This window comes from Phaethon aethereus (assembly GCF_964289735.1).
Source record: "Phaethon aethereus genome assembly, chromosome: 7".
Taxonomy (NCBI): Eukaryota; Metazoa; Chordata; class Aves; order Phaethontiformes; family Phaethontidae; genus Phaethon; species Phaethon aethereus.
Genome location: NC_138583.1, coordinates 13,617,709 through 13,761,887, shown reverse-complemented (window position 1 = coordinate 13,761,887; position 144,179 = coordinate 13,617,709). Strand labels below are relative to the sequence as shown.

General features: G+C 39.6%; 2 protein-coding genes across 4 annotated transcripts in view; one reads left to right on the top strand and one right to left on the bottom strand.

Annotated features, from left to right (window-relative positions):
• CSGALNACT2 (chondroitin sulfate N-acetylgalactosaminyltransferase 2) overlaps nt 1–12,123 on the top strand; it is a gene marked incomplete at both ends in the record, with an annotated part of 15,711 nt that extends 3,588 nt beyond the window's left edge. Inside the window, 6 exons of one of the 2 annotated variants that reach the window (XM_082002150.1) lie at nt 4,572–4,788; nt 5,339–5,440; nt 7,261–7,439; nt 9,024–9,118; nt 10,595–10,676; nt 11,831–12,123. In XM_082002150.1, coding sequence (XP_081858276.1) covers nt 4,572–4,788; nt 5,339–5,440; nt 7,261–7,439; nt 9,024–9,118; nt 10,595–10,676; nt 11,831–12,123 — 968 coding nt within the window. Of the gene's footprint in view, nt 1–4,571; nt 4,789–5,338; nt 5,441–7,260; nt 7,440–9,023; nt 9,119–10,594; nt 11,162–11,830 lie in introns of those variants that run through there. The other variant, XM_082002151.1, reaches the window with a different exon arrangement.
• A 14,448-nt stretch (nt 12,124–26,571) lies between these two features.
• Nucleotides 26,572–81,864, bottom strand: RASGEF1A (RasGEF domain family member 1A; the record flags this gene model as incomplete). Of its 2 annotated transcripts, none has more annotated exons than XM_082002550.1 (13): nt 26,572–26,596; nt 27,661–27,733; nt 27,972–28,095; nt 29,641–29,832; nt 30,487–30,566; nt 30,878–30,980; nt 32,755–32,847; nt 33,086–33,160; nt 33,440–33,661; nt 39,425–39,562; nt 44,651–44,779; nt 51,327–51,506; nt 81,823–81,864. In XM_082002550.1, 13 exons carry the CDS (start codon nt 81,862–81,864, stop codon nt 26,572–26,574), a joined length of 1,476 nt encoding a protein of 491 aa, XP_081858676.1. The 2 variants fall into 2 exon arrangements, with proteins under 2 accessions (XP_081858676.1, XP_081858677.1); XM_082002551.1 differs by lacking the exon at nt 81,823–81,864 and adding an exon at nt 54,135–54,161.
• Nucleotides 81,865–144,179: the final 62,315 nt, after the last annotated feature.

The window sequence follows — 144,179 nt, the reverse complement described above, 5'->3', positions numbered from 1 at the left end:
ATTACTCTTAATACTGCGTGGGCCAAAAAACTTGAAAATACATGCTGATGGATGGTAACTTTCTTGTTGCTGCTCTGTTTTTTGCTCTGTGCCCTTGATTTAACTGTTCCAGCAACTTTTTTGCTGTGTGCTGAGCCTGTGTGGTCTCTCCATGAAGATACTATAACTCTTGCCAGTGATGCAAGGAAACTGTATCCATGACAGGGCGCAACCTGCTCAACTGTTACCCAAACTGATGTTGTGTTGTTCTTTTTTTTAACATTGCAAAACAAAGTAATGACCGAGTGTGTTTTTTGAGATTAGGCAGAGCTGCCACAGCCACTTCATGGCTATTGGCAGGCTTCTAGCAATAACACAAAGTAAAAATAAGATTTGCAAGTATCCATTGCAATTATAAAGATACTTTCTGAAAGCTCCAAATTATTTTTCACAAGGCTCAATAGACTTGCGCTGCTGATGAAGAGAAAACAAGCAGGTTTCTCAGCTCTGCAGGGCTCCGTTTGCTGCATTGTTACCTGTTTCGCTTTGCTGCAACCCAGAATGAAATTTCCAGAATTCTAATATTGACAGAACAAAAACCTGATCTCAAAAAAAGTCTTGTTCTGCAGTTCCTGTTTGAGAAACACTTTCAAGTTTTTTTTTTTCCTTAATATTTCCATTAGATCTAAGCATATGAGAAACAGGAGTATGCTATACTCTTCGGTGAAGAGTAACCCTAGAGAGAATAAAAGTTACAATTTTACATATTTTCACAAATGAAGGGGTCTAGGACTACAAATAATGAACCTAATTGCTGAATTGGGTATTCTAAGATAGTCCTGAATTAAAAAATATTTCTCCGAGATCAGTGTTTGATAATACTGAGAAACAGAGGATAAGTAGGATGGGAGGAGCATAACAGTATTACCTCTGTCCATCCCCTTTCTTCAGAAGCCTGTGACATTAAGTCTTGACTAGTGATGCAAAACTCAGTGAGGAGCCTTCGTGGATATCTGTACTTTACAGTGTAACTGGTTTGTTTGGGTTACATTTATTAGTGTAATGGGATTATTTTCTCAAGGGATTAAAAGCTTTTCCATTGGCTAGACATTTAAAATTAACCTTTGGAAAATAGAGACACTAGCTTATTTTCAGAAGCTAATTAGCAATTGGTTAATCTCTAATAAATCTCTTTTTATTAAATATCTACCAGAATTTGAGTGCTGCTGTTTGGGTGCACTTCTCTTGCTTCTGTGTTTCCAGTTGGAACTGGGCAAAGTCCAGAAACTATCTTTAGGTCTCAGTCTCAAGGGAAGATTCCCCACCTGAAAAATGTCCTTGGCATGGAAGAATTGTTTATCCCAGTGCTGCAAGCTCAAAGTCAAAATTTTTCCAGGGTCCTTGCCACCCATAGAACAGTGTGGGCTGTTTGTTGTGCGAACACCCCTTTTAGTAGGTCCTGCATAAGACCAGAAACTGGCCAGTGTCCTGGGAACTTCAACAGACAATTTTAATGCACAAAAAACATAGGACATATGTCTTAAATTCTACAGACCAAACACTTTCTTGGTAGCTTTCTTGGTAGTTGTAAAACAAATGATAGTGTTCAGTGCAATAGAAGAACAGCTTTTTGGCTTTGATAGCAACTGATCCCCAGTATTCCTAAGATTTAATTTGTTTGGTGAGAAACAGAAATTCTGCAAAGGGGGTAAAGCTTCATGGACCAGGAATAACAGCTGTTAAATTATTTCTGCTGCTTTTTACCAGTTTGCTTATAGAGCTCTATTTTGGATGGCAGCCAGCATATGCTAGTTGGAAGGTGAGATAGCAGGTTTTATTACATGAGTCAATCCCATGTATTAAAAACCTGACTACACTAAGAAGTAAAACAGATGTGGGTTCTTTTTCTGGCTGTTCTCAATTCTGGCTTCTGTGTATAGAAGCTTTAATCCCATAAAAGTATTCAAATTAGTAGATTACATATGGAGGTTAGCTCATAGGAAGGAGAATAATTAGAGGAGCACATACTTACTATTTAAAAGAAGTGTGGCACTTGGTAGGATGTTGAGATTCAAAAGTTTGGAATCTTCTGTTCCAGCAATTGAGTGTTGACAAGGCACTACTTGCATATATTAAGGTCTTTATGAAGTTACAGTAGTGTTTTTTTGAAGTTACTTTAATCTACAACTTTTTATTCTGTACTACTGCCTTCGGTTGTAGACTGACATCTGAGCTTATCCTTTGATTAAAGATAAGCTATTGGCAACTGTGACATGCTTTTTAAAAACCCACTTATATTGTAAACGGTATTTTCATCTGTAAACAGCTGTTGGATACTACAGAAAGGAATATAATATACAATACTGAATGTTAATGTGTGCAAGAGTACTGGTACAAAGTATTTGTTGCGTATTGCGTGAGGGCATGGCGTACGAACACCAAGGTGCATCAGCTGCTCCAGTAACCAAGAAACTGTTTTCAGGCTACGGTGCTGGACTACGCAGCGCGAAGGGTTGGAGTGGAAAAGGATTGAGAGGGATTTAAGATCGTTTTCTGCTTCTAACAGCCAGCACTGTGGACTTTCATTGTTTGAAACGCCCTTTTCAGTACTTGTAATTAATTCTGATTTGAAACTGTCATGCTTTTCCTGCCCATTAAAATGTGGTGCATATTTTACGCAGCTCTGTGCACACAAAGGAATGAATGTGGATTTCTATCCCTTAGAAGAAGTGCATTGCAAAACTTTGAACGCAGGGTAAAAAGCATTTAAGTTGAAAGGCTGGATTCAGTCACCATTAACTTCCAGTGTGATGGCACCAGCTTGTTCTGCTACACCCTGTCTCCCGCAGACCCTGTGTGGTGCTCGTCTGCATTTCCCGTTGTGTCTGCCAGTACACACGCTCGCCTGCAAGAAAGATTGCATTACAGAGCTGAATATAGGTAGATTTAGGGAAATTACTCTTTATAATAGAGTATAGAGGTATAGAAGAAAAAAAAGTTGGGACAAGGTGGTGTGCAAATTTTTTTTGGCTCTTTAGTGAATGGGAAGGTAGTGGGAGGAAGGGAACACGGAGGAATGTTGGCCTGGAGATAGGGAGAGAAGCAAAGCTGTCAGATGACTTCTTTCTAGTTCCTGAGATAGAGCAGCTTGGTTTTGTTTGTCTAAGTTTGCGGGCTGCTCCCTTCACATATCTTGACACCTCTTGATTTCAGTTGCCAAAAAGACAATAACAACAAAAAGAACAGTATCAATACTGAGCACAAAAGACAACCCTTTGTGTCACCAGAACAGTTCATCTATCCTGTGCCCTGCCACCTTCTTTCTGGGTGGGAGGCTGGGAGGGGGTTTCAGCTGCTCTGAAGACTGGCTTGCAGGAGAAGACGCAGTTCAGGCCTGCCAAGGGAATGCAAATACGCGGGTTGTGTGGTGGAGGGCAGGTGTGTTTACCACACTTGCGGATATGCATCTATTCATAACTTTCTCGAGGGTCTTTGTGGCCAACTCAACTGAAAGTTGTTTGGTTCATAGTTTAGCTTATGTTTGTTTTTGATAATACACCTTTACCTTGTGTGGGAGAGAGGAGAGCTGAGATGAGATGAGATGAACATAGGGAAATTCTGTTGGAGGATTTTTCCTGGCATCATTTCATACTCTCATGTTAGTATAGATACAGGATGACCAACACACAGCTCAGTTCAGTCAAAGCAACAGATGAGTCTTAGTCTTTTCCTTTGTGGTGTAAAATTAGAGAGGCTATTGGCTTGAGTTGCTTCCTGGAGGGTCCTTAAATGAAAGCAAGCAGCTATCCTCAATATGTGCTCTAAACAGGATAGATTTCCCTACCCATTAGGAGTAAAACGTCTCTAAATAGGCAATCATGTTTACAGAGAGCTGGTATTGTTTTCTCAAAGTGTTACAGCTATGTAGAAAACTTCTGCTTATGTCCTTAGAGGACCATAGCTACAGCAAAACGCCACTATCCTTATTTATGGGATAGAAAGAACTGTAGCTAGTGGTCAGCCATGAAAACAATTTTAAAGCATTCCAGCATTTATCATGTGGATTTTTTTTTTTTGAGATCACATTTCAGATTTTACAGGCTTTGTCAAGTGAGTTACTGTGTCATTTGTTCTGCCTACAGCTTGTGGTGTGTTGACTGCTGGCCAGATGATCTCAGCTTTTACTGTGGACTAGCTTAGGGGAAGATTGTTACTGAAGGGATTAGGAACAGGCAATATTAGATTTCAGCCATCCTTTTCCATAGCATATAGTTGAATTCCCTTTTTGCTGGGAAGACCCAACTTTCATTCTGCCTGAGAGGTTGATGTAGGACCATAAAACCTATCTAAGAAGCAGGGGAAGCTGGAGGTTGCTTGAGATTGTTTTTCAGATCTGGCCTAAGAAGGTAGGAGGGTGTTTGTGATAATTGGTGGCTTGTGAATTTTTTGTTTGTTTTTAGGAAAACCCCAGAAGCTTTCCCCCAAAAGCTTTATTTTTCACTTCTTTGTAGTTCTCAGGAAAATCAGTGTTTCTGAAGTAAAATTGCGGGGATCTTTGACTTTACAAATGACTTGTGTGACTTGTTCTTCAGGTTACTATCGTACGGAAAGAGATAAGGGGACACAGTATGAGCTGTTTTATAAGAAGATGGATGGCATGGAATACAGGCATGTCACCTTGTTCCGACCTTTTGGACCCCTCATGAAAGTGAAGAGTGAAACGGTTGATATTTCTAGATCAATCATTAACATTATTGTCCCTCTTGCTGGAAGAACTGAGGCATTTGCACAATTTATGCAAAACTTTAGGTAGGTGCACGAGATTATATAGTGAGCTATATTGCTGATTTTTCAGTATTTTGTTTTGTCTTCAAAATGAATTTCTGTTCTGGTGGATTTGTGACAGACCTAATGATTCCAACATTGTGTGCAACTACCTTGGAATGTTTGTAATTGAACCTATTGTATGGAGAAAGTATTCCTTCTATAAAGGTTTTAAGAGATTCTCAAACTGCACCAAAACCCCTTTCAGACCAAATGCCAGGGCCACTGTGAACCTGGACACAGATGATCTTAAACATAACTTCTGTATTTACAACAGTTTTTGAGCTCCTGTTTATAAAATAAGGTGTTGAAATAAGACACACAGTATTGGAACCTTCTGATTCAAATGGGAAAGATGGGGAAAAGAGGAGGGGAAACATCTTTCCTTGTTTTCTTTAGAAGTTAGTTGAAATCTGACCAGAATACTTAAATCTGCCAATAGTTTTAAATGCAAGAGCTTTAAAGTACCTGAAGTACCTGAAGCTTCTGTTGTGTTGCAAGAATTATTAATATCAGTTTATCTTTGTGCTTATAGGGATGTGTGTATTCACCAGGATAAGCGTGTTCACCTCACAGTGGTGTACTTCGGACAAGACGGGCTGTCAGAAGTAAAAAGCATCCTAGAGTCTGTAGCTAGGTAAGTGTGTCGATCCAATGTCAGTCAATAAAAATTGTATTGATTGGCATTTAAATCATAGAATCGTTAAGGTTGGAAAAGACCTCTAAGATCATCAAGTCCAACAGTCAACCCAATACCACCATGCCCACTAAACCATGTCCCAAAGTGCCACATCTACATGTTTTTAAAAAAGGATGAAATAATAATTTTATAGTCCATTACAGGTTAATAGGAAAAGTAAGCTTTATTTACAGTACACTATTTTTGGTTGGCATTTTACAGCTTAGGTTGCAAAAGTCTCCTGAAGACTACTAAAAATCAAGTTATAGGCCAAAAAAGACTGACAGCAGTGACTTTGAGGGTTCTGTCTGACAGTCCAAAAAACAACAGGGCTGAGTTTTGCAGTGAGTATTCAGTCATGCTAACAGATTGATCAGAATTAAAGTTCTCTGGAACTGGGATGTACATTTCGGTAGCTCTTTCACTGGAGAACCAATTTTACTTACTGATAAGGAAGAAAAATGTAGTCAAAGTAGTCTGGTGGGCTGCTGAGTGTGAGAAGTTAAGCTCTGCCCTCTATCCTCTAGGTACTAGGTAATTGGGCCCGTACCATCTGCTGTAAAGCAACTTTAAGCACTGTTTCACTGTGGCTGGCTGAGCAAATAGCATTATAGTAGTATGGATTTAAAATTCCCAAATGTTGCCTTTTTTTTTTTTTTTTGCTCCAGAGGGATGGGACAGGTAATAGCATCCCTAAGACTGTGGCTAAGGGGCTCCTTCTCTGCCTGAGCTCTTGTGCTTGACCCTGGGCTGGGAGCCTGTTACCCTGTTAGCCAAGAAGGAGCTGGGCTCCCAAGTATCCCCACTTCCCAACACAGGCCAAGGGCTCTGCTCGATGAAATGTATTAGGCGCAGGCTATTGTGTCGCTGGCTTAAAATATGACGGAGAGTTGGCCTTGTGTGCACAGGGGTCTTCTAGGAAGGGAGGAGTGCTTCTGCCTTCCTCCCACAGAGCCTCCTGGGCATCTAGCTTGCCGAGTGCTGGCCGTCTCTGTTTCAGAGGCCTCTCTGCTGCCTGCCGTCCTCCCTGTGAGATGTCCTCTTCTGACAGCATTGAGTCACATTCAGTGCTGTGAACTCACTGGGCCTTTATCTGGTTCTTTATCTTCTTAGCGGTGCTACTGTTGAGTATCTTCACTCTGTTCTCTGCAAGCATTGACCTCTGAAGTGTCTCTGAAGTAGGCACTTAACTTTGAAGATATTCCCTGGGTGTATTTACAGTCTCCCTTTGCTGCTCCATCCCTCTTCTGCGATGAGTAGAGGCATGTGTGCTACTGGTGTGAAATAGGGAGGAGAAGCAAACTGGGTTATGGTGGCGTCACCAGACAGATGGCCTTTTGCCTCGCGAGTTTGGTGGTACCAGGACTCTGGCTTTCCGTTTGCCCTTCTCTCTGACGTAGTGAAGACAGATATTGGTCTATTAGTCAGAACTTCTTAGGTTGTGGGGACAAATTTTAGGTGGCATTGTAATTTCAGGGAACACTGTAATTCATGTCAGTTGCCAAAAGGCCTTTGAAGTATGTCTGAACGATTAAATGCAGAATGAAGTTATAAAGTGAGACTGAGGTCCATCTTTTTACAATGTCTAAACTCTGACACTTCAAATAGACAAGTAAGTGGAACAGATATTTTTTTCTCACCCTGATGATATAACTGTTGTTTGTGGGTTTTTTTAATTTCTGGAATGAAATTACTGTAAAATGCTGAAAAATTATAAATGGTCCCTTCTGCCCCCTATATGGGTTTATCTTGGGTTGGACTCTCTGTTTTTCTTCTAGAGAAACTAACTTCCACAACTACACGCTCGTCTCTCTGAATGAGGAATTTAACCGAGGCCGGGGACTCGACATGGGTGCCAGAGCCTGGGAAAAGGGCGAGGTCCTGATGTTCTTCTGTGATGTTGATGTTTATTTCACAGCAGAGTTCCTCAACAGTTGTCGCTTAAATGCTGAGCCTGGTACGTTTTTTTACAGTTGCTGTAACCCAGCCTTGTCATCTTGCTTGGCTTAAACTGATCTGTGTTGAGCATATAGAAAACTAACTTGAATGGTGGAGCTTATTCAATACCATGCACCTAGGAAAATGAAAACTACTCTGTGCACAAAAGACTGAGAAATAACTTTTGTCTTGGTGTAGCTTGCTATAAGAACAAGTTGTCTTTTTTGTACAATGAGTACAACTTTCACATTTTCTTAAGATTTGGCTGTTCAAAAGAAAGCTGGACAGTTTAATTGCTTTAACAATTAGATTGCATGTGAATTTGTATAACAAAATCAATGGAGCACTTATAGTGGATGATGATTTTTGTTATACTGAAATCTAACGAGTTTTGTTTATGTCTTCTCACACTTGTACAGCTAAGACACATCACATATGAATGGTTTTTAGTACAGCTACACAACATGGCCCTTACAGAGAGTGAGCTAATGTTCCACGTTTACAGCCCAAGCTCTGAAATTTTCTGACCATTTTTCTCCAGTTTGCATGAAGCTTGCTTGTTTTACAAGCTTCTGCCAAGAAGGATAAAGCTTGCTTAACAAGCGTGCTAGTTAAGACCTCCTCCTGTCAAACATTTGGTTTTATGTTTTTGGCTATTTTTTTTTAATGCTTACTTTTAATTCCAGATTTGTTGCAGCCAGAAACCATTTTCTCCAAATGTCAATTTGGAATGAATAGATACTTTTTCTTCACATAATAAACAGGCAAGAAAGTCTGCTATAAGCCAGATATTTGGATTCTATTGCTTGCTTTTTCTTTCATTTCTGTCTGTCTTGTTTCTTATGAAACAAGTTGTATAAATAATTGGGAAAACTTTGGAGAGGAGCATCTTGTGAGCTTTCACAAGGAGAGGAGTTTGAGAGACTGCTTGACAATTCCTACTGACAGTTTGTCACCTTTGCTTCAAGTGAGATCTGAAAATGCTTCTCGCATATTCAGGGTTCATAACCACATCAGGGTACTGAGTATTCTTGTGGGCTGTCATAGATACCTTTGCACCATTGACAATGCAAGAGAGCCTTGAAAAATATTTATTTGGCTTCTGTAATAGGCATAGAACTGCTGTCACAGCATAATCAGGATGATGCTCATGACGCATAATGCCCTTGCAGGACATCCTGGATGTACACACTTTTAAATACGTGTGGCAAGAGGCACACTCATAAAACTCAAGCTATGCAAGATGTTACTTGGACTTGGTTATTTTTTTAGCTTTACTGCCTACCATTATTGCAGGGATTTTTCGCTGTCATGTGATACTGTGATATATAATGTGGATATAATATTTTGTATGTATAACTGCATATAAATGTATACCTATAGAGTATAAATAAATACGTGTACTTTTTTTTAATCCTGTGGGCTCTGCCTCGCTAGATGTTATGGGCTCCGAAGTGGGAAAGCCTAGCAGTTAGACCTTGTATGTATTTGTTTTCACTAGATGGCTAATAGCTAATATTTCACATAAAGAGAGTACTTCCAGTTTCCTCTTGCCTTCAGAAAGGGTGCCCACAGTGAGTAATAATAACCTTTTGATTTCTAGGGAAAAAGGTTTTTTACCCTGTGGTATTCAGCCTTTATAATCCAGCTATTGTCTATGCCAACCAAGATATACCACCCCCTGTGGAGCAACAGTTGGTAAGCAGCGTGATTTATTCTGGATAGAATTAGTTGTGCTTTGTATTAAAACAAATTAAGTGTAACTTGATAGTCTCTTTGGGATAACTTATGCACTGACAAAGGTCATATCTAAACACTTTTCTCCATTATGGCCAAAGCACTTGGAAGAGAAGCTTATCAAACACTACAAAACTTGTTCTTAGATAAACTTGGAGTTCTACCTAGATTTAAAAAAAAAAAAAAAGGTGCTATTAATCAAATGAAGTTGGTAGTTTTGGTCTATTGCTTAATTCTGGCTTGGAAAGCCAGTATTTTAGGAGGACAGTGGCATATATAACATGGCAGCAACTTTTGTCTTACATTTCAGCAAACAAAGGAGTGGTGAAAGGAAAAAAAAAAACCTGAGTGGTGCTTGATAGGCTTCCCTCACTATTCACTGTCTTTGCTAACTACCAAACAGTAGTTGCAGGAAGTGTGCTGTGTAACTCCAGGTGGGCCAAGATGTTCAGTCAGTTGCTTTTTTTGGTGCTGTGGACAGCTGTACTCTGTGCAGATTGTTTCTTTATCTTTGCCATCCAACATCTTCCAGAACCATGGGCTGCTAAACTGCTAATTTCATCTTGCTTTTGGAATGAGAAACACTGCTTTTAGGGAAGCTTATAGTCAAAGTAATAACCAAATAAACCCCACGAACATTCGAGAGAATAGGTTTAAAGATAATTTGGCAAATTAGCAGAAAGAAGGAAGTACTGTATTTCTGGGTCTTAGTTTCCTGTAGATGGAATGGCTGTGGTCAATGTCCAGCCTGACTCTCTTTCAAGAGGCTGCATAAATGAAATTGGATTTTGCAGGTAGGACTTCTGAGATAGATGGGTTGGAGGAGAGAAAGGCGAGTGCAACACAGCCTTACTAAAAGAAAAGGAAAACGTAATAATCCTCACCCCCTATGTTGTTTGCAAGGATCATCCTGAAAGTAGGAGGGAAGCTTTCACATATGGCCTCAGGTAATCACAGCTGAGAGGGGAGCGAGCTCCTGCCTGATGACTCTGCTGTTTACTTTTTTGAATCCAACAACTTTATGGTTGCTGACTTCAATCACAAAACTTACTTTTCTTGTCATATCTGAACAAGAAGAGACAAATGGTGGCCTTAGAAACCGGGTAGGAACTGGAGCGTTGGGAACAGATAATTTGCCAATAGACTACCCAAAATTTACTGCTTGGTCTGAGCAGGTACATAGAACATAGAGGTGGTGTGGCAGAAAGGTAAATGTGGAAACTGCGATGCAAGTAAGTGTTTGGAATCGTATGGCAAAGGGTGAAGCGAACAGCAGGTAATTAGGAAGCCTGGATCTGCGCATGACACAGAAATACTAGAAGTGTTATATGCTGTATCCTGCACTGAGCAAATGATGGGAAGAGCTGAGCTTTCTAGTGCAATGTACCTCCTGTGATGCATTTTGCATTTCAAAATTCTATTGTTTTAAAATTGCAGGTACACAAGAAGGATTCTGGTTTCTGGCGGGATTTTGGCTTTGGGATGACTTGTCAATATCGGACAGACTTTTTGACTGTTGGTAAGATAAAACTAAAAAAAAAATATTTGTGTGTTTAAAAATTGATTCTCTGGTCTTATCTAATGACAGGAAAGTAATGCATTAATTTCTTTTATTATTTTCCCAAGTTTAGCAGTCAAACTTACATGACAAGTTTAACCAATGAGATATATTTTTTTTTTTCTAGACTTTGATGTCCCATCTGATGAGTATGTGTTAAAGTCACAGTATTTTTTTTAGTAACAACATTTCACTCTAGAACGACTAAAAATCTTTTTTTTTTTTACTGTGTCTGAAGCAAAAGTTTAAAAAAACCACATCCTCAAATAAGCCACTACCATAGACAAGAAGCATTCAAATTCTTTCTTTTAAATAAACCTTGAGCAGTTGGATAGAGTTGTTTGAGGCTTTAGAAACATGCTTTGGCACCCCCTTGTGACATGCTGTTAAAACTGCAAACAGCTTGGTGTACTTGAATTTGGAAGACCACCTTGAAGATTGTCTGTCAGAAGGTGTAATGATATAGTCCTATGTGTTGTATTAATGGTGTGAATGCAGGCTGATTTCTAAGAGCAGTCATATTTCCATGTATACAGTACATGCTAAGTGAAAACTTCATAATTCTAGAGTTCGGAAATTGTACATAGGTCTGGGTAAGTTTTCACTAGGGTCCTGGAAAGGCAAGAGAACTTAAAATGGTGGAACAGGTTCCTTAATCCAGCTCTTTGAGTTGTGACCTATGGAAGTGACCTATGCTGGCCTTTTTAGAGAGGGCTTTTCTTATGGTGCATGACTGCTTCATTTTCCATCTGCTAAAGTCCATTTTGGTTGCTAAAAATAACACAAAAGCATAGCCAGTGAGGTTTACCTACAGTTTTCTGCAGCTGTCACATAGGACGTTATGCATAATGCAATTTGGAAACACTGTTCTAAGAGGCTGTGAAGCCAGCAGTGCATGACCTGTGTCCTGGGTAGTTTCTACCACAAAGGATGTGGTATGCTTGAAGCTCCTCTCCCTCAATTTGGCATGCTTTGGCATGGAGAGCTTGAAGTTATTGCTCCAGAATTTCTGGTATGTCATACCAGACTTGATAAGTTACAGAAGGAGTGTTGCTCTTTTTGCCCTACATCTAGCCTGTGTGCCAAAATAACATTTTCTGATACTGTTTTTATAGGGGGTTTTGACTTGGAAGTCAAAGGCTGGGGCGGAGAAGATGTTCACCTTTACAGAAAGTACTTGCACGGTGACCTTATTGTGATCAGGACACCGGTCCCTGGTCTCTTTCACCTCTGGCACGAGAAACACTGTGCAGACGAACTCACTCCAGAGCAGTATCGCATGTGTATCCAGTCCAAAGCCATGAATGAGGCCTCCCACTCGCACCTTGGGATGCTGGTCTTCAGAGAGGAGATCGAGACTCACCTCCGTAAGCAGGCTTACAGGACTAACAGCGAAGCAGTGGGTTAAATTTCACCCCCGTGACATTTGATGACTTCGAATTCACGGTGGACCAGCATCATTTTACAGCCTTAATTCAGCTTAAAAATGCAGTGCCTCTCTTTTTCAGTGAAGAAGAGTTTAGGGGGGTTTTGGTTCTTGTATTTGTTTTCCGAGTAATTCTTTGACTGATGTGCTATTACCTACATATCTTGGAAGTCCAAGCACCTCAAATAAATTGGAAAGTGTATGTAGTTCAAGGAAGGTGTCTTCAGTATCGATTGGAAGAATCAGTGGAATGTACAACTTAACACTTTTCCATGTGGTACATTTCAATTCTTACATTTGCATTATTTTAAGAATTAAATTAAATGATCTTTTGTGTTGTCTTGAGTATTTTCAGTCTGTGTGGCTCACTGCACTGTGACTTTAGAAGGCTAGGATACTTACAGTCCGTTGTAGAAACAAGAGGAAGGTGTGAAGAAAAATCTTGCCATGAAAGGTATATGGGATGTGCTGACTGGTATGCCAACTGTTCAGGTTGCTGATTTCACAGCAAGGGCTTGGTGCCACATTTGCTGTATGAACAGACATTCGCATGGCTGAATATGGAATAATTCATGTGAAAGGTGGGGGGAATGAAAATACTTTTAAGTGGAATTTTGGAGCGTATAATGTAATTTCACACTGCAAAAGAGACACCACCTTATCTCAGTGGTGGATCAGACCAGTTGGGAACTTTCCAGTTGGATGTCCCTGGGTCTGGTCTTTTTCCCACAGTAGATGCCACATCACAGAATCCCTTCTATAAACTGAGCTCATTTGTTTTAAAGATTTTTGGCCCCACTCTTCCTTATTCAAAGGCCCTGCCTGTACATCTCTTCCTTTAAGTTGAGGAACCATCTTTTCATTCCCATATAAATTTATTAGGGGCCCATTTGCTGTCATGCCCATATTGTCCTTTTGCTTTCTTTTTCTGGCTTTTTCATTACATGTTTTCGCAAGGCAGTCATATACTCTTAGCTGTTTCACTGATTGCAAAAGCAATAGCTACTACAGTCTGTCTTCATAGAATGCTCTCCATTCTGCTGATTATCATAGCAGCCTTATTCTTCATTTTTTTCAGTTTGAGGGGATTTTGGGTTTTTTCTTTGGGTGGGTTGGTTTGAGCATGCATAAGCAGAATTATGCTGTGGTCTCATTAGTGCCTTGTACAATGGCACTACTTCCCTTTTGGGTCTTTTGGGATGCATAAACAGTTTAAATGCAGGCAGGTCATTTTTCTCCATGATGTCTTATATGCTACCATATGGCATGCCTCATTTTTAATACAATTGTTTATAGAATGAATGCTGAGAATGCTAATTCAGCGGTTAAACCATTTGCATGGTCTCCACTGATTTTAGAAATTAGTTGAAAACCCTTTTCAAACCAGGTAATTAAGATCTGTTTATGAATTCAGTTTGCTTCAAGAATTCTGAAGGCAATTAAAAATTTAAATGATTGATTCCTGAATAGCAGATATGCTGTGCAAATAGTTCTGGGCACTGATCCTTTTTATATGTACATAAAATTTGCCTTTATGTAACTTATTGTGGAGAACAGTGTACTGTATTGTACTTAGAATGAAGAGAATGCATCACAAGACTTCTTGCAGTTGGTAATTCTCAATATAATAAATGGAATTTCTGCATTTTAGGAATTGTTTTAAGCTGTTTATTTGAAACCAGTTTTACAATAACATTTTACAAGGCAGATGACATGCTGGATTCCAATAGTAGCATTTGCAGCAAGAAGTTGAACCAGCTCATTTTTGCATATAAAGTGAGTATCTACCCAGACCAGATACAAAAGTGCAGAGTTAGTTCCCCAGGCAACTTAAAGTAAGATAACATCTGGTATAAGTTTAAGAGCTCTTGGTGGTTCCTAGCAAAAACCATAAGGTACCAGTGAGGAGAAGATTAAATACATAGGCATGATGATTTGGGGTAAAGATACAGGTGGGACCTTCTACTTAGACTCCAGCTCTTGAAACTTGAGCTGCTGTTGCTGTCCTGACTCTGCTGCACAAGAATAAGCCTCAAAAATGCCTCACACTGACACCACCACTTCTTGGCACGCACTGGAATGGATACTGAGGTAGTGCAGAGCTGTTAAGCGTTGCTGCAGCTCAGCTCTTATCAGTCAACCACTGCTTCAGAAGGATCCAGTTGTCCAAGTTTCCGTGTTTTGGAAACACAGCAGACTGCTGATGCTGATAGCTAGATCTCTTACCTTTGCTGCTTTGCACTGGGTGGTTGTGCTTATCAGCAGTGGAGAGGAAGGAGGTCAACTGTCTGTATCTGTGCGATCAAAAGTGGTCTGTGGTGTAGATGCTGGAAGGCAGCACTTCTGAAAACTTATTTTTCCATTCATCATCCTAAAATGTTGAAGTTAATGCGTTGGAGTTAAAAGGAAGTCCGAAGTGGTTAATGTCAGGGTTGGGTATTGACTAAAAGTAGTCTGATTTATTTGAGGACTTCTGAACTTTTGGGGGCCCTTGCAGGCCTGGTCTTTCTCTTGTCTTAGTTAGCTCCCTGCACTAACTGCCTGCGTGAGAACGTGTTGATGTGGCACGTGTCCCGTTGGCAGCTCATGAAGAGCATAGGCACCTATGACCCCTTGTGTTCATGCTGTGTTAGGAAAGCCAGAGATACGGGTATGGGCCATGTGCAGTGTTAAGTTACTGCAAGGTACTTGCAGCCCAATGGTAGCAACAAGAATGAGAATAATTTTAAGCATGGAATCTCTTTGGATGCATTTTGCTGCTGCGTGGTAGGTACTGTATTCGGTACACATGCCTCACCGCATGCATCTGCAGGGAAAATGGTTTTACTGCTAACAATCTAGAATATTTACAGCAGGAAAATACTCTGTTCTAATAGTGTTTTACAGGTTGAGGGTAGCTTATTAGGAACTCTGACATCGGAAATTAAATCAATTACTTAAAAGCTGTTATGATTTAAAATTTACACTTCCAGGGAATTATTACTGATCATGTACAGTTCATGTTCCCTAATGACTTATCATTTTATCTACTAATTTTTCTCTAAATTATTATTTAAATTAGATTAAAAATTATAAATAACTACCTTAACTTTACAGCTTTTAATTAAATCTTGAAATAGGGGGGTTTTTTAATTACCATTCTGAAGTATTTTAACTTTTGCTCTTGGGCTAGGCTACAGGCCTTGACTAGTTTAAAAAAAGATACATAAAATTTTTACTTTAGATAATGATTATTCCTCGATGAATTAATAGGTGTTTTTTCAAAACAAGATACAATGTTTTCCTGTAAGCAAGGCCCTCACTGGACTAAGTTAACTGATGACTACTATGCAGAAGGATTGTTTTGTCTATTTTAACAGCGATTCTCTAGAAGAGGACAGGATCCCTTGTATATCCCTAGGAATCCCAAAATAGATAGAGAAAAGGTTGAGGCATACGACTTGCAGCAAAAATGATTCTATTCAGTATATTGCTCCAAAAGTTACTCAAATCTCTATGAATAGATCATAAGATCACCACATGGCAGCTGCTTTCCTGGTCCTGTGCTGCTTTTCATCGTTCTTTGTACGGGAGTTTTTCTGGCAAGAAGTCCTCTGGAAGTGCGTTCCTTTTTCTTGCTTTTCCACCGTAGTCTCAGGGAAAGGCGTGGGTAGAGGTCATTTCAGGATGCCAATTTTGCAGTCATTATCAGTTACTCCTGCATTACCCCAAGTTAACTGACGAAATGTCTTCTCTTTTGTGTGGCTGTGGATGACAGCGACACTAACTACGCTCCTGAGCAATTGGCACAAAGCTAAGTCACTGCCCAGCATTGGTCAGAAAAATGTGTGAATGTGGAGGGCAGTTTGTTCTCCCCAAGTCCTTAGCATACCTAAAAGAAATTACACATGCTGTATAAGTATGTTACGTACTGAAAACTTGTACGGGTCTTTTCATCACCTCTTTAAATCTCACATCATGTTGCCCTGGTGTCTGTCTTCACCATGCTTCTTGGATTACGCTTCGTTCCTCTGTATGTGCTACCTTCCTTATTAACCCAGTCTATTTTTTCTTCAGTTTTTTCAGTCTTCTCATTTCTTCAGCTCCCCTCTTATTTCTTCTGAGAAAGGCCTAAAAAGGCCTTAAAGCCTTCAGCCTTTTGCAAGCTCCAGTCCTGGCTCTTCAGCAACGTGGGAGACGTTGGGGGACCCCGCAGACCGAGCTGTGGTGGAGATGAGCAAGGGGGATGCCTGGCAAGGGAAGGCCCAGGGGCTGGACCCTGTGAGTGGGACAGGATCTGCCAGGCCATGCAGGAACAGCTCTCTGCCATTTACCAGCTCTGAGAACTGGCTTTAAACCATGAACTCTGTACTATGGATAAGGCTTTTTTCTCCTTTCTGTATTTGTCATAGTATTTCATCCTGATACACAGTAAATTGTAACGGGCAACATGAAGTTCATGGCAAAGAGCAGTAATTTAAGACCATTACCCATACCCAATGTTTGATTGCACACCATTGCTTCTGCTCTGTAATGGAACTAGAACAGAAATAGTAGGATATGCCTTTATTATGAAGTGAGTTTACAAGTGATTTCACTTACCTGAATGTATTGAACTTCTGATTGCATTTTTGCATGGCCACACTGTGATACGGGTGTTTGTACTGTGTGTAGCCGCTGCCTGTCTGCTGCATGCTGTAATGCAAGGGTAGCTTGCTCTTTCCTAGTAAAACGTGTAACTCTTCCTTGAAGGTGTTTCCCAACCTCATCCAAGAAAAGGAGGAAATTAGTCATGTTTCAAATATGAAAAGCTCTCTCTTGAAAAATAAAATCTATTCTGGATGTTGCTTTAGGCATGAATCTGGCTAAATGGCTGGAAAATGTTAGCTAAGTGTCTAGTCTCAGCTTGTAACTCGGGGCAGGGGACGGCAGAGATAAACATTACTGTGTGGATCTGCAGCCGTGCAAAGAGCGCAGCTGCCGGCTCGGGCGGCAGGAACGGGGTGGCCGAAGGCTGCAAACTTGGCATCGCTGTCCTCCCTGCTGGTGAGAAGCTCCCAGTGGCTGGTGGGTGCCATGGGAGCCGCCAGCTGCCCGGGCTTCTCCTTGGGAGCCTTGGTCTGGTTTTGCTCTACTTTAGCAACAAGCATGGAATTGAGTTAATCGAGGGAGAAGTTAAACCCCAGGGGCGTCTCCATCCACATAACAAGTTCAGTAGCTTAATTATTAAGGACTGAGTGTTGATACTGAGCTCACATTGCTGGTCCTCTCCAGCCTGAGCCGGCACAAAAGCAAACTCCATCAGCTCGAAGGGTCAATGCCTTCGGTTGGAGCCACAGGCAATTTCTGGAGAAAAGGGGAACAGCAAGGTTTTGAGTAGTGCTTTTGGGTTGTCGGTTGTCACAGCTGTGACCTGCACAGCTCCCGGGGGGGTCAGAAACGGGGGTTTGCTATGCATGGACCATTGCCTCAGCAGAGGAGACCTGCTCTTGGCTTTCCCAAGGTACGCTCTGCCTGGAGAGGGAGAACAAAACCCACGTTGTTTGGCTTGGGCTGTCCGCCACTGGGGCATTGCAAAGATAAATGAAAACATTGTGCTTTGGAGTCAGAAACAACTGTCTGCCCATGGTCGGCACTCAGGTTATGTGGCCGGGTGTTGGGCCGAGTCGTCCCTGTTTTGACAGATGCTGTTTATATAACGCACCATTTCCCTTTTTTAAGCTGTGGCCCAAGCGTAAGAAGCCAGCTGTGTTTTCCTGGAGGAGTGACAGCGTTTAGCGTTAGAGCAGTAAATATAGTAACGTTTGTTTAAATAGGAACATGCTCCACGGAATTGAGAAGTATTTTTTTTTTAGCTGTTGTATGCTATACGCATTAATTGTAAGCTTTTCCAAGGAACTTGCGATCTGTAGAGGGAAGGGGAAGTGTTCTTGATTAAGGGAAGTCGAAATGAGGTTAGCTCAGGGCACACTTTATGATAGACCCTTTACAGGAGTGAATTCAGGTTCTGCTTTTGAATTTGCAAACTTCTAATTTGTTTAAAAATACGTCATTCAATGGGGCTACTACTAAATACTGTTTTGGAGAATAAGAAAATACAGATGAAAAAGTACAGGGAAATACTTAGTTTTGTCCGCTGCATCCAGAAGAAAATACTTAGTGGCTTTTTTTATAATTTCATAAAAGCCTGTGACTCTTTGGACTCTGAGATAACACACACCTATGAAACACTCATTAAAACTTCTTTGTAAACTGGTTAGATTGTGCTGATGAATGTTTAGCACCTCTCATTATTTAAGACTGCAGAATTGCATAAGGTGGGAGAGAGAAGTGGTGGGCAAGCCCTAACTATGTGTATCTGAATGTAGACATACATTTAAATTGCAGGTTTTAGTACATGCTGGAATATAAACTTTAGAGTGAAATGAAACAGCCTTTTGCTTTGTTACATCAGTGAATGAAAGAAGAAATTCGAATGGCCTTTAAAATGATGGTTCAGCATAAATGTAGTAACTCGTTGACTACTGCGTCGGTGTGACGATACAAGTTTTTTGTGTAGCAAAGATGGGTTTAGCTTTCATTTGCCTGAGGTGCACTTGCTGTGTGTATGACCCCCAACTGCATCTTAAAGAGATTAGTCATTCGAATTTTACTCAGCTGTGAAGTAAGACGAGGCATATCAGGATATGGCTAAAGTTAAGCAGCATTTGGTTCATGCCCCCACGGTGCTCATCTCCTCCTCGTCAGGCCCCACAGCTTGCAAACCACGGGGTTCCAGCTCTTTCTTCACCGCAAAAGCTTTACAGCAAAGGAGGCTAGGACAAAACGCTGTTTTCTACGTCTCCGTGGTTGCACTGGCTCTGCAGACCTCTGCTCTTATTGACAGAGTATCAATTTTTCTTGGTGCATCACAGCACAAGGCGGCGCCGGGCCTGTGGCCGCTGCAGGCCGCAGCGGCCGGTGCCGGCCCCCGCAGGCCGCATTGCCCGCCGCTGCCCTGCTCTCCAGGGCCCAGCCTTGCAGCTGCGTCAGGCGTTCGCGTGACGGTTGCCTTCAGCCTCTGCTGGATTTGCGTCAGCTGGGAGACCGGCCCCGCACCCGCCCTAGGAAGGTGCAGAGGGTGCTCTCCCTTAACCCCGGGCCACGTTAGAGGGGAGGTTTCTCTGGCCGCACCTTGACCCTGCCGTGAGGGGCTGCCTCTGCCACAGCTGTTGTGTTTGCAGTAACAATGGCAGCTGTGTGCTTAATTAGGGCTGTGTGGAGTAATTGGCTACTCTCAGTTGGTACCTGGAGCTGGAAGGTTCTTCCACTTCTTTCCCAGGCAATGTGGTCTCTCTCCTCCTGTGTTAGAATAAGGTAAATATTTTATTAATTTTTTGGGGCATACTACTCTAAGATGAGGCCAAAAAGGGAATGGCTTTCATCAACAGGAGAGCTTGTGTGCTTCTGCAAGGGATATGTTGCGCTGGGTTTGAAGAATAGGTGGTGTATCTGGGGCTTGTGTGGCATTACCACGTGGCAAAAGTACTTTTGGATTTAAGGTAGAATGTTAAATAAATCTATCTTACATTTAGGCCTAAATATTTGCATGATGTTGTATGAAAACGCAGCCTTACGTTGGTTGTCTTAGTCCTGTTCTAGGATAAGTGAAAGAAGTTCCTCTAGAATTGAAGTGCCTGGGTGGGAGTTGGTGGTGAGTTAACTAGATTATCTGAACTGCTGTAAGTTTGCACGAAGTGTGGTGAGTTTTCCAAAGGGAGTGTTTTTAACCCCAAGGGTTTCAAGGTTGCCTTGTGGGTATAGGACTTGTACGTCTCACATGATTAAAGTCTCTTGACCCGTGTCCTCTAAGCTTTCACTCGGACTGCTGTAAAACCCCTTTGCTGATGCAAATTAATTTAGCTAAAGGATTTCCTCATTTTCTTCCATAGGTAGCATGCTTTGCAGTCTGTACCTAAATTGCATGTAAAAGAGGATGTGAACCCATTCCTGCCATTTTCAATGCCAGTGACTTATCAAATTCTTTTCAGCATGTTCCTTGCGTTTATAATTGTGGTGTCAAATTTAAAAAAATCCAGTAACCTATTTTTTTTTTGCCGTTGCTTTGGCATCTGCCTGTCTGTGGGGGGCGCACATGCTTTTTGCTAGCACCTGCGTGTTCTCTGCCTGCTGCTAAAACTGCCCTTTTAAAAAAATGTATATATCCGGAGTAAAATAAAACTTAAAGTAGAGGCAATAAAACAGCCTTCACGGATCTGGTGCATGACCTGGCTGGCTCCCGCTGAAGACAGTGGCGCGTGTGCCTGGGCAGGAGTGTCACGGTTGTGAAACAAAGGGAGTTTCTCCTGTGAGAAGCAGCAGTGCACATTTGCGCAGCATGATGGAGGTGGAGGAGGCAGGAGACAGAGCTGTGGAAACACGAGCTAACGGGTGCACTGGTGCCCCTGGCCCTGGGACAGCCTGAGCTCTTGCACGGATTTCCTGCAGCCTTATGCAAGAATAAGTGGCTTCTCTCTGCCTTTGTTACAAGCCATGGGGAAAGTTACCATTTTCTATCTATCAAAAGGGTAGCTTAAAGAAAAAAGGAAAACCTTTGAGATTGCTTGGTGCTCAGGTATGCTCTGGAGAGGAGCTTAGAGACAGATCAAAGCTCAGGCTACCCTCGGCATATGTCCTGGGCCGTGCAGTTATTGGGGAGCAGCTGGGATGGTGTTCTGGCCTGCGGGTGCAGCCCACATAGAGGAGGAGTTGGGTTTTTTTGTGTGTGTGTTTAAAATCTTTTCAAAGTGACTTTTTGGCTGCTGGGTTCTTGTGAAATTCTTCTTGGCATACTTGAATACTGTGAAATTTCTGAGAAGTGAAGTGAGATAAGACATGTCTAGGGAAAAAATGGATTTGCTTGGGCTTGTGGATTTACTCATTCCTTGCTTGTGTTTTATGTTTTTGAAGCATTTTAGGAGTGATTTTTTTTTTTTCAGATTGAGACAAGTTCTTCAGCGCTGAATTATAATGTCTGCAGACACGAATAGTTCGATGTTTCACTAAATTCTGCTAGTGCCATAAGTGTTAAAGACTTTAATCAAATACATCACTTATTGCTGAGTGCTCTATTGCTGCAACTGGTGCTCTGTTGCATTTCACTTACATACTTTAGTAGATATTTGGGGCGGTAGAGTGTTGTTAGTAATATCATCTTCGAACTGAATGTAAAAAACTGGATGCTGTTTAAATAATTAAAAAGAAATTTTCCATGTTGACACTGCTGGATAGGAACATTCTTTGAATTTGATACACCCTGGAATTAAGAAGAGGCCTTAGTGTTCTCACATGACAGCGATTAAAAAGATGCGAAGTACTGTTCTGTCTGTGTGATGCCATGACTGTTGGATCTCATTAGATTTCTGCCTCCAGGAATGTTTGAATCTGGTGCTTTGGTTTGTGTTTGCTTTCAGCTTGCTTTCAATCCTGTAAAATGGTTTCCACACCTTGCGTTGCGGTGGGGTTGCTAACAGGAATCCTCAGCATGGCAACAGCCCTGGGTTTGGGGGCTTTTGTTTGCTTGTGGTTTTGGAGTTTTCTGGTTTTATTTTCTTTTTTGCTAGATGCTACTAATGGTTTCAATAACTGCATACTGGTTTTGCCAAACACTGTTTCTTACAGATCTTTTCATATAGAAGTGCTTTTTATGGAAATTAGTTTTTAGAAGCCTAACTATTCTTAATATCATAAGGTATGCACCCTAAGTAGATCAGAAACAGTGTATTTGTTGGCTTAGTATTTTTAGATTAATGTTGCATTTCCTGGTGGCTTGAATTTTTTCCTCATCACCTCTTTTGAGGAGAAGGAAGAATATCTGAGACTGCATCAGCACTTCCTGCATGACGTAGGACTTGATTGCTTTTTAGTATTTCATTATTAAAATAAACTAATATTCTAAAGTTATTTTGCAGCAATCAACTGCATCCATTTTCTGTGCAAAAGCTGAATGTGGTATCAAGAAGCTACAAAAATGCTGATGTTAGAAATTGCTTGCATGTTGGAAATATTAGAAACTATTAAATTCTTCATTGTTAGGAATAATGTTATAGAAATGGTTACACTTTAGATTGTACCTCCAAATTACTGCAGAAATACACCCCAAATGTTGCTTCTCTCTCTCCCTTGGGGAGTGGTGGAGGAAGGCAAACCTCTGCAGTGTCAGGGAACCTTTATTGGAGGTCTAATGTCTGATGTGCTGAAACCTTAAAGCATACCCAGTTATCTCTGCCTTTCCAGGAAGAAGTATGGAAGAAAGAATTTGAAGGCAACTATGGCCAATACTTGCATGCTCACTGGTCTGGAAACTTGCTTGATAGCATGCAGTAACAGTTTAGGATAAAGTGTTTCTGCAATCTGATTTTTTTTTTTTTTTTTTTTTTTTAATTTTTACAGTACCTCACTGTTCACACAGCCCTATCTAAGGGCTGTGGAGAACTCTAAGACAAAACTGTGCTTCCATATGCTGTTTGCCGGCTTTTCAGGTTAGTTGGGAAGCTGGGGCTGCCCTGATAAAATTGCATACATTGCAGACTGAAGAGGGAAGATCTGTCTGCATGTCCACAGAAGAATTACTGATTTCCTTCCAGAAGATGTACTAACATCAGTTGTCAGCTGACTTAGCTGAGTTTTGCTATGTGAGTTATTAGCTAAAAGCAAGCTGTTTCTTGGGAACTATTAACTTGATAAATCAAATTGCTGCTAACATAGCTAAAGATATCTTGCTGGCATTGAGTTGCTGCTTGTCGTACTGCGTCACGCTCTAAGGGCAGTGAAGTGCCTGGAAAGCGATTTTATTGTTTACTCTTATGCCTGTGTAAATAGCTAATTTATCCTAATGACTGGATGGGAGAAAATTGCAAGTGAGTTTTCAAGGATGTAATATGCATATTAATTATGAGTGTGAACTGGCCATCAGGAGGACTCTTGTCTGCTTGATCCTCTTAATGCTGGTAAACATCATTATCTTTTCTAATGAGCCATGATGACTGAAAGTAGTACTGATCTACTCTGGGAGTCTGCTGTGGATGTCTAGTTACCAAAACAATTTCCCCGGGGAGTTTTCAACAGATTAAAAATGCTTATGGGACCTCTACAGCTCCTGCACTTGCAAGACCTAACTTTTTTTTTTTTTTTTAAGTCTTATATCCCTGGGAAAGGAGGTAGCGTGCGTAGCACCAGAGCAGTGCGTTAGGAAAGCTGGATTCTCCTTGCAGCTCTGTGCTTGTCTAAGTCACTGTGTGACCTTGGACAAGTGGCTTTGCTTCTGTAAAGCAGGGCATGAAAAAGGGTAATGGTTGCAACCAAAGGTCCTGAAGTGTTGAAATGTCAACAGAGTCTTGCTACAGGAAACCGTGCAGCGTGCTGCAGCAAACCTTTCTGTGCTTTCCTGTTAGAAGGATTAATATGTAGGAGGGAAAAACCAACATTGAGATCTTAGGACACACAAAATGTTTTTACACAGTGAAACTGTTCATCACTTTCATTGCAAGAATGAAAATATTCTGTAGCAGACACACTGTATCAAATCCATAAAATACTATTATAGAGACCACATTAGAAGTGGCTGCGTATTCTTGGCTTAGCGTTGCTCTTGCCTTTAATGGAAGACATTTAAATATTTCATAATGTATTTTTATAAGTCAGAACTTAAATTTAAGTAACCAGTTGGTTCATTGCAACTATATAGCTTTCCACAGTTGGTTCATTTGTTCAGCCGTTTTTTGTGGCTTTATCAGTTTGCAAGTGAAGAATAACCATGGAAAAAGTTAAGTCTGGCTGAAGCAAGTTTTTTTATTAATGCAAGCACATCCAGTCAAACACGGAATATCCTGCTTTATGGTACAGCTTTATATTTAGCATTTCAGCTCAGAATAGCAAAACACGGTATTTAAGGAATGTATCAAACTGAGGGAGGAAAAATAAAAGGAACCAATGTGGCTACTGCATGGATTTCAAGTATATACTAGAACTGATTGACCAGTGAAGTGCACATTCATGTGAAAGCTTATTTTATACATTTACAGAAAGTGTTCTAAAATTGCATTTCAAATATATATTTTTTTCTTAAATTTTAAGCATCCCTCTTAAATTTCAATTACATAAACAAAGCTGATATACAGTCCCTCTTATAGTGTCCGACAACATTGCTAGCTAGAACATCTCTGAAAGTGCAAAACACTGTAATAATACAGTATAAATATTCTTACTCTAATCCAAGGCTGAAAGTCAGTACTTCAGCACAGGAAAAATAGCAGCAGATCATAAGAATTATCCTTTCCCCTTTTCTGGGCTGTTCTTGTTAACAGTATTCTACTTCTGTCTTCTTCATGGCATAACTTGCTTTTGTTTCTCTTTGATGTCAATGCTATGGGAATAGCAAAATGTTGATTTATCTCCCTTCCTTACCCCAACTTACTCGTCTAATTTTAAGTATTTGTCTGGGGGAGAGTGGAACAGGGAGAGAGGGAAGGCTCTTTAATTTTTCACCATGCTACAGGGCCAATGCAGCAAATAACTTCTACAAGGTGATTGCGGATGCTACATGAAACAGTGGCACTGTTCTTGGTTGTAGGCACTCGGCAAGAAAAGTCTAGTGGACTGGAATAAACCAGACCCTCAGTCCAGCAAGCCTTGCCCCTTCTTCAACAGACGGCAGAATAAGATAAAACCCATCTACTTAGAGTTGATCATTTTTAAAGAAGCCTGCGCAGAGGTCCTCTGCGAGGCTCTATGAGAGAGGCTGTAACCACTGTAAGCTCAAGGGCCTTGTTTTAAAAAAATAAAAATGAAATCTATCTATCTTCTGGCTCAAGTCATTATCTTGACAAATATTCAGCCCTCAAGCCTTAAGAGAACAAATACTGGAAAGGACAGTAGATAGTAATGGGTAATAATTTGTTCATTAAACAAAATAGTTTTTAATCTGACCCTTTTTTTCCCTTTCTTAGCTGATTTCTGAATTAAGTACTGAACTGTGTATTTTTTCCGGGAAATGAGTATTTTGAATCTTAACATAAGCTCCTCAGGTGCTCATTTGGGTAGCCAATTTAGGAGTAAACTCAAGGCTAAAAGGAGAAATTAGAAATGGTAAACATCAGCAGGTTTACCTCTAATTTTGGTATTGACCTGGGTTCAAAGGTTTGACCAATTTCTTATGGTATATTCCCTTAGATTTCAATGGGTTCTGGTCCAGACAGTTAATCATGGCTTGCAAAATACTAGAAAAAGCTTGTATCATAAGTTGGTCTTTGCTTTAATTGCCTGTAAATGCAGACTAGCATTTTCAACGGAACCAAGGAAATCAAATGCCCAGTTCAGTGGTGATAAAATCTTCTTAAGCTTTTTTAGAAATTTTAGTCTTGACTTCAATTTGGACATCTGAGTTTACTTCCCTCTCCCTAGCTCATGCATAATTTTTAAGTTGCAAAAACTGTTTTTGGAAAAAACATACTGAGCCTGTTTTGCAGAGATAATCTAGGTTAGACATCTTTCACTAAACAAAACAAATCCCTGAATTTTAAAAAGGAAAGCACAAACTATTCTGACAGCCAGAATTTAAAGGATAGTTCCCAGAAGTATTAAAACTTAGATATATGTGCATCTTCACACATGCACGCACACATACTCACACACAAACGCACATTCCTCCAGCAGTTACCCCGTCTTATCTCTTTAGATCATGTAACAAAAATATGTTTGCTGCACCATCAATGTTACAGGCAGGTATACTCTACTTCATGTGCCATATTCTCCATTTTATTGAAAAAGTACATTGTAGCTGGTTTCAAGACATCCATATTTTTATTTTCTTTACTTCCAGTCCAGCATAATAGAAGGTACACTAAATGATATCAGTACCTTGTAAGGCACTATTTTTTGATGTAGGAGAGGAACACGCTTACTGCAGATGTCTAAGTCCTTGACTCTACAAACACTTACTAACACATGTGAACGGTATCGCCTATTTGAAGGAGACCCTTCACTTCAAAGCTAGAAAGACATGTTGAGTGTTCTGTAGGATACTGGTCCAATGGAGTATTTATTAACCTGAACACTGGCTTTAGTTGGGATGTGTGTGTGTTAATTTTTATTTATTTTGGTGGAAGTAGTAAAAAATAAAAATTTGGATGCTGATTGAATGAGATCTCCCCGAGGATACCATCTCCCATGATACATTTCATCTCTGAGAACAGGGCCCTGCCCTTATATTTAAAATAAAAACCCAAACCCTTCACTTAAGTGCCTTAAGGTTGACATGTGAAATATTTACCACATTTTATTTCATAAAAGTTACTGTATATACAAAACAGACCTCAGCCAGTGAGGTCTTTCTTAGCTCAGTCCAAATCTTTCAGGTTGTAAAAACGCATTTATTTGATGTGCTTCAAAGTCTGCAGATCGGATCCAAAAATCTCAGGCTCTATTAAGCAGAGTTGTCCTAGAAGTAGTAGTAATAAAAAATAAAATTATCTCTTCTATCACGACAAAAATTTTACAGTCTTGGTAAAGGTTGGTAATAGATCTACCTTGCATCATTAGCTGGAAGCCTTTCTTCAAGGGATAGATTTTTCAACTGCTATAAACTGGAACCCATCTATTAATTCCAATAAAGATACTGACTTTAAATTAAATGAAAATTTAACCTTCGTAATATTACTTCAGACCCTTAAGATGTGCTCAGGCAAATAACGTACATTCCTCTGTTATCCTGAACTACTGCTTGTTAAACAGTATCGGATTTAATGCAAGGTACATTACATGGGCGTTATGAGTGAAAAGCTTTTGTGGACTTCCTAAGAAATACTGGGATCACTGGGAAACAGTGTCTCGTTGAGGACAATGCAGTCATCATGTAGGTCAACTGCAGCTCAGGACATACAGACTTCATTCATTCTTTATCTGGTACAGATATGTCAAATCTAAATGTTTAACATGATTTACAAAGGTCTACATCTCTCTTTCTGCCTTGGCTTCAGTACTGGAAGAAATCTCATCTAAATGAACTGATCTCAACATGTACATGGAATAGGTGCTTCCCCCTCTTGGAGGGAGGAGGAGTCATTGAGACTTTCTCCTTTAAGAGTAGTCTGAAAATTCAAGTATTCATATAAAACCTCATCCTCTTCCAAGACTTGTAAGTATGCGGGTATGATAAATGATAGCACTTCCTTAGTATCTCTATCTATTTGTTCCCCTGTGAAAAACATATCTGAAAACTGCTACAAATGGAGATTCTTTTACGGTATGTGATGGCCTAAACAAAGCATATTCTCTTTCATAGTCCCAGCAGTGATCTTGCACCCTGAACTGATCTGGCTGGAAAAGCTGTATCAAAATCCAAGCCCTGATAGATTTTTTTCAGATTTGAATTTTGAAGGAAAAATAATTACATTTGGGCAAAAATGGTCTTAAGCTGGGTACGCAAACAGGAGGGAGGAAGCTGATTGATCACGTGCCTGTGTATGTCTGCAAAAAGACTCATGTTCTGAGGAAGCTTCATACCTGAGTGTTTTCCAGCTGTCTTTTTCCATGTGGTTTTCTGGACCTTCGCTTTCAAAGGATGCAATGAACAGAGCTAGTAAATAAAGTAAGAACAATTGGATACATGAGTTCTCTAACAAAAACAAACAGTAAAAGGTACAACATAGCATATGTAACTTAGCAGACTTCATAATGAAGTTCGTTCTCATCAGAAGCCGATATGGAAGTGATAATAGATACTTGTTTGGTTTTTTTTTTTTGCATGCTAACTTTTTTAATCTGCATTTCCAGAAGTAGGAAGACTCACTATAAAGTTCAATAAAAGATTTTACCTTCTTCACTATAAATGGGTGCTGTGAGTAGATAGCTCTGGATCTTCTTGTCTTTTTCAAAAGGGCACTCAACCTGCTTCCATGTCAGGAAATCATGAATCTGTCTTGAAATTTCCCAGAACTTCTGCATGAGGAAATTAAAGGAATATTACTAAAATAATTTTTTATTTCTTTCAAATACTAGTTCTTTTTTTTTTTTAACATTTCAGAGCCTCTCAGTCTTGTTCTTATTCCTACTTCTTCTCTTATTATCCCTTTCTCAGTCTTCTTCCTTGTTATTCTTTCTTCTCACTGTTCCCTTCATCTCCCCCTCTTGTTCTTAGTTCCTCATCTGTTGTTAGCCTCTGAAGTTTAGAATAGCATATCCCTGCTAACTGCCTGGTCTTTTGCATTTGATTCTTTTCATCATCAACCTGTCCTTCATATATAATCAAGTGCTATTGGCCTGTTTTCTGTGTCCTAGCTCTAAATTAGCCTGTGGGCCAAACAGGTTAGTAAATGGTTTTTATTTACTTTTTAGGTTTCCAACCTTCAACTTAAACAAAAAGTAATGTGACATATTTGATTCTTTTCAGAAAGCACTTTTTTAAATTTAAGAAATAATTAAAATAACATATAGAAATTACATGTTATATAAACTAAACTATAAATCCTTTCCTTCCTAGGATTTTAAGAAATGAAGAATTACTTAGGGTTTGTCTTGTACATTCTGTGTGCCCCCTCCCCAGCCTTAATAATGGCAAGAAACTACAAAAGTACTTTTAACAGGCTGTGGTCTTTTGGACATGTATGTTTATTAGTCAGGGAGAGAGGATCCAAAACCTGTAGAAACTCCCCTGCAGACCTGATAAATGCTCTATGTTGGTTGCGGTGTAGCATTTATAACTAGCTAACCTGATGAGGTTAAATCAGGTAACGCTGATGATCCAGGGTAAAGTTGCCTATTACAATTTCATCAGATACGATGGCTTGCTGACACAGAAAAGCTTACTTTCCATTCTTTACTGCCTTCCACTTTACCCGATGCCTTTTGAACATAAGGCAGGGTGCAGCACTGAGGAGTGGCAAATTTTTATGCTTCTTGATTTCAAGTTCTTCCCTTTAAATGTTGCAGGAGTACAATGTTTCTTGAAGAAATTTCCCTTTCCAATTAGCTAACATTAGACTATTTCTGTATTAAGTAATTTTTTTTTTTTTTAAATGCTGGGGGTTTGGCTTCTGAAATGCTTATTTTCTTCTCAATCTACCCATGCATCAGTTTTGGTAACAAATTAGTGTTATTACAATCAGTTCTGCTTATGTGAATTTCGTGTTTTGCAGTACATCTGTCCCACTTCATGTAAAACTAACAAAAAATAATCTCTCAGTACATTTTAAAGCTAATCTTTTAGCTGAAGGCAATTACATTCCAGCAGTTTTATGGATTCTCTTCTGTATATGCAATTGTGGATCTGCTGGATAGGTACTATAAAGATGGCAACTGCAAGCATTAGCTTTCACAGAAATTTGGTGAAATCATTTCCTCTAGATAATGATATCACTTTATGTCTAGATCACAGCAATGCTGAAGGAATTTGTAATATAACAAGCTAGACGTTCAAAACTGGCAAATATTTGTAATGTACAGTGTCCAACTAGTATTGTAATTTCTATAATAGCAAAGTCCTACCTTGAAGTTTATCTGCCCATTAGGTAAGCGGTTTGTATGTATTTTGTGCAGAAAGTAGATATCTTTAATAAACAGGTTGAAAACTGGGATGACTATCTTCTCTCGATTGCTGTTGGCAGTCTGAGATCGCTGTGCCGCTCCTTGCAAGGCTGTGCGGTAATTACAGAAGTTGCTGGATGGGTCCATGTGGTGCTGTTTTTATGCGGGGGTGGAAAAAGGCAGTCAAGTAATACATGTTTCCTAAATATAAAAAGCTTTGATCTAACTATCAGAGAGTTCATTCGTTATGAATTCATTGGGCCACTTTTTAAACTTTCAAGACAGAGTACCTTATACTGATCAGGTCTCGATTCAGGTTTTTCTAACTCCTGTCTTGTCTGAAAGGAGGGTTCTGTACTGGCTTTACATCTATGCTTTGCTTCAGTGGTTAATGGAAGACTGAAAGGAAAAGGTCGGGGGGCGGGGGGAACCAAAATTTTAACTTGCTGTCGTCAATCTTTCTGATGGATGTTTTCAATTAAGTTGTGTTTTCATTCAGAACTCCACTAGATGGAGTACCTAGTTAGTTTTAAGGGTAGCAAAATGGCATTCATTTGAGTGAAAACTACCTTGATGTTCAATTGGAAAAAATATGCTAGGAAGAAATAACCTAAAGAAAACTTGCATTCACTTTTCTTTTCAGGCAAGTAGGGAGTCTGAAATTCAGGAAATGCTCTCTCTAATGTTTATATGCTGGCAACCACTGACAGAGGTGCCTCTCTGATTTCTGACTTAGTAATTCCACAACAGATGTTTGGATGAAACTATTTGGTGGCTTTATATAGAAAGTCTAAACTTTATACATACCTCTAAAACATCAAATTTGGCTGTTTTGACCTTGGACCAAGTTTTCTTTAGCCGTGCCACAGGACTCAAGTTCATGCCAGCTGAATGGAGAGAGAAGAGACAAAGAAAGAAACAACAGAGTTGAAAACATATAGTTGAAAAAGTATATGGGCTAACATAAGTCTGTGTTTATGTATCAGCACCACACATTTTGGAAGGTGGTTCAGCTTGACAAACAAAAGTTGTAGGTAACATTTGCCCACCCACACATTAATCTGTCCCTGGTACATACTGTCCCTGTAGATGTGTGCATGCTGATGTGGTCTGCCAGTTTAGGGCATGTATAAGCATAGTCTTGCCAGTCAGGTTGTAAAATGAAGTGCCTTTTGTCATTTGTGTTAAGGATACTCACAGATAATAGCCATCATTGAGTTGAAGTTTCCAATATTGAAGCATTCTCTTGCCACATCAATGAAAAACTCCACCATTCTTGTACGCTGCTTTTTCTTTACAACCTGAAAAAAAAAACCCAAAACAAACCCCAAGACTGCTTAGGAGGAAAGGGGATGGCCTGAATTTTGGATGGAATGTTTAGTCAAAGGCATTGTAACAGGTTGATTAAATAGGCATTTCAAGACTTTATCCAGCTAAATCTTATGATGATTTAGGCCTGAGGTTATTTTGTTAAGATTAATTTTTAATAAAATAGCAGAAGTACTTGGGGCTACTATAAATCATTTGTCTAGTTGTGAGGGAGTGTAAATTTTTGTTTATACATAAAGTTTAATGTCTTAGGGAATCTTGTATAAACAAGCTGGACACTTTCAGCAATTTCCTGGTACTGGAAAAGGGAGATAAGATGAAGCTGCCACTGGAAAGAGTATATGCAAAAAAATTGCAAAAAAAAATTAAACCTCTGAAGAAGGGGGGAAAGCAGTAGACAGACTTAAGATCACGGGTATGTAACCTAAATGTGAGAGAGAACAATTGCTATGTCCTGATTTTCTAATTTTACTGTGTATGCTCTTAAATGACCTCTTGAGAGCAGGTAGTGATGATGATCAAATATACAAATTCCTACTCATGCAAAGGATCTAGCAAGTGATACTGAACATCTGCTTTGCAGACTCTTTTATAAATGGCAAAGCAAAATTAATATATAGCATTGTCACCAACCTTTGTTTCCAAAAGCCATCAATCTTTCTCTTTTTCTTTGTTATTTTTAAAGGTGGTATTATTGTCTAGATTACATTCATTCATCAAAATCTTTCCCATATTTAGATCTAGAAGTTTGGTTTGGCTTATACAAAAATGGTTCCTGAGTGGGGACTGCAGACTGTTTCACCAGGGAATTCTCTTTCTTTAAAAAAAACCCCTCTTGCCTAAGTACTTCAGTTTCTGTGCCATATCAAAAGAAAATGGTTCAATAATCAATGGCTTGGCTTAGCCCTTGATATGCTAAAACTTTTTGTTTGACTGGTTTACTAAATGTATTAGCCATACCAGCCAGCTCTGGAAGATGTCTTTGGTGTGTTTTTGTAATCAGTTTCTATGAGAGCAGAAAATATTAAGAGATTAAGATCAATATATCAGGCTTCATGAAACTGCAGCAGACATCTGGATTTCCACAGAAGGCCTACTGACCAACCAGGAATAGAAAGAAACTTTCCCGTTTTCTAGGATTCGTGCATATTAATAGGTATCTAAAAAGACAGGGAATACTACCCCAGAAACTTTTTTTTTTTATGTGTATACCTTCCATTTCTTTTTCTTTGCTTATTATATATGATAAGTTACTTTAACCTCTAATAAGGCTGTTCCCCCTCCTTTTTTTAATCTCCCCAGTAGTCTACTTTCCAGACTTCTGAAGAAGGTTTATTCCTGATTTTCCTGTAACAAAAATTAATATATGACAGTGCTAATGATACCTAAATGCAGTGGAAAGACAGCTGTTTATTGGTACATCTGTGTTTAAAGATAAGTATCTTTGAGAATTTACGGATATACTTAAAATAAAAAAAAAAAAACCCTAAAACAGCTCCTAACTCAAACTCGACACAAGTTCCATTTCGCTGCATGACTAATGCTACCATGGAAGATATACAAAACTAGAGAATATATGCAAAGCCATGAACTCTTAATCATATCAGCATGCAAATAATTTAATGATTGAGTAATGCCATTATCTTTGATTGTACTGCTAATGTTTAAATCTCTATTACACGACTGCCTGCCTTTTGTCCTTAAGGCCAGGATCACTTTTCTATCTTATTTTCTGCAAATACCTACCCGACAAATCTCTGTAGCCACCAGCATGCTGAGACAATTGAACCAATTGTCATAGGCCTCCAAATTATAGGTTTTGGTCACATCGCCTCGACACTGTAAGAGAACAGGCCACATGTTAATCCTATCCTGTATCACGATAAAGTCAACATACCAAAGGATAAACTTCCTTTTCATGTTTTGATAAAATCTTATTGGATATTTTTTAAGGTATTAGCTTAAAGAAGGTTAGAAAATGTCAGCCTTTCTTGCACAGGGTGCACTTGAATTATGGAGGTTCTTTACCCTGGTTCTTTACTCTTCTTTCTTTTTCCCTCTGTACCCCCTCTTGTACCTTGTGATTATCCAAGGAGTCCATGTGGCTGACAATCTGCATCAGATCCTCTGGGTAAATGTTGCTCACCCTTTCCTGTGTTTGGAGAGATGAGAGATTGTCACTGTACCGATAATCAGGCAGTTCAGTGACAAACACGTTAGTAAAGCAAAGTTAGGAGAATGTTTTGGTAACTTTCGTCTTCCTACAGTGTAGACGTGTGAGGTGTTTTCATCAGTGTACCTAATTGGTGTTGTTCATTACTTGGTATTTTTTGATTAAAACATTGGAGACTTTCAGTGAAGCCATAGCAGAATTCATATTGATGAGTGTATTTAGTAAATGGAAAATAATGTGCACAAATTAGTGTCTCACCAGTTCGATATAGGTCAGCTGCTGTGCCAAGATCAGAGGGTCACAGCACACACTCAGGATGTCCTTTTGAGTTGACTGTGGCTTGGTTTTGAGGATGGTGCCTTTGTCAGTAACAGGTTGCCGGAATTTCTCTCTGATTTCCTGGTACTGGCTCCGTGCAGAGAGGGCCATCAGGAGATTCTGTGTCATCTGGCTAATGATCTTTTTCACTGTTCCATTCTCCTAAGCAAAAGGCAGAAACAATGACTGCTAAAAACATTTAGGTCTTGCAGACGCGCAATTGCCAAAGATTATTTTTTTTATTGGGAAAAATAAATGCCTATTATCCATTTTCTTTCATCTTATCTGAGCTCATCATCCTGTGACAAATGAACTTGCCCTAACCGCCCACACAACTTCATAATGACATTGTTATGCCTGCCTGCCTGCCTTCCCTATTCTGTTTCACCTGCTTGGCTGGCCTGCTCCTTGTGGCAGTTTTTGGCTACTACCCCATTTCGAAGGCAACAGGCTAAACAACCTTAAAAGTGGGTATAGTGAAAGGTGGTTGAGTTGCTTGCACAAGGTTTCTTGGATTGTCTATGTACCAAGTGCCAGAAAGCGTGCTCTCGTTCTGATCAGTCCCACTGATAGAATCATAGAATTGTTTAGGTTGGAAAAGACCTTTAAGATCATCAAGTCCCAACTGTTAACATAGCACTGCCAAATCCACCACTAAACCATATCCCTAAGCACCACATCAACATGTCTTTTAAATACCTCCAGGGATGGTGACTCAACCACTTCCCTTGGGAAGCCAGTTCCAGTGCTTGACAACCCTTTTGGTGAAGAAATTTTTCCTAATATCCAATCTGAACATCCCCTGGGCACAACTTGAGGCCATTTCCTCTTGTCCTATCGCTTGTCACTTGGGAGAAGAGACCAAAACCACCTCACTACAACATCCTTTCAGGTAGTTCTAGAGGGAAGTAAGGTCTCCCCTGAGCCTCCTTTTCTCCAGGCTAAACAACCCCAGTTCCCTCAGCTGCTCCTCATGAGACTTGTGCTCTAGATCTTCCACCAGCTTTGTCGCCCTTCTCTGGACATGCTCCAGCACCTCGGTGTCTGCCTTGTAGTGAGGGGCCCAAAACAGAACACAGTATTCAAGGTGCCGCCTCACCAGTGCGGAGTACAAGTGGATGATTACTTCCCTCCTCCTGCTGGCCACACTATTTCTGATACAGGCCAGGATGCTGTTGGCCTTCTTGGCCACTTGGGCACACTGCTGGCTCATATTCAGCCAGCTGTCAACCAACAACGCCAGGGCCTTTTCTGCTGGGCAGCTTTCCAGCCACTCCTCCCCAAGCCTGTAGAATTGCATGGGGTTGTTAGGACCCAAGTGCAGGATATGGTACTTGGCCTTATTGAACCTCATAGAGCTGGCCTTCGTCCATCAATCCAGCCTGTCCACACCCCTCTGCAGAGCCCTCCTACCCTCCAGCAGATCAACACTTCCACTCAACTTGGTGTCGTCTGCAAACTTACTGAGGGTGCACTCGATCCCCTTTTCCCGATCATTGATGAAGACATTAAACAGAACTGGCCCCAATACTGACCCCTGGGCACCACCACTTGTGACTGGTCACTGGCTGGATTTAACTCCATTCACCAGAAGTCTCTAGGCCCAGCCATCCAGACAGTTTTTTTACCCAGTGAAGAGGAACCTGTCAAAGCCATGAGCAGCCAGTTTCTCCAGGAGAATGCTGTGGGAAATGGTGTCAAAGGCTTTACTAAAGTCAAGGTAGACAACATCCACAGCCTTTCCCTCATCCACTAAGCAGGTCTCCTTGTCATAGAAGGAAATCAGGTTGGTCAGTCAGGACCTGCCTTTCATAAACCCATGCTGACTGAGCCTGATCACCTGGTTGCCCTATATGTGCTGCCTGATGGCACTCAAGATGATCTGCTCCATAACCTTCCCTGGCACTGAGGTCAGATCAAGAGGCCTGTAGTTCCCTGGATCTTCCTTCTAGCCCTTCTTATAGATGGGCCTCACATTTGCTAACTTCCAGTCTACTGGGACCTCCCTGGTTAGCCAGGACTGCTGGTAAATGATTGAAAGTGGCTTGGTGAGCACTTCTGCCAACTCCCTCAGTACCCCCGGGTGGATCCCACCTGGCCCCAAAGACTTGTGTGTGTATAAGTGGTGTAGCAGGTTGCTAACCATTTCCCCTTGGATTATGGGGGATCCATTCTGCTTCTCGTCCCTGTCTTCTAGCTCAGGGACTGGGTATCCAGAGAACAACTGGTCTTACTATTAAAGTCTGAGGCAAAGAAGGCATTAGGTACTTCAGCCTTTTCCTCCTTCTTTTGTGACTACTATGTTTCCCCCTGCATCCAGTAAAGGATGGAGATTCTCCTTAGACCTCCTTTTGCTGCAGACTTATTTATAGAAACATTTCTCATCGTCTTTTATGGCAGTAGCCATAAGTTCCAGGTGGGCTTTGGCCCTTCTAATTTTCTCCCTGCATAACCTTACAACACCCTTGTAGTTTTCCTGAGTTGCTTGCACCTTTATTTTTTTTTTTCCTCTTGAGTTCAGACAGGCCAGTCTTCTTCCCTGCTGGCTTGTCTTTTGGCACGTGGGGACGGCCTGCTCCTGTGCCTTTAAGATTTCCTTATTGAAGAATGTCTAGCCTTCCTGGGCTCCTTTGCCCTTCAAGACTGCCTCCCAAGGGAGTCTGTCAATCAGTCTCCTAAACAGGCCAAAGTCAGCCCATGCTGCGTGCATCAGTGTAGATGTGCTTCAGTTGGGCTACTGAAGCTGCCACCTTTTGGGTGGAAGAAGCCCTAATTCCTACATGACTGTTCTCAGGCACTTCTGTGGTTTCTAACGCATGAATGACCCTTGTGTCTTTGCTGCTGCATGAATCTCCATCCCCTAATCTCTGCTGAGATGGCAGATGATCAAGTCTATCTAGCCCAGGCAGAATCCAGGGAATTCACATTATGTCCAGGAATATACCCCTAAAATACTCTGGCTGGGCTTTGAACAGCTATAGTATGCGAAGGTTTAGGTAAGAACGCAATACCCATCATGTTCTTGGACAACTAAGATGCCTTTCTGTTCATCAGGTGCAGACTTAAAGATATGTTCTATAAGGATACATACTGGCAAATCCACAGAAATATAATCCGTCTGCTCGGTGTCTTGACAACTAAGGCAAGCTGAATTCTTTCTGCCATTACTTGTTTATGTCCTATAGACATTTCTCTGAGGTCAACCTGGAAGAGCTAATGATTGCCTTCCTATTCCTCCATCCCTCTTGTTTCTCCTTTAAATGACCTAGGTTCTCCAACCCTGTTCTTCCTGCTGCTGGAAAAACTAATTCTACAGAAGACAGTCCTCCTTTTTCCCACACAATTGTTCTTTTGCTTTCATGCAAATTATTTCTTTTGAAGTTAGCCACCAGGTTAACTGTTAGTTTACAACCTGCTCTATTGGTTTCTGCCAGTCAACTGGATACACTAGAAAGAATGGTAATGAATCTGTGATCACTCAAAGAAGCCACTAATGTGCAGTGATGACTGAAATTATGTAGCAGATGTGAGAGACGGTAACTACCAAATACTTGTATATTGCATGCTATAATTAAGCAATAATAGTGTCAGAATGTTGCTTTACAAGCCAATAATCTGACTCCCAAGTGAAATCAAACTAAAAGCTGAAGGCAGTGTAGCTCATCTTGAAGCAACTGGATTACTGCTGAACAGCAGCTGGCTGGAGCCGTTTCGGATATTGTTCTACAAGTGTTCAGAAATGCCAAGGGAGCATGGTGGGGGGACTAAAATCAAGTGTTAATTCTGCTCTCTGGTATGCTGAGCTTTCTATTGTAAATCATTTGACTTCAGACACTATGCCTGACTTACACATGTATCTGGGAGGAGGCAGACTTTCTAGACATAGATCATAGAGAAGGCAGGTGATATCATCGCAGATATTATAGGAAAGTGAACAAAAAACCTGCAGCGACAAGAAAAACTATGGCTTACTTAAGACACTAATAAATTCATAATAGCTTAATACTTAGACAAATTCCCTTAGAATTTTAGCAGTTTTCTTTCACTACTGGTCCTACCCTAAACTTTCTGTGAACTTTGGCGAATAAGTGTAGTGTACAATAATACAAATAAGAAGTGTACAATAATTTGTCCTTGTTTGCGGTCAAACAACACAACTTTACTTCATCTGAGGTGCAACCCTGGCTGTAGCTATAGCTGTCGGGTATGCTGCCTGGTATCACTAGGACAAGCACTTTGTGCGAGTTCTCAGTTGATTTTTCTATCCTATGTATGCGCAACAGTGTACTAAGGGGATTTGGAAAAGCTTTAAAATACAAAATAAAACCCCAAACCATTACCATAGTGCCTTGCTGAAGCATGGTATGGGTAATTTCTTGTGGTAACAAATACTGAGAGCAAGAGCTGCTTTTTGTCAGTATCAAACTATGTTTCCTGGGGGTCAAATGTGGCATAGCTCTTCACTGATCAAACCTGACTTGTAGCCTTGTTAAGGGGATAAATAGGGTGATGCTGTAATTAATGGATGTCATCAGATGCCTTAGACACCAGAACACTGAGCCACTCCATGAAGACGTGTTTTTCTTGAATGACAATTTATTCATACATAACAGAGTGGGAGGGAAGGGGGGGAGAAAGAAAGGTCACAACTTCTTTCCAGTTCAAATTAATAGAGAAATTAAATATTGAGATACAGATGCTAAATAAAACCTCTGCCAAGTCCCCTTTCACAGTAGTTTCTCTGCCAATGTACACCTCATCACCCTTGTCTGCAAAGGCATATTATAATCCTACTTCCTTTTCCCCTCCTACTAAGGCACTGACATTTTCATAGTACCATCCAGGTAAACAGCTTTACTGATGCAACAAAACTGACATACTTCCTTTTGACAACTTGGTAACACCTAATTCTATTGTGTCCTATCACTGACTCATGCAGTGCTGTCAAACCTGTTCTCCTTCTTTTTTCTCTGTACTTGAATCAACAAAACCACATAACAATTATCTTCCTATTTCCTGAGAATTGTTCTCAAAAATATCTTTAAGTTATGGGCTTAAAAACAAGGAGAAGCTTCTCGTTCTATATAAGTAAGCCTTCATGTTCATACAAACACCCTACAATTAACTCCCTTGTGGTTCTTGATTGACGGAAGGATCTACAGTGACTTTCTCAAGGAGGGGGGAAAAAAGTGTAGGCTCTGTGAGTGTTGGGAAAAGAAACCCCAAAAAAACCCAAAAACCATCAAAACAAAAACAAACACAAAACTAATTACCCGTGTTTTATCTAAACCTGCTTTAGAAAAGTCATTTGTGAGGTCTAGTTTTCTTCATAGGCTAGAAACTCAGTGCTGCTAAGGCTGGTGATTGACTAGCTAGCAGAGCTCACATATAACTTCCTTTGTTGAAATACTGTGTGCATCACCTGAAATGTAGCCGCACAACAGTTGCTGATTATTGTTAGGAGCTAGGAACGAACTATTATATTATAAGCATCTTCACCTTGAGTACATTTGATACAAATAGTTGATATGCCTTGCGGGACTTGGACGTATAGAGTAGTAACAAAGTACAAAGGATGGTACATAATAAGCTAACTATATTGTGCTATTATAGTCACTGTTCTTTCCCTTCTGCACCACATCCATTTTTCATATCATCATGACTATCTCATCTCTTCCTCTTACACTTGGTAATTATACATAGACAGTTTCTGCTAATGGACCATTAAGTTCATCGCTCACTCTGTGTCCTGCAGTTACACTGACAGCTTAACAACTGCTGCTGTAGTCCACTTAGAAAATACTGCATGCAAGAGCAAGGGTTTGTATATAATATGATAAACTGTATATAATATGATAAACTATATGTAAAGGTTGACAAATACTGCTTTCCCCCTTAATGGTTTTTCTCCCCCCACAGCCCTACCTCATCACATTGTGTGATCCTGTGGGCAATCTCCTTTAGCTCCTTCATGGATTTTTCATCTTGGAAATCGTAGGGGAAAGTTTCAGTCCATTCCTTCAGGAGCTGAATGATTTTGGCAGCGAAGGATTTTAGCTTTGCCTGGAAAGAAACAATGAGTTGATTACTGACCATAGACCTTTCTGACTGCAGAGTAAATTAGCTCACGAAGGCTCCCCTGAAAATGCTTTGCAGTACTGTGAGCCAGATTCTGAAATAGTATGGTTTAGCTTCCTTTCATGATGGCTTGGTAATGTCTCTTACCAAACACTTTGAAAATCTTATCAAGGTTAGTTGTATAAAGCCAGGAAGATGACAGAAGAGTTTGTGACTTATTTGATTCAAGTCAATGGGACTTAAGCTGATTTATGCCATCTGAGGCAGCTGTACCTTAGCATTTGAATTCAAACACATACAAACAGCAGCACTCTACCAAGCATCTTTCATGAGAAACATTCACAAAGACATTTTTGTTCTACGGAATTTATCAGACCCTCCAGATTGAGCTGTATATTAAAATAAATGAATGACAGGAAAGATGTGTGTGTTCTCTCCATGACATCTAAACCAAAATGGACTTTGAAAATAAAAAGTATTGGCTTTTACTCAAAAAGCTATCAACCACAGAAGGGGGAGGGAGAGCTATTTTCTAAGTTCTTCTGTCACCCGTGAATCTTCTAAGGCTTTTCATCAGTTAGACCTAAACTGGATGCCAATTATGGCACTACCATAGCAATAGAGAGCAGCATCAGTAAATCTAAAGGAGCACTCCTCTGAAATTGGGAGTGCAAGTGCTAAGGACACTTTTAACGAACAAGAAGAATCCAAACTTAATTCAGGTTGTATTTATCCTCCCACCCAACTTGTGGGTTTCATCAGAGTGTGAATGCACTTGTGATGCACTGAGGAAAAAGAGGAAGTTTTCATTTGTGTTTACCTCCCCACTTGTGTAAGCTAATGGATGTCCCACTACGCACCCATTCCTTTTCCCCACACGCAGTGCACTTTCCTCGTTGCACTTGCCATCAGCCTCTTAGGGACTGCAGAAGGTGACTTAGCATGTGAGTGTCACTACAGGAAATTGGTGTGTTTTCTTTTAAGACAAACAGAGAATGTCTTCCAAGAATTGGTAGGAACACCTGCCAAAACATCATCTGATTGTAGCATGTCCCAGTTTATTTAATCAAAACCAAAAGTCAACCAAACTAAGCTATTTTTTTCCCTTTTTTTTAATCTCTGTAGTATACAGTCAGTGGGAATATTCATAATGATTAAGAAGAACTTTGAAGTTAAACCATGCACCCTTGAAGCCTCAATCTGAAAATGAGCCAGTGCTCCTTCTAAGTCTGAAGGGAGTTTTCTTGCTTTTTTTTTTTTCTTAGAGCAAATATCACCATTCTCTTTGCCAGCAGCAGGCATTCCTGCAAAGCAGTATCTGCTAATGTTGCTCCTGTGGAGCCCAGCTTCAAGGTATTTCTAAACAGTGTGGGACAGAGTTCCAGATTATAGTTGTTTGTCCTCTGCCTTGGGGAAAAGACAATTTATACTTTGCTAGGAAATGCGTGGAGCCTGACATTACTAAAAGAATAAACTGTAGGTGTTGATAGAGAATTAATTAGTCAGCCAGTGCACTTCCATTCAATTAAAGTTAGCAGATATGTGCCTACACCACTTTTGTTTACCAGAAGCTCCTCCAGGACTGTGCTTTGGTGTTAATTATCCTGACTATCCTTTCCTTTTAACTTTTGAAACTGAAAAAGGAGGGATGGGGACAGGAAGGTTCCAAAATGCTTCCTTAGGCCATAAACGTTGACTTTTCATCTCATGTATCTATTCGTGAGTTGCTAGTGCTTGCTTCCTTCATGACAGAAAGCTGGGCATCTGTTGCAAGACAAACTGCAAACCCTATTACTCTTCATGTAATTAGTCTTCAGGGGTAAAAAAATTTAATGTTTTATCAGATGCTTTTAATGCTCATGAAAATAAGGTACGTCTTCTGAGAGCAACGCTAAAAAAAAATCAATATAGCAAAACATGAGATTCCCGTTTCATGTGCCCTCTGATGAAACCCAAAGCAGCGTGACAAGCTTGATGCACGTAACCTAGATAGAAAACACAGATATGTGGGTAGCAGCACGCGTTTTCCTTTTTACAATGGTTGCAATAAACCTGCCAACCTATTTTTTCTGTAGTCCTACTCCAGATGTGAACCTCCGTTTGTGAGGCCAGACATGGGAGTTCTCTGGAGTCTATGGGACTACTTCTCCCATAAATATTTATTTGAGAAGAAAAGTATTTTTCTTAAGTGCTGTGGATCAGCCTTGTTCTGCATGAGACACGACAGAAAGGACCGAGAAATAACTACCAATTAGAAAGGAGGGCAATAGCAGTACTGTGCTTGTAGGAAAGGGAGGCTTAATGACAATGACCCAGTTATGACTATTGCTTTGAGTTCTGGTTTCAAAAAGGAGAACTTACGATTTCCCTTGTCTTTTGTCGCCAGTAATTGTTGAAGGGACTTATGTATTCCAAGACAGGCATGACAAAAAATAGAAACTAACTTCAACTTTCTCTCTTAATTTCTTATTACTTTAACTTTTGATTTAAAAAATACCCTAAAGCTGCAGAAATAACACACCACAGTTTTAACAGGTTTTTCCACTGAATAATACTATACAAGTGCTTTTTTCTGTGACAATCTTGTTTGGGTCTTTCTAATCTCTAATGTGCTTATAGAGAGTTAAATTTTATCCTTTATGGTCAAGCTTAACTATTGACTTGTATATTATAATTGATGTCTTAAACTGTGAAACCCTTCCTTTTTATGAGTGGCCAAAAGGACTCTAAGCAGCAGTGTTTCTTCTTTTTAATCCACTTTTCTCTGGGTTGTTTTCTATAGGAATCTTCGGCTAGTCGGGGATGTCAAAAACAAAGGAATGATAAGTATTGTGGCACGTAACCTCAAAACCTGGCTCCTTGCCACTTTTTCAGCTCACACGCTATCCAGGCAAAAAGTCAGCCAGCTTCTTGTCTTAAGAGATTTGCATAAGCAAACTCTATCAGCAATTATCAGAGCTGCTTTGACTAATTTTGCCAGCTATTTCCTGCTATGGAGCCACTTAATTAGAAGGTGCTGGTAGCTGGTGATACCTTAATGGGTTATGACTGTGAATACGTAGAGTGCCTTGAGTCGACAACTTCTATGCTGTGTGTGAAATGAGCTTTGGTTTGTGGCCGGATAGAAAAACAAATGCTTGCAAATGCTAGTGCCTAACTATTATGTAAAACATGCAGGTGCTTGCAGTACAGGACAGTAAAGTAGTCACTGTCAGAAGTTTAGAGTTTTCCAAGAATTTTGTGTTTAGTGGGCAGGAAAAAATTACAGTTTATATTAAAGGGTGTAGGAAGGGATCAAGGGCATAGCAGGAAGAGCAGCCAGAAAAGCACGTAAATTAGAGCAGCCTCCCAAACAGTCATGTTTTATTGTCACCCTGCTGTTTGCTGATTTTCCTGTAGACCCATTTCCAGATCGTCAGCAGAAGGTGTAAGAGTGTGGGTGTTTGGAATATGAGTTGTTCTATTTTACATCCTGTTGTTAGGCTGTAATGCTATTTCATTTCAATGTAGAAGCCCTGTTTTTTTTTAAACACACCTGTTGAAAAGCCAGAATACTACTACTTTACAAATATTATCTTATCTTTAAACAGCCAGGTGATTTAGTCTCCAGATACTGTTTTCATTTTAAAATCTCTTAAGTGTATTGTTATTCACAATAAGTTCCAGCTTATACCCCATTATTTTTAAATCCAAGTATTTCACATATGTATATTGACACTAGCTACTGACAGCAGTCTTCCTCTTCATATGCCTACAGATCAGCTTTACTCATTCCGTGTTTCAGATGGTCCCAGCATCTCTTACAAAAGTTCCCACTTCTGTTGTTTAGTTATGTGTTGCTGAGGAACCACTACAATTTACAGAGCATCAGTTTGAGGTTGCTCAGTCATGAACTGGTTTGGCAGTGGTGATGGGAATGGTTATCACCTCTGTATACAAAGCTGCATGCAGTGGTTCTTGCACCTTCTTTTCCTGACCCCTTGGATTCTCCAGCACACCCATGACGAGTTACATAGCTATTGGTGAGCAGATCAGGGGACTGACCTGGATGAAAGTAATTTTGCACCAAGTGCTTAGTTCTTCCTGTGGAGCAATTTTGTGACATAATGTGAGACTGCACCCCAGGAATAGTAAGGGGGAAAGAAGCCCTTAGGTCAGTACTGCTGTCAAAAACTGTAAAAACTGTATTGCTAAACCATAAAGTTACCTTTTGTGCTCCCCACTCAAGAGTGCTGATACAAGAAGGAGAAAAATATGGGACTATCAGCACGCTGATGATCAGGAAATTGAGCGTGTAATTTCTCACCATAGAAGAATGGATTGAAAACATGCCCAGGATTTGAACAATTTAGGTGATTAAATACTTGCTGATTTCATCCTTGTTTCTGTCGCTCTTCTTTACATCCTAGCTTGGACTATTCTGGTACTTACATTTCAGCCAAAAGCCCTTCAATACACGCTTTCCATAATGGTGAGATTTAGATGGATTTAAGTGCATATCATAAACTGACCCAGATTGGTTTAATTGGTTGTAGTAAAACTGCATATTCACATGTGTCAGCACAGGCTACCATTTTAAATAGTGCATCCCTTAATTTTCATGAGAGGTAACTTTCTGATTTACTGTTACACCAACTTAAAACACCCCCCCAATAACCTACAGCAGAGCACTCAACTCTAAAGGGATGGTGAGAGTGCCTGGAGAAAGGGGAATTGGATTCAAGAGAGACCTAACTTGGTAAAAGCCCAAAAGTGCAAAGCGACTTGCTGGGCAGGTTTTATGGCAGATACCCATTGCTCCAGTGCACAACACTGACCTGTTGCGCTCATGAGCAAAGTTGTGTTCCCAGCAACTGTATCCAACTGATAAGGTAGTACATAAACTATGTTTGCAGCTAGCAAAGAAGCAACAGTCCTTCAAGGAAAAAGACCCAAATAAAAGTGCATCCAGTAACACATGCCAATTACAATTTCAGTTCATTCTTTATCAAACTATTTAGCTTTACAATGAGGAGAGAATGGGAAATAAATGACAGTAGCACAGGTAACTGAAGGATATAATGCCTCATTTACCTTTTCTGCCTCAGTCCCCGTTTCCAGCTGCTGCTTCTGTTTAATGCAGATCTGTCCCACTTTAGCCAGGAGCTCGTGTGGGTGAATGAAGACTCGTGAGCTCAACAGGAAAGTGAAGATGTAAGTCCTCTGTGGAAGCAGAGAGAGGAGAAAAAAAAAAAAAGTTGAATAACTTTAGGAAAAATAACCTGTCTTCCTTGAAAAAAACACTCCATAAATCACAAATGTAACTTTCCTTCATTTAAACTTTTTATAATTTTTTCTTTCTCCAGAGACATGGTGATCTTTTTTAGCTGTTGAAAGGAAATGCTGTAGGCTTCAAGGCTGTTAACTGTGTTTTCAGATTCCCAAACTATTTCCCTCTCAAAATGCCAAACTTAATATGCCGAACTAGTCATCGCTCACCAAAAAGACAAATTAAGTATGTCAATGTAGGGCGTTATGGCTCTTGAACACCACTATTTCTGCTGCTTTGTTTCTTTAAGAGTGATTGTTTTTCACTGAGCTGCAGAAAATTACTTCATGTGTATTCCAAACCACAGCTGTAACTTCTTCATGTATGGGGTTTTTTTTTTGTTCCTTTTTCCCCACAATCACCGACGCAAGCTTTCGCTTAGACTGTGGCCATATGACAATAATTTAGTTTTAAGCTTGACTTTACTTATTTGGGGCCTGTTTCAGAGTCTTTTGAGTATGAACACTGCTAAAAAATGCCAGCAACTATTATTTCTCATTATAAATAGCCTCTCTGTTTGTATTTTAAAAGCTGTAATGCATTGTATTCCAAATCATACTCTGGACAGTTTAGTTGAAGTGAGAATGCCTTCATGCCCTAGACTTGCTTCAGTGTTTGAAACTTGGCTTCTGCATCTGAGTGTAATTGCCTGAGTAATGACAGTGGCATCTCATATGCGTTTCTGTTTTTCCTTTTCGACAAAATTTGGAGTTAGGAAATTGTAGGGGATCTCCTTGACAATGGATTTCCATTAAGCTTTGTTATGTTTTCACTGTTACTTTGCACCATGTTTTTAGAAATGTGATTTGGCAGGCTCCAGCCAGGTGTGCATATAGTCAATGTGCACAGATACCACCTTGGACTGGGCAAGTAAATTGAGACATCTAAAAATTTAAGATCAGTTGTCTAAAATACAGCATCTCTACTATTAGCTACCAAATTCTGCTGCTTGCAGTGTCTAAAACACATCTGTAGCTAAACAATAATGATATCTCTAGGCCTCCAAAAAGGTTATGGGGTTTATCTCTCTAATCACAATAAAATGTGCTATTAATGAAAAATGTTTCCACTTCGTTAGTACTCAGTGTGCCCTAAAATATAAATTTAGCACTAAAAACCTCCAAATATCAGAAGGGGGGGGGAAAGGAATGGTTGGGGGAGGGGGTTTAATTTGTGGGTTTTTTTTAACAAAATAAGGAAATTAACTAAAAGTCACAGTGTTCTGGGAGTGAGTGAACAGTATAATAGATTAAGCACCTATCTATTAAACATCCAATTCTGACCTGAGCTTGTGGAGGAAGCTAATGAAAGAAAAGAATGGAGTGTGATACAGCACAGACATTTAAAAGGCTCATTCTGATTTGAAGATTTTATTAGCACTGGGGTTTCTGTATTAAATTAGGAATAGCACTGATTCTGTACAATCAGAACTGGAGTTAATCCATGGTCTTTGCCTCATCTATTGTTTATCAATAGAGGAAGAGAGGAGGAGATGGACAGTTTGGGTCAGGTTCTTGAGTAGCGCTTCCACTGATGCCTACAGTAGATGGACAGCTGGGGCTACCTAAAAATTGGGCTCTCAGTGACTGAGCAGGTGGCCAGGGCTGTGACAGGACACTGACAGCATGGCCTCCCTTCTTCATGGCATGGTTGCAAACATCCCACAACGGGTGTGCATTGGGAAAATTTAAGAATCTGGGCTTCTGTTTGGTATTTTGTTTGTTTCTCTCCAGAATTTCAGAGCTTATTTTTACATTTACAATGACAAAAAAATTGAAGTTCATTAATTTTAAAAAATTCAATGTAACTCTTATGCCTGCATCTGGAAACAGTTGATGATATTGTGTCAGCTTTGGAGAAGCTTTATAAAAATCTATAGCAGTGTATACGGTGTGTTATGGGCACTAAAATTAGGCTGAAGAGCTAACCTGATTCACAAAAGGTAAATTTGTTGTGTTATGGGACAACATATATCTCTTAGTCTTATGTATGTGAGAGTGATTCCTAAACCAATACACTCGCCATTCAGAATGAAAGCATGATAAAGAATAGTGTTGGGTTGTGAGATTTGGTGGGGGGTTGGGGCTGGGGAGGGGTTTGTATGTGTTTTAAACTATGCCTAGTTATCCTCTGTTGTTTTTTGTAGCCAAATTCTGTGTTCATTTCTACCAGTGTTGTCCCTGAACTTTAAAACTGTGAGTCTGGACTATCTGGGAAAGGAATTTAGCTGTTGGGTGTGTCAGCTGTCACTAGGTTGTGTGAAAATTTTTGTTCTGGAAATATGAAGCAGCCCTTACTTTCTCAAATGCAAAACAGGGTAAGAGATGGGGAATAAAAAAAAAAAAAAAATTACGGACTCTGATACTTTCATCCCTTCCCCACATTCTTGTTTTGGGAGTTTAGAAGCCTGTCTGAAAGATGCCTGTACGTGTAAGTAGCAGGGAACCACAACTTAAGCCACACTGCCCTGCCACTGACCTTCATTCTGATAAGCTGGAACACATTCTTTTAAGGAAAGATATAATTTTGCTTCTCATACTAATTCTAGTGTTGGTCTCCTTGGTGGAAGCTTGTGTGATGTGGGACAGTGTTTATCCAGAGTGACTTTGACAGAGGTCCACTCAGAGTATCATTCCCCTGTTGTTATACTGCAAGAAAAGTATGACTCGGATGACCTGTGCTTTTATATGATCTCTCTAATAATGCTTTATATGATGTTCAAAAAAGTGCCAAGCTGGCAAGATACAGGAAGATACATGGCCATAAAAGTGCATACTTTCCATTTTAGGCTTGCTGATGACTCTCTGTAATCGGTCATGTCTCTACTGGACCGGTGCAATGCTTTTCCAGACAGCACTGGACTACTAGGTTTTAGAAACAAATTGTTACTACTTCTAGAACCCATCTGCTGTATTTTTATTCCATTTTTTAAGTCACTTAACTGGAACTAGGTTCAGCACTTTGGAAAACAAAATTGTTCCATTATGGTCAATCAAGATACGCTGGTTTACAACATATTGGTATCTAATTGGGGGTGGGGGTGATGCTTTTATTGCTTATGCTGGAATAGACCAGGAGGAATGGCAATTAAGAACCAAATTAAAAATGATAGGTCTGATGGCAGTATTGACCCCCATCTCCTTGCCTCTCTGTTAACAGCCCCTCCCTATCCAATAAGGAAAATTCAGGCTGAACTAAACCATACATTTCAGCTTAGTGGTAGGTCTCTGGGGTTAGGAATACAGTTGTTTTGGACAGGAAATATTTCATAGTAATGTCATATGCCTTGTCTAGATCAAGGATTTCTCCGATTTGTTGCACCTGTACTACTACACACATATAGGCTAAATGTTTTAACAGTGTAAAAACCTATACTGTCTCACAGGCATGCCCCTAATCATGAAGAAGATGGCTTGGAGAAGGAAATTAAGCTAGCTGGTTTGACATAGAATGATTTAAAAAATGCTTCCATAAACTATGAAATTGAAAATTAAGCTCCATTTATCCTACAAAAGTGACAGGTATTTGGGAGGAGAGGCAAGAAACTCCTCCTTTCTGCACTTGCAACAACGTAAGCTGACACAAAAGGGGTTTGTGCTTTACAAGAGAATAAGAAGCCAAATTCCTTTAGTGCCTAAAGTTGTTGCTAAGAGATGAGCTGAATTATATTAAAAAAAAAAAAAAAAAGAGAGAGCGAGCAGTAGCATACAAGACTAAAGAAGGAATCGTTACTCTCTGACCCAAGAATGCACTGATGTCTTCTTAAGGAGGAGGGGAAAAAAACAAAACGGAAAATATTTTTCTTTGTCCATTCACTGCTCTTTCTGGAACTTCTTGTTTGTGAAATATTTTCTTGAAATGTTTTCTTGCTTGGGCACAAGGGTTGCAGACTGGTACATTCCATTCCTAGCCTCCCAAACTCCTCTGTCTCATGAGTATACATTTTATTACATGCTGAACTAGTCCCTGTACAGGAACAAGCCTCAAAAGAGCAGTACACAAATGGAGGCCCATATCTTTGCTGTCCTCCCTTGCCTGTCCTGTGTTCTGCCAACATGGTAAATACATTTTTGTTTTGCCTCTGTAACCAGCACAGAAAGATACTCTGTGTTTCTTTCTCCCCCACCCGTTTTTTTCCTGTCTGGAACGTTATGGTGATCTTTAAGCTTAATGTCCACGCTGACAGGACTGCCTTCTGAGCATTGTGCTCAGATGTACTAATCCAAAAATTTGGATGAGTACTGCAACTTACACATATGTCACTCTGAAACTAAGGTAATCTCTGCTAATATTACCAAGGGCTTCTCTTGCTGCGAATTAACTGATGCCTTGCTGCCTTTCTTTGTGTGTGTAGCCAGAGACATGAGACTGAGAGGTGTTTGTACCTTTCTCTTGAACATACAGCACTGGCTACCCTTCCGACAGGGTCAATGGCTATCACTCTAACCCTTTGTGGCAACTTCCCTAAAAATAGAAATGAGCATGAAATGGAGTATAAACATGCAACTGAACTGCAATAGAAAACTTGGATTTGGAGATGACTCAAATACAGCTCCTGCTTTATGTTGTTCAAAGCTTATTTATCTACTCATTTTATAATTAATCCTTTCAGCTACACTGGGTGATCTGACTTAACTGAAAGAATGTGTCCTGCTAAAGAGGAGATGAATTTGGTTTAACGCTGTTTTTCATCTCTCTTTCCCTGGAGCTCCCTTGATTTGCTTCTGTTGCGTCTCTCTCAGCTGTCAGCTTGCTGTCTACTTAAACTGCAGCCTCTCAGGGTGGGGTCAGTGAGGACTTGGTTTGCAATGCTCCCTTGCATGGGGCATGGGATAGCACCATGGAAACTAGGAGCATTCCAAAATAAGTTGTAGACTCCTTAAGTAACACTCACTTTATGGAACCATTTTCTGAGTAGCTGTGTTATAAATAGATCCTATGTTACAAGTTACAATAAGGTATATGCATTAGCAGCTACTTAAAAAACTTAGCTATATTCCAGAAACACAAGCCACAAGTACCTACATTTTAGTATTACACAAAAGACAAGGAACCAACTCCTGGGAAGGCTTAATTACAGCAACCTAAAGCTATTCCACTGGTATACCATACCAGCTCTACCTGCTGCTTTCTTCTGCAGAAGAGCACAGGGCGCTCTATCAAGGCTTTCTTCTGCATCTGTTCTACAATATGTATTTGGGAGCAGGGAGAAAAGATTTAATGTCTCACAATGGTTACCTCTCTGTGCCTTATAAGGGACTTGGTACCAAGTCAAAGGTAGTGCAATTGTAAGTTAGCCATACTTAAATGTAAGGTTCAGGATTACTTCTGAACATCCTGGTTTTGCTTTTTCTGATCTTCTACTGATGATTGCTGGCAATTCTGATGCTTATACCCACCAAACTCTCATATGGGGAGTCTCTTTTTTGTGCGCGGCAATTGTGAAGATGGGTGGTGTATATGTGGGAGCTCGGAGGGACTTTATCGTGACTGATGTAAAACCATAGTAAAAAGTTCCACACAAGTTAGACTGAGAAACACACAACAAGATATAGCATGGTCCACTACCACAAGCATTAAGTTCAACATACAAGTTAAGTGACTGCAATTTTCTGCCCCCTTGTTAGCCTTTACGAAGAGTTGGGATGCTTCTGCCGTAGCTGCCACTTGTTCAGAGCTCAAATGGAATATATGCTACACAGCCTCTCTGATCTTTTGCCAACCTGTTTAAATAACATCTTTGATTAATGGCTACAAGGGGTAATTTTAAGTGATAAAGTGATCTTTTAATGATATCCTAGGGTCAGAATCTTATTGCGTGTCCTGGAGTTATAAGTAGTATTTCCTTCAGGGGACTGCACTGAGGATGTTCAACCAGTTGCAAAATCATTTTCAGGCTCAGAAACACACGCTATTACAGTGCCGGCCCATGAAAATGTCTTGAGAAAGAGGGCATTTTAATTAAAATCTGTTTTTGGCTTTTTCCAATGGCCAACTAGGAGATGCATAGAAAAGTAATGGGACAAAAAAACCAAACAAAAACAAACAAAACCAAAAAAACCCACCAGAGCTGATAGCAGGTCTGCTTCCCTAGGTAGGAGCTGGTTAGTAGTTAATCTTGGCTGCATTAGTGCTAAAGCAGCTTAGAGGGATTGAAAATTCTGTGGCTAATGCCGCTTTTAATTGGTTCTTAAGGCACCCGTTCGGGTTCAGCATGGCTTTATCTTTCTAACAAGTGTTCTCATTTAAAAACAGAAAGGAGAATATCCCCATTGACCAGCATCTTTAGTGAATGAATACTGTAAGTAAAATAAATGCATTTTTAGCCTGCATCTGAATCTTGAATGAGATGGAGGTAAACTTTCTTGCGGAAGCACCAATCCAGGTACTAATGCAGGAAAACCATGGGAAGAAAAACAAACCTCTTCAGTGCCTACTTACGTCTGGATAATAGTCCATGGTGGGCACCAGGCGCTCTATCAAGGCTTCCAGTGATCCAGAAACAAGGTTCCCATCCTGATAAACAGGGTCCACACACCTCTCTCCCATATCTGGCTGCACTTGTCCACTACAACTGGAACCAAGCATGCTGGAAAATATTGGTGTCTGGGGCATAGTTTCCTGCAGAAGCGGTGAAAAGAAAAGAGAGACTTTCTTTCAGGATGTCTTACGTGTGGGTTTTACAGAGGCATACATTAAACACAATTACATAGTTGACTGAACGCAGCCTGGGCATTAGAGCTAAGTTCTGAATCCAAGCAGTCACACATCTGTAAGCTGCCTTTGGTGTTTGAAATGCACTTTAAACTACGCCACTAAGGCTGTAGAAGCAGAAGCTGCAAGAATTTTCTTCACTGTACTTGATTTCTCTTTTCTCCCCAGCTTCCCCCTGGCTCTTTATGCATAAAACTATACAGGGATGAAAATGCAAAATGCTTTCTGAATTTCAAAGATACTTAAGCAGTGCCTTACTGAAGAAACAAACAAAAAATGCTGTGGCTCAATGTCCCTCTCTTGATCCTTTCTGAAGTCAAATCTTTGGCCAAAATACTTGACTTGTGATGATAAATCCTTCACCACTTCTGTAGCTAGATGTAATCCAGGTCTTGACAGAAGCGCATCACCTTCTCCTGCACATAGATATCACAGGAAACAGCAGGGAACATACTGCTAAACAAAACTGCCTCTTTTCCTTTACATGAAACCATGAACTGAGTGGAACTGAATGCTGTGACATATACTGTAACACACAACTCTCATAACAGTCTCTTTGGAGATTTTTGCTTAGGAAACAAACCTGCTGTCACAACACAAAAACCACAGGAAGGTTCGGGGGTTTCCACCTCCCTCCCCTTGGCCACAAGCTGTATCAGCATACCGTAGTTACCAACTATGAGTAAACTGGGGGGGGGGGGGGTGTTTGTTTATTTGTTTTAGACTGGCTACGGCTTAAATACATGCAGAAGGCTAAACAAACATCCTGCTACTGTATGTGAAGGTTGAAAATACTCTTCAGCGTCAGTATCAAAACAGTTCCCCCTGGCTGCTGAAGCTGTGAAGACTGTTCAGAGGTAAAGTGAAAAGAAGGCAGTGTTAACTCTTCAGCTGCTGTGTCCCCCTCGGTGAAACAAGCAGGGTAACGTCACACTCTGAAAAGCTTTTATGTAGATAAATGGGATTAGGTCATTACCAGTACCTTTAAACTGACATCTGTTTCTAACTGCACTCGTGCCTTTAGATAGTAAGTCCTCCATTTCTCTTTTTGAAAATTTGCTAAAGTAGTTTAAAAACTGAAAACCTTAAATGCTGTAAGGTTTTTGTTAATTATTTATTTTTCTTAGGTAGCACTTGAAACAATTGCAGAGCAAAACTGTACTTTTTCTTCTTTTAATGCAACGCACCTTCTTCCTCTTAAACTCTCCAAAGTGATCATTCCTGTTTACAACCTGGGATCCAAAACATTTTTTCTGTTTTAAAGCTCAACTGAATGCTAGGTGTGTTGGTAAGGAAAAAACACCACTATCAACAACAACTTGTTCATGAAGGTGACAGATTTCCTTGTATATCAGGCTGATAAGTAGAACTGTTTTGTGGCTTTAACCAGAAGACCTTTATCTATTCACATGTGATACAGAGCTAAGGAAAGTGTCATTCCCTTTAAGTTAAAATCTAGCAGCCATTTACTAGATAGTGACCAGGGAGATGACTCTGAGGGGTTCCGTTTCAGAGGTTCAAGACATGGAGTCAAATGAAACAGAAAACGCAGGATCTAATGGCAGATCAGAAGGAATGAAAAACAATGATTCTGCACAAACAGGCACTAAGGTTACTCAGTATTTCACAGGTTTATCGGTTAGGCCCAAGCTTTGCAGTACACAACAATCTGACGAATCACTGGAGCGTACTGACGAAGAAGCCAGCTTTGCTATGCAGGCTATGTAACTTGCCAGTAATTTGGGGTTTTTCCCTTTTAAGGACCCTAGCAATAGAGCGGAACGCGACTTCCCGGGCTGGACAGGCGGCGATGGGCACTTCTAGCTGTAACAAGGGGTTTTCAGAGAAGTTAACCACCCGCTTAGCCCCTACTGAAAAGATGCTTTAGCAGGAAACGTACCCCGCTTTTGCCAGCCAGCGCTTTAAACTCCTTTTCAGACGTTCGTCGTTGCGTGGGTTTTGTTTTTAAAGTCCCTTTTCGGTAGCAGCGTGTAACGCTCCTCGCCAGGCTGCAGCGGCCGGGAACCCTGGCTCCCCGCCCCTCCAGCCTGCCCCGTGCAGCTCGGGGCCGCGCCCCGCCGGTCCCCCCGCGGGGAGCGCAGCCGCCACCGCCAGCAGCACCCAGGGGCGCTCAGCCCGTCAGCCGCCACGCGTTCCCCTGGAACTCTCCATGCTCTCCCCAGACGCAGGCCCCCGGCGCCCTCGGGCAGCACCTGCCGCCCCCCGCGCCCTCCCGGCGGCGGCGGCCAGCCGTCCCCGCGGGCCCGGGCGGCACCCCCGCTACGCCGCTGGTGGCCGCGGGAAGGGCGCTCGCTGGCGTCCCTGGTGGGGCGTGCTGCGGCGCGCTGGCTCCGCCGCAGCGCAAGTGCCGAGGCATCCCCCCGTCCCCGTTCCTTTGACCGCTGCGGGGTCTCCCCCCGCGGTAGCACCGAGCCGCCACCCTGGGGCTCTGCCCTGGCCGCGCGCTGTCCCCCCACCGCTGCCCGCACGTGGCGGGGGGGTCACCGACGGCAGCGACCCACCCGACGCGCTTACCCTCATTTTCCTGGGCGGCGTGTACATACGCGTGGGCAGGGGCGGCAGCGCTGGCGGCCCCGCGGCTGACAGCGCTGCCCGCCCGCGGCGGAGCTGCCGCCCGGCGGCGCCGGCCCGGCCCCGCTCCCGCCGCCCGTGACGTCAGGGCCCAGTGCGGCGCCCTGTTGGCTGAGCGCGAGCGTGGCCGGTTCAAACGGGGCCGAGGCAACAAGCGCGGGGGCGCGCGCGGGGCGGGGGCGGCCGCCCCGTTCCCATCAGCAGGGGTTTTCCTCAAAGGTGCTGGTTTTTGCAACATTTGACCTTTCTAGTAGGGTGGGTTTTTTCTGTTTGGTTGGGTTTGGGTTTTGGTTTTGGTTGATTTTTTTCCAAAAAAAACGTTCTCGAGCGACTGGACCGCTCCTTTTTTATACCCTGAGCACCGTGTGGGTTTTGGAGAGACCCTTACCTGCGTGTGCTTTCGCACCCACGGTGGGGAGACTTCCGCAACGCACGGGCCCCGTCCACCAGCAGCTCCTGCGCGTGGCGACGCACGGCGCGAGGGAGCCGTGGGACGCGACTCTCCCTGTTAAGCTGTCTGCGCCAGCACGCGTGGCAGCACCCTCCGTAATTACCGCAGGGCTGAGGGATGCCGCCCAACCCTCCCTGCTAATAATTGGGTTTATTCTTCTCTCTGCTAGAGTTGTTTCTCCTTTCAGATTGCCCGAGCCAGTCATCTGATGGTGCTGGGCCAGCCACCGTTGCGTCACACATAGGCTTGGGTCCACATCTAGAACCTGATCTCCCGTGGAAATGCTTGGTGGGTAGGTCCAGCCGTGCCACAAACTCTCTCCCCTATACCCAGGAGCAACTGAGCAGCTGAGAGTTGCTTTCTTTGCAGGCTTCTCCTGTGTAAACATAATTTTCTCATCCTTTTTCTCTTTTTACTTGAATTGGGATGTTTTAGTATTTGCCCCATTGTTTTCAGGCATTCATTAATTTTATTTTTATTATTAAACTTATTTATTTAATGGCTCTGAATATGTAGCAGAAGGCTGTACTGGTTTCCACAGTGATGAATGTGGGAAAAGCCTTTTCAGAAGTCAGCATGCCAGTCTAGGTAGGTGGGCAGGGCAAATGAATTTGAGAATATGCACATACTCAAGAGCATGAGGAATATATTCATGTTTGCTCGCTGTTTGAGGATGAGCACCATCATCTATCCTAAACATGCAATAATTTTTAGTAAAAAGATTTGTAGTTACTCATCATTTTTAGTGCTTGCCTGCTAAATTCCTTCTTGGTTTCCAAATCTTAACAGATCTGCCATAGAGCTTTTTCTTTTAAACAACAACTTGAAAAGTCAGTCCTTTCTGTCCCTGCCGAGTCTGCTTTGCTCTTAGCCTCGCTCCTGTGTCTTAGCTGTACTCCACAACCTGTAGAGTATGCAGGTGTTGTAGCAGATCCCATACCCGTTTACTCTGAGGCTTTCTTCAGTTACAGCACGCTGCCTGCCTTGGACAGCAAGGGAGTCCCCAGGTGGCGTGAGCTTTGGATCCAGCGGTCTGACCTGCTGCAGCAGCACCTTAGGACGTTAGTGTGTAACACTAGAGGAGGGTGAGGGACAAGTTTTGTCACGTCCTATTCAAACATCTTTAAGATCACTATAAAAGGTTGTCAAAAGTAGGAGGTAGGAATTCATAGGCTAACACTGTATAATAAATATAATATTTTTTTTCTGAAGGTTATGAGTATCTTTTAATAACTCATCTAATATTTACAGCTAAGAACAACACCAGTATGCCTGCAAATAAGTACACACAAACCCCAAGTATCAGATCTCATTGTCTTTCTGTGCAGATCTGTTTTCCCACCTTATGCAAACATTTGTTGAGACTTGTAGAAGTATACGTCCATTAGTCTTAGCAAAACATATATAGTTAATTGAGCTTTACTCACAGATTCAATCTGTTGTAAAAACAATCCCTGATCTTTTTGTTTGGTGGTTTTTTGGGGTGTGGGTTTGTTGTTTTTTTTTTTTGACATCAGAAATTAGAGCTGTCCTGCCATTAGAACTAAGAAATGTAGGAATTCAGAAATGTTCTAACAGAACTGAGGAAAACTATACTAGGTAGGCATGCCATCTCTTCTGTGAGAGTCCTGTGTCTGTACTCTGGTCTATAGGCAAAGGCCTGTTATACCATCACACAATAAGCATCATGAAGAGTTTCTACCGAGACTTGGAATAGGTGATGGACCGTACTGCTTCCCCAGAGTACAGACTGCATAGGAGCTGATGCTCGCATAGTTGGATAAAAACCAAAGTAATGTATGTAGAGACAAATGGCGGAGACTTACCCTGTTCTCTGCAGTTCCTTATGTTGTGCTTATTGGCACCACATCAAAGTGTTTTTCCATACTCCTCCATTCTGCAGTCCAGCAGATTCTGTTTAGATTTTTTTCTATGTATACATAAAGGGGTGTGTGTGTATGTGTGTATTTCTTGTTTATATATACCTACGGATGTGTATATAAACATTAGAGGGGGTGTTAGAGAATGCAAGTTCAGGGAAATACTTTTTTTCTTTTTTCCCCCTTTCTAGCATACATGATGCTTAGTCTTGGGGGCACTGTATTGTGTAGTCTTGCAAAGTGTTGGAAAGGTAGTTTTTACAAATTGGAGAAGCTGAAGTTCTAAATTCAGCTCATATAGCACGTAACAGATGAATCACGTTCTCCTTTTATTTCATTTCTCTTTCTGTAAAGTGTGGATGATGACCTTTAGATATCTACATTCTGAATGTTGAAATCTGTTGATACAGAAACTCTCTAATTGTTTTTGTAGTAATGTAAGTTCTGTTCCTCGACAAATTGCCTACGTTTTTAAGATGTTTTTATTAGGCTTTGCCTCATGTTACTGGTGGGTGGACCCTAGAGCAAGTTTAATCAGCAGAGCCTGTACTTGTTCTGTAGCTTGCTTTTGAGGCAACGTTCCTGTGGTTCAATCCAGGTGGTCAGAGTGGTATCTCACTGCAGAGTGAGTCAGCAGCAGTCACACCACGACTGTCTCAACCTCGAAGATTGCTTCAGCCTCCCCTATACTGGCTAACATCAGTACAACCTGTTCTATTATCTTACTATTAATGAACTGGATTGGCATTTGCAGTACTTGGGTTCTGTTCCTGCTTGGGCTACAGACTTGCTGGGCAAATTGTTTAATCCCACTGTGCCTCAGTATTCATCTGTGAGATGTCGATAAGGATGTTTCCACACTGTTGCGCTTACTTTGTATGCCGCTTTTATATTTGGACGGTAAATTTTTGCTTTACTGTGTTTGAATATGATTTCCTAGAACAGTTGCATCTCCTCTGAAGTAGAAAGTTGCTGGTAAATAACTTGAAATTAAGGAATATTAGCAAAGAAAAATGGGTGAAATTGATTTGAGAGTGAAGATTATAAAGTTAGATGTGAGAGTCAGGGAGGAACAAACCTGAGGTTTTTCTGCTGGTCTTAGAAAACAGCATTTGGCAAACTACTTAATCAAATGTGCCTCTGTGTATATTTAAAATGTAACTGTACTTAAGAAAAGCAAGTGACTACAAGTGTCATTACTGCTGATCTGAGGCTATAACCTCAAGTATAAAGGGACTCTCCTAGAAATGCTGTCTTTGGAGCTTTCATTGTCAAGGTGCTTGAGTCACTTGTTCATCACCTTCACGCAGATCTGGTTATTACCAACATTTGGTTTCATTTAAGAGAATACGTCAATGTGATTTAAAGCCCCAGTATTTGCAGTGGAGGAAGCAAAGAGGGACAAAACCAGAGGAGTCAGCATGGAAGGTGGACTTAATTGTGTATGGCATTCTTCATAGTGTTGATTAAATAACGAAATGGGATCAAGTCTTCATCTGTCTACTCCCACCCTTTTATATACACGGTAGGAAAAATATAGCCCATTGCTATATATTGTCTTTGAAGCACAACTGGGTTTAGTGCATAGCCTTGTTTCTTACTCTGAGATTGAGTCCGAACTGTTGCCCAGAGATCTATGGGCCTTGAAAGTGGCCAGGGTATAGAGGGTCACTCGATTTGCATGTCATTTTCTGTTGTAGTAGTACATTATACCCACACAGCAGGATGATTCTAGAAAGCTTTTTGTATGCCCATCGCCTTTACAGGTGTAGTTACAGCAGTATATTCTGGTTCTTGCATTTTGCAAGACTTTAAGGCATATAGCCTAATACTGTCATTTGGAACATGAAAAAGAATGGTGAATTAAAAATGCACATTATATTTATAGTTTTTATTGATTGATGGCCTTGTTATAGATGGGACCATTTTATCTGGACTGGAAATAAGGAATTGGTCCAGGAAATGCCATTAAACTCCACAAGCAGTCACAACAGTGGCCTTAGATGGGGCTTTTGCTTGGATGCAAGCTAGTATAGACCATTTGTAAGAATTTATAATTTAAGGAGTAGACTGTAGGTAGAGCTTCAAAGCCTCAGGCGAATGTCTTTAGGGAACATTAGGTTTTTGGTCTTGTTTGTAGGGCTGCACCGATGTTCAAGATTTCCTTGTTGCGTACAACTTTTAAGATTTGAAAGCTGTTCTCAAACCACTTGTAGATTAATTTGAAGATTTCTAAATTTCAAAGATTCGTGCTGCAGAATAACTTGATGGCACATTAATAACTTGGCAGCAGATGGGAGTGGGAGAAGAGAGTTTCAAATCATGGTTCTGAACTGAGTAAAGCTTTTTAAGCTTGAGATTTGAAGTGAGGTTGAATGCTCTAACCATCAGTCAGTGGTTATTATTGACTGTGCCTTTGTCTCTCTCTGACTTGAGACACAATGAATCTTTCCACATAACAGTTTTGTCAGAGCCAATGAATGTTGTAGTTTGAAAATGACATTTTCTATTTTTAAAATGTTTTGCTGAAGAAGTCTTGACCAGCTCTACCTCTGAGATACCCACCAATTTTCAGACCAAGCCAAGGTGAAAGTAGAAGAACAATTTAAGATGTGTTTCATTGCTATGTCTGTTTTCATTTTTACCTGAAAGGGAAAACTAGTTGTGAAAACTCAGTTACGTATCTGTTGCATAAATTATGTTTTCACTGGCATGAGGTTAGCCCTGTGACACAGTTGAGGATAACTGTTTGCTGAGCAGTGTGAAACTGATTTTTCACTGATGCTTAGTACTGTAGCTCCCCCTTGGACTGAAAGGAAAGCCCTTCCCCAGGATTTAGAGAGGACATGGTGCCAATTCCCAGGTTTTTTGTGCCTCAGCCAAAATAGGAGATTTAACATAATCTGACACAAGTTGCCTATGATACTGGTGTGTGACTGTTAATTAGTGACTGAGATTTTAATGCTTATTTTAGCACAACTGCACGAAGAATTTCAATAGTAGTCACATTGGTTCCTGATTTTTATAAATGCTCCAGTCATAGAATTCTGTAGTTTTTAGGAATTGTCTTGCCTGCTGATTTGAGATTTAAGGTACATCCTGTTGGGAAACAACACTGTAATACAGCACGGATGTCCTTATTATACTCTTGATTGGTGTGGATGAATCAGCTCTGGTAAAAACAAACAAAAAAGGCAAATAAAAAGGGGTGATACTCCTCCTTTGCATCAATGATGTAGCAAGAGAAACATCTTACAGGGGTCTGAGGACCTCAGGACGTTTAAATGCATAGGAGAGCTACACAGAGAGTGAATGAAAGGAAAAGATCTCAGAAAAAGATAGTTGTCTTAGCCTGCTCTGCTTAAAGGAGCTGCTACACCTTGTCATGCATAAATGAGAATTTAAGCAATCGAGGTGCTGAACAGCTGCTTTGCTGTAGTTGTAGATTTGTGCCGTTCTTATTCATGTTACATGTTTTCTGGAGATGATGGAGTCTGCTCACTATTTCTCATGCCTTGTTTTCCAAAAAAGGGTAGAAAAGGCACAAAATTGGTTTTAATGTTTGTGATTAGGTCTGATTTTGACTGTGCATGTTGATGTAACATGCACTCTTTTTATTACTTTCACTTGGGATCTTCAAGCTGAATATTTAAAAGCAACTTATATTCTATTTTAAATTAGGTTCAAGCTTGGGTTCAAGATGAAGGAGTTCTGGTCTTATTCTAGCTAGTGTGTCCTTCACTTACATATTCATGCTTGCTTCAACACCAGCTATTCCAAGGATGTGCCACCATGCAGAAAGTGAAAATCAATTATGCCAAGAAGGGAGCATGTATATACATCAGCAATTTAGTGCCCAGGGGAAGAAAAAATCTGCATGTCTGCTGATGTCAATCTTCTTGATATGGTATTTTTGTAAATGCACGTGGGTTGCCGTTTCTTTTAACCAGCCCAACAAAAAAAAGTTTATTTTTAGTGTTACAAGCTGCAGGGCATCGCAATTAGCAGATTAAAATTGCCAGTCTGACTAGTCAACCTTCTGTTTGCTTTAGCAGAAACTGTGACACCAACTTTGTTAGCATTCCCACACGTATTTTGTAAAATTCATTAAGGTCAGTGATAGGATCCATTTCTTTTCTTTTTTCCTGTTTTCAATCGCTTTGGTTTGACACATTTTATTTTACAGCTGATGCTGAGAAATGCTGGGCTGATGAGCTCATTTGCAGTAACTCGCTTGCAGCGGTACTAGTATACACCACATGTTTAATAGAAATTTGTTTCTGTCTGTCTTACCTGAATTATTGCAAGTAATTCAGTTCCTGTACACATTTATTGCTTGGATTCTTTTGCTGACACAGGCAAGAAGTACAGCAGCAATTATTAAAGAAGTTTTAGAGTGGTCTAAAATCTACTCAATTTACAGGGCAGTTAACATCTGTTGGTTTAATTCTAATGACTTTGGAATGGAATCAAGGTATGATAGTCTTAATAGTATCTTGGGCAAAAAATATGGAGAAATATTGAGAAAATAAAGTTAAATGTGGTTTAATTTTAGTAAGAATTTGTCATCAAATTAAGTATTCAATTTTTTTTTTTTTAAAAAGGCATTTTGATGAACAACAAGAGCTAGCGAACAGATGGATGAGCCCCCAAGCCTACTTAGAAATGTGCTTATAGATGAGGCTATCAGCTACAGTGTGTTTCAGCATAGTTTGAGCTGCTTGGAAAGCACTTGCACTATCTTATCGCAAACACAGTGAATAAACAAATGCATATTGAGTTGATGCTGAGTAGTACAGAATATAGGATATGGTCTCATATATATTTATCCTATCTTATATATCCAAAGACACAGCCTCAGACTGTCCAAGCATAAGCTGTTGAACATGAAACACTAAAATATGATGACCCTATGTGGCCAGATTTGCACTGGATTAAGCTGAGGACTAATCCGCAGGTGAACAACCCCCATGCTATATATGCATAAGTGTTGAAAGTTTAAAAAAAAAAAAAAAAAAATTCAGTGAGCTACCTATATACTAGTGAAATTAACTGAACAATTACTTAGTCTTCTATTTTGCTAAATCACCTTGACATAAATCAGTCAAAGGATTAATATGACTGCGGTACTTTGCCCCAACCCTTTATGACAATATCGGTATAAGGAAATAAATGTAAGTGAACAAATACAAAAGATTTAGTGTCTTCCTGGAGCTTTTATTTTCCCTGTGCTCTATATTGATCAAGTCACAATTCAAATAACTAATGATGAAAAAACAATGTGTGTCTTGAACCTGTTTGGCTTTGCCATTTTGGACTGGCACTCATCTGAAAGCTAGCTATATCATAGGATACAAAGTTTCAATAATTTCCGTTTGAATATATTTTTTTCAGAGCACTTGGTTATTTTGATTTCAGTAGGATAATGATTATTGAATTTGTCACACTTTTCTCTGCCTTTTTCAAGTTCATTGTGCCAATATTAAAGACCATGGGAGGTTGTTTTATTATTTTACTTAAACATTACAATTTATATTCTTCCCTCCCTTCTCAGCAGAAGAAGAATCAAACAGTATAAAATAAATATAGTGAATTCCAGAGCCCTGTGTGTTCTGATGTGTCTGGGTTTCAATCTTACTGCTGCTCTTTGCCTCGCCCCAATGGCATGAAGCAGATGTCATGTCAGCTAGCAACTTCAAAGGGGATTCCCCAAGCATGAACGTGTGGGAAACTTAAAGATGATCATCTTTCCCCAGGGGAAGCTTGTTCCTTCTGGTGCTCACTTGTGTTTCCCGTTAGCCTAGGTTCTTGGGTCTGCAAAAGGTGTGCATACAGTGGGCAGAGCCTGTTTTACTCTTAGCTTAGGTTTGGAGACTTTTTAAAAACTTATCTGAATTTGCTTTTTTTTTTTTAATCATTACTTTTATTTGTGCGGGGATGCCAAAGCTCCCTGAAATAAATAATCATGTTGGTGAAGGTTTTTCGGAACTAGAGCTCAGAAGTTTGTAATCTTTGCAGAATTCAGAGTGCTCCCGTGGCTGATACTCTTTGCCCTGTATTTCCTGTTTTCCTAACTACCTTTTATCTCCAGAGCTAGACAAGATAGAGATGGGTCCAGGTTGTAGGTATATCTGAGGAGAGGAGCTATAGAGAGATATAGGCTGGGTTTGTGAAACAGATAGCCATCTGTAAGAAATGGCTGCAATAAAAATAAATGTAGTGAAGAATTATTAAGTGATGTTCAGAAAAGTGGCCTCCGCTTGTTCAGAGAAAATATGGTCAACTCTGTTATTTAATTTTCTTTTTGTAAACTTTTGAAACAAACTGGCATCACTATACATGCAAAATGTAACCTGTTATGTAAAGCTCAGGCTCATATATATATATATACACACAGAGATATATTATGTAATAATTAAATATGTAATAATTAAAAGATTTTTTAAAAATTAAATTACTTTGGACAGTAAGAGTGAAAACAATTCTCCCGTCCCTCCCTGGTGCTCATATGTGTCCTGAACAGTTACTTGTCTGAGCGAGATTTGAGCTGGTGGTTTAAGAGTAAAATCTTTCCATTTCATGGGAGATTTCCTGGACAGTCTATTCATAATGCCCTTAACTTTCCTAATTATATGGCAGTTTTTGATCAGGTAGTACTCTTACATTTCTGTAATATCTATATGCAGGAAAATAACTTCAAAGTGCCTTGCCTTCAAATGCACACATTTAATAGTAATGACTTAACAGTGTTGCAGTACTGATGGATAATTTGAGAACATTCACTAAATATTGGATTTTTTTTTCTTGTGTGGGAGACAAATACCTTATGAGCTTTTTATAATTTCCTCTTTTCTCATTAGCGGTTCCCACAGAACACGTGCATGGCAAAGATGAGCTAGAAATCCTAAATTTACCAGGCATTCCCACTGGGAGTTAGTTGTGCTACAGATTTAACTAAAAGGAAATCAGGCAACCTAATCCTGAAGTAAAAAAATACAGTTTGGTTCACATGAAGTGTGAAATGGAATTGTGATTTTAGAACAGAAGATGAAAAGCACTGTATATGCTAATGCTTTTTATTAGTAGTTATTTTCTAAAGTAAATGAAAGCCTAGAATTGCCCTGCATTGCATTATATAGAAGATAATAATTCATCATAGCTAGTACATTAATTCATTTTTATAACAGATGTTCTATGAATTTGTTGAAATGTGTGCTTTATTGTTTTGTAGTTCCCAGTGAGTCCATTGAATGATATAATTTTTTTGTTGTTGCTAAAGCTTGTTTACCGCTAGTAAAAATTTAGAGAATATGGGATTGGTTTGTGTAGTCATTTCATTTTTATGGTTTGCAAAATACTAGTAAACTTAAACTGAAGTCGGTGAAGGAGGGTAACAGAGGATGTCAGCAAAGGCGTCTGAATAACAGTACAGATAACTTTATGCACAAACCATGAAAAATGTTCTCTGGCCTGGCGTCAGTTACCCTTGTCAAAACCATCAGCAACAAGGCACTGAGCCTAAGTGCCAGCCACTGCCCCGCGGGAAAGGTTGCTTCAGGTCGCCCGCAGTTACAAAGAACTGTCAAGATACGAAGTAGATAATGGAAAACAGGTCTCTGATGAGAGTGCAAAAAGCAAAGTAGTAGCCATATATATCTCCTCGTTCTTACAATCTGCACGATCATGATCACCTTCTGAGAGCCAATCTTTTTCGCAAAATCCACAAAGTAAAGTAGAATTGCAGGAATAGAAGGCAATGGTGGAACGCCCACTGGACGTCTTTATCTGGAACATAACATAGCCATCCAAGGAAGAACAGCTTATCCAGCTAGAAGCATTACTACCTAGAAGTTGTTTTTTCCTTAACTAAAATGCTAGCTTTTCAGAAAATTGGTAAGCTTTCTGAAATGCATGGAAATAGACTGCTTAGCACCCTTTGAGAGTCGGGGCTGGTCTGCTGACCTATGTGTTGGCTAATGAACCTTCCAAGATGCATCTTTTGAGTGGGAACCAACTCCTAGGCTACTACGGTAAACGACAAGGTTTCTGACATCGTTATTTCTTCTAAAAAGCCTCATAAAAAAGTTAGGAAGTTTCATAAAAAACTTCAGCTTCTACTATTATCCTGAAAACATCAGAATTGCATCTGAAAGCAATTTATAATCTGTCACAGAACTCTGTTTTGACATATGTTTTGTTAATTGAACTTCTGAGGATGTGCAACTCCAACATGTCTGTTTAAGGAAGCAGTGTTGCTTACCTCTTTCATGTGTTCACAGCTAAGCTAAACTTTCTTCTTTATTCTGCTCAGCATTGACATTTCTTCTAAGACCTAATACATTATTCATAAGTGCTTCTAATTTTGGCCTAACTTTGAACTGGAGAAAATTGGAATGTCTCCAATTGTCTTCTGTGTTCACACATCAAAGAACACCAAGTCAGCAGTCAGCATTGTTCTTGGCGGTGTATGTATGTGTGTGTTTTAAAGATTGAGGAAATATTGTTTTGCTAGTGATATTGGGACATTCCTCATTCTTCTTTCAAAAATAAATGATGGTAAATTCATAATGATCTTACAGAAGGTGTGCCATAGGTTATCATGTCCAATGCTGCAGATGTGAGTTTTAGTACAAAACTTACCAGAGGCAACAGAACTCATCGAAGTGACTCCAGCAGGTTTTTGAAAAAGCCTCAAGTAAAGGTTGATTCCCCACCCCCGGCAATGTTACCTAATCACTCCTTTCCCTTTGGTGCCGCAAGATCATTATGCAGAAGTCGTCAACACTTCTAAGTATCCTAGGTATCCTTTATTTGCTTTTCTTCTACTCATACCCATTTTCTTCTTTCCTCCTCCAAACTCCACCCAAATTCAGGTGAAACTGGTAAGAAGTGCAGTGAGAATCAGTTGCTTGCTGTTCAAGTGGTGGGATTTGCTGGGTAATTGAGTACTGCTTGGGAGGATGCAGTGTGCAAGGTCCTGCTTTGCTGAATTACCCTTTGATGCACAGCAAGTTTATGGCTTGAAATGACACCTCTTTCCTAAGAAACTGAGAATGTAATAAGACACGTGGGTTCTCCTGCAGGAATAGGAGGTGTGCTGAATATCTGAGACTTCGATGAGGGCGGGGAGAGCAGGGTTTCAATCTGGGCTAAAGCGTGCTGCTTGAACTGCTTTGCATTGCAGCTGGTTTAATCTGATCACATCAAATGAGGGAAACTTGCAGAGGCTCAGGTACACCATGTGCCTAATTCCTGTTTGAAATTTTGCAAATATCCTGTAATAACTACAGTTGTTTAAACCTTCGTGCAACCTCACAAATGTTACAGTGCCTTTTCCTCCCTGCAGTCTAGTTGCAGTTACAGCCTCTCCCTAGCATACGCTTATAGACATTTGCAATGCATGAAATGATGAAAACTGTTTTTTGGGATTAACCTGTTAAGCACTAAGGTGCTTTACTGTATAATTTACAGTAAGCCATATTCCTTTTTTCTACAATCACAAGTCACTAGTTTCCTTACTGAGCTAAATGGCCTCATCTTTTTTTGTTACTGTTTTTCCTTGTAACCCCTTCTTTTATATTGTGATCATACACTTGACTTGCAAAGTCAGATTCTGCATGTATATTGTGTTTTAAACGCAGATACAAATTGTCTCATTAATGTGCCTAGCAGGAGCAAAAAAATTAAGGATTTTGCTAATGTTTATTTTTAAGTCTGGTTGTACTATCTCTGTCAAAGTGACTGTTAATATTCTACACTCCTAGGAGCTCCACTGAATTGAGATCGTAGCACTCCAAAAGTTACGGCACTGGAGTTACACCCCAAGTCAATACACAGAGGTAGTGCTTAGACTTATCTTGAAGTTGCCTGTTCAGTTTCCTGCCAAGATCTCTGCTCAGTTTAGAAGATAGCCAAAGTTATTACAGACTGGAAATAGTTGATATATCTTCCTTGGCAACAGATAAAAAGTAGCAAACTCTGATTTGAACTGGATTCAGGCATCCATAGATACCAGCAGGATTAGTACCTATAACTGAAAATCTAATCCCTTGCTTTATAAACAGATCACAGTCCTTTTTTCTGCACCTTTCAATTTTTCTTTTTTTATTGTTGATGAAAAAATAGTAGAAGATGTTGATTAAAAAAGGAATTAAATAAATTTCTCCCTCTCAAAGAACAATTTATACCATGCCTATTGGGCACTCGGATATTTTACTTAAAAGTCACCTACTTGTTTTTTAGAAAGTAGTTATTAGGTGGGTTTGTTTATTCGTTTTCAATACTTTGGTTTCATACTTTGACCAAAATGAGTCCATTTGCAATTATGTTTTGCAATAATGAAGTAGTTTAAAAAGGAAAGAGGTTTAACAAGCCCATTATGCTCAAATGGTCCCAAATATAGCTTTGAAGGCAATAACTCTAATTTTTCTGTGATACTGTTTGCATTTGTGTAAATTAGGTGTCATCTTGCATTTTACCAGACTTTTAATTTTATCAGACTTTAAGTTATATCCTGAATATGCATGCATCTGTATGTCCAGAGAGCTCCAGTAGTTAATCCAGTTTGGATTTTATTTGAAAGTCTTGTCTGAGAGGATGTTGTAAGTTAGTGCACTGTTGTGTGATAACTGAGGAGCTTACAGGTACATGTATGCCTGATTTTTTTGAATACAAATAAAATTGTACCTTCACTTGCGCGCGTGAACTCTGGTCTGAGAAGTGGTCTGGAATGTCATACTAGGATAAAAAAAAAAACAATCTGGAGTTTGCCTTTGAGGAGCAAAACAGAATTACCAGAAGTTACAGCTGTGGATTTGTCCAGACACTGAAACAGCTGAAGCTTTCTTGTTTCAACAGATTTGTCTACAAGGGAGTGAGTTTAAAGCATTTTCTGTAACTATGTTGCTTTTGAAAGATTTAAATACTAATTCAACTACTAATAATATTCTATCTTTTAAAACCATCAAGCAGGTCTTTAAATTGGATATTTTAAAATTCACATTACAAAAGGAAGAGCACATATGCTGCTGCTATAGTAATTATAATGCGATTTCACATTATTTTTTATTTAAGCTTTTTTTATGCTTAAATACCTTAAAATTCACTAAAGGCACTTATGCCCAAATTATTTGAACAGGAGCTTAGATTCTGTCTCTTTAAAATACATGTCAAGGCTTAGACACACTGTTGCTGTGTTGCCCTTTACCTATAAGCAAGTATCTATCACGGGTATTTGCAATATCTGTGGTTTTCTTTCAATTGTATTTTTGTAGTCTTTTTCTTTTTTTTTTTTTTTTTCATATAAAAAGGTAACCTTTAATAAAAAAAGCTAGCTGGCAATACAGTCCTCAAAACTGAGCAGGCTAAGTAATCTGCTCACATTTCTGATTGCTTTGAGGAACGCTTTCCTGTATAGCTATGGCAAATGTCCCAACATCATCTTTCATATCCTTCTAGTGATAATCTGTTTTCAGCTTTCAGCTGCAAAGGACTAAAAGAACATTTCAAGCCCACACAAAGTCTGATGAGAGCTCGCGGCTGTGTACAATTTAGAAGAGCAAGCTGCATGTTCCCTGTTGCAGCAGTGAAGATGGTCAGAATTTTATTTACTTAGCATTTTTTTTGCATTATTCAAATACAGCTGATATCCACCAGACAAAAAATGAAAATCAGCAGGTTTTTTAGTTCCATGCTAGCAGAATAAATAATTTGGTAAGACTATGAGAAAGTAGGAGGGTAAGGGTGGACTGAAGATGCAGAGAAGTTTTCTTCTTAGCATGTTGGTGAACAAAAAGGAAAGTAAAATCATCCTAGGAAAGGCATCACTTACCTTGTAAGCTTTTAACCTTTCCCCAAAGGCCTGTCCTGAAAATCCCTTGAAGTCCCATGTTCAGCTACCAGGTTTTTTTGCTACTTATCTTTTCTTTCCACTCCTCCAGCCATCATCTTCCCCCTTCCCCCAACTTCCTATTAAAAGGAAAGCTACCAAGGGCTCACAAGTGACAGGCTCATGCTTTCAGTCGAAGGCGAGAGCTGAATAGCCTTCCACTCGGAGAGAGTTCAGTGGATCTAGAGTCAGGGCCCCTTCATTAATGAGAAAGGAATCTGTTCACCTTCTGAAATCTTTCAGCACTCCCTGAAGCTGCCTGAACCACACAACTTGCATTTCTCATAAATTTCCCTGCTGTGGCCACAGTTCCTTTTCTCTCTTTCTCTCCTTCATCTCTTGAAAACCAGATACGCAAAGGTAATTTCCCTGCTTTTGCATGAGTAGATCCTGAGGTTCCTGATCTTTGTTTGCTCATTAGGAGATGTCATTTCAAATTGAATCCCTCCTTTCTCTGGCTCACAAACCCTTGGTGTCAGTGAAAACATTAGTTGGGTTTAGAATTATATGTAAGGAAAACTAACATTTGCATCAGGCTTGCCAGGCATGTGCGCACTGCAGGTCCAAACACTGGTTTTGATTCTTGGGCTCAGTGGTTTCCACTCACAGTTTTTTTTCATTCAAACCTCTTGTTTTCAGTTCACACCAACTGAGTTTTGTTTTGAGTTTATAGGGGTTAGAACAAACCCTGGAAATTCAAATGCAAAGCTCCACCGGAACAGCTGCTGTTCTCTCTTTTGGTCCAAACCACATTACCACCTAAAATGCTGAGCTCCTCATCCTTAGCTCCTGAAACTTAGCTCAGGTTTGGTGAAAACCTCATTAACCTAGGATGATACCTGCTTGGTTTGGGAGATGTTATTAGCTGATTTTTTTTGCACTAATTCTACATCATAAATATTAATATGACCTCAACACCCTGCCACATCAGGAATCGTATATCTTCATTCCACATGTTGTCACAAATAGAAAGGCATTCTTTGTTGTTATTTCAAAACTGAATTTTTTACTATGTCTGTATCTATCCTACGTCTATAATGTTGAAGGAATAGTTACTGTCAAGGAGAGAATAAACCAGTGAGGAAAGACATCATATGTGACTTCTATCAGATGGGTTCCAAGCTTGCATAGAACAAGTATCCAGTCATTATTCTATAGATGGTCTCATATATAATACTTTGGTTTGGGGACCAGTAGCATTCCTGCTGTGATCATATATGTAAATATAAATGAATTTGCTTGTGACAAATATCGGGGAATATGCTTTGTGTGTGGGAATGTGAATTGAAAAGGAATGAGAATTGATTTAAAAAAGTGTGCTTTATAGATTCAGTGTAGCTGAGCATTGGTTTAGGATTTGATAGTGCCTTTTACATCAGGCAGTTTCAGTTCTCATTATAATATGCAAACAGTTATGGTCAAAATTCAGACTGAGTGGGCCAAATTCAGAATCTGTTGGTCTTTAGATCCATTTCACTTCAGGAGTCATCTTCTTCTATTAATGCATAACTGATAGTGAAAATTTTTCTGTTAATTTCCCTGGTGGAATCAGGAGAGAAAGTCATAATACAGAAGAAAGAGGAGACAAATTTTTGATTGTTGAGCTCTGTTTGTTATTTTATGTTGATAGTACATACACCTTGAGGATATAGTGACTAATTGAAACTGAAAATCTGACTGAAAAGTATCTAGAATTCTTGAGCAAAAAAGAGATAACTTGTCAAAACAAACCCTGTGCAATCAAGATTTCCATGGGAGGAAAGAACGACTAGAGAATGCACAACTGGAGTACTGTGTATGTGATGTTAATTGCTGTGGGTGATGATTGGTTGCTAATTTAAATAGATTTTGTGAGTGCTCAAAACCAGGGTATGAAGTGCTGGCAATAACTTTCTCTGCCTGAGAATCATGCAAAAGAATAATTTGTGATTGAAATTACAGATAAAGCTGTAAGACTATAGGTACGAACAACTATGTTTCCCTCTTCTCCCCTTCCAGGTTTTGGTTTTTTTTCCCTATGCCTAAAGTAACTTAATTGAGGATTGAAAATAATTGGAACAGAACATAGGGAGGAAGGTATCCCAAGCGGAGGTCAGCAGTACTGTAGCAGTAAGTTAAGATGCTGGTGTATTGCAAAGCACATCACAGCAGCAAGCGACTGTAAAATCTGCCAAACAGAGTGCCGGTTTGTTGTGAGTTAGTCACTGGCACACGTAACAGCCCATCGGTTGTTCCTGGTGTCAGTGGTGAATATCCTTAAGGCTACGTACTTGTGCTCCTGCCCGCGCCTACTCCTCCAGCTGCTCAGCGGCAGTGCCTGCTGGCACGCTCCATAGCAGCCTACGCAGCAGAGGGGAAGCGTTCACTTCTGCTCTCCAGGCTTGTTTTCATCCTAGCAAGCATTTCTCTCCTTCCCATCATTTCAAATCGGGGAAGGGAGCTGCTGCTTGCCAGGACCGCGCGCAGGCTCTGACCTCCGACAGCTCCTGCAACCAGGCTGCCGGGGCAGCCGCTGTGCTCCGCTCGCCTGCCTGGGGAGCTCAGCCTCTCCGCTGAGCCCCATGCCCCAGCGCTCCCAGACAGCTGCTTGCTACTCCCTGCCCTTTGAAAAATTTAAGAAATCAAAGCTTTTAAAGCATAAAACTCCTCCTCTCTCGTTGCTTGGCACTAGCATTGCTTTGAAATATAGCTAGTATTCCCTCGTACTTCAAACAAGCCACCGAAACTCCGGGTTAATGCTCACAACACACCTATCGCTGACCGGTTTGCATGTGTGCATGTGCACTGCAGGAGAGCCTTGGGGCCTGCCGTGCAGCTGTGCCAAAGCCAGGCAGCAAGGAGGTGTCCTGGCTGCAGCCCATGGCCTCTCCCTGCTGCGTGTGGAGAAACCGGGAAGGACAGAAGTGGAAGTAGCTGGCCTGGGTCACACACTGGGTGAATTGTGAGGCTGGAAGGAGAGCCTGGGTGGCCTGGACCCTTCAGCAGTCACCGCCGCCTTTTCAAGCCCCAGGTGTCATCTGAACATCTGACTTCTGGTTTGCAGCCTTGCTTGGATGCTCCACTCTGGAAGCATGGGGATCGTTCAGGCCCCTGTGGTGTAATGGACTACTTTTTTCAGGGTTTTTCCAGTTAGGCTCACCATGAAGAACAAGACTCCTAGGCATAACTGAAGCTCTTTGCAGTGACTAATACTGCACGGCGCCCACAGCAAATGGTACGAGAGCATTTCAAGGACTGCTTGATCGTGAACCGTTCCCTGCAGCTGTGCCCAAAAGTTTATTTAAAACTTATGTTCTTATTTCAGTTTTCTGAGAGAGGAGCGTTCAGGATCTTTTAAATTCTGTCCAACAGAAACTAAATTAAATCCTACTGTCATCTATCTTCTATGTTCTTATTATTTTAGAATCGATTAAATTGATTGCTTACTGTTATGTGGGACGCTCTGGATTTTCAGGTAGGCAAAGAATGTCATCTTTTGAATTATTTAAGGTTGTGTTGGAACAGTTACCTATTTACTTTTCTATTGCTACTGAGTTTCAGAAAAGGCTAAGGGGGGTAAAAAAGGCCTGTGTTTATTCAGGCAAACAATTCCACAAGTCCCACCGTTGCCACACAGCAAGGTCTGTCCTTAAACCAATTTAAAATTTGGGGCTGTTAGCCTTTGCCTTCTGTTTTGCTATTGCTGAGGTGAACGAGTCAAGGGTCAGGGCATTAATCAGCCACTACGGTGCAGAAGAGAGTTGCTAAACTTGGGGTGAAACATGGGCTTGCTGTGGTGGGAACAGAGTGGGAAAGGCAGCCTTCGGGAAGAGCCAGCCTTACCAAGTCACCAGCAAGGGGGAGAGGCTGGTAAGGCCACTTCTGCTTGGAGCACTAGTTTAGTGCTGATTTATGTCTGTGCGTGTGTGTACTCTGCATTTAATCTTCATTTTTATGGATTTTCCTGGATCCTTTAGCAAGTCAGTAGCCTGCTAGAGTCTGTGGCCTAAAAATTAAGGTCAGTCATCAAATGCCTGCTTACTGTTGCTTGGTCTGAATGGCGAGAAAACACCAAGTAGTTGGGGTGAACTCGGCAATCCCAAGAGTTTCTGAGATGTTATCTTTGCCCAGCAGTAACTGAACCTCTAAATTCTTCTTTACTCAGTCCTCTGACAACTTTCCTTTAGCACAAACAACCCTTTAAGGAAGGACCTGGTAGCAGTGTGTACAGCTTTTACAGCGCAGTTCTGAGTCATGACACTGGAAGGTGCTGAGCAGATGTAATGCCCATCAATTTGTCATTAATTACAAGGGGGGACTTCTTCATGCAGATTCTCCCTTTCATGCACTCAGACAGCCTGACTTTTATCTGCTTTCTCTTGTTTAATTTGTGATCAAAACAGGAAGATGTTGCTTTTGCAAAGAGATCTCTCTAACCTAAGAGATTCCTATTTATTCCTTTAGAATACACAAATCGAATTTCATGTTCTTATTCAAAGCAGACACTCTTTTCTCCTGGGTATCACCAGTCCACAGGGAAGGCTATTGCACTTTAATATAATTCCTGAACCATTAATCACACTGACTATAGTTTTGCAAGAGGCAAAGATTTAGTTGCTTACAGTTTGTTCTTTAAACTTAAGCTATTTATTTACTCTGCAGCCTCACTCCGCCCTTAAGACCTTCAGAAATGAAAAATATAAGGGGATACCAGTTCCTTCTCTCATTTAAGTACACAAACACTGTTTTCAGAACTTTTTTTCTGTGGCAAAAGCAAGCTCAAAAGACACGTCAGAAGGTAATATAAAATAATGTGTCCAAACAAGATTCTGGTTAGAATTTGGAAGCATTCAGTACTACTGTCTGTTCTGTAGTCCTGAAACGCATATGGATGCCCCACAGCACAAGTCAGAAAAACCTGGCAATTGCTATAATTTGCCCACGGTCTCCACGGCTCACAGGGACCTGGGCACAACCCCAGATAACGGGTCGGGTCGTACCCCACCTCAGCTTACTGCGTTCGGCTGTTGCTTTGCTCTCCGAACTTGCCCATATTCCTTCTCTACAAGTAGTGCAGACTTACTCTTCTCATTTCAGGTGATTATCAAAGCTAGCGATAGACGTTATTGAGCATTACCTCTGCAGACATCATCAGCTTATGAGATAAATAATGCTACCCTCTATGTGTTATGGCTATTCTAGTTTAGTCTCAAAAGTCCACTTTGGCTAAAACGGTTGCATATATTCATATATTACTGAGAGATGTACAGTACCGGTTTTAGGATTCAGTTACTCTGTGTTATAAGACAGTCTATTACTTGTATTAAAAAAAAAAAAAGTAACGTTCATTTCCATTATCGCTTGGTGGCAAAAACTGTAACAGGATGCCTATTGCTGATGATAAACATGTACAGTCCTTGAAAGCAAATGAAATTTTGGCCAGATTATTCCTAGCCTGTATTTTCCTAACTTCCTGCCCTTTGGTGGCTAAATTTTATTGGCATTGCTTTTGCAGATTATTTTAAGACCTGTTTCTCATTTTCAAAAAAGAATTAAAACTTATATCAGAAAATCAGACTTATTTTCAGTCTGTTATTTTTCACTGTCAGTTTCCTAACCTATTTCCTTCCTCAGGGGACTTAAATATATGAACTTCTGAATACAGAGATAGGCAGTTTTTCTCCTTCTCTTATTTCTTTTCTAAGGGATTTTTTTTTTTTTTTTAAGTGTCTGTGAGGCTGGAGCCCTGGAGATTTCAAACTTCTTTCATCCTCCAAAATGTCAGCAATTTTAAATAAGTGGGTTCCTTACATGCTCCTTCTTTCATGCTCTGCAGTAGTCTTCAAGCTTGACTTGCAAGCTCTTTCTCTGCAGGTGAGAAGGGAGTGCGTGCAGGGGACACATAGACGCAGACACATAGACACTTTAGACTCTCTGGCTGAAACAGGCACCGGGGAAAGGAAAGCACCCCAGCACAAGCAAGCTTGCATATTCCAAAAGGAGGACATTGCTTTTTGCATCTCCACCCTCTTTTGTGGCATCCTTCTGAAGCTTCCAAAGTAGCAAACTCATGCAGCTGAGAGCCAGCTTTAGGATGTCTTAGCTTTCTGTTCTCATAGTGGAAAGAGACACTAGAAACCATCAAACAAAACCAGCTCTGTCAAGTCTGTTTCTGTTCCTGTCTGTGATCTGCATGCTGCAAGAACTCCAGGCCTGCAGCTAGCGTTTCTTCTTTCTGGGTTACAAACTACCAGGTGATAGAGCTGGCGATTTTTAAAAGCTTCTGTGTGTGAGTCTAGTGCGTCTCTTTATTTAGACCGGAAGATGATGGGGCATGAAGGGAAGCAGGGAATGGGAATAAGTCCTATTCCTGGTAACCGAACCCGGCAGTGGTAATGAAGAGGCCAGGAGTTGATAGGACAGGAATGTAATTAAGAATGCTACAAAAGACAGCTGGGCTGCGTGGCCAGATTAGTATGGAGAAGGAATCAGTATGCAGAGAGCAGGTACGTGCTGAGGGGAACAGCGGCAGATGCAGATGAGCTGGGAAAGTAGTACGTGTAAGGAGGGAATGCAGAAAAGAGGATGGAGAGATAGGAATGAAGAAGTGGGACAAGGCCAAGTACAGTGTGCAATAATCTTTGGCCTTAAAGCTTTAAAGCTATTTAAAACTTGTCAAAAGTTATTTTCTCCATGGATGCATACTGAATATTACTTTCTTAGAGGAAGAAAAGGTGCTTCCCATGTTAATACGAATGAAGAGTTTCAAGACAAATGTCCTCTTAGATTTGTGTGATCTAATCTGGGCAAAAAAATAAACGCCTGTGTTTAAAACAACAATATCTGTGTGCAACAAAAATATCTATTTAATTTTTTTAAGTTGTATATAATGATATTGAGGAATGGTCACTTTTTCCTTTTCGCCTGTGCTCAGGATTTCTTTATTTTATAAGGTGTGAGGGATGCAGCTGTTGTATCACTTCTATTTTAATGGTATGAGCAAGGACATAAGCATAATGTAATTAGAGAATATTGTTTGTCAATTCAAGAAAGGATCTTCTAAACATTTTTATTTAAGAGATGACCTGTACCCTTCCACGGAAAAATTTTCTAATTCTGGCTGAAACCTCCTCCCCACCCCTCCCTCACAGCCCCAGTTCTCAGCCCTTAAAGCATAAAGAATTCATCCACTGTTCACGGGCAGTCCTCAGAAGAACGGTTCTTTTGCATTCACACTGTACAAACCATAGTTTTTGGATGTAAAAGCTGCTATTGAATCTTAATTGAAGTCTGCACAGTAATAACCTACAGGCAAGATTCTGCAAAGCGTGAAGATACATTGTTTGAGTTTCTTGGAGTAATCTTTATGGCTATAGATAGATTAATCTTTTTCAATTTAAATATCCTAAAGCGTATTTAAGGCAAGTCGAATTCAACTGAATCCATAATCAATTATTGTTCTTTCTCTGCTCCCCCTTCATTTTTAAAGTCTTTTTCAATGGAATGTTATTTACCCTGTCAAATCTTTCAGTAATATACAAAAAGCTTCTATTAAAAAAAAGCTAGGATTATCTTAAAAGAAACTGTACTCCTTTTTTTCTGAGGGGGAAAAAAAGAATGACCAGTTTAAGAAAAGGGTGGAGGAATTTCTTGGACTTAATTTTGAAGAAAGCTTAGCAGTTGTGAAAAGGATAAAAGTAGCAACCTGGAATATGTGTTTTCATAGGTACATTTGGGTAATAACATTTTATGTAGAAGAAAATCAGAGTTGTTTTTTTTTTTTTTTTTTATCCTAATATGGTTTTTCTACTCCCAAGGAAATGAAATAAATACCGGATCTAGATGCAATGATCTGTTCTGCTAAGTCAGAATGAAATACACAATTCTTGTTGTGCTTCATGTTGCTTTATACTTTAAAGTGTACAAGCAGCACATTTGGAAGCTAATGTTTCGTGAGAGCTTGTGGTTCCTAGGCTATCATAGTGTGTGTCATCTTGTCTTGGGTGGTGTTACTGAGTGTGACAGATGTACTACAATTTCCCTACCACAAATAGGAATGTTTATTTTACTTATAGGATGCTAATTGCTTAGCTGTCGTATTTTGCAAAGCTGTGTGAAGATAAGGAGAAGGAGGGAACACGTAGAAGAAAGGAAAAATCAAACCATAGTTTTGGTGCTGTCAGAGGAGTGGGTGTTATATGTGGGAGGTAAAGGCGTAGGGAAAAGGAGTGACATTTACTGAACTTATTGCTTAGGCTCCTTGTAGTTCAGATGTGCCTACTGATGGTATTTGTAGAGTAGCCCATGTGTGAAGGAGGAAAAAATGACCTTAATACTTAAAAAGGCAAAAAACCCCCAACTCTAGCCTCCATTCACTCTAAATAATAAATTAGTAATTCAGAATAGTCCATGTGCCTTCAGAACTGTCAAATCTGTTGCATACAAAGGCTACATCAATGAAGGGCATGCATTATGTTAGAAACATTTAATGCCAGTAAGTAAAGCCTGTTGAAAGCGTAAGAACAGATAAAGGGGTCTTTAGCTATTGACTGCTACAATTAGCTGAATGCCATATGGCTCAGTTGCACAGTTCTCGGACTTGAAACCTCATCAGCTGTCCTGCAGAAGTGTAATACCTAAAACTAAACATACTGCAAACGACAATTGATATAAGGCTCCACAGAGAAAAAACCTACCTGCTTTTTATTTAGTCTTCAAATTTTTGGTGGGTGAAATGAGCTAGGCAGCACTTTGACCATGTGGTTATTTACTCCAGTGAAAGAAATAAAAATATTTGATGTGTTATTTCCATACTATTAAGCTCCCAAATGCTAACTACTGTGAAGAAGATAATGTAATATTTAGTTGTCAAGTTTGGGATTAATGGATTAGGATGCATAGTTAGTAAACATCAGCACTTGTCACATCTATGCAAGTCCCATGAGCTATAACCATCTCAAATATCTCTGTTGTTCCAGCCGTTTTCAATTTTGTTTCCTACTCTGCAGAATTTCCCAGGAGATGTGATGGGTCAGTAGTAGGCCAAAGAAGGACTTCAGACCTAATCTAATCAATATTGTGACAAACCTAATGAAAGAAGCTATGTCACCTTGGAATCCCAGGACATTTTATCAGCTCTGCTCCTAATGGGATGTGACAGCAAGGTTGATCTGTGTCTCCTTAGGACAGGAGAGAAGTTGTGCAAGGGCTTGTGCGAGGATGGCTGTGTGACAAAGGGTAATCTAACTCCATGACGATGGCAGCTAAAGGTTGAAACTAGAGGTCCGTCCTTGCACATCGAAGATCAAATAATTATTTGAATAACCTTCATATGCAAGTGAACTGTTTATGCATTTATTAAATTTTCAACTCCTCTAACATGCCATCTCTATTAAAAGAGATGGTAACTTTCTCTGTTTCAGTGGGAAGGTTCTGAAATTGGCTTCACAAATCAGAAAGCAGTAGTTACTGGCTTTATCTGTATTCCAAGCAAAGCACTTTCGCTTCAGTCCTCTGTAACGGTTTTATATTTTATTTTGAACTGCCCCTTTTTGCAATCACATACAACTAGATCACTTGTTCCACCAGTATGTGACGTTTCTATGAGACTGAAGTCAATGACTTTTACTTCTTTTGCCCTGTAATTTGCTCCTCTAGTACTTCTTTACCCTAAATTTGGCTGCTACCGTAGTAGTCTTCACTGATGAACTCTGGTGTGCAATCTCAAATATTTGTGCTGTTCTAGTTTTGAGGTGGCAGCTTTGCTGAAGATTGTTTTTATGATAACCTCAGTTTCTGTGCTCAGGATTGTATATATCAATATTCAACTTGACCGTTTACGTCCTTAATTCTAATCATTCTAGTTTCTCTGCCCAGCTAGGTTCCCTCCATGTTTTGACTCATCGCATCTGTTGTCTTTATAGTTTCTCTGCTCTTGAGTGTTGTCCACATACTGTGATGTTACCTCTACCAGGTTATTCTCAATGTGTTTGCTTGCTCTGTCCCTCTTCCCTTAACTTTCCACCTCAGGATGAACGGTAATTACTGTCAAAATATTCTCATGCATAGAAATCCTGTGAACGTGTAGACTATTATTTGCATATCTGGAAACTTGTAGAGATATTACTATGATAACTGTCAATGTTGGTCAAGAAGCTCTTATATCTTATTCTTTTTCCTTGGGGAGATAGCCTTTAAAGTATCTGGTGAAAACTTACCAGTTTCTTCTTAACATATAATATTTTAACACGAAAATTTATATTGCTTGTCCTTTAATTTAAGAGCAAGTTTTTTCTGAACTTCATTTTCAACTATTGACGTTTTCTCTATGAGGATTTCCATAAATTGCCTTGATATGTAAATAGTGGAGCAAAGCTGCCTTATACTTTTTAGTAATCCTGCAATTACATTCTGTAGAGCCTTTTTACTTTCCTTAATATGAAACTAAACTCTCCTCTCACCTACTCCTTTACATAACCAGTGCACTAAGAATTATGGACATGACAGCTAAATCCAGTTTTTAAATCCCAGGCATAGTACCTATGTGTTATTGCTGCTCGCTGTTTCTTTCTAATAAGCTGTAAGCAGTGCAATATCTTATTAGTTAATTTGAAAATCGTTTCTCAAGGGATTGCACGGCTTATGTGCATCAGGTCCCTACCAATCCACTTAAAGCTTAAATTCACCAGACTGAGAAACTCGGTGCGGGATTGGATCTTATTTTGCTGCAGCAGAAACATTCATTTCCCTGTAAAGTACCGGGATAGCATTTCTGATCTAGCAGAAGTTATACTGAAAACACCTCTGAACCTTTTCTGGAGATAGTAAACCCCACATGTCTGAAAATAAGAGCTCTTACTTTCTAATTGTTTTTATTTGTAATATACCAAAACCTGCTATTCTTTTTTGATCCTACAGAAAATATTTTTTTATTCTGTTGCATAAGCTAACAGAAGGTGTATTTTGCTGTAATTCAAATGCCATGTTACTCTTGAAATCTCAGTGTTGTTACTGCTCTTTAACTAATTAAACTTGGAAAAAAGGCACTGAGAATGAAGCATTTGAGACAAAATACCTATCTTTTGACTCAAATATCTGAAACTTCTTTATTGGTGTTCTGGGGAAGCACGACCTGAGTTTGGGATGGGCTGACCCCAAAAAGCAAATTCAAACATCCCTGGAAAGCTGAACTTTGATCCTGTGTTTAGGGCCTCTCAATGTACTGCATCACTTTAGACCTGCCTGCACCATACTGAAACCATCTCACTTGCTGAATATTCATTCAAATTGATGTTTCTGGGTTTTTTCTGGTATTCCACTCAAGAGGAAAAAAAAAAAAAAATCATGTACCACAATAACATGAAATGTCAACCTTTCTATTTCTCCACAACAGCATTGTCTAAAGCCACTACCACAGAATCTTCCTTATGGATGGTATCAATTCATTACATAAGATCTAAGTATGACATAGTACACAGAATAACCAGTGAATTTATAAACAGCACCACAATTTTAAATGTGCTTTCCCTGTAACATAGCATTAAATTACTTTGACTAAATCATGCATGGCCAGACATCTCTTGCTGGCTGAACTCTGCTGTCACTGCAGTAGCAGTACCTAGCACAGAGATGCTTTCACTGTAGTTTGCCCTGAGGTGGATATGCCTCCTAAAACACCAGCAGCACATCCGACCAGGTAGTATAGAGCACAGCACTGTGTAAAACTTACCGGGGTCTCAAGGACCATGTCTTCTCACAGCTGGGGCACCCTGTGCACGCTGGAGCCTGACCCTGCCTTACGCTGCCACGGAATCAAAGAGCTGCTTTCACCCCTCCTCGTTCACGGCTACGTTCAGGCAAAGTGTGCTGGGGACTGTGGTGAGCCCTGTGTCTTACATTACAATTATACCCCAGCAAAACTGAAAGTACTACGGAAGGGAGCACACGAGAGGAAACTCTGAGTCTCATCCTTCCACTATGTGGGCGTCATGTGCTGGGCTGCCCGGTGGTGACTGGGAACTTCCGTTCCTGTCCTTCTTGAGCTGTAGTGAAACCAAAGCTGTTTTGCTGTTTTCTCTACGTGTAGGGTTATAGGAATTGACTTGCTAGTTAAGACCAGTGTACGGATGTTGCGAAGGAAAGGAAGTAGGTTTTGGGCAGGCATTTCTAACCAGCTGCTTTCTTATATCACCTGTGCTAAAATTTCTCCAGAATTCTGGGTTTTGTTTGGTATGATTTAGGAGCAGCATCTCTTAAACGTCTTAATTTTATTTTCTTTTTTTTGGAAAATATACTTGCAAAGATACCTGGAAATTTTTTACAATGTTTTCTATGGAAATCTGTCAGCTAGGAATCAACACTTTGGAATTAAACTTATTGACTTTTTTTTTTTTAATCAGTTTTCATTTGACCATTCTTCATACTTAAGTTTTGCACGGTAATGTCCACACCTAAGGTACTAGGTGTATTCTGACTGGAAACCTGATTCGGTTTCCTGAATGGTATTATATCCTTGAGAAATAAAAAAATAAGAAAGAAGGAATTCTCTCTATTCCCTATATATCTACAGTGTGAAATCTTCCAAGCAAAGGCAAATCGGGAAATAACAAAAGGAATTTTCTACATAGGTAATGTTAGTTTTTTATTAATGAAGACAGCATGTCAGCCGTGAGGTGTTTTGTTTTGTATTGGGTTTTGTATAAAGGTATAGCAATTTAAATAAAGATGTAAAAATAAGGAGGCTAGGAAAACAGGACAATTGGCAACAGAAATGAGGAAGAAAACACAAAGGTGATTGCAAAAGACGATGACATACCTTTATGGAAATGGAGCTGGCATTTCCATAGAGGAAATGCTGAGGAATAGTTTAGAAAGGGGAGGTAACAAGACAGGGATGTGATTATATGCTAGTAGAATACTTCTGGAAGAGGTTAGTGGCATAAATTTAATTTAATCTTGCATGGGGCATGGTATCTGAGATGAACGATAGTAATGGATAAGAAGGATTTGATTTTTACAAGTAACGTGTGTTTAGATGAGATCTGAGAAGTGGATGACTGAGGAGCACATGATGAGTCCCCTAATCAGAGATTTGTCTGAAGTGATGGAAGGAAAGGATGGTGCTGGTGGGGGTAAGAGTAAGGGGGTTTTGAAAGCAAGTATCAACAATATTGGATTTTACCATGAACTGTTGTCAGTGCTTGGTGTCTTTGCTTGCATTTCCTAGTGCATGATTGGGCTTCACATAGTTCCAAGATTCCTTCTTCTGCACCTGCTTACAGAGTCTTCTAATGTCTGAACTAATTTTTATTCCAGTCCAAGGCTGTGTGATTTCTGAACAATATAAATCTCTAACTATAAATTATCCTATACCAGTGCTTTCAAATAAAAAAGAAACTTTTACGTAAGAATCATAAAAAGTAAAATAATACTCACTTTGCATTTCTTTACAGCAGCATTGCACAGTGGTTCTGCCATCCAGCCTTTCCCAGTGGGTGGACTTCCAGCTATTTCACTCTATGATTTTTGTCATGTGTCTTGCCTCCTTCCCCTTAAAACAAGGGGTGCAATGGATTACTATTCAGAATGCACTGTTATTTTCCACTGAAAATGCACTCTAGTATCAGAATAAAATTTGACGTGCATAGTTTTAGAGAGGGGAGGGTCGTACAAGGGAGGAAATAGCACAGATTATGGTATTACAAAAAAAGGGAAAAAAGCAGAATTTTAAATACTAGGTGCCAAGAGATGGGCAATAGGATAGGAGTTGAAAATGTTAAATTCCCCACCCCAATCCCCCAATGAAAACAGTTTTGTAATAGTCATTAAGAAGCAATATCTAGTAAAATATAAATAATATTTATTTTGCTAAATGGACTGCTTATTAAAATGCATGCTGAAAACTGTTTAACAAAAGCCTTAGAATTTAGAATTTTATTCCTTAGTGCAGTTATGGTGATAGAAGAATAATAAATCTTCTTTTCTTGAGAAGTACTATAGCAGCATAAAGGAAAGTGACAGCACTATCATATCTCATCAGAATGATGGATAAATCATTAACTATATACGTTTAATACCTGCTAAACTGTCTTAAATGTGACATAAAAATAAAGAATGTGGAGAAACTGGCAACCATTCTGTTGACACCTAAGATAAAATGGACTGAAGAGAATCCTGGCTTGAGCTGTTTCAAGACATATTGTAGTTATGATAAACAGAGATAATTCACCACAGACAACTTCAAAACAAACTCGCACAGGTTTTTAGTAGGACTTCGGGGGGAGTTATTTATCTAACAGGAAATTAATTGTTGTTGCATTACTGAGCTAAACTTTATGTTGTGATTAGTACCATGGAGTTGGGTGCAGGTGTTTAGTTTCAAGGCTTTTTTTTTTTTCTCCCACAAATATGAAATTAAAATAGAGCTGTGAGCATACTGGCTGGCACCAACCACGTGGGTCTGTTACAGCTGAAGCTCTTTTTCTTCAGTGATGGTACTACCCTGAGCTGTTCTCTGAGCAGGCATTTCTTTAGCACCGAGACCACTACCTTTTTCAAATTTGAATTACTCATTGGAATTAAATATTGGGGGACCTTGACAGACAAGTGGAATAAGCACATAAAACTAATTTCCCTTGAAAATAAAAATTTGCACAAAAAATTGTATGTGACTAAATGTATAAATACTTAAAAAATATTTCACACCAAGTAGGTTAACAGTCAGTTAGAGTGATAATGACTTCATGGCCATAAGGAATTAAGGTCTAGATCTCCATAAACTTCAAGTCTGAATTTTCCAAAGTGATTCAATGTCGTCAATGAATTTTGGTTTTGGTTAGTGCTTGATCAATCTCTTAGCTTAAACCAACTTTTAAAAAGCTCCTAGGGCTCCTGTGGTCTCAATTAATCTATGGGTTATTTTAAATCAAAGTACTGTTTTCAAAGCAAAATCTGATTTCTTTGGGTTTTGTTACACAAACAGAAAGAAATATAGGAAGTAAGCAAGAAACATGAAAAATGCAATTTTGAGTTGTATGTACATTGTTCTGTGACTTCCATATGAAACAAGTTTTTTCTGTGTTAATAGTATTAATGAAGAAATGCTGCTTCACTTCCATGCTAACAGCTGCGGATTTTGCCTGGCACTGAATTCAAAATGCTGGTTGGTTTGGAGTATTTTGTTTGTTTGTTTGTTTAAATCAAGAAATATGTTCCTGATTCAGGAGAGCTTCTCCAATGACTTTGAGGATGAAGGTGACTTCCATATAAATAATTCAAAGACCTTCTGGCAGGCCTTCCAAGCTCTGCTGCAGATGCCATCGGAAGCCAACGCAGTAGAAGTATACAATTGTATTTTGATTGTGGTACAAGTTAAACACGGTTACTGGGAAGCCAGCTATGTTTATGCAGCTTCCTTGTAAACATGTCTTTTTTTTAGTAAAGCCTAAAGTGCTTTAAGACCAGAGGTACTGACTTCCCATAGCAGGGTATCTCCTTTTGCTTTTTCTGTCTACTCCTGAGGATGACAAACAAATCTAGAGCAGGACATATATTATCTTGCTTGAGAATCGGAGAAAGCCTCTTAATGCCACAACCTAAAGGTGATCCATGTGCAGTACCAGGTGAAGTTTGTCTTGACCTTCAGCATTCGCAAGACGTGACCTTTTGTGGTTGCTGCATTATGAGTTAGTGATACGCATGCGTGCAATCAACACTGTCATTTCTTACTCTGCTTCTCGCAACCACATATCACACTTGAAAAGACTGAATGGGCTTGGCATTGGTGGAAGGTGGATGTGCCCATATAGGGTTAAACTAGGCTGTGATTTCAAAAAAACTGCAGGCACCCAGCTTCCCTTTTTGTAAAGAGAGCAGCTTCCTGCTAGCACTGATACTGCAATATACCACTGTGTATATAAAGTGGAAACCCCCATCCCTCTCAAAATTTCATGTAGTGGAACCTACAGCAAGTGTAAAAACTTAATGATATGTTTATTTTCGGAGAAGTGGGAAACTACTGTGGGAGTAAAAAGTTCTCGGGTTTTTTTCACCGGCTACCCAGTTACTGGGGTATACAGTGATTTGGGGGAAAAGACAAAAAATGCTAATAAAATCCCAAAGAAATAACTGAATTTTGGAGGCTATTTTTGCAGAACTTGGTATTAGAGAAGTTATAATTGGTATTAGAGAATACAGCAGTGATGTCTCTTCTGCTGCATATTATGATAATATTAAAATAAAGCCCCAAATATAATTTTTAAATGTATAAGTGCTGTTTGTTGTTGAATGCAAACAGTTGTGATTTTTTCCTAATCTAAAACACCAATATATGCTGCAGGCTTAAAATTAGAAGCACTATACTTCCCAAGAAAGCTGTAAGAGTGCTGTTGAACAAAAGATGTATCTTATGTGGGTAGATTGTGATTAATAATTGTGAACACAGAAATAGTCATCTTTTGTCGTTGGAAGTCACTGAATTTGGAAGGAGACACTTTTTTCATCCATTTTTGAAATGTGAAGACTAGCTCCAAGCATTTGGCAACAGAGTCTATTTCTGAATGTTATTAATGCAGTTTAGTTTTGATGGAGTATTATCTCTAAGCAATATCAAGGCCGCGGCAACATATGAATATGGATTTCATTTTATTGTGTCGTACCTGCATAGCACCTATATTTTGACTTGCACTGCATTATGATGCAAAATGTTGTTTTGGTGTCTCCTCTGGCTTGGTACTTGTTTGTTAGTATCATTCAGCAGTGCCATTGACTCTGCTGTTAGCAAGATGGAACTTTAGAAGAGGATGACAGGAAATTCAGAGAGTTGAACAGTTTTTTATTTCCAGTTAGTTGAGGACTGTGAGCAGTTGGATAGAAAAAGATATATTGTTTGCTGGGTAGGAAGCTGTCATAGTGTGGATTCTTGGAAGTCCAACAGGTTGACTGATATCTGAGAGATGGAGCAGTTATGGAAAATAATGCTGAGACCTTTTCAGTTGGCTGCCTCTTTGGGGCTACCAGCTGTAGTCCTGGGCCACAGACGGGTAACCTCAGCCGTGTCAGCACTGTGGTTCTGATGGAGAAGTTGGACTTATCTGGCACCCCGCTGCATCTGTGGTATTTCCAAGACACTGGACACTCTGCTGCAGTGACTGTTACAGGACCCTCTGGCAGAGCCATGTGTAGAGACTGCTTTGAGGAAATACTGACCTAGAACAGGGAGCTGTTACTGGGTTTTCATTGCTTTTTGCCAAAAGGAAGAAAAGGCTTGTCACAAAAGAGGAAATGCTAAGCAGTGTGGTCTGATATGAGATGGGTGGCAACTTGGCCTGGAAAAGGTGGTTATTAATCCGTTATTCTATTACTCTACTGTTACTTTAGGAAGGGATTTGCAAGGCTTGCAGGAACTAAGCATTTTTTGTTGTTGAAACTTATTTTGAGTGTAAACTTAGAGTAGTTAAAATAAAAGTGAAAAGAATAGTCATGATTTTTCAATATGCAGGAATTTTTACATTTTTTATTTTAAATCATTTATCATGTAGTGAATATTTTGGGGAAATAGTTCATTGAACTATTTATCATCTATTGTGAATAAAACTCTGTTCCCTTTGAGTTTATTTAAAGTAGAAAAGAGGAAGCACTCTAAAAAAAGACCCAGAATATCATTGCATGATGTCTGATTTGTGGCTTTCTGAAGGTTGTCTTTGATTGCCCAATACAACTCGTTGTTAAGAGAGAGTTGGTGAGAAAGAGAAACTTTGTGCTTGAAAACAGCTTTCATATTTGAAAGAAAACTGCTTCTTTTTTCTGAAAATCATGACAACGGAATAGAAACTAGATTTGATTATATTTGTCAGTTAAACTTTGAAAATACAATAAGCCTGGAAACGTATTAAGAAAACACATAGATATGACTGATACTATCTTAAGTTTTTTCCTTTAAAATGGAGATAATTTTCCCTTTAGCTGTCCCTGGTGCACTGCTCCTGTGTTAATGGCTAACAAAGAAGGTGAAAATTCATAATTTCTTACAAGTCTCTAAAAGCACATTTTCCCTGTGCAGTGGAGAATCCTGCAGATAGCCCAGGCTGTGCCGCTTTGAGTCGCTGCCTGCATGCAGCGCGGATCAATGCTGGCAGAAGCACTTGCTTACATTTGGGAGTTCTACAGCAGCATTAGGCCAACACTGTGCCGAGACTACACCAGACAGTGGGATTTAGGTCTGTAGATCTAATTGCAATGTTTAGACCCTTAAAAAATGGACAAAATATACCGGACAAAACTCACTTTGACAGTTATTTTATATGCATATAGGAAGATGGAGTGATCCTGGTTTTTGATGGTGCTTTTTTTAGACAGGTTTACTCTTTGCTGGGTGAGGAACTGGCTGGATGGCCGAGCCCAGAGAGTTGTGATGAATGGCTTTAAATCCAGCTGGCGACCGGTCACAAGCGGTGTTCCCCAGGGCTCGGTTCTGGGGCTGGCCTTGTTCAGTATCTTTATCGATGATCTGGATGAGGGGATCGAGTGCTCCCTCAGTAAGTTTGCAGATGACATCAAGTTGGGTGGGAGTGTTGATCTGCTGGAGGGTAAGAGGGCTCTGCAGAGGGATCTGGACAGGCTGGATCGATAGGCAGAGGCCAACTGTATGAGGTTTAATAAGGCCAAGTGCAGGGTCCTGCACTTTGGCCACAACAACCCCATGCAACGCTACAGGCTTGGGGAGGAGTGACTGGAGAGCTGCCTGGTGGAAAAGGACCTGGGGGTGCTGGTTGACAGCCGGCTGAACATGAGCCAGCAGTGTGCCCAGGTGGCCAAGAAGGCCAACAGCATCCTGGCCTGTATCAGGAATAGTGTGGCCAGCAGGAGTAGGGAAGTGATCGTGCCCCTGTACTCGGCACTGGTGAGGCCGCACCTTGAATCCTGTGTTCAGTTTTGGGCCCCTCACTACAAGAAGGATGTTGAGGTGCTGGACCGTGTCCAGAGAAGGGCAACGAAGCTGGTGAGGGGTCTGGAGCACAAGTCTTATGAGGAGCGGCTGAGGGAACTGGGGTTGTTTAGCCTGGAGAAGAGGAGGCTGAGAGGAGACCTTATCGCTCTCTACAACTACCTGAAAGGGGTTGTTCTCCCAAATAACTAGTAACAGAATGAGAGGGAATGGCCTCAAGTTGTGCCAGGGGAGGTTTAGATTGGATATTAGGAAAAATTTCTTCACTGAGAGGGTGGTCAGGCATTGGAACAGGCTGCCCAGGGAGGTGGTGGAGTTGCCATCTCTGGAAGTGTTCAAAAAACGTGTGGATGTGGCGCTTCAGGACATGGTTTAGGGGACACGGTGGCGCTGGATTAATGGTTGGACTTGATGATCTTGAAGGTCCTTTCCAACCTAGTGATTCTGTGATTTGGAAAGTGCCCCTGGGATGATGTATTTTAACCTCAGGCTTTATCTATAGCTCTTGTTTCATGCAAAAAGCTGCTCTTAGACTCCCAACCCTTGTTCGTCCCTGTGACACCTGTTCAATTACATACTCAATTTTTAAGACACTTGGAGAGACAGAGACCAAGAATAATGTTTTCTTCCATACCAGTTTCACTGTGAAATGTTTTCCTTTGTTGTTAAGTAAAGACACTGTGGATTAAGTAATTCCCATAGCTTTTTCTGCAATTTGTTGAAGACATTCTTGTAACAGTGGTGTAGATGGTATTAAATGGCATTATTATAGTGATAATACTTCTCGGAAGGACATCATGTAAAATAAGGATTTGGACCTTAGGCCACAACCTGCATAGTCCCATCTCTGCCAGGGCCCATCAACTATTAGCCGAGCATGGCCATGCCACAAATAATAACTAGACAGATGCTATTTGTGGAAACCTTTCAGGGTGGCAATGAAGTTTTGGCCACCTGAGTAGGGAACAGCTACGTGCTATCGATTGCAGAGTTTTGCCCATATTGTCAGCGCTGCAAAGACTACAATCCCCTGCTCTCCAAGTGTTGTAATAGATCATAGCAGAATGTTGGTCCTTTACAAAGAAATGTAATGTTTTGCGACCCGTAATAATCATAGAACCAAGAGTAAGGCATCTATGCACACTGACAGTTTAGCTATATACTGATACTATAAATCTGATTAAAGCAATGTAATCTTGGGAGTGTCTGAAAACACAAGTTGGGACCAAGTCCGTTTTCTGGTTCTGCTGTAGATGCCTTTGTGAGTGGTGTGTTAGCTCCCTTGGCTCTGGTTTGATATTCACATGTCTATATTGGTATTGACTTTTCTTTTTCTGAAGCATTCTTGGAGAAGTGCAGGATGGAATATATATTTTTCCATTTCTTAATTTGAGTTTCATCTCCATCCATGTCCTAATGAACACTTCTATTTCAGTACTTAAAACTGGAAATGGGCAACTAATTGGCAAGGCTGTACTATGCCTTACAGTTTCATTGTGTAGAACTTTTTGTGATGCTGAATATGGGGCTTAAATTACTTGTACTAAGTCCGCTGCTTTTTTGGTTTTGGTTTTTTTTGCTTTTTGGTCCGCTGCTTTTTGCAGATTTTATTTCTATCTGCAAGTCAGAAGGAGAACTTTTGGCTGTAGAATTGCTGTATGCTTTTCAGGAAATAGGCTATTTACTGGGGATTTCCTTGGTGAAGCAGATTGCTTGGCATGGGTTCAACACTTGCATGTTTTGAGCCAGATTTTCTGTGGCCCATCTCCATTCCTGGACCCTAACTCCATTTTTCATCATCTTTCTTAGCACAAATATTTATACTTGGATCACAATGGAACTTTGATTTCCTCTAAAAACAAGTGTCACCACTGGTGAATCACTTTATATTCGCATTAATGATGAACCATCCTTTGTCTCTTACTAAGCTCTCTCCAGTTGAAAAGTTGTGTTAAAATGTAGTGGTTTGGTTTTGGGTTTTTTTGGGGTTTTTTTTGTTTGATCTTATTGTGGGTGTTTTGCTTTATTTATGTTCAAGTCGTTCTCTATAGCTTGACTGCTCAATGAGAGCAGTTAGTGTATGTGCTGATGCTTTAAGCTATTATAGTTGCCGCAATCTTGTGTTTTCTGATGTCCCCCACTGCACGTCCCAGAATAGAATGAGGATCCTCTGAAGAGCATGAGGCCTCAGGCGGTCACCACATGTGACCAAAGCAGAAGCTGTGGAAAAAGCAACTATCCTTAATTCTGAGAGGAAAAACCCAGCAGCTCAAGTGAAAAAATCCAGCCTGGAAAGCACCAAACAATTTCTCAAATAAATCTTCAACATTTTTCTTGTTTACAGGCAACTCCAAACTCTTTGATCCCAAAACGGTTCCTACAGTCGCAATATGAGAATTGTTATGAAAGATGTTTGAAAGTGATAACATGGAAGAAGGTGAACAGGTTTGAGAAGCAGGCTTTATTCCAAGAAAAAAGGCAACATGAGAGAGGGTGCCAGAATACTTTTGGAAAGAAGCAGGGCTGGTGTTGCAGCCAGGATGTGTTTTATTGGATTGAAGTGAGAAGGAAGTGAAGAAAAACTTCAACTTAGCACGCATTATGTATTTGTGAAAAGCTGGACATACATGAAGAGTTTGAAATCCTCTGCTGATAAAATATTGCTGTTGTGGTAATGCAGGCTTACAAAATAAGTGTGGACACTTCAGGATCTGGGCTGAGGGCCAACAGACAGTGAACTCTGCTTCTAGCATGAATCACGATGTTGTTTTTCTCAGTGACATGTTGTTTTCCTGGTAGATGCAAAAGGCCACTCTATGGAAGATTGACTTGAATGAATAAATAAAGCTTGCTGTGACAAATGAGACAAAAAAACAAAGCCACAACTTGGTCACCATTCCACAGCAATCTACAGAAAATGTGCCAGGAAAGCCTCAGCTGGCAGATTCTTGTTTTATGGCTGTGTGCTATGTACAGGAGAAAGAGCATGATTCTCATATATCAGGATAAGGTGGTGAAAGAAAATGTAAGACACTTGGCTTCAAAATACTAAGGCGTTCATTTTGTTGGTCGTACCCTTCCTTTTTTGAGCATTTGCTTGAGCATATTTCGCATGTGTGTGCTTAGGCATTCTTTTGTCACGTAATTCTGCTAGAAGCATCTCCTGCCTCTTATAGTTTATGTTTCTGGATGGAGTTTTCTTTAGTAAAGCTCAGGCTGCATCTCCTTCTTTGGATTGTTTTAGTAACGCACATTGTACTGCGGTGCTTTTATCTATCTGTTTATGTATTTATTTCAAATAGTGAGTGTTAGGCTGTGCTCTAGCACTTTGGGAGTGTAACATCATGCAGAGTGAAAATACAGAAAGAATTAGAAGCTTTGTCTCCCACCATACTACACCCCTCGTTAGGCTGGATACAAGTATGGGAAAAGCATTGGAAACGGATGCTGTGCTGAGCACAGTCTGCAGCTCATGAGAACTACATCACAAAGCGTAGCATCATTGATAAGGTGTAGCTGATTCAGAGAAGTTACTGATTCCTACTCATCAGACAATGTCTTCTGTTTGAATCAACACCTTGCCTTTAAATTAGTTTCATGAAAGATTTCTTTTTTTTTTTTAATGTTTAAAAGTATAATGGATACTGTCACAAGCTACAATAAAGAGCTTGGGGATTTTATTGACAAATTGTAAGAAATAATTTAGAAAAGTTATTTTCAAAAAGACCCAAACAAACCCAATCGTTGCCTTTCCTTCAAGCAACTCTGTATCTCTTTATTCTCCTTTTCTCATAACCTGTGGGTGACAGGGTAGTGTATGATTTGATGCTGAGACTTTCTCACAACAGCAGTGTCTCAATTCTAGTTTACAGTTTGAAAAGCTGTCAGTGCATATTTCTCTTTCTTGGAAAAACTTCTCATTAGCACTAGATGCTTGCTGTGATGAAGAAAACACGACTAAGACAGACACCCTTGATAGTTACAGAAATGAGGCAGTCATCACCACAAAGAGGCACAGGGGCCGGGGGGGGGGGAGAGAAAAATCACTAGTGGGTGCTGAAAATTACGATTAAGACCTGTACTCCCAAGTCCCTCCTCTGCTGTAGCAATTACTTCGTGCATCAGTGGCCAGCACCTGTTCGCAGTTCTTTGCATTAAGGTTTTCTGACAGTGCAAGGGGTTTTGTTGTTGGTTTTGCTTTCTTTTTCTTTTATCATCTTTTCTTTTTGGACACATTTTCCCTGCCACTGATGATGTGGGAGGTGCAAGTCAGGTCTGGTGAGCACTTGGATACTCAACAGCAGCAGCGTAAGGAGCAGGCTCTCCATGGCTGGGCCAGGTGCTGGTGTGCCCGCTGCAGCCCTGCGGGCCGCCTCCATGCAGATAGACCCCTTAATCACAGCCCTATGACAGTGAGCTGCAATTTCTTATAGATAGCGTAGGCATGTGATCTGTGGAAAGCCCAATTAGTCTGCATTTAACAAGCCTAATGCAATTCCATCCACTGAAGCCAGTGCCAGAGTGCCAACATTTTATAATATTTTTTCTGAATCTTCTAAAGTCCTTCCTTGTCATCATTATGTGATACAAAATACATCTTAGCTATTTTGGAAGATGGGTATTGTTATTGGTTTGGTTTGGTTTTTTTGGTGGGTTTTTTTTTTCCCTGCAGCTGAAAAATTAGTTTTTCCCCAATTACTGGTTGTTAAATTTGAATTAAGAGTAGAAATCCGTCCTCATTTTTTCATTTTTTTGATTCCCGTAACATGTAGGGACACTAGGAGTGATTGTTCTCTTAATATCAAGGGTAGAAGTTCTTTGGGTTTTTGGTTTTGTTTTTTTTTTTTTTTTCTGTATTATCATTTGCAAGTCTGTTGTGTAAACGTCTCTGCTTTTATATCTATTTTATACAATGAAGACTTTTAGTGGTGGGGTTTGTTTTGTCTTGTTGGAAGTATTTCAGGAAGAGCATCATAGAAATGGGGCCTGGAAGTGACATGAGATATCATTTAAAATCCACCCAAGATAAGGTACACAGCATTCTTGGCACATGGCTTTGAAATGGCTCTTTAAAGGTTTGAATGAAAGATTTGTTTGTGTGTGTTGTAAACAAAACAATTGCAGTCTTTCCTTGTAGGTTATTTATCAGTATTTTTCATCTCTCCAGCTTTTCCCTGGATACTTCCTGGGTTTTTATGCTTTGGAGCTCAAATCTGAGCACTGTATTCCCTCTGGAGAGACACCAGCATTGCAAAGAGTGGAATAGTGACCACCACTGCTTGCATATAACTTTCCTCTCATCACTTAAAATTATTTTTTAGCGATCACACTGAGTTATATGATTGGCCTAGATTGTGATCCGCTACACCTCCTGCTTACTGAGTTCCTCTGTCTGTCTAAGCGCATTTGCTAGCAGTTCTCCAGGCTCATCACGCACGTGTCCAATTTGAACTTTTTCCTGTTATTTTAAAACTCTAGCTTGCCAAGAACGCTTTGAATTGAAATGCTGTCTTCCCAAGTACATCTCCTCCCACTTTGGTAACATTCCTAAATATTCATGTGTAATTTATATCATTGTTCGTGATATTAATAAAATACTGACTAGACTGGGCAGAATACAGTGTAGACCCCATATAATCCCACTGGAGACAGCTTGCTAGCGCAGTAGCAAGCCACTGATAACTATGGCTCCATTATGATTTTCCAGCTGATTGTGGATCCTGCTTATGCTGATCCCCTGTGGAGGAAACTTTCTTAGGCTTCATTTGAGAATGCCCTCTGTTTCAGACCAAACAGTCTGAGCATAGTTAAGGTATGTCACTCCTACTGCTGTATCCTAGTCGCTCGGCCAGTTACCCTGTCAAAGAAGGAAGTTGGACTGGTTTGACACGACCGGTTCTTGACAAGTTTGCGTTGGCTATTTCTCATCACTTTATTGCGCTCTAGGAGCTTACAAATGGATTATTTTTCTTCCTGAGCATTACAGTTAGCGTCTTTGTATGTAATACGGTGAGTCCCCCCTGCTTCAAATGCACACCATTTGAAATGCTGTGTTGATCTTTCTCCAGTAATGAGCATCTCCCCTTCTATGCTCTTTGCTGGTTACAAAACAGAGCGTTATGGAATTGGCACAAGTAGAATATTGGAAAACTAATTACATCTCTATTATCATGAGCTTCTCATCTGAATACTGCAGCTATTAGAGGATTAATTAGCTTGAACAAACATCAAATATTTACAGCTAACTGATTTTTCAGCTCCACATCATGCATAATAGTATTATGCTAAATTTGGTGTGATTTTTGCACACAAACTTCAACAACAACAAATCCTTGGCACAATACAGTGAGTTTCCAGGACAGCTTTTGCTGTTTTTCACCAACGTACTAACTACCGTGCTAAGCTCCCCTGTTCCAGCCCTGTTCCAAATATACACTTCAGCCTGTTCAACAACTCCTGAAAGAAGCATGTCTGCAATCCACCTTAACAGCTATTGCTCAAATATGTCCAAGTGTCTTTGGCAAAAATGGTTAACAACAAAAACTGATGCTGATCTATTTGCATTTCTGAGACCTAAAGATGCATAAAAAATAGAGCAGAATGGGGGTGCAACTGAAATGCCAGAATCTAGGCGTTTATTCCTTTTCCATATTTACATCATCTGTGCAAAGCCTACATTGCTGTATTCCATATCCTTTCTCAGGTCCTTGTTTAGAAAGGATGCGTGTAACCATTTAAAATTTGTTGTCATTTCATTCAAGTCGAAGAGTTTATTCCCAAGCTTAGCAGTAAGCATACAGTAAGCAGTTGCAGGAATGTGCTTCCAGGAAATCTGCTACGTTGCTTGTGAGCGTTATCACAAATTCAGTTAGTGGAATTTGAAAGAGCAAAACCCTTTGAGCCTTTTGCACCTGTTCATGGTATCCTGTTTCGTGAACTGGTAGGTCCTCTTGTTGCCTCCTGCAGCTTCTGCCTGCACTCCTTAACCCTCAAAAACACCAATGTTCGTTTATTTTAGGACTACGGACTATGATAAATGACCCTCTGACAGCATTAGTAAAAACATTAAGATAAGACATTATCTGGATGCAAACTGCTTGGGTTACATTTGTAGAAAGAATTTATCTGTGTCGTTTAATGTCAACTTTATTTTAGAAATGAATTTGTAGACAGTTGCTATCAGCTGACTTTCTAGCACCTTACAAGCCTGCTGTGAAAACACTTGTCCTGAATAAACAAGTAAAGTTTATCGTTTAGAACTTGTATTTTTAAAGACGCTCTGTCAGCCAAGGAGACAAGGTCTCTTGTTTCCAGACCTGAATATAGCAAAGCATGACAATGAAGCATCTCATTCAGAAATATTAGCAAGTTATTCTGAGCTTTTGTCTCTTGGGTTTGGATGTGGCTTTCCTGGATTTGATCTCCTTCTGAAGTTGGTAGGGCGATTTCTGTTGATATCACGGGGAAACTTGATCAGACCTCTCATGAACAGATCCTGTTAAAAGTCACAAATTTAGCAGGATTGTTGTGGGCTAAAGATCACCTAAATGCCATCAGCCTACTATAAATGGGGCTGCTAGTGTGATCTAATCATAGACAATCTCTGTTCGGTTGATGAGCATTTTTCTATGCAAGGGTAATGACATTCTGGTCATTAATAACATGTGTGATGACTTGCGTGCAGAGACTTTATAGCATGCTTCCAATTTCTAGAGAGCAGAGGATCACAATTAAGGAAGCTTACTAGGGTACTAATTTATTTTTCAGTGTTAACAGAAAAATACAGATTATTAATCAGACTGCTCTGAAAATAATGAAGAGCATACTAGGAACCAAAAACAGCACTGTGCATTATTCCCCAACACATTTATGGGAAGGTCCTTCATGAAATCTTTGAGGTAGAGTAGTCTGTAGAAGCTTGCAGAACTTGCAGAGCTACTACTTAAAATATTGTGTGTAAAGAGAGGAATTCTGTGCTTGGTGTTAAAAATAAGCTTCTTTCTTTTAAAGTGTAAATTCATATTCTCTGACTTTTAGAGTATTGCTTTAATTCACACTTAACCAATTCTGAGCATACCTTTCTATATGTTCAGAGCTAGATTTATTTCTCTGTGTGATAAAGTTTTTTGTAATTATATGGTTAAATGTCTTTTTTTTTTGGTCAGCTCAGAAAAGAAGGATTACTTATTTGGAGAGGTTTGCAATCTCTTTTGCCCCCATTTATTTAAATGTTATTCTTACTGGTAATTGCCTTTATATTTTGTTTAAGAAAAGTTTATTTGACACAAGTTTTCAGTTTGCTAAATCATGTGTACACCTTATTCTCTCTATGCTGTAGTAATGATGATCTTTAAAGGTAAAAGTGATTAGCTCATAAACAGATTTTTAATTTCTTTAGAGATCAACTGTTTTATTTGGCCCACCAAGATGGTTTTGGATTGTTTGGGTTTGGCTTGGAGTTTTTTTTTTTTTTTTTGACACACGCATATATTTTTTTCTTGGTCACTTTCAATCGGTTTTGTTGCTTTTGCATTGTTCATAACCTGTTTGAAGAAATCAAAAGGAAAGAAGTAACTGCTGAAATAGTTTGTACTTTGGAAAATAGGAGGCGACATCAATACATTAATTCTCTCACGTCTCGATTCACAAACTCATTGGCATCTATGGAGTTTAGACATGTACTATTCTGAACTGGGATATTAGGTTTACCCAAAATATGAAAATGGCTAGTTTATCTTAACTGAGAGTAAGAGTACTGTGACAACGTAGTAATATGGGACCTGAGAGCTAGGAAGGACTTGGAATGCGAAGCACTATTATTAAAGTACTATGTCCGGTGTGTTAAGCAAAATGTGCACCATTTCAGTTCTTTGGTACTTCCTTAATATATATTCTTGTGGTAGAATAATAATTGAAAATAACACTGCTACAAACTATAAAGTAGTGTCTCCATCCACATAGCAGCAGCTGGTATTGTCTTGATCCCGGCTTTACTATTTCCCCAGAGGCTGACCAGGCCATTGCATAGGGATGACGCATTACTGTGTGTGCTGGGTTGGTGTTAGCTTCTAGCTGGTTTTGTTAAAACTGTATAGATATTGATTTGTGTGTGTGTGTATATGCACACGCATATAATTGTATTCTTTAAAAAACTGCACAGTGCTTGCCATGATGGCATTTGGATTAATTAATTGTGCTTTAGTGGTTTTACATTTGAAATACTGATGGTGATCACAATATAGGTGGATAAAAGAGTGAGATGCAATTGCTACCGAAAAGCAATTTGTCATAGTCCCTCAGAAATAGAACTTGAGATGACGATTATGACAACTGTACAAACATCTAGCAATAAGTTAATCCTACAGGACTAGACACAGTTTGAGCACTTGAAATAAGCACCAGCTTGTTGTTGATTTGCTTTTTCCCCACAGGCCTTTGATTGTAAGGGAGGACAGGCTACAGACCTATCTGTCAGTCGCAGTTGGTCTCTGGAAAGAAGTGCAGCAATGTTGCAGGCTAGGGAGTAAAAAAAGTCGCAGAGCAGGGGAAGATAAGAAGCGCCTGTGAAGCTGATCTTATTTGCCTTCTGTGGACTATCATACTGTGGTGCTGTCAGCGGACTCTGATTGTAAGATTTCTGTCACACAGATATGAAGTCGAACAGATGAATTTTTTTTCTCTGCTACACATAGCATACACAAAGGATCAATGAATTTTCCAAACGGTGTAGAGAAAAAAAATTTGCGTCCAGAATTTGAGCTGCAGTAGTCAAGAACAGGGCTAATCATATTTGCATTAAAGGAATGTTTGGGGGTTTTGTTTATTATTCCTATCTGACTTGGTAAACTCTTCTTCCAGAAATGTGGGGTTATTTCTAGAATGGTTGTTCTTTGTCCTCAAGTGTTGTTCTTTCTCTAGTCTTCCAAAGCAAAACTGATGCTCTGATACTCTGTGCATTTAGCGTACAGACTACAAACTCAATCAGTTTGCTTTGTTAGTCTGTGTATTTCAACAGTAAAATCTAAAAACCACATGCCTTTCTCTTGCAACATACCAAGGAAAAGTGCTTTTTCTTTTTGGTGTGAGAGTATTTTTGTTCTTTTAAATGTATTGCTACAATATGTATTTTGATATTTTGTAACAAACAGTGAATGGTAGCTATTGCTAAGCATGCATGGAGTTGCTCTTGCTTGCTGACTCAGGAAATAAGATTGGTAAAAGCAGACTGGTTTGTTTTTACAGTTGATATTCTGGGTAACGCCAAAGGAGAAACCATCGCTCCTAGGTTGCCTTCACATCTGACAAGCCTCCAGTTAGATCTGCTGCTGACAGTAAGTACAATTTCTGTTTCTTTCCTCTGGTCCCCGTTGCTACGGGGCGGGCAGGGAAGAGGAAATCCCCAGAAGGAATTCCAGTCCTTATTGCCATCTATTCAGCATTCGCAGCCACTAAATGTTGGGAGAAAACTATTTGCTTTTGGTAGTTTGATGAGCTTCCTGCTGAGTTTGCATGTTGAAATGGTTTGGTGGGAACCGATGTGAAAGGAAGGCCCAAAATACACGGTCAGGAGCGAGCGGGTGCAGAGGCTGGACCGGAGGGGCCAGCAATCAGGCGGGCTTGGTCTGCTGTGGAACCGTAGCCTCAGTGGCTGCCCCAGGCAGTAACCTCTCTGAAATCTGGTTTCCAAAATGAACCAACACCTTTACTCCTTGTGACTTAAATTCAGAGACCTCTACACGTTTTGGCCCAGCAGGCTCGGTTTAAAGCTGTATTGGAAAGCTGTAAGAGAATTGTGAGCAGAAGTCTGTCTGTAAGCTGCAGGAGATCTGTTGTGGCTTGCTTTCTCGTATGCTCCCATTTGCAAACTTCCAGAGGACTATAAACAATCTGTCCCAGTTTTATTTTGTTTCTAGATGAGATTTTTTTTGTCTTCAGCTAGCAAAGAAATATCCTACAAGTTTTATTACTGAATATGCTAGCAACTGAGTATCTCACATAAAAATGCCTTTTGACAAAGTTGATAACACAAGGGTTTCAAAAAAATTTAGTATTAATTAAAATTTGCCAGTTCAGTATGTGTCTGATAACCAGCCATCTTCAGGGGTCTTTCCTGAGAGTTTCTTTTTTTTGGTCATCATTTGTCACTGCTTGTGGTAAAATAGTATTGGGATTTAATTAAGTACCCCAAATCTCTAAGTTGCGTAAGCATTCAGTGCTGTCCCTGTACAAGTTCATCTAGATGTAACTTTTGGTGCAGTAAGACTGTAGTATGGAAATGCAGATAATGAATATTGATATTTCCAGTTCTTTCCTAATGTTCCATTCAGTTTTTATTCCTCAAGAATTTTCTCTAGCTACTCACAGGTGCACCCGGGTAATTCGCAGATATGTGTAATAATCCTAACAGATTATTGATTTGCTTTTACAGCTCCCTTTCTCACTTGTTAGCTGTCACTGCAAGGGTATTTTACTTGGAAACGTATGAAAGTAAAATTCCAGACTTTGCTGTTATTGATATCTGATTTTTTCAATGACTACTACAACTGGCTGTAGTATGAAGTGTATTCTTCCTTCATGTCAGCCTGATGAATTATTACTTAGCATATTAAAAGAAAAAACTAAGAAATTTATGTTAATTTACATTTATACAGATCTTTTAAAATACAAAAATTGTCTGTCTGCCATTTTGCACAAAACCTGAAGAAAATACTACATTATTTCACAGTACGGCTGTTTTATATCCTGTGTTAGAAAGCCTATTTGTCATCTGACATGCATTTCTACCCACCTTTTCTGTCTGAGCAGGCTTGGTTGAGGAGTAATGGATCCAGTCATCTGTGGGTAGAAAGGTATCCCCATCATAAAGAACAGAAGGAGAAGACCTTTGCTCATAGTCTTAGCAGAGATACCAAGGAGTAAATCTGCATAGACTAGGATACCCTATCAAATTTTCAGATCAGCAGGAGGGCTGCATGTGTAAGGGAAACTTGTCCTCAGGATGCCTGTGCCATGTCTATCATTTAGATAAACAGGCTGCTTTATTCACAGTGGCCATCAGTTTTTCGTTTCCCATACACATTAAAATTCACCTTGAAACATAACAAGAGTTATTCTTATCAGCTCTAGAAAAGCCCATAGGTGCAAAAGAAAGAAAAGTGCAAGAACATCTTATATGTTATGCTTTTATTAAGGGGGGTCGTAGAACCACTTCTGATAATTTTATGTACTGCATTTAATGAAAATTCCTAGCTAACGCCAAGTAAAGCCTGACAAAAATCCTTACAGTAATTTTTGGTGTTCGCTGCTCCACAAAGGCATTCCACAAGGTCATCTAAAAGATTTTGTATAGAGTTGAAAGAACCTAGTCTGTAAATGGTCTCTTGTTGAAAACATCATTATACCTAGCTTTTATTCATTATGAATTTCCCATAAACCACAGTATCTGTGGTTTTAATACTAAGCTCTGGGAAGGGAGACGTAAAACTAGTTGCACAATGATGGTGTGTGGATAGTTTAACCCCTTTTTCTTCTGGAGCTTCTACTGCCAGCACAATTGGAAGATACTGACAATTATTATAAACGATGTCTGCAATTTGAAGGAGCTGTGTCTTGCCAAGTTGTGCGAGTATGTACCGAAAACATAATGTGCTGGTTCAACCAAGCACTGCTCAGTGTATAATTTTAGCCTGGTGAATCATTATATTGTGCTAAAAGCTTGCTACAACCTTATTGCTGCAAAGCATTAGCACGGTGTCTGTAGGCCTCCATCTCCATTAAGTTAAATTCCATTATAAATGCATCTCTAATGACATGTATTTTGCTGTGGACTAGTAAATGCTTTTTCCCCACCAAGCATTTCACTTCTACATGCAGGGTACTCTGTGGTAAATAAAGGTTATGTGAATTAGTGCGATGTGGGAGATACTTAAAAATCTATAACTGAATCTTCCCTGTTACTCCCAACACCAATGCTTTGATTGGAAACCTTACAGATTAATTCATTGAACCATATGGCAGTGATAAAGCATAGCACATACCCTGCAAGTTGCATACACAGCAGTAATTGGAAATGAGAGATAATGTGGAAGTCATAAATCTTAAAAGATTAAACATCAGCTAAGCATCTACATAAAATTACTGACTGTGTCTGTATTTCAGGGTGCTGTTGTTTTCTTTCATACAGTTTGTTTTTTTGAAAAGGAAACCAAAATGGAGAGGTGTAAAACATGCACTAAACTTAATACTCTTTGTTCCAGTAAATGTAAAAGCTGCATGAAAACAGATGCTCACAGAAACTTTCTGCAGAGTGATCTACTTAAAAACAGCTGCAGCAGAGTAAAATAAGTACAATGACACACAGTGCTTGCTACTTCACGTGATAAAAGATACAGGTGAGAGGGCTGCCAGTGATACGTGCAGTTATAATTTTTAGTGTCAGAGTGCATTAGAAAACTATTTCAAACACCCACAGGAGGCAGCACATCAGCAGCGAGTTGCTGAAAGTTGCACAAGACTGCTCATAATGGGTACTCTCGGGTAGATCAAACAGTAGCATTATTCCTGGCATACTTATTCCTCTCGGAGCTTCATCAAATCATTGCAAAAGTGTTTTTATGGGGAAAAAAAAAAAAAGGCGGGGGGGAGTGCCATCCATTCATTCATTGGAACAGAAAAAAGAACCATTTCAGGAAGATATGAGAGACAGTGATAGCTAATTTACCAGTACCACCTAGGGGTACTGCATAGGAAATGAGGGAATGCACCATATCCAGATTCACACTGGAGACATATTTTAACGTAGTGAAGATGCAACTAGTTCTTTTAGAGGCTGAAACAAATAGCATGGATTAGTAGCCAGGAGCAAATGCTCTGTAATTCCAATTGCCCAAACCCTTAAAAATGTTAGACAGGAAGCCATCAAGGGTCACTGAAATACTGGCCAGCACTTACTTTGTTGAGGTGACAAGGTCATGGCTGTGGGATTTGATTATTATGGCTCTCAAATGCTGCACAGCATGAGGCAGTCCTTAGGAAACACACCTGCTGGGAAACAACTTAAATGCAATCTATTTGGCATCTTATTGGGAATTTGGAAGAACCCTAAATTTTCCTGCAAGCCCCTATTAAGCTAATAAACTTTCTCTCTTTTTGATTTAAAATCTTTAGCTGATTGTTTTTGTTAAAGGTAAAGAGTAAAAATTGAGCAATACAAAAAGGCAAACATATTAACCATAGTTGCTGCTTGACTGTCTTCTTCTCTCTGAAATACTTTATGTTTCAGAATAAAACAAACCAACAAAACCACGTTAAGGTCTCCATGTTACAGCAAGTTTCGTTAGGACTTGAGCTTCCTTACTCTCTTCCTAAAAAATCTCAGTTTAAGCTGTGATTTAGACCCTATAATTTGCTCTTGAAAACTATTTTTTTCCTGCATCTAGTAATAGAATAATAGAAAGGAAGGCTTCTTTCTCCTCAAGAGACTACCTAGTTCAGCACCCTACACGGAGGAAGATCAGATTTGCCTGCAAATTTCCTGGCAATAGTTTTTCTGACCTATTTGCAAATATCAAGAAAGCACTGTACTAAGAAATTTGTTTAACATTTTGACGTAGCTACGGGGTGTTTTGTGTAAGGAGCCTCTTCCCATTCCTCACTTCTCTTTCCCCTTTGTAATGTCCAGTGGTGGGTTCATTTCTGTATTCTGCAAAGCTTGCGCTCTTTTGTCAGACCAAGACTGCACCAATACCTGCCCTGTTCAAGTGATTCAGTAAGAACAGGTCCACATTTTCACAATATATAACCTTAATGCTTCTCAAATAGAGATCTTTTCCTTGTGGCTTCCTGTTTCCTTCCTACCCCCCTGTGTACGTGTGGCCATTGAGAACAATTAATGCTGTCCACTTTATGGCAATTTTTTACTCATTGGAAAATGAAGTTTGGTGCTCTTTAAATGAAGCAATCCAGTTGCATTTCCCAAAATGTATTTTCATTTCTGTTTCTCTCTCCTGGGCACTGTGTGTTGTCTATATCCTTTCCACTGTGAAGAACTCCACTCTGAGCCCAGTATCCCATTTGAACATATTGACAAGAAAGGCATGATTCTCTCTCCTATCTTGCATATAGCATCTAATATTCCTGTCATTACCTACCAGGACTGCTTTTATTTTTTCTGCAGTGTTACATAATTGACTCAACTATGATTCATATCGGCACTCTCATTTTCAGCAGTGCTGCAGTGTAGGCTGACAAGTTCCCCTCCTTCACATTTAAAAAAAAAAAAATTATTCTGTGGTTTAATCCAGTGGATTTACTTTGTGCTCTGTGCATCCCAAGTTATCCTTTGGAAAACTCAGGCATTAAAGATGCATCTAGTGGTACATTAGTCTTCCAAGAGAAACTACTTGTAAATCCTAATGCTGAAGTGGTTAGTTTTAAGCTGTGTTGTAAAATAAATGGGACTCTCTTTGTTGCTCTTCCAGTCAAAGGTATGTGTGAATATGAGGTCAGTTGAGTGACTTTGAAGAGCCAGTTGTGGCTGAGGAATGTCATTTTTCATATGCAACGCACTTGCTTATAGGTCAAGTATAGATGTGACTAAGTCTTACTGTTGTAAAGTATGTTAATGGTTGCGTCAACTCAGTTTGAAAGGTTAGGAGTTCCATAGATTATCAAAACTGTCATCTTTATCATAAGATTAGTCAGAGGAGGCAAAGATTATGTTGACCTTGAAACTGAGTTCTGGTATTATTTACAAAGATGATATGTTTAAGCTCAGTCACATTTGTTTATTAAAGTATTTCATATGTATCTAGGTGTCTGGCCTTTTGCTTTCTTTAGGAAATTGTCTTATTAGCAAAAGTACCAAGCAGGTGTTCTTTTCTTTTTTTTCCCCCTTCCCATTATCTTCTAATGTACACAACTTCTGCTTCATTCGGAGTGCAGAAAAAAAGGGCTAATAGGTTTTAAAAATCTTGCTTGGAGGTTTATAAGCTATTGCTAATGTGAGTATATTCCATTAGCAACCACTTGACTAAGTTTGCTGCTTAACTTACTACGAAAATTGGTCCTAATATGTTTAATGTTATTCCTTTCTTTCTCCTGAAATACCCAGTTGCCCAGATGTTATATGGCATAGTGTATCAGCAAGTGACTTTGCATTACACTGTTTGTTTGAGAATATCCTCTTTAGTGTCTGTCTACATTAGTAAAACATAATTTATCTTGATTAGAGTACTAATATTTCCTGCCTAAGGGATAAAACCTCTTGGATCATTCTACACCAGAGAAATCCCTATCCTTTCTCAATTTCAGCTATGTAAACATACCTTCTCTCAGCTTCCAATAGCTAAATATTTTTAAAGAAGTTCTGTGATTGTAATAAACAAAGAAAAGAAATACGTAAATTGTGCTGCCTTAAAGACAACTGGCAGTGCTCCAGGATTGGACTGAGACCTCCAATGAATTGGTCTAGCCTGAGGGACTCAGTTTCTATCTTAACTATTTATTTTGAATGCTTTTTTGGTTCACATTACAGAGACTTTTGCTGCCCTGGCTATTCTGTTTTTATTCTCTCTATAGTCAGTGCATACTGGAGAAATACACCTCTTAATACGTGAAATCACCCCTAAGAGAAAAGCCTGCATTTGTGAAGAAGTCCTCCAAGACCAGAGAAAACCTGGTTTAGGAAAACAGCCTACTAATGTTGCTGTCCTAGGTTCAGGAACATTAAGACACACGTGTCAGAACTAAACTATTATAGCATGTGCTAAGTAAAGAGATGCCAATGCTTTAATTTAAGTAGCCATGTCAGCTGAATGGCCTGGTTACAATCCAGTACCAAAACATAATTGTTTGAACTAGTCACTTGGTGAACAAGGTGGAATCCCTATGTCATTTTTAAAAAGCATCAGACTAAGCTTGTAGAGGTGTTCTACACAAACTTTTTTTTTCACTGAGAAATACAGATTTGGATAAACAAAATATTTCATAAACTTACTTTTTTTTTTCCTGTGTTTTTACTCAAACAATATGACTTTCTTCCTTTAACAATGAATGAATACATAAGCGAGCTATTTTTACAGTTCTTTTGAGCTGTTAGAAAAGTTAATGCATGTTACATCTTGTCACTGAAAAGCAGAGATAGATGTCAAAAGAGGGAGTTTTGTGTTTCTCAAAGGGATTTTACCTTTTGTTTCTGTTTAGAAAGTTTTTTCTTGTCCTTTTTATAAAATCATTCAACAATTTCTGTAACAAACACTGGAAAAGAAAATGTGCTGAGTAAGAATCCCTGTACATGTCTGAGTCAGCTGTTGCGTTCCTCTTAGTCTCTCAACAATACTTTGGATGTTTGCAACAATACTTTGGATGTTTGGGGCCACATGGTGTAGTTCTGTAAAGAGGCTGGGGGATTTTGCCTTAAAGAAGTCCTGAGCAATTCTCCTTCAGTTTCTTCAACCTGGGAGTGACTTGTCAGTTCTGATTCTTTTGCCATGGAGAGCAGTTATTTCTATTTTAAAAAATGCCAAAGCCGTTTGATTGGAATATTTGGCAAAAGGAGAAATTCAAACTAGTTTCTTCAGAAGCTTATATAATGTGCTGATGTTTTCTTTCTTCCCTTGATTCTTGCTGCATTAAAAGCAATGTGGAAAAAACATAACAAAATCTTTCAGAATGGAAAAGGAGAGAATGAAAGCTGCTCAAACCTATGGGGAAATTCAGAGATGCTCTGTTGATTTGTTCTCCAAGACCAATATGGTCTTTTTAATTCCAACCCAGTAAGACGAGCAGCTTTGAAGAAAATGACTGAGACAGGAGGATTTTAAGAGAGAACCCTAGGATTTACTGGGTCATGCATTGATTTCGGTATGTCTGATTCTACAAAGGCTCTCTAAAAAGTTAGGAATGAAACGAATTGTTTTTAGAACAGGACCGCATCAATTAGAAACATGCTTTTTATTTGGAACGTGTTTTAATTGGGTGCTGCTGGTGTACTGGAAACAGGCTTAAGAAATTTTCTACGTTGGATCTCAAAGATGCAATACAAAGTTTGATGCCAAGTAAGAAGCTTCATAGCTGCAAAGAGGAGAGAATAGTGCCTCCTCCCACAGCAGGGCGTAGTAAAGACTCTTGGTGAAGCACTTGGATACTAGTGATGGCCACTGAGGGAAAACTCTGTCAGAAAGACTTCTGTCATAAAGCAGTTTTTGGTTAGTATGTAATTTGTCATTCTGTCTTATGTCAGTATGTGGTAGTTTACACTGAAGAGAGAAACTAAACCAAATTGTTAATTGATGTCTGGTTCACTGAGCGCTGCCTATTGTGTACACATAGTGAGCAAAGTAAGATTATGCCGCTCAGTTGAAGACTGGTTTGTAACGCTCCAGAGGATGAAGTTAAGATCATACAGACCTCTTTAGTCACGGCCTTCCCTAACTTTGGAATGCTTTATTTGTATGTGCAATGATTACTACAGTAATTTTGCACCCTTAATAACCTTCTCCTTAGAATGCTCTTTTGATGATGGTTTTATATTCCATCTCTCTGTCACATGTAGTATATGAAGATATATGTTCCATTTTTGCTCGGTAGCAATTTGTTCCAGATTTCCCAGTCTAACTAAATGAGAAAGAACAAGTCATGCAGGAACCATGACCCACAGTACACAAAAATTATTGTAGAAGACGTGAAATATGTGTCTATATTTTATGTTGTTGTGATTCAAGTACATGTTTGCATGCGTAAGTGATTAAGAAAGTACCTCTTTAATATGTGTTATTTCAGTCTTTGTAATTAGTCATCTGTCTTCTCCCTTCTCTCTTCTCCCCCTTCTCTCAACAATTTTTGATCACTATGGAATGAAAAATGTCACTGAACCATATGTAAACTCTTGAAGCTATCAGTGCAAATTGCTCGCATTTTTCAGGGAAGGAGAGTTTTTGGCATGCGCCATCAGTTTATGCAGTGTCTTTATCTTGCACGATGCTGTGGTTTGTTTAATGGTTTATGTTGTTTGGCGTTGCCCACCAAGAAAAGAAATGCATGGTAACAGTCCTTACTGATGCAGTGTTACTCTTCCAGCAATTTAACATAGAGACTTTTAACATTAAGCCAATCACTATACAAAATCTGCTATGGAAACAGCTTATTTGAACAGCTTGAAGACTGGGATGTTGTAGCTGTCCTGCTAAAGCACTGTAAATTGAATGTAAGATTGTAAGCTTAGCCTTACTATTTCCTTAAGTTTCTGATAACCTGAATTGATGTTTCTTTATGGACTGCTAACAGGAAATTATTTCACATGCATTTATGTGTAGGTAGGAGTAAGGAGACTCAGTCACCTGTGTGATGTTCTGAAACAGCAATTTCTTTGGGGGATAAGTAATAGTTGATTCTTTCTTTGGAGCTGCAATGAAGTTATATTTCTGTTCTTCTTAGCCTTATGTTCCCTAAAGTACCAAGGAAATCCATGAGAGGATATAGATGCAGGAGAGGTTGGAGGCTTTCTTCACTGGCTACTGCTGTTGGTCTATTGAGGATGACCACTGGAAAGAAGCTTCTTTTAAGAAAGGAGAAGAAAATAATAGTGTATTATGCCCCTGAGTGAAGCAAGGGGTGAGAGAAGCTTTTTAGCTCTTACAATGTAGTGTTGCAGTCAGCGCATTTTCCAGATCAGAAGATTTACTAAGATATACTTGCCACTGTTGTAGCAGCAGCCTGGAATATTTGATATGTGCACATATATTTATGTAAGGAAGTTGAGAAATCTGTCCATTAGTACTGATCAGTATGTATGCAGTCTGGCATCACATAAAGTTGGTTGTTGCTACCTGATTTGGGCTGTATCTATATCCACTCCTCCCCTTCCTCACTCACTGAGCAGCTACCATATTTTCTCAGCAAGACTTCAGTTAAAGCCATGACTGTTCCTGAATTATATTGCAAAACTTGAAGTGGTAATTCAGCAGCAAGGCTGAGCTGGTTTTCAGTGTGGTGCTACTCAGAATGGTCCCGGGTGTGGTGTTCCTGCATTAGGCAGCAGGGTCATTTCAACATCAGTGGCAATATTTAATTCAGTCCTGCAATGCCAAATCATTGGACTTTTCTTTTGGACCAGACATTTCTTTTGTAGGAGCTGTTATTTAGAGTGGATCAGAATTTTAATTTCACTTCATGCAATTTAGATTCTACTCTAGTTGATGCCAACCCTTTGGCACTCTATCCATTAACTACTCATTTTTCAGGTAATGGTATAATGCCTTTCCAAATTAAGATTACAAAATCAGTCTTTTCCTTAGATTTAACTGTTGCTTGAACATAAGCAATCATCTAGCATTCTTTCTACTAAACAAATAGTATTGTCATTAAATGAGTAGCAGGCCTGAAGTAAGTCATCTTGTAGATAATGTCCATTGCTGACAATGCAGTTTAGTTGCTGTTATCCTGATGAAGTGAAACATGAAGAGGAAAGCAGCAGATCAATGCTGCTTTCTGGTCTTACTAAAGAAATAATTTTAGCCTGGAAAAGAAAGTTAAATTCCTTTGATCGGTGCCATATGCTCGAGTTTATAATAGGCTTTTGTGTTCCTTCTTAGCTGGATCAGATTGTAAGTGCAATAATTATCAGTGAGGATTAGAAATAAAGTAATCAGTTTGCTATGTCAAAATATCTTCATTTTTATGTCAGTTGTGCTGTCTTTCTGGTATAGTGAAAACCAACTCCAGATTTAACAGCAACAGCACAACAATCAAACTTTAATCCTTTCCTTGCAATTGGTTGTGGAAGTCACCTGCCTGTTTTACCTTATGGATAGGGGAATAGGACATACAATTCTAACTATGGCTGGTATGCTGGTATTAAGGCTCAAAGGTTTGTATTGGCAACAATTATAAGCACACCCCCCCTCCCAGTCAGAGAATAACCAGGGTGTAAATATTCCTTTCTCATTTATCTCCACTTTTTCCCCAATAAGGATCAAATATGAATCATCTATGCTACAGAACTTGATCAGAATTGTTGTTTCAGTGCTAATTTTGAATGCTCAGATGCAATAGCTTTAATTGACTTGGACAGTTGCATGTTTTGGAGAGGGATCAGTGAGTCTGCTTGGTATGTCAGACTAAAGATGACTTTATTGACATTATCTATACTGATGTAACGACATTTATGAAGGTAAGTAAAAAGTACAAGCAAATCGTGCTACTGCGTGTCCTACTATGTGTCTATGTTTCACACCCAATGTAAAAAAAATACCTCCCCCAACAGTAATTTTACTGGTTTTGCATCAGTAAAAATTTTGCATTAGAATATTTGCAAAAGAAGTAAGAGCAAACATTTGGTTTTGTAGCTATGGTCATCCATTCCTTGTGACTTCATTAAGAGTCTATCCAATTGAGTTTGTCTCTGGAAATGTCTGCCAACATTGTGTACACCTGTGTTTAATTAAAGACCTTTTAATAGCTTAAGAAATGTTATGACCTAAAAGCTCTTATAAAACCAAGACTTTCTAAGATACGTAAGGGAAGCACTAAAGTCTGTGTTGAGATGATGTTACTTGTACTGTAATTTATTATATAATTTTAAGCAAAGCTCCAGCAGTTGTAGGTGTTGGGAAAAGATGGTAAGAGATTGTTGTCATAGATGACTTGTATTGCCATGGAAATACTCTTCTTCAGAAGTAATGAGCCTCCTTCCTATTGTGCATTATGGGCTGCTAATAAAGCATATTTTTTAAAAAAAGAAAAAGGGGGGAAAAAAGCAAATAAACTTACTTGAGAAATAGGCAATAATGTTTTTTAGGATAATGAAACAAGATATTGGGGTTGGATAGCAAAGTTGCATTTGTTTTACAATGGGCAGTAACACAATTATCAGATGATTAGTCTTTGAACATTTTCCAAAATTCAGTTGGTACAGAAGGATGGAATTTGGTTTTGGTTTTGGCTCATTGTGATTCATTTCATAAAACCACTGTGCGAGAAATGTGTTTTCAATACTGTCTGGCAGGGCTTTTTCCCCCCTGGATTTCAATTGTGCATATATTATCTGATAGGATAATATAATAACTGTTGGTAGCTAAAGAATCTGTCACGATTTGTATAGAAATGGGCTATTTGTTCTTCACTCTGGTTCTAATTTGCATAAGACTAGATAACTGTTGTTCTTCAGCAAATGGATAACAGAATCAATATGATGTGAAAGTGTTTGGGAAATGTTCATTAGTGGAAGCACTCATTATTTTTCATTATTGGAAATTTCATTTATTAATATCTGAGAATAAAATTCTTTCCCTGATTTTCTGTCACACTGCTTGGAAAGCCTAAAAGCTATTTCCAGACAGCTATTAAGATTTTTATTTATTTCCATTTCACTATCTTTCTTTTTTTAATCTTATAAAAAACAGAAAGAAACATAAGAGCAGAAATGCACTATATCTTATTCTTTAGTCTGCTGAAGCCATTAAGAATCTGTTGGTTGACTATAGTTGGTTTTGGACTTCCCAAAATGGAGAAAGAGATTTCGGTCTTCCCATTTTCTGTGCTCTACAGTATGGCAATGAAAGGATATGAAAGCAAGTATACATAAACAATTTAGAGTAGAAAAGTGTTACTACAGCTAACTGGTTGAAAGCGCTGTCATAAGACACTACCTAAGGCAAGTAATTTATCTTTGTTCAAATAAGTACTAGGGAGACAATTCTGTTGCCTCAACAAGGATAACAAGAGAAAGGCAAGACAGTTCTTGCTAATGGCGTGTCATCTTTTTATGGAAATCAGTCTGATTTTGACAACTCTTTTTAAAGAATTGTTGTTGAATCAGAGAAGTTCATCATTACCATTGCATGTCTACTGATTGTGCCGTGATTTTACAGGCATGTAAAATTCTTAATGGCACAGTAATAATTTCAGCTATTTTAGGAATGGGAAAATCTCCTGCTTCATTGTGATTGGGGTAAATGCTACAGATTTGATCCTGACTTGAGTTAAAGGAATCTTTCAGCTATCAATTCCCTCCCTCCACAAATACACAGTATTTTAGGTATGTCAATTTTCCCCTGTATTTCTTTGTTGTCTTGTACAACTGAGGAAAGGCATCAGCTACTGGCACACAGATAAGATATGCAGAAGCAGGATCCTGAACTTTGAGCATTGACCAAAAAAACCAGACCTAAATTAATGCATTTCCACAAATCCTCACAGAACTGTCTTTAAAAGACAAAATGGGTTTTTTTTCCCCCCCGGTATTTTTGCCAGTTCTTTTAGGTGTGCCCTGTAATGGTAAGAAAACAAGCCAGGTCCTGTTCTGCAGTCTTTGCCCTTTATTAGAATTCTGGACCTCTAATTCTGTAAGTTTACCTTTAAGTGCAGGCTATATTCACATCCTTTTGTTAAAGCAGACAGAAAAAATTGTGCTGTGTAGGTTTTGTTTTTTCAACCAATTTTTCTAGAAGAGTTTTAGAAATGCTTAACTCAAAAAAGGAAACAAGTCAGATGTGCTGCAAACATTTTATATACTGTGAGGCACCGTCTTCCTCTGAAGTACTTCAATACCCTGGTTGCCATGGCAAGAAAGCAAAAGAATAAAAAATTCCTGCAGTGAATACCTTTATAACTCTAAAATCATCACTCAGCAGGGCTGTGTGCTTAATAACTCATAAAAAATACTGTGGATTTTTCAGAAGGCTGGGAGGGAATTTCTCCACTGATTTGTCTTGTTCTGTTCAGATGATTGCACATGCTGCTAAAGAGCAGAGGTGACCAGGAGGGGTAGCTACATGATGGTGTGATTTTTAGCTTTGACGTGGGTGTGAGCGTGTTCAAACCTTCAGGCAAAGACAGCCTGGTTTCCTGGCATGGCACGGAGGACGGCGGGATGGAGCGGTGCGGTTCCAAGCAGCGTGAGTGGCGTGGGAGGACAGGGAGACTGCTAGCATCCCTCATGCCGCCTCCTCTGTGAAGAGGAGGGGGAGAGACTGGGCAGCACGTTTTTCAGCCTGAGGATGATTTTGTTAGCTGATGCAGTTGAAAGCCTATGCTTGTGCAGCCTCACGTCCAGTGAAGGGTCCCTGAACCCACGTGCCTCATAGCTCCAAAGGCTGAAGATGCTGCTTACATCTGTCAGTTGCCACCTTTCACAGCCGTGAGCTGCCCCCTCCGTGCCAGATCCTGGCTCACACCCTTTCTGGCACATTAACAGGCTTGAGTACCTCGGTGTTATGCCACCTACAAATATCCCAGTTTTCCAAAAGCACTGGGCTTTATGCTGGAAGCGGGGGAATGTTTTTGCTCGGTGAATACAGGGTACAAATCTCCAACGTCCTGGCTATTTTAAAAACATCCCAAATTCTCCTAAGCCATTGGAATGTAATTTTTGAAGCTTTTCCAAAGAAGCTTGACCCAGAGGCACCTGGTACCCAATAAATCATGTTAGTACTTGGAATTTCGCAGAGTTCAGGTTGAGACCTGCAGTAGGGTGATGGCATTTTGAGACTTTCAGTGATAGATGAGAGTGCCCACAGTCATAACAACTTGATGCAGCATCCTACTGCTAGCACCATCTGCTGCAATTTTTAAATATAGAGGGGGATTTTTCTTAGTCAGCATGTTTCTGTCAGAAGTAGTTCTTCATAGGCCTAATCTGAATGCCTCTGCAGAGCTTCAAACTTCATCAGCTTTCTAATGGAATAACACGACACAGCCTAATCTTTTCAAAGTGTTTGCCTTTTCTTAGCAAATGGAATAAATTTTTACTCTTCAGTGATTTCTGGGGCTGTGTCTGCACTTACGTCTAAAATGTTTCCTGTCTTCACACTATCGTTTGTGAAGAATTTCTATGAAGAATGATTTTAGGGTTTGAGAAGCCATCAACTGCTGAAATATGCGGAGAGTTGCCTTTTTGCTCAGATATTGCTACCATAAAGAGAAAACTGTGATAACGTCATCAAACAGCTACCTACCTTACTTAGCTTCAGCTCAAGTTTTATTCAATGGATGCCTCAAAAATGTGTATGAAAGCAATGTTAAATAGCTGTGGCAACTGTCTGCAAAATGCCAGATAACTTTTCAAAGATTGTTTAAGCATCTCTCAGCTAGGGATCATGGTGGTTAAACATCTTAATAAAACATTCTGAAAGCCGCAGTTGAAAATACCTCTTTTTATGGTATTGCTTTTTGGTAGTTAAGAGAGTGCTGTGCAGGTACTGATCCCAGCACAGCAGGTAGCTTGCTCTCTGCTTAGTGTGCCAGCAAAGCTTCTTGGCACCTAAACTTTGCATCGCTCACACTAAAACCTCTGTATGTTCACCTGTATGGAAAATGGCCTCTTTCTGAACATGAGGACAAACACCCTCAGAGGCAACAGCAGTACATACTGCAGGGAAATCTTTTTCCTGAGCTGACAACAGAGGGCTTAGGCCAACACAAGCCATCAAACAAGCTAGTTCTATCCACTGGCAGTATTTCCTTCTCCCTCCCCAGGAGTCAAAACTGTTCTGCTTCCTGCTGAAGCTTTTTACTGCTGCAGGCTGAGGGTGCACTCGGGCGATGGCCAGGGTGGGATGCCATGCTGGCTGCTCATTTTCCCAAGTCTGTAAGACACAAGTGATCATTCAAGCAGTGCACAACCTGTCTTCACTTTCAGAGGCCTTTTTTCCCCCCCTTCATGGCCATTGCACCCCGAGGAAGGCATGACAATAGGCTCCCACAGGGTCGACACCCGCAGGCCACTTCTTCCTCTGATTGTTCCCCCACAGCTGTTCTGCAAACATTTCCTTCCCTTGCTGCCCCTGAATAGCAGCTCGAGAAACTAAATGTACAAGGAATTGCTCTCTGTGTAAATAAAACGGAATTTTACGTACGTATGTTGTGCTTGTACATCTTGGGACCTTAGCCTGGTCTACTTAAGAAAGATTTTATGTTTGGTGTTTGCTAAGCAGTTGGTTGTTTTGCTGAAATGGGTGCCTGTCTGTCTTCTAAAAATATTTTATGGCACGTTTATACTGTATTGACCTGAAATGCATCAATAATTTGAATAGGTAAACAGATGACTTGGAAATGTAGCAGTCCATAATGTCCCCTTCCGAGCTGTTAGTTCATCTTGCAAATATATACCTCATTTAGTTGCTGAACTGAGAATTTATATGTGTATTAGTTAAAGATCCTTTTGAAAAATAGCTACAGTAATCATTCTTCATAGCTACATATCATGTCTGACATAGAAAATGAAAGAACAAAATCACTAGCCGAAGCCTTGGACAGCAGATTAAACGTATGACTGATAAAGCCTGAAAATCAAGATTGGTGACAGACATTATGATCATCCCGGCCAATGTGAGTTTAAAAAGCCTGAGATCATTCTGCTTGAAGAGTCTCAATGAGAAAGAGAGTGAGAATCACTTGCTAGAAGAGCAAAACGTGGTAGGTGCTCTTCAGAGTGGGGTTGTAAGCCCTTAAGGAGAATGTTGCTTCAATGTCCTTTCCTCTCTGAATAGCACATTTACAAAATTAAAATAGCAATTACTCTTTTTTCTGTATCTGCTGTTCATCAGATTCCTCTGTATATACTTTTTGTCTTTTTTTACATTTGTGAATTAGCACAGCAAACTTGAACCCTGACCAGCCTAAGTTAATGCTGCAGTAGTATGCAAGTAAAACACTCCAAAAGAGGGGACTATGCCGTGAAGTATAAGGACAGCAAGTGTGAATGTCAGGGCTAATGCCTGAGATTTTGTTCTTATTTTGAAATTTCAATTCAGTATTAGTCTAATATAGTACGTGACTGAGAAGAAGTAAGGCTCAGTATCCATTTATTTTCAGAAAAAGAAAGCCTGCCGTTAGGTCTTCTGTAATGGCGTTATACTTATGCACAGGACGAATACAAAGGAGTGGAGTGCAGCAGACTAGGGCTGATGGGTTCATAGGATTATAGGATACTTGTGATAAAAGGGACCTCAGGCAGCCAGTGTAGTCCAGCCTCCTGCTCACTTGTTTTATTTCCTTGCTTTGCTAGAATTCTTGTCTGGTTTTGTGGAGATGGTTCAGATTTTCTGTGCTCCACTTATATTATTCCTCAGTTGGAATATATAGAGTATCAAATACATAATCTGAATGGTAGGCAACTTCATGAAGTCTTATGAGAGCTAAGATAAGCAATATTTCTTTATATCTGTATGGTATTGTTGATCTAAATCCTATATGGCACCAAACAATTAGCTGAGTAATCGGAAGCAACTTCTGTCAGCCTATGTGGCAATAGCTACAGTTACTGACAAAAGCAGAATATCTGACTTCAGTGATCTATTGCACTTCCGATGTGATTCCAGTTTAAGAATTGTAGTAGTTAAGTGCTCAAATGACTTCATAAATACAAAGTAAATCTTGTCCATCTCTGAAGCAGACTGCATTTCTGATCTAGCCTTCCTATTCACATTGTTAAATTTGGTAAGATATATTTACCTGATCTGAGAAATGTTGAGCTCTGATAAGGTTGCAAGGAATGCTGAACTTGCAAGGAACCCACAGGTGATCTGAGAGCAGCGATAGGTTTCATTGACTTCGGTATTAGCTCTCTGACTTCCAGAGCAGTTATTACGTAGCCTGTAACGATGTCTTGTGCGATCTCCATCAATCCTGGTCTACCTCAGGCAGTTGCTACACAGGCAGGAACTGCATTGCAGGAATGAGTACTGGAGTCGGAGTTGACGCTGGCTGACACGGATGATCAAATTGCAGGTGATATATAGTACAAAATTTACAGTGCTGCCTGCTGTAAAATGTTTAGGGGAAGCTGAAATTCTCCAAGTTACTTTAGGAAGGAAATATTTCTAAAGCTACAGAACTGATGGAGACATGATAATATATTGGTTCCATATAGCTCTTATCAGTAAATTATAGCTATAAGAAAGTTGCTAGGAAGATAATGCTGGACACTGAAGGATTCCTATTTTTGAAGCAATTCTAACAAAACTGACAGCTAACGTACCACCTGTCTTGATAGATTCTCTTTTGCTAGGTGATACAAAGATCAGTCCACAAGGCAGAAAAAAACCTCTTATGCTTGTGTATTGTTAGGCATCAGCAAATGGTCTTTGAATAGTGTGTGACCTTTAATTTCTGGAGAATGATACTTTCTATAATGCATAGCTCGTGATTTTAGTTACTCCTGTATTGAATTTTTTTTTTGTTTTATATCTGTATGTTGTATTTCCCACCTACTGTCCACAATATGCACATAAATGAGTTCAGTGCTCTAACTTCAGACTCTGATGAATACGTATCACCTTCCTATGTAGTTTTTGTAGAACCAAATCAAGGCTACTGGAATTGTTACAAATCACATTTAAGGGAAAAGGGGAAAGTTGATCCCTAAAAACATTTATCTCCTGAGCACATTTTAAACTCTGAAATCCCAGTGATTTATATCAATTTATTAAGAACGCAAGCGATGACGAAAATTTTCAGGTGTTCAAATTTGATAATAACTGTGCACATTTATTTGGGGAAGGGATCCAAAATGCAGATACTTCCCTAAACTTTACACAAATCATTCACCTGCGTTCTTGACCAGAAGCCTCTCCATGTTCCTGCCTTGAGCAGAGAACTTCTGGTTTTACTATTTGAGAGCAAACCAAAATCACTTACTCTTAATTTCTTCCCCCAAATATGGCTTGTGCTCTGGGGTGGAAACTTAAATTAGTTCACAGATATTTGCTCTTTCTTAGCTGATGTGACAGTTTACTGTTATGGTAATGACTATTAGCAGGAGAAGTAATTTTTATATTGTCGATCTCTATACTTTTTTCTTTTACAGAAACTTGTGTGGCATAAAAATTGTCATCTTGGTTTTACCCTATGAACTCCAATAGAGTCGGATTGAGAGCACTTACTTTTTTAATCGGTTATTTGGAAGATAACATGTCCATTCAGCAGACTTTTCTCCCAAAGCCATGAGGGTGATTGACAAATCATGCTCCCTTGGAACTCATCTGCACTTTACGAATCTGTTCGTGAATGCTTATCTGTCCCCAACAGATATAATGAATCTTTCCCCTGCTATTCAGGATCCTATTATTCATACCCACTTTCTTATGACCAGTAATACAAAAGGCAACCTTTTCAGTGTAAAATTTCTATACCCAGATAATCACAATATAATGAGGAAGCATCAAGCCTAGTAAAAAGTGGATAATGTAAAATTTGTGGGGTTTTTTTCCTTTTAATTTGCTCTTGAAAATGGACATAGAATGGAATCATAATTAGGTTCATGACAATTTTCTTAATATAATTCTGCTTATGATGAAATCAAAACCTCAAAACTTGGCAAGGAGAGTTTTTAAAATTGGCTCTCTGTGTACTTACTGATGGACAGTTTCTCAGCTTGTGATAGTTTTTGTGGATATCATTCATAGGCAAGATAGCTAACAGTATTGAATTACTAAAATTTGCAGACACTTCCATTGCAACTTGGTTGGTTTTGTTTTTTTCAGATTTCTTGTGTTACTATTTTTGTGGGCTGTTTTGTTTTAATTTCAGCTATTTCTGATAATAAATTCAGAAACAGAAATACAGGATTTTTTTTCTGCTAATACATTCAAGTGGCCATTTCTTAGAATAATATTAGTGTACTTTGTGGCAGGCCTTTATCATGCAGTAAGAAGTGGGTCGTCATTATGTTTCTCATGGATTTGCCAGGTGAAAGTATATGTGTCTGGGCTTCCTAGCCTGTGCTTGGTGAGTTCATTAAATCCAGGAGGCACTGAGCTTACTAGGCAAGTGCTGCACAGGTAGCTGGAGTGTCAGGGTGACTTCTGTGTGCTGCAGAGTGGCCTTTTGGGAGCAGGGTGGCATGTCTGGGTGGCTGCAGCTGGGCTGTGGGATGCCCACAACATACAAAATCCTCCACTTCTGCCTGGGCAAAATATTCAAATGGGGAAAATAAATGTGTGTTGGGCATGTGCTAGTCCAAATTATCCCTACACAGGTCCAACCCGTTTGGGGACACGTATGAGTCCAGCTAGGTATATTTTTATCCCCTAGAAAGAATGAAAGCAGCTGTAGCTACCTTTGTCAGACAAAATGCTCTGTTTTTCATTAAAATCAAAAAAGTTTATTCACAGTTGGGTGTTTGGTTTGCTTTCTTTGATATAAATTGCAGTCTAAAAATGAACTTTGGAGAAAGAAATTTCATCTTACTGAAATGTCTCCTGTAGTTTTTCTTTCTTTTTTCTTTTTCATTATTGAAGGGGAAGTTGTTGGAACTGATTTGTTTTGATGAAGTTTTATAATGCAAATAAGTTATCAAAATTGTCCACGAACTCTAGTTGACTCTGCTGCTGACTCACCCTGGTTTCAGTATAGTGCGAAATGCTCAAACTTCTGCTTCTTTTAAGTGTGTATTATTTTTTCACTCTTTAATTACTGTAGCATTTTTTTTCATGGGTTTTTGATTAATTTAGGTATAGGATAGCTCTCCTTTGTGAACACGACTGTTTTGTGAAACCTCTGTACCATGTTGTACAAATTGGCAGTGTTACCCTTTTGGAGACAGAAATGCATGAAGAAATGCACCATTTTAAGCTGTTGAATGCTATCTTGGAAAAATGGGGTTTCTTCCATGCAGATACTATCATGATATATGTATACAAAAGGACTAGATGAAAGTTCTGTAGTTTTGTATTATGTTCCACCTTCTAAGTGTTTGGCTTTAGTAAAGTTTTCCTAATGTGCTTTTTCCTGTTGTTTCCTGTAATGTATGACTGAATGACTGCACTTTATAAAAATTTGTATTTCTTTCTTCTTTTTGTTTCCACTCGAATCTCATTTACTATTTGTCTCAGTTACATTGAAGAAATTCTTTCCATTTTGCAATAAAGTCAGAGAATGAGAGTGTATACTCTGACAATGTTCTTTTATTAACCTGAGTAGTTTACCTAATACTGTATGTCTTATTTTTTGTGTTGTTTGCAAAAGTTTCAGGAATGCTGATTTCCTCCATGTGCTTTCTTCAAGCAGCTATGCAAATAATTCCCCTGCCTGAAAGTAAATGAATGCTGCTTTTTTTAAAAAAAAAACCACCAATCAACAAACCATCTGTCTCAAAAGGCTTGATATAAAATCTGCTGGAGCCCATGTGGGGCTTCCAAGAGTGGAAGTAAATTCCTACAGGTCAGTCAGGTCTTTGGGATGGTGATGATCTATGACAAGCATGGCAGAGTCCTGTCTGCTACAAAATGTTTCAAAACCATCAACTGACTCTGCAAAATTCCAGGATTTTTAGTCTGTTTATGGTCTTGGAGCTTAGGGGAAATTAATTTAGCGATGTTGAGATAGATGTGGATTGTTATAGAATTAGAATTTAAATTAAAATTTAAATTAAAATTAGTCATTACAAATATATAGGTGTGGTTTGAGATGCAAATACCGCAAATAACAGTGGTGAGTGTTTAAAAAAAAAGTCAGTAAATTCCCCATCTCTGTTCTGCTATAGTGTTTCTTAGCAACTGCTGCATTTCTCTTTGAACTAGCGTTTCCTTAACAATACTCGTGGCATATTGTACGTGTATATAAGGCAGTTCATTCAGAGGGCTTTACAGTCCAAGAATGTGCTTGTACAGCATCATTGAAATGCAGCTATTGTTTGGCAAAAAGGAGAAGTAAGCAGGCACAGCATCGCTGCATGATTTGGTAGAAGGAACGGGAGAATAGGAAATGGGATTTTGTGCTAATCGTGACAACGATCCCTTTAGATGTGACAAAGAGAAAGTCTGTGGCTAAAAATCACCCTTTCTATCTTCAAGTTAGCAAAGTGTCTTTTAGACTGGTGAAGGAAAGCAGATGAATAGCCTTTCTTAGGGCATCGTTTGAGCAGAACAGTGAAGTTCAGCTAAGTTACCATCTGCGTTGTTCCTGGGGGATATTATAAACCTCTAGTCCTTTCGTAGTCTAAGCCTCTTCACAAGCTATGTTGAAATTATTAATCACCTTCCCTACATCTTGTCCTCACCCTGTGTGTCCAAGACTCTAGGTTTCTGCACTGTTAAATAGCTGGACTTCTCCGTGGCAAGCTGTCTGCCGCGCTGTGTCTGACTGCATGTCTCTCGCTGGCCCCATCAGCTCCCACATCATGAGTAAGCAACTACTGTATGCCAGCTACCTGGGATTTGGTTTTAAAACACAGACAGGGTGCTACCTTTCTCAAGGCCTAAATATATCAGCAAAAATCCGGTATTTAGGGGATCTCAGTAGGCAAGTTGCTATAACTTTCTGCATTTCTGTATTCTGGTACTAAGAAATTAATATTCTTGCTGTTACTTGAGGATCCGGTTAAATATTTGCAACCATTTCCCAATTCAGGGAAAGCAGAATTTTTGTTTAGGGTAACTGTCAGGTCCAGACAGAGAAATGTTATTGTTTTTCAGCTCCTCTCTATGATTCTTTGTCAGTATTATCTATCTTGCTTTCCAGACAGCTGTTCTTAGGAGGCAGTAAAGGACATGAACTCTCGAATGCTTTTAATTGTATGTTTCTTTCCATTTTTCATGTTTCCAGCTTTTGTTGCTTTCCATTTCCATTTCTCTCATTTAATTTTGTGAGCAGAATGAGTTTGGAAGCTTAAGGCTATTGGTCTGGAACTGCTCATCAGCTAGACGAATTTGTCATGGATTGTGATTCAACATTTTGCTTTATATATTTTCTTCAGAGGATTATTGCAGTTTAATGTTGTTTTGCATTCCAAGTAGTTGTAGATTCCCTGTCTCTTATCAGACCACAAGACTTCTTTCTGAGCTCTCTAAAAGTCCTTCAGTAGCTCTCAAAACTGTCATTTGGGATGCTAAAAAGCAGGTTGAAATTTCAATGATAATTTGTTACAGAGAAATCCATGAAATTTGAATAAATCAGCAAATTTCTCTTTCCATCACCAACCCATTTTAATAACATGAGCATTGTCAGAAGTTTAGTTTATGAATCTATTGCTGATTGCAAGTTAGTTTGGCACACTACTCTAGAAATACTGACTTGAAATCAGTTCAAGAGCTGAAAATAGGTGTGCAACAAAGATTTTAATGGAAAATTAAGTGACTATAATTGGCTGTTATCTGATTAAGCTACATGAAATAGATCATCAGTTCGGGGCTGCATGCCATATATTTGCATTCTTAAAAGGTCTTTTCAGCTTTGGGAAAAGAAAACAACCAACAACCAAAAACAACCTCAGTTGATGTACTTTGGAATATCAGCTGAGAAGACAAAGCAAGAAAAGCAATTGCTTGGGGAATCACTGCTGGCTCAGATGCATTGGCAGGACAGTAAGAAAAGAACTACCACAGCTGCTTCTGCAGTCTGCTCTGCTGACTTTTCTGCTGAACTGTTTCCACCCTGTGATTAATGGTGAAGTTTATCTTACGGAGCTGTCATTCTGGCATCTTTCACTAGTTCAGCGATCACTTGAGGGAAAAAAAAAAAGGGGGGGGGGGCACGACTTAAATTGGCCCCTTTATTTTTGTAATCAAGAACAGGATGCACCAGCTTTTAGCTCAAACTGGCCCATTATGTACACTTGAGAAATGAGTCACAGTCATAACCTCTTAGAATAGGTTTTTCTTGGTGGGAAGACAGACAGACTCAAATTCCCAGCTATGAAAATCCTCAAATGTTTTTATATGGTAGTGAGTTCCAAAGCAGCAAGGGATGTACGTTGAAGTTCTTGGTTTAGAGTTCATAGATATGCTAGAGTGATGATAACTTTGAGACATGTTTGTGGTGACATGGTGACACCATTAGACATATCACTTAATGTAGCATGTTGGGTGCTTAGCTACTGAGTAAAAGCAAGGATGTTGGTTTTCAAGTCTCTACGCACTCCATCTGTGTTTTCAGTCCTTTCTTTTCAGAGTGTGATATTTTCACTGCATTCTTTTCCACAGAATCTGCTATCTTTGTTTCATAAAGGTATTACTGAATAACAATGGTTCTGGCTTTGGAGCATGTTGAGTTTAATCAAATTACATTATCTTCCCTTCTGTGTGTGTTTTCTTTTAAGTCATATACCAATGGTCATGTAAGGGTTTCTGTCTCTCTCTCTGCTTTCTCACTAATTTTGTATGCACACTGTATTTGAAATGTGCTGCCCTCCAGAGTGAGAACCTAAGTATGGGCAGCCACAAGTTGGATAATGCAGATCTTCCTGCTCCTGTTTTTGTGACTGACTCTGCTGTTTTGTTTTGTGTTCTTCTCTGCCACTCGGAATGGTATTTCCACAGCTGCATTTCTGACTTTCTGTCTAAAATTTCCACTTCTAAATAGAGGTTACACCATCCACTGAACAAAAACTGAACCTTTAGTTCAGTCAAAAGACTGTCAATAGTGAGGTATAGGCCTTATCTGCCCACGTGAATGATTCTGATCGTTTAAAATTGAAGAAATGTAAAATTCAGTTCCCTAATTAGAATTTACCTTCTCCATTTCCCCAGAATCAATTTTGATTCTGTTATTTAATCTGAGAAATATCTACCAAATGAAGCTAGTTACAGGAGCAGATGTTCTATCACAGTTAGATTTCTGCTTTCATTGCTTTGGTTTTCCAAAAGGAAAATGCTTCTTTGGTACAAATTTAACAAGATGAATAGCAAAGAACTTATTTTTGACTTAGAGCAATCTGTTCCATTAGCTATGCAAAGTACGGGGGTTTCTGCCTCCTTCTGTCGTACACCAGAGTGACACTATCATCTGCCACTCACTGCAGTGATCTACAACCTAGGTAGGAAAAGAAATGCACTCCAATGCATTAACAAAAATAATAATACTGTTACCATTTTGTCTTCTCTTTGCCTTAAACCTTGTTGTATTTTAGTCAACTCAGTAAGTGGGATGATAAAGATTGTCTTGCTCATAGCATTTATTTTGAACTCCCCAAGCAGATTCCAATTAGTTTCTAGCTAAGTGCTTATCCAAAAGCATGGTCTTTTGGAAAGGATGGTCTCTGAAACAAAATATTTGCCAGAAGCTTTTTATAACTCAACTTCCTTATAGTTTATGGTATCTGTCAAACTGATGTTTATGTGTGGCAGTGACTGGATGTGCAAAGACACACCCTTATGTTTGCATCTTGCTCCCCATCCTCAGTACCTTGATAACCTTCAGAATCAGTCAGGATTTGATCATTTTATTTAAGTTGCAGTTTTGACTAGCAGTAGGTTTTTAAGTGACAGCAAACGCAAACCAAACAAACCGAACAAAAACCCCTCACAAAACCCATGTAAAATGGTCAGCTATAAACCAGCCTTTGGCTTTATGAAACAACTACACAAACACCCGTGCTAGCGCAGGAAGGACTAGCAGGTAGGAGGGTGCAAGGGAAAGAACAGTGCCAGACTGATAGCTTAAAGTGTAGCTCAATTTTTGGCTTTAGCCTGCCTTGTTCAGGGGGCATTTAATTCAATTAAGAGTTTGCTTCTGTTGTGACATTTATTTGGGAATAATTCACTAAATCCTATATTCCTTGAAGTGATGTGAAGCATTTCCTTTAAGGGATCATACATTTGTACCGGGTCTGGTCTAACTCATGCTCTTGTGTTTTTGCTCATATAATTTTTTTTTTTTTTTTCTCTTGGCTTTTAGGGCTGCAGGTCTTTAATTGTTTGAAAACAGGCAAGGTAGATTCTCTAATCTTGGAAACTGAAGGGTTTGCATGAATGTGACTTGTTTGGCAGGATACTCTAGTGTGGAGGTGCTTTTCAAAATTATCTTTTATTGCTGCCCAAAGTTATGGAGTCATCTGTTCGGGTAGTAAGAAATTTAGCAGAGCTAAACTTGACTTCTGGCAATTTTTATTTGCATATGTACTTTCCAACATATTTACATGGTTTGTTTTTTTTTTTTTTAAATGCACGTCTATTTTTTAAGTGCTTTGAAACTTACAGATAGAAACACAGTGTACATAAGTATTATTATTATGAAGTCATACAATAGGTAAAGGCTTGGAACTAATTGTTTGCTAAAGAAATTTTGCCCAAGATGAAATATTTATTCAAAGAATGCCATAACAGAAATCAGTTGCTCTCTTTAGTCAATATGAATGATGCTAAAGATTCTGGAGAAGGAAAAGGCATTAAAATGTCAATAGGTGGTGAGCAAGACTGATACAAAGCACAGTGGTGTTTTTTTTGTCACTACACGTGCATTTGGCAACTTGACTCTCTATCAACAATAGTATTAGCAAAGAGATTATCTTGCCCATTGACAACGTTAACTGGAATAGAATGAGTCTTAAAGTGGATTTTATATGAGAGGGACATACAGTTTAGAGACTGGAGGCAGATTGACAAGAAACTAGCCTATAATCTTAAATGTATGTAAAAGGAAACAAAACTGATTTTAAGGAGGTTGGCTAAAGGCTTAACATGTCATTGACTGGTTTCACTGACAGATGTAGAAAATCAAGCTCTAAATAAAAGTGGGAAAATTCAAATTAAATTCACCATCCAGATAAAAAATGAGGGTGTGCTAGTAACTAGGAAAGAGATAAAGCTGAAGCATTCTTGAAGAGCTAAATACTAAACTGAATATTAGGAAGCAAATTCTCTACGCAAAAGGAGTACTGAATTTAGATGGCAACAGTGAGTACAAGATTCAGAAGAAGGAATCATAGGGCAAAATAAAAAGAACAGAAAAAACCCACAAACTTTCTCATAATGTTATCTTTAATGGACCAAAAGTAGGATCTGACTGCTCTAGTAAGAAGCACAGTTGGAATAAAAACAACTGGATAAACTGCAGCAGTCAGTAGGATTTATGAAAATGATGGAACTTGAACCCTAATTTTTATTTCAATATTTATAGCTAAATATTACAGTTACTGCTGTGTATGTTTTAACATTTTTCTTTTGCATTAGTTATTGTTTAGGGAAGGTTTAGACTGCGAGAGAAAGAGCAGTTAAAAATCTTACTGACATGTAGGTAGAACTCCTCTTCTGCTCCCATTATCATGTAACCAGATCTTCAGTGTGACTGAAGAGCAGACAGGAAAATATGTCTATATTTGCTAGATTGTTTGCAGTAGATAACTCGGCCACCTCTGCTGACTACACAACACTGCCAAAATAGTTCAATATTGTACTACTACGTTACGTTAGACTAATATTAATGCAGAACAGTGTGCATGGTTTCCTTGTGCTCTCTGTCTGAAGAGTAAAACTTTTGATGAACATTAAATACAAATATGTCTTTTTCTACAGTAGCAACTTTTCAAAGCCTTGCCTTGGAGTGGATTTGTGAAAGGATGTTCTAACCCTGGGTATAAAGCTGAACCTTTGGGGAAAAATGTAGGCTACTATAATTATGAATCTTTGGGATTACATGTTTTAAGGACAAAAGACAGATTAAAATAATAGGATAAAACTTGCTTTTAAATTTGACTTAAAGATTTTAATCTTGGTCCAAAGGGTTAAAGGCTAATACGTAAAAAAGGCCTAAGTCTGAAGAGTTGTTAAAACTCTCACAAACCCTTGGTTCAGGTCTGCCTTGGAAAGCTCAGCTCAGACTCGTCGTGGTCTTTGGCTGAGATTGAAGCATCCGATGGCTTTTTCTTTTTACTAACTGTGATCAGGTACTTTGTGTAATCAATGGGTATGTCAGGGAAGACGGCACATTAAAATGTGTGTTAAAAATAGCAATAAATAAGTCACTTGTATTATGACATACAAGGGTTCTAAATTCGTTAATCCCAGATTATGTAAAGAACTAACTACAACAGTATTGCTGAAATGTTAGTGACCATTTTTGTGACGGAGGGTGGATGGTATCCCAACCGTTTGAACAGTTAGAACTCGTTTGTGGTACGCGTTATAACCGGGATGCTTGGGGGTGGGGAGAGCAAATGTTTCAGCAATCAGTTGGTAATGTCAGGGCCCTGGGGATGCTCACAGGCCTCACTGACCCTGACCCCCCTCCCCTGGGGTCTTCCCCCCTCCCTGCCCGTGGCCCAGGACCCTGCTTCAGCCCAGCCCAAGGCCAACAGCCCCCCACAGCCCTGCCCAGCCACGGGCCCCACTGGGCCGGGTGGGGCAGCGCCTTGGGCCCTGATCCCAGGCCCTGCCCTGTTGACCGTGGGGAGCCCCCGGCGCCAGGGAGCCCGGCCATCACAGTGCACCCTGACAAGTAAGTGGCTGGAGATCAATCCAACACTGGGTTTGTCACGGACAAATAAAATCAGGATTGTCTAATTTGCCTTCTCTGAGAGGATGGCTGGCTGGCCTGGTGAGGGAAAAGGAAGTAGCTGGGTTTCTGCCGTGTTTCTGCCTGATCCACACAACGCTGTTACTGCTGAGGAAATGGCCTCTGACCAGCAGGTCTCGTGCTCATCTCCACTCCTCTGAAAGCGGGAATTGCTTCATGAGCTCCACCTTGCACACCTACTCCAAACAGATACATGGGATTACTTGTGATGGGCAGAAAGTGGCTTATAATGCTACTCAGGATAGTGATCTGTAGTTTGAAGAGCAGTGGCATCAGCAAACTTGCCATGAAGTGAGTTAACAAACAGCTTTAAAGCACTTGATAATAGTTACCAATAAAATTAATCAAAGGGGAGATCATTTTGTCTGATTTCCCAGAAGGGATTAATGTGTTTCCAGGTCTATTTTAGGTAATGTAACTGGGATTAGGTAAACCCTGCAGGTGACACCAAGCTGAGGGATGGGAGCTGGCAGGCTGGAGGGCAGAGCTTGGTAAAATGGCGAGATGGCCTCAGACCAACAAGATGACCCTCGGGAAGACAACAGCAAAGTACTACACTGAGATGCAAAGCCAAAATGCAAAAGAAGGGAACAACTGGCTAGACAGCAATACAGCAGAAAAGTGCAGAAGTTTATAGTGGAAAACAAACTAAATGTGAGCGAGTGGTGTGATGGTGTGGAAAAATGGTAGGGCCCGTTCCCGGGGAACCAGCAACAGCAGGGTGTGTAAAGCACGGGAAGCAATCATCTCCCTCTGGTCCCTGCCAGGGCGTGCAGGGGGTGAGGCTGGCCTGATTTATGGGCACTGCAGACGGGGAAAATGCAGAGCAAGAGGAAAGAGTCCAAGGAACTGCAAAAAAAGACAGCTTTAGAAAATGTGATTTGTGAGGAAGGGCTTGAGGAACTGTTTGGCTGAGTTCAGAGGCAAGAACAGAGTTTTGAAAATCTGAAAAATATTGTCATAAGGAGAGGAGTATTCTCACCAAGGGCAGGACAAATGCTAAGTTGCTTAATTGCAGCAGCAGATTTTGGTAACGAATTAAGAATGCAAGTTTTGTAGATTAGGAAAAAAACTGTAGACCTGCCTCCTTAGGAGGCGGCAAAATAACTTTTTTTGGAAGTGTTTAAAAATGGATTAGATGGATATCTGCAAGGATACTAACTCAAAGCAGCAGTTAGCTTAGATCATCCCTTCACCTTTCCCTTCCAGCTGTGCATCACTACATTTCTGTGATCTTTAGAAGAAATTCTGCATTATTTATTCTGATAGGAATGGCTCTCTTCCATATGTCCAAAGGAAGCTTCCTGAAATTGCAGTTTGGATTGCTAGTCTACCTGAGACAAAGCATTTAGTTTTATTTTTTGGCAACTAATGTATAGCAGAAAATCCATGGGAAATCAATCCTGTAAATGACTAAGTTACTTGCCAATGTTTGTGACAGTGAATACTGGATAAACTCAAAGTATTGCTCAAGATTAATTACTCCTCACTTTTTATACTGAACAAGTATTTGCATCAGAAATATCTGCTGAAAAAGCATGTAATGCCCAATAACACAAAAGAAAGGAAGGATAATTTCTTGGGTTTGGGAATGACCAGTATTTGCTATAAAATGCTGTATATGAAGTTCTGATTTGAATGAAGATTCCTTTAATGTTTGGAGCACACCATAATATTTAAAATGCAGCAAAAGGATACAAGTGAGTGATTTTAAGAATTGCTAACCATGCTGTCATCTTTTCAAATTTTTGGACTGAACAAAACCAAGATCTCTGGTCCTACTTGTGGCAATTGGAGAAATTGAGAATTCACACTGTATGTAATGTCCGAACATTCCTTGTTGTATCCAGCCTTTGGAATTGTTTAAATAGTGCAGTTCACAATCAAACTAATCTCATGGTGTTTATATCTTGGCTGAATAATTTTGAAAACAAGCTGAAGTGACCAACCTGAATTCAAATGGAGTGAGCTTTAGCTATGCGGCTTGTTTAGGCTGACTGGAGCTGTAGTTGGTATGTAATTTGTCATTTCAAACCAACAAGTCACTGACTATGGATTTTCAGTTATTTTCTTAATGAAATTGGCACTTGCAGAATGTAGTTGGCAAATGTATGCAATTTGTTTCCAGCGTGTTTCCACCTTAAGGATATAACCTTTGGGAAATGTGTTGTAAATTGTTCAGTTGTTGCCTTGGGGTCTACCCTCAGCTAATACTTCTGGAGTTTTAATAGTCTAGTTTGAATTGTTTAAAATTTATCCAAAGATGGGGAAAAAACCATCATAGCAGCCAAGGTGAAACACTTGAGCTGTTGCTCCTCTGTCTATTAGTAGATTCCAGCTATTGTGGATTATTTGTAATTTAAATTAATTAGGTCTCCTTCCCTTCCCTGCTATTGCTTAGACCTACCTTCCCCATTTTTCCTTTTCTGTATTATGTCATGGTATAGCTCTTGTACTCTTGAGAATTGTTTATAATATTTCCCTTAATGTACTTAGTCCTTTGCAAAGCTTCTGACTTTCACTGTGTGTTTACTTATGTTATTATGCCCTTCCTTTTTTCTCAAATCTCCCATATTTCAGTAATCTCTCCATTTCAATAATGTTAACTCTTTTCTGTGCTACCTAGATGGATAAAGAGAACTTTATTTTTTTGATTCCTAGAGGGAAGCAACCACTGTTAAGACTAATAAGACTGAGGAGACAAAAAGATGGCACTACTCTGCAGGTAGATTATAATAATATTACAGATTGCTACAAAGATTAAATTATGTAATCTTTTAGCTCAAAGTATAAATGCACATATTTCCACATTTCAGTTCCGAAATCATGGCTCGGCTTTACAGACTTGGAAGATAATTATTTTGTGTCAAAAATAATGAACGTCTTCCTTATTATCCAGGAGAATGGGATCTGTAACATCATCTTCACTTTTCTCAGAAAGTATGTTGTCTTCATTGTTTTAGCTCTTTATTGGGTGTCAGTTCTTGAATTTGAACCAGGGCAGAGGAGAGAAATGTACAAATATGCTACTTTGCCATTTTCAGATTTTTTTTTCAAAAAGGGAGTTATTCATTGCTGTAAGATTTTAATGGTGTTACCCTCTTGATAGCAACCCCACTTTTCTGTCCTGTCATTACTACATACTCTTGCAGGTGGACTTTACTGCAGTTGTTAACTAAATATATACACAAATTGTTTCAGTTTTCTATCAAATTTAGAGTTTGGTGCACAGGACTGGATTTGCTTAAGATATAAACCTTTGCAGCATGGTCATATTGCAGAGCAAGGGAGGGTGCTTTTACTTAAGTAGAAAAGTAATGCATGGGTATGAAGGAAAATAAAAATTTAATTATAACACTCATAATGTGAGAGGATGCATCAGGACCCTTTTCTTTTATCGATAGTATCAACTGCAACTCAGCTGTTAGCAGAAAAATCCCATCAACACCTGTTAATTTGAAATGTTGCAGAAATGTCCTGCTGGTTTGCTCATGTTGATGGCTGAAGGTAATGCGGCACTGATACTGACTTAACAAACACAGGACACATGACAGTCAAAATGTTGAAGAAGGTGCATTGTTGGTGCCTCTAAAACTAAAATCAACAGGGCTCTATGGGAAAACGGTTTAGTTGTGTGTGGTTCAGAGGTGGTTATAAAGGGTTATTTTAACACCTTAAAGTACAGCAATATTTTCTAGAATGGTAATGCAGATTAATTCCCATGATTTTTTTTTTTTTCAAATTTACTAATAATGCATAAACTAAACTAGGAGCTTAGTTCCACAAGTTTTTGCTGTGTTGCTGTGCTTGGGAAAGCTTTCAGTCTGCCCTGCTGCACAGTGATTCAAGAAAGCAGCAAATGTAATAGGTTAAAAAGGTTTTGCTATTATTTCATTGTGCTACTAACTACTCTTTATCAAATTGCTTGTTTAGCATAATCGAGTCAAACTAAAAGTAAAATTGATTGTGGCTGGTACTTAAAGTTATTGTTTCAGTGTCAGACTGAGGGAGAACCCATGGAGACAAAACTTGTTCATTTTTCCTAGCAATACCAGTTGGTCTAATTTAAAATAAATATATAATTTCTGCAAATAATTATTTGGCATCAGAAATAGATATTAAGTGAGACAACCTTACAGCAATAGAGATTTTTCTTTATTACATCTACCTGAATTCTCTCAGCTGTAATGACACTAATGACTTCTAATACAGTAACAGAGTCTTTAATCTCACCGAGATGAAGGAAATGCCCATTACAGACAGGTTTTTCAAATGGATAATCATTTCCTTTTGTGGATAACCACACTGATTCTCAGGGGTTAGAGGACTTGGTACATTCCCATAGGGAGGCCTCTCTCTCTGAGCCGACATGTCAGCCTAGGCTTGGGAAAAGGAGACTCCTTATTTGCTGTACTCTTTCTTCCATACTCTGTGCCTCCATAACTATGTCTCTTAAGTTTTTTTTCCAAAAATTAATATTCACAGAAGCCCATGAAGAATGCAAGACTCACTCAGTTTACAATATAGTAAGCATTCTGCTAGTGTTCTAGACATCCCCAGCTTTAGATCCTTCAATGAAGATGATGCCTTTGTCACAAAGTGCTCTTGAAGCTTTCTTAATGAAAACAAATGTACAGTCAGAAATATGTAGGAGTTAGTCAAGTACTAGTTTTGTCACTTTTCCCCACAGATTTAATGACATAATTGTGAGACTGCTATTACCTTGATTAGGTTTCCATAATAATGAATGTTGCTTTTATCTTCTGTCTTTAAACACGGCTCTGCCATTCATGGACTTAAAAAAAAAAATTAAAAAATTCTTAATATACTAGGCATCTGAACTATGAGGTGGTACACTGTTGAGATACTGCTTGACTTGCAATAAAGGCGAAGGTGATCTTGTATAAATGCAAAAGGAAACCCTGCAAAAGGAGTGCAATGACACTAGTAAAATTAGAAATATGTGTCTTCCCTTGTGGTCGTACAGTAATGCAAGTAGAAAAGCATAGCTTATTTCACTGATTGGAGTACAATGGTATAATGCCATTTTTTTAAGCAAAACAGCGTTTTTTTCAGGGCTTTGAAGTAGGCTGTTGAGAAATCTTAAGAGGCAGGAAAAATTGCAAAAAAAGTTGCAATGTTAAAGAACAGTAAGCCAAAAGATTTGAAATTATTGTATGAGTTGATAACATCAACCTGGGATGCCTGGTAGCCATTAACTAAGACACTTTTGAGCATGCTTGGGAAGAGCTCTGATGCTTCCATTGTAGTCTACTTCAGTTCACAAAGAAGTCTCTAAGGGCAGTGGGCTACAGTGGCATTTTCACCCATTTTTTTCACACCCACTACCCAAAGGTGTAGTTGCAAACATTTCTTTTTCTGAAGAACAAGGAGAAAGCATAAAGGGTCTGTGCAAAGAAAGCATTTGGTTCACTGCACCTGCATAATGCACAAAGACTGTATTCCTACAGTTGTTATTAATATTCTTCATTTGTGCATGCTGGTCATTTGAAGTGCTTGTCTAAATTAATTCTTTATTTGTAATTTGGTACTAATTATTTGACTAATTTCTCCTTTTCTCCTGTCTGCAAACTATCACTGATGAATGACATTTTTCCCAAATGTATTTCACAGAGAATTTATCAAATAATTTCATCAGCTCATTAACAAGTAATTGTGAATATTGGTTATAGGAAAACTGGCTGAATCTTCTGTCCCAGCTGCATGGTCCTAGATCCTATGCTGACACAGGAGGTGTTTCATTAACTTCCATCACATTTTATTCCTCTGCATTTATTATTTTTGTTATTTCACTGGAATTCCTAGTTGAGTTGGGTTTGGTATGCGTCCTTGCAAGAAGTGAATTCTGTTTACATGAATTCTGCTGCCAGTAACTTTTTTCATTTAGAAATTCTGCCAGTAAATAGACTATTCAGAGAAAATAAACACAGATGCTCATAAATACAATGGCAGATTAATTTAAAATTTCAACTAGTATTCATGGAAAATTGTTTTCAATATTTTTGCAGACCTATTTGCAGTAGTAAAATAAAAATTATTTTCCTTGTTCATAATATTATGACTGGGTGAAATGTATGTTATGTGTATGCTCTTGGTCACTATTAGAGAGCAACTAACAAATGTCAGGGATTTATTTTCAGTATAGCTTGCTAGTTTTTTTGATGAAAAGCTGTAATACCAACTATCGTAGGAGATTGTTTTAAAGTCATACAAAGGGCTTCAAACAGTTTGAGGCCGAAAATGCACCAAAAAAGGCTTTTTTTGGTATTCATTTTAAATTTGTCTATGGCTGGGCGTTCAGCCCTATCAGATATTTCCTTGGAACTTATAAAAAGTAAGTTTCCTCTTCACAGGCATTTGCATTTGGTAAAGAGATGGTTATAAAATGGCTGCTATTATCTGATGTGAGCTTTGTGCTGTAACTAAACAAGCATGGGAAATACGGTAGAAAAGAGGTAGGTGAAAGTTATTCCAACATCACTCTTTGTCTTTTGTACTGTGCTACGTAAATCTTTTCCATGTATAAAGTAACCTCAGTCGTCTAAATTTAAGACAAAGGAATAGTGCCTAAAACTGCAGAACACTTGAGACTTCTTTGGTGCTAATTAACTTACTTAGCTCAGTTGGTTGGCAGTTTTTAATCACTATAAAACCTCCTGTGGATATTTTAATTTGTTTTCGTTGTAAAAGCAGAAACATATGGTTCTTTAAAAGATGTGTGGCTTTTTCTGTACTCATTTGAGAAATCATAATTAATATTTTCATGTGCAGACATACATTTAGTTTCATAATCACTCATTTTCAGACTCAATGCCTTGGAAACATTGACAGAGTTATTGCTCTGAGAAAAGTCAGGCTATAACTTATTTTCCTGAAGACCTTGCCTTTTCAATCTTGATCAGAAAAAATACAGGTGTGTTCAAGTATTTCTACCAAAATGGGCCAGACAATAGTACAATCCCTTAGCCTTTCAAAATGTATTGTTTAAAATATAGGGCCTATCTTATTTAGACTTTCAATGTTTGTCTTCAATAATTAGAATAACAAAAGGTAGAGGGTAGTTGGTCTGCCTTCAGACATGCTGCTTTGGGTCTTGGACTCTCTATGCTATTCTTCACATTTTACCCCATCATCTATACTAGAAATTGCTACCTGATCCAACTCTAAATGACTCCCAGTGTTCACTAAAATGGTTATAATTTTTTAGTTGACATAGTTGATGTAGACCAATCCCAGTCTTGGGAGACTGCAAGCCCGAGTATCATATATTCTCTTGTGAGTAGGTAAAAGAAGGCCACTATGAGACAAGTAAGTAAAATCCTCCCAGGCATGATTTGGCTGTCCATTAGTAAGACTATTAGTGAACAGTTAATGAGTAATTTAAAAAAGCAATCTAAATATGCATGCTTCCCTGAAACAGACATATGTAAAAGTGTTTATATTGCATATTCTGCATGTGGATCAAAGACTTAACAAATGAGAATGCTTGATTCCCACTTATTCCACTACTTCTCTGATTTCATTTCTAGATTTGTCCTACAAGGCAAGAGTGTGAGTCTCCAAGTTATGGGTATTTCTCCCTATGAATTCTATGCAATCAGGTTAATGATAAATGATCAATCAACACTGATGAATCCAGAAGCACATCTTAGAGTTTACTAGTGTTGGCAGATAAATAAGATTCAAAATACGGCGTCCATGTCTTATTTACCAAGTGGTATTAATTTATCAAGTGAGAGTTCCAAGTGCAAATGCCAGATTTGACAATGTTTTAATACACTTGGGCTAGATTTTGAAATTTTATGATAAGACCATGTAAGGTATGGTTTTATCAGTTTGACTGTGTCGTTTTGATTCACTTGACTCTCAGTATTAATGTTTGCTATCAGTGTTACCATTCAATTTAGTTTTAATTTGGTATAAATTGTTGAATGAAACAAGTCAAAGAAAGCGCACACAAAATTTGGGTGTGGAGTGCATTTCATCTCATTTAACGTGTTGCTTGAAAATGAGAGTGTTTGGCAAAATACTTCATATTAATTAAAAGACACCCCGCTCCTAATCCCAAGCCCCAAAACACTGCTGTAAGATAACCTGCAATATTCTGCTCCAAAATAATTCCTTTGCATGGTAGAAACAGTAGTAGGGGAACCCAAAAATGAGCACATCTTACTAGCTTTGCCATGAATTGATGCTGTTTGCTGTAAAAATATGTAAAGATGCAGCCACAGAGTCGTTTTTCCTGGAGCCCCTGTGATAGCACTGGAGCTTACCAAGAAGAGCGCTCTGGAAGTTTGGCTGCAGCTGGGCTGAGGCTTTTTACTGCAGTAGCAGTACGGTGCCCAAGTGTGGTATATTTTCCACCTCGGCTGGAGGGATTGAGTTTTCTGTGCGTGCTCTGACAATATAACCTGGCTTGCCGATACGCTACTCATTGTCATTTGGAGGAAGGAACATGTGGGGAGGAAATGGTGCCTTGGTTGTGGTTGCTCTAGAGAGCAACCACATCTGTCCCCAGATACTGGGGAGAAAGGGAAGCGGGGATTTCCACCCATTGTGTTTAGGAAATATCTTCACTGATTATGAAGGCTCTTAAGTAGAGGTCCTTTCCTGCACTTGCAGTTAAAATCTCGTTTTATTGCATTTCCATTGGGGGATCTCCTCAGTTAAGTCAGTATCAGCCCAGCCTCTGTTGCTGTTATGATGAGAAGAGCAGAACTCTGCTTTCCACAAGCATTGCATCAGAAAACACAGTTATAGCTATGACCAAATGAGGATGTTGTGCCACTTTCTGTGACAAAATGATTTTGAAGTGACTGAAGAGAGTGAATATGTGTGAATGCACTTGTTTATTCATTTGCATTTGTATTAGTGCTGTGCATAATACTGTCAACATATTAGCTGCGTTTGCACTGGATTTCCTTTTTGTAGCAGTCATCAAAAATGTCCCTGAGTGTTCACATTTAATCAGTGTTACACACCTGGGAATGACTACGAATACAGTGGAATTTAAAATGACCTTTCTGGCTGATAATTAAAATAGAAGAACTTCACACATCAGTAAAAATCCATATTGCCTGGGAAGTTATGGAGTAAATATATCTAAAAAAGGGTAAATGTAGCGTACAGGGTATGTGCAATATTGCTGTACGAGGATGGCAGGCAGAGGACAAAGAAAGGTTGTCGTGCAACCTCTGCATCAAGGCAGCCTTCTGCAGAGCCTAAGAAACCTTTAATTTCACTTTGGCGTGCCTGACTAGCGAGGCGTTGTGGCTTCGGGCAACCCGGGTCAGCACCCCCGGAACAGGCTGTGGTGAGCACCACGGACACCCCCGGTTTTGCCAGGGTCCCCCCTGGCCCCCGCCCCCCCCGCCAGCTCTGCGGCCCCGTACCGCGGGCTGCAGCGGCCTCTGTCGGAGCGCCGCCACCCCCTCTGCCTGCCTCAGCCCGGAGCTGCCCACGCCGCCCCAGCACCTCCCTGCTGCGTCTCCTTCCCTTCTTCTTGGGGCTTGCAAGAAGACGCTGTCCTTGTCCTTCAAGCACTTCCAGGCCAGAGCAATTCCCCGGGCTGGCTGGGGGCTTTCACTGCTTCACGGGTTAACCATGCAGTGGCTCTTCAGGAGCAAGTAAGCCTTTCCCTCTTCTTGATGCTGCAGTAGGGCTGACAACGGTAGCACCATGCGGAAAACCAAGTATTAAAGGCATCGCATTTTTGCTTTTTGGATGTAAATTGATCCTCTCTGCAAAGATGTTTCAAATGTATGGCACGCTGGGATGCTTGGGGTTCAGCGTCCTCTCTCTGAAGCAATAAAAGTAAGGGCAGATTCTGGACTTGGCTTAGGTTAGGATCTCTTGGCTTGCCCTGCTTTTTGTGACATTCAAGTGATGTAATTGATATGGCAGCAATCGTATACAAAATGAATGTTCTATTAATAACTTCCCTTTAACAGCCACTTAAGCCAGAACCTTCACTTGGTATTGAAACCTTCACTGATAGTGCTTTGCAGCATTTGTATTGATGGCGTGCCTTGAAAGTTAATGTGGTGCCTAGGAACAAATGCTTGGCAAGATTGGCAACTTTTAGGGGTTTATTTCAGGTATGGTTTGTCTTGGTGTAAGAGACTTGAAAAATCTCTCCCCAGTGTATTCTAGTTCTTTTTCATCCTTTCTCTCAGTTTTGTGCATGGAGTGGTTTCCCTACTAAATCTGCAAAGGTATTATTTGTTCTGTAGCTCCTGTAGTAACTCTTCCGGTTATATCACTAGTAGAAAGGCAGTCAATTTTATGTGCCTATATTTTATATATATACACACACAAAAATACAATACATTTACATTATATATATTTATATTAGCTATGTATGGAAAAAATGCATATTGTCCCCTGTAATTTCCATTTTCCAGTCTATACATTCCTTTATTTCTCTGTATTGAGCAGTACTGTGTATTATCAGTGCTACAGATGCAGTCTGTACTGAGGTATTCTAAAAAGTGGTAATATGGTTATAATAACGTTAAAAAACAACGATAAATACTTTTTACCAATCCCAAAATAAAATGAGGGCAAAATTACATTTTTTACCTTTAGGAATTTTAGTAATTTGCATCTTGTTAGAATGAAGTCTTTGTTACTAATTTTTCTTAATCTGCTGGTCAAGCCTTAATTATGCCTGGACATATGTTTTCCTGCATTTACACAATTGAGGAATGAGAGAAGAACACATGAGAGCAAATGTTTAATTACCCAAAAGCATTCAGAGTGTTATACGTAAAACATCCTGAAGAATGAAAAGCTGTTTCAGGCTATAAATTAATTTAAATGGGATTCATACTAGCTAAAACAGGAAGATATCAAAGAATTTTAAGATTGCCACAGTATCTGTAGTCAGCCTGTGTTAGGAACAGGGACAGTTAAGTCAGGTTTAGATTTAAAGAAAAGTCACCTACAGCTTCAGCCAGATTTAGATTTAAATAGCATCTGAATTTAGAAGTGTTGAATGTAGCTGTAAAAGATGTGTCTACCTGCACAGCCACTCTGCTGACCTTGTAATGCAGTTTTGCAAAAGCTAGGTCTTGCATACAGCACAGAGAGACATGTAGGAAAATTTGAGGTCTAAGGGAGTGGAATATCCACACTTAAGAAAACTGTTGAATTGTCCCCTCTTTTGCACTGAACCAAGCTTGTCCAATTTTAATTAATGTTATAGCATTTACGTCAATATGTAAAATTACTGGTCATTTTTATCTGGCCAAAAGACCTAATCTTAGGGGGCTCTACAACATTTTTGAGTTATGCTGTTTCTACTTTATAATGCTGTATGCAGTTTTTGCAACATACTTAACATGTATGTGTGTATATATGTTTTCACCAGTTATATTCCTCTGTGACCTAGCTGACAGTCTCTTCTGTCATTTGATTCACAGTGCTTTGTAGTCTAAAAAAATCTTAGTGTAAATAAAGTTACTCTCTCATATAGAGTCCTGTTTCTGTCAAAGAAATATCTGATGAGATTGAAGCTGGAATGAATCCTGTTACATTTTGAGTAACAGACCTGTAGCTTTCTGATAAACCTTATATTTTTAAAAATATTTTCTGAGATAAGTTACATAAAGCATTTAAAAGACCATCTACCACATGAAGGAAATGTTGTGTATTCAGTTTCCATTTTGACTATAGATATGACACATTACAGACATATTTATATAAGTCTTTTAATTTATTTCATATACTGGGTCAGGGTCATGAGCCACTTGCTTTGCCAAGCAGTTTACTCACAAGGGTAACCCAACTGATTGCTTATGTTTAAAGCTTATCTATATATTGAAAAGTAGGAAAAAAATACAGCTAAGATCTGCAGAAAAAAAATCAATATACCGAACAAATCTTACTTAAGCAAGAAGCTCAAAAGATGTAGCTGAAAATGTGATGAATTAATGTGATGAAATATATACTTTAACTGTGTGTGATGGAATGTATATTCTGGAAAAGAACGATACCAGTCTAAAATGGGTGTACTTAATACATATGAGAGAAAGGCAAATACCTATTTATGCCTAGTTTGGATGGGATTGTAATGTAGGGGGATGCAGGATTTTCCTGCCATTCAGGACATCTCTGCTACACTACTTGTGTTGCAGTATGACTTTGGAAAAGGTTGCACAGTTGCTATGTTTTTCATTCCCTAGAATGGGAAAAATATATGTCCTTTCCTGTAAATGCTCCTAGATCCTTTCATGGTATACCACATAATTGACATGACTGAAGATTTTCATCATATTTCAGTCAAAAAGGATATATTTTTGACAAATCTTTCCCTTCACTTTTTAAATTAACTGGTGCATTATTTTTTAAAGAGAGTGCTACAGTAAGAAGGATTGAATCAGCTGTGTGTATGTGGTTAGCATTTGCATATGTCTTGTTCTTGCTCTGCATCTCTCAGGAGGAAAGAGGAACTAAAAATACTGAACATCACTAACTGTTAGCGGCTAAGGTAGAGAAAGAACTGATTAGCTGAGACCAGTAGTAAGTGCTGTATGCTGCTGTTTAAAGGTGCACACCATACTCTGTGTGTAATACAAATCGGGAAACAAGTGCTACTACAATGATTTAATCTCAAGTTGTTTTGCTGCAGAAGGCCTTGAACTCTCTATCTAGGCGTTCTCATACTGCATGCAAAATCACATTCTTTGATTTTTGTTTTTAAGGTTATCGGTTGCCTCTGGTGCAAGAAAAACTTAATAGAAGCTTTCCTTGATGCAGTGCCCCAAAACTGAAGAGTTAAATGCAGACCTTCATCTGAAGTATGTAGTAGCTCACTTGAAACAGTGCAGGCAGCTGATGGTCTGGCTCTGACACCTCCAATTCTGCAGGTACTTATGTGTGTCTAAACCGCTTTAAAATAAGTGCGACTTAAGCATACCCTTAATGTTAATTACATGCTTAAGTGCTTTGCAGAACTGATGCTTTAAGTAATTCAGTAGATCGTATATATTGGAAGCAGCTCTTACCAATTCTGCAAATATTGTACTACAGTTTTATAGTCCTCAGGTCTTTGCAATGCTATTGCAGAATTGAATTATAACCTAGGTCACAGCCTGCAGTTTTATTCTTATCCTGGGATTTTTCCACCTTTTGGTTGAATTTTCTGTTACAGAACTAGTATTTTAGTTCTGAAATTTCCCAGGCTTTTTTCTCACCCCTTAACAGTTGCACTCAGAAATAAAGTAGATGCCTGTGGGGATCTGAAAAAGGAAGAGGGAGTGCAAGAAGTAAAATGAATCATGCCTGTGCACAAACAGGGATGTGGCAGCTATTTATACTGTAGTGTAAATACCAGATTAGTAGGATTTAAAATGTTATTGCTCTGTAGGTTGTAAAAGGCATTACAAACTCTTGGGTTAGTTCTGCTTCACTACTTTCAAGGTAGACTTATTTAAGACGACAAACATTTGCTTTCATTTTTAAGAAGATTTATAGCACATAGTGGTTTTCCTGGACTCAATAAGCTATTTCCCCATGCACTGCTTGCTGTTTGAAAGAGGGGCTGTTTTACGCTTGCCCAGGAGAACTGCCCGCTGATAACCTCGCTCCTAATCTCACTAGCTCTGAAGTGATTCATTGCAGATTGGTGGACTCTGCTCTTGTGAATCCCCAAACGCATTTGGCAACCTCTCTGTACTATGCAGTCACTACTGGGTGTAGATTTGCCATTCCTTAAGGAGGAGGGTACTCCACTTGTCCTATTACCCCCAAACAGCTTGTATTATGTGGTAATTTATTGTATTAGTTTGTTATTTCTTGCTAAGTAATATAATAACTTTTTTATTACAAATTTGGCAACAAATTCCTGGAAAAACAGAAACAAAAGCTGTTGCCAAGATGTATTGAAACATGCCTCTATACTTCTGAGTAAAGATCTTTCCTGTCAGAGCGAACAACACAATCCTGAAATGCATGATGCCATTCTGAAAGTTATTTCTTCTACTTAATCCCTTTCCTTGGTCAATGTTACCAACTGGCACACCTCATTTATTACATAACTACTAAGTGCAAATTAATCTACAAAGCAGTCTCTGGAGCAGAGCTGTCTCTTCTGATTATTCCTTTCAGATTTTTAGCCCTGTGTGGCAGTAAAAAAACACAAACAAGGCCTTTCTGGTGCTTCTTTAGTACAGCTCATTCTGGTATAGTGAGGGCACTATGCTATGTATAAGTTTATCTCCATATTATATCCAAGCCTAGGAAGTCTATAATTCAGTTAATACTAGGTTTCTCTTGCAGATGTCTTAGAAAGAAAAAAAACAGCTCTGTCTCTCAACATTTTGGCAATTTATCCTTCACTTGATGTCCTTTATTTTATCTGCTCTACATCAGACATGTTTTTTACCTTGATGATTTTCTTGCCTGTGAGGCGAGAGCTAAATGTCAGTCAGTGTGCACAGCAAATTACTTTTCTCTTGTGTAGATTACCTTGGAAACGCTAAAGGTGCTGTTGGCAGTAAAGTAGGCTGATAACAGGGTTGAGGAGGGGATTCTTGTTTCAGCAGTAGCCCAGGAGGGTGAGAACTGGCTGCAGACTTTCTCCAGAGGAGAGGCTCAAAAAAACCCCAGTCTAAGCTATTTGTGGTGCATGCTGACAGATGTTATAATTGTGTGAGGAAGGGTTCTTCGTGAAAAGTATTTGGGAAATGAGTAGGAAAGGAACAAGTATTCTTTACAACTCATGTACATATTTCGGTCATTTATTAAGGTCTGGAACCAGAAGCTGCTGCCTGTGTTTGAAGTTGGCTAGACTGAAGGCTGGTGTGCTTGATGTAGCAATGTCCTTAGGTTTGTCTGAGGATGAACGTGGTGTTGATGTCAGAGCAATTGTTAAGCTACCCCCTTGAAATGGATTTGGGACTGGTGGTAATACCAAGTGGTTTTAATAGTTCCAATGGAAAGTCTATGAAAACAGAGGTATTGGCAAGTAATGCTGTTAGGAAATCTATTGCCCCTGGGAAAAAGGACACCTTCTGTGCAGTTGCTGTAGGTGTCAGGTAGAGATATTAACATGTAAAGTGTATGCTGGATCTGAGCATCTGGTATGACAAATCACTGAAATATAGGGTAGCAAGCTTGGAGGCAACTGGATTTTTTTTTTGGTCAGGCTAGTTAGTAGTTAAAGCAATTGTGTAGGGATTAGCTTTCTGGTAGAACTGGTGTGCATCTAAGAGGTGTTAAGTTGTTGCCACACAATGTTTTAAGGAGTTCATGCAAGTGTTTTTTGTCTATGGGAATTGTCTTTGCACATAATCTTCTGTAGTCATGGTATGAGTCTAGCCACCTGAGAAAATCTGCAATTTATTTTGCCATAGTGCCATGGTTTCTTTTAGGGGCAAAACAAAACCCAAAAAACCACCAAAGCTATGCTGGGATCTACATGTATTTAATATATAGGAGGCCTAAACATTGTTGCTATCAAAACAATAGCAACAGCTTTTTTTCTTTCTTAGAGCGGATGAGAGTATAATATGGATGACTGGTCAGATCCTTATCGAGTTCGGTTTTGATTGGAGGTATCTGTAGAGGTCTGCTAGTCTAGGGTTTGAAAGATAGGAACGTAATTCCCCACAGACTGTGTGAGCTCCCTGTACTGTTTATGGATTATTTAGAACAGGACTGTAGTAATTCTGGAGCTCTCAGGGAGTGAATACTTGAAAATGGTGTGCTGATACCTCACTGGATGGAGTCACGCACAGACAAAATGAATGCGAGTGAGGATCAATGCAGAGAATTCCACATAGTACTTCATTTCTTCATTCTGTTTCTCTCTTGCTCAGGAGTTGAAAAAGTGCTCTCCTTGAAGCACTGTGCATGGAGTGGTAAGTGTATCATTCCTCTCCCTTTTTCAGCTAAGTGTTAAGAACAGTGGATGAATGTTTTCAAATCAAAATTGCTGCTCTGCAGGGTTATTTTATTATGTGAGGTGCATGTTCAAGTGTGCATAATTTCACAGATTAAACCCACAGGCTTTTTCTTCCCTGTGCCTAAAAAAATTATCTATAAAGAACTGATTTTGCTTAGCCTGTTTCAAGATGCAAATCCATTTTCACCTTACTTACTAAAATGTATATTTGAGATCTATATCATCAAAATTAATTTTCAGACTCAGTATATTTGTAGAGAAAGGTAAAGAAGAGATTAAAATCAATAAATAAGCATTCAGTCCAACTGAAAATTAAGCCAATTTCAGTCATATTCTTATTAATATCTCAATCATAACAGATAGTGCCAGTTTCTAGAAGTATTGCCATAATCAAGTGAGAGAATTTTTTTTAGCCAGCCTTTTTAATTCATCAGCTGTAAATGGTTATGTAATAACAGCATTATATCAAATTAAGGAAAAATCAATGTCTCTGGAGACAAGGAATAGGACACTAGGGCTTTCATCTTTAAACCTCTGGTTCAACTCCAGCATTATCCCTTTCTAACTCCAGCATTGTCCGACAACTCCATGTCCCTTTCCTGGAAGTCTCTAACAGAGAGACGTGTCTCCTCCCTGGATGGATGGTTCAGCATGGGAAGAGGCTGCCTCCTGGGGCTCTGGACTCTCACCCCTAGGCAGAGCTGCAGCTGCCTTGATCTAACATTGTTGACAGCCCCGTGTTGAACGAGAGGTTAGATTTGATGACCACCAGCGGTCCCTTACAATGTTTCTACGGTTCCATGGTAAACCTTATTATTCAGAAGTGTTGCATTTCCATGACGGACAACTTGGAATAACTTTACTGAGCTGTAGGGCTTGTCGTATTGCAGAGGAGACAAGTTTACCCCCCCCCCCCCACATCTATCATAACACTGATGGAAAACAAGTACTTGGTGTCAGTGCCGTTTTCTCCCCTGCCGTTTTCTCCTGGTTCTGTCAGGAGCCATGTTTTCAGCCTGTTGCCATTGTGGTATCTTTTCTAACTGCATGCTGAAATTCAGTTCTGAGCTGTCATCACTTAATAAATTGGCAGACAGGGTTGTTCCATGGAAGAGAATTACCTTTGGTAAAAATGTGAGATGTGCACGTGTGCATGTGTAGTATCCACATGACGTTAGTTGCTGGTCAGAGTATGGGCCTTGGTGTAGTGTTGCAAGTTCACTAGCAATCATTCTCACTAGTTATCCCTTCCCAGAGCAGGCAGGTTGCAAGGAAATGCTAGTCACCCGAGAGAAATAAACCAAATTGAATCTGCCTGCCTGTGGTTGCTCTGTTCCTCTGGAAAGTGCTGCTACACACCTAACCGTGTTCAATAGCTGGGTCACTTTACTGAGTTGAGCTGCCTGATCCATGTCATCTTTTAGTGAGCTACTGCTAAAACATCTGCAGGAGAACTTGCTGGGAACTCACGCATGTGGGCTGCTGCACACCAGTACAGGTGTACCTGTCACCCGCCCCGGGACCACCTGGCAGCAGGCTTAGCTAAGGGTGTGCAACTCCTAGGGACCATTTGGGAGAGGGCAGTTTACAATATTTGCAAACATTTATTTTGTGTTTGTGTTTTCTCTACCCACTCCTAATTCACATGCACAGTGATTTTTCTTTTTTGGTTGCCTGGCGACCAGCCGGGGACATACGGGATGGAAAGTGGATCTTAAGTATATGGCTTTGGTTTTCTTTTCAGGCAGTGTCAGAATAGGTGATACTATGTTCAGATTAATTAATACTTAGTTTGCATGTATTATTGCATCACTATTTTTATTACTGATAAGGAACGATATTAACTGCCCTGGTTGCTTGGAGAGGAAAGCAGCAAGCACACTTGCTAGAGCCCGTGCTAGGCAATCTCTGTGCAAGCTCCCCCTAAGCAGCTTTGCCACTGCAGCTTTGTCCCGTCCCGAGCGCTGCTGTCCTGCCCCCGAGCACACACTCGTGGTAACCCGAAGCTGAGTGGTCTCTGGAGTGGGAATAAAAACACTGTACCCATTGAAAATGAACAGACAGAAAAGATTTCCAAATTGCTGTGTTTCACCTAGGATGAGGTTTTTGTTTCTTTCCTGCCTGTGAAAATGAAATATTAATAGCACTATCTTTCTAACCAGGGGCGAGTCAGCACCAATATTTTTGTCAGTATAGGTTTCAGTTTTTCAATGTCAAATTCTTTCATTCAGATACTGTGCAATGTAATAAAGTGGCAATAACGTTTGAAACTTCTTGTTTGTTTTTGAAACAGAGAGGAAATGGATTTTGACTGTGTGATAAGGAAAGATGTCCAAGAATCCTGATATGCTTCCATGTGACCTAAAAAGTAGTTCTGAATTGTCAGGATTTCAATGGAGAAAAAAAAAAAAAAGGAATCCAGAGTTCTTATTGGCTCCAAATCTTAATTCTTTTGCTTTTTCAAATGCCTTGAGCAATCAGTGTGATACTAACTGCCACCAAGGTCAGTGAGGTTGCTTACACTGTTATGTATTGCCTGGGGCAGGTAGGCTGCTAACCTTGCAGTTGTGCACTGTGAGTGTGATTCCGTTTTCTGGAGTAGAGGCCAGCTGTCAAAATGAATGTTTTTGTTACATGCACAAATGGGTATCTGAATGAGGTTATTAAGGGGTTTTGCTGTTGATTCCCCCCACC